General features: G+C 37.6%; 1 protein-coding gene across 1 annotated transcript; it reads right to left on the reverse strand.

Moving 5' to 3' along the window:
• Positions 1 to 50,280: 50,280 nt before the first annotated feature.
• On the reverse strand, positions 50,281 to 95,137 carry TPO (thyroid peroxidase). Its single transcript, XM_071447215.1, has 14 exons — positions 95,054 to 95,137; positions 87,087 to 87,180; positions 84,275 to 84,359; positions 82,475 to 82,644; positions 80,073 to 80,205; positions 75,249 to 75,378; positions 72,407 to 72,613; positions 66,466 to 66,981; positions 60,734 to 60,992; positions 60,037 to 60,207; positions 59,098 to 59,335; positions 55,276 to 55,484; positions 53,803 to 53,973; positions 50,281 to 50,592 (listed from the first exon to the last, which is right to left on the reverse strand). The coding sequence occupies exons 1-14, from the start codon at positions 95,135 to 95,137 to the stop codon at positions 50,432 to 50,434; spliced, it is 2,628 nt and encodes an 875-aa protein (XP_071303316.1). The 3' UTR covers positions 50,281 to 50,431.
• Positions 95,138 to 106,863: the final 11,726 nt, after the last annotated feature.

Here is a 106,863-nt window from a genome sequence, read left to right on the forward strand (position 1 = left end):
TTGTGACTCTCTCCGCATCCTTTTCCTTGGCCAGTGTATAAAGACCCAGGTGATTATTCCTTTCCTTGTCAAAAACCTCATATGGGGAACGATTTTTATAAACAAGAGAAGGCATGATGGAGGCCATGAGCACTTGGAAGAAGTTGCTGTAGTTTGCAGTATGGTATTACTTCAAAGAGAGAGGTGATGAGCAGTAGCTCGGATGGTGATTGCCTCCTGAGGCTCACGCTTTGCAATTTGCTGTCACCCCAGAAATTGTCTCATATGGAAAAAAAGAGGGGCTGAGACCTTCAGGTGAAAGCGATGCCTTAACTTTTAACTTTCGTATTTTTCAATATTTTTCAGATTCTGTACTGCATTAGTATATCTCTGAACTTCATATAAAGTTATTCTCCTCACAGTTTAGTTAGACAAAACAATCATTTTCCAGCCCAAGAACCAAGGACACTGTTGCAGCTGCAGGCCCAAAAAGTGTAAAAACCAGCGAATTGAGGACAGCAAAGTGGGAGGATGGGACTTCATAACCTGAAGTAGTAATTGGACAATTAACCCAATATGCAAATGGACCAAAACTTAATAAAAATGTGAAAACTCGTGACCCATGGCTACACCCTTGGGTGTAGCCCTGACCAGGCTCTTATACTGCCCAAGGTATAGCCTCTGAAGGCCTTTTTAATAAATTTACTACTTTATTCCTTTAACACTGTCTAGTCCCTGTTCTATGTAGCCTCTCAAGGCATCAAAAAAATGTGTGAGTATAAACATTTATTTAAGTATGTTGAGAGATTGTTTTCAGAGGCAACTAAGGTGAGGAACCACTAGGAAGAAACTTTACTCATTAGATTCATAAGAGTGAACTTTGAAGGCTTGGAGGAAGTGGCGCTGCACCAGAATCTGTAACTTTGAAGTATGAAGCAAACGATTTATAAAACATGTATCTTAGCAGGCAATATTTGATTGCATTTGTGCATAGGAGTGTAATTATGCATATCATGCAGGTATGGAAGATGACATATAATGAAGGGAATGGGGGATTGAATAGAAAAATACCCACTGAAACACATGGAAAATGTAATTGAGAAAATGCATAATGCTTTTTTTTTGTGGCTCTTTGGCAGGAAAAATACTATAGAAACCCCAGAGTGCAAGTATGAGGGGTATGTTATAGACCTGCATTGAAATCTCATCCTGTTTTCAGATCAGAGATCACAGAGTTCACAGAATTCACAGAATGACTAGGTTGGAAGAGACCTTAAAGATCATCAAGTCCAACCCATGCCCTAACACCTCAACTAAACCCTGGTACTGAGTGCCACATCCAGTCTTTTTTAAACACATCCAGGGATGGTGACTCCACCACCTGCCCAGGCAGGCCATTCCAGAACTTTATGACTCTTTCCATGAAAAACTTTTTCCTAATATCCAACCTATATTTCCCTTGACACAGCCTGAGACTGCATCCTCTTCTGTCAGTTGCTGCCTGGTGAAAGAGCCCAACCCCCACCTTTCAGGAAGCTGTGATAAGGGCACCCCTGAGTCTCCTCTTCTCCAGGCTAAACACCCCCAACTCCCTCAGTCGTTTCTCACAGGGTTTGTGTTCCCAGCCCCTCACCAGCCTCGTTGCCTCCTCTGGATGCACTCAAGCATCTCAACTTCCCAAACTGAGGGGCCCAGAACCGGACACAGCGCTCAGGGTGTGGCCTCACCAGTGCCAAGTACAGGGGAAGGATGACCTCCCTGCTCCTGCTGGCCACACTGTTCCAGACACAGGCCAGGATGCCCACCAGGGCACACTGCTGGCTCATGCTCAGTCAGCTGTCACCAGTACCCCCAGGTCCCTTTCTGCCTGGGCACTGTCCAGCCACACCATCCCCAGTCTACAATGCTGCAGGGGTTATTGTGGCCAAAATGCAGGACTTGGCACTTGGATTTACTAAACATCATCCTGTTAGACTCTGTGGGCTTCAAATCATCTGGCTTCAAACTATGAACATCAGATTACAGTAGAATATGTCTGTACTTTTGTTCCATTAAAAAGAGCAAAGAAACACCTTTCAGATCTTATGCAAATATGGAGCAATAGGAAATGCACTATGATTTCACTGAGTAATTTTCAGAAGATATTGGTATGATTGGGATGAACTAGAGGCAGCATCTTCTCTTCCTGATAAAACAGTACATTAATTTATTGAGCTAAAAATATCAGATTCTATACTTTATTAGTATAGTTGTTATAGTTAAGTACAACCAAAAAGAGAAAACCTGTAAAAGGCTTAGTGCAATAGAGTTGGCACAGTAAATCACAATAAGCACCTGAATTGAGCAAAACTGTATGGCCTTTTCTAAAGGAAATTGGAAAAGCATAACTAGGGATACCAGAAGATCCAGTGTCTGAACTTCGTATCTCAGGTAATTTAAAAAAATCAGTGGCTAAAGACAAGTTTTATTTTTGCAAGACATAAATCCATGAGATTAAAATTCTCTTTCCTTAAATGTTAACATCTTGAAATACATTTTTATCATGTTTTAGTGGAAAGGACACTGATTTATGCTTATGCTCGCTAAAACTTTTTCTCAGATGTTACTACAATAGCTCTTTTCAATTTTTGTCTGAAAAAAGCTTTCAGAAAATAAATATCCCTAGAGGAAAATGAAAGATAATAAAAGAAAAATTCACTCCTTTCAGATACACCATGTGACAAACATACTTCTTCTCTTTTTTGTCATTATTTGCATACATGCAACCTTACATGTTTAATAAGTCTGTTTATGTGATACACTATGAACGAACAGTTGTTCTTAACCAAAAATAGTGTTTGTGATTGACATTTGTTATTTGGATTAGATAGGCTAAGAGATTATATGCAGTAAAATACCAATAAATACTAAAGAGGTAACTTGAAAGCACAATCAGTAAAGCAAATGTATTGTTTATGATATACATGTCAAAGTTATGTTTTAAAATACAGATCAATGTAATAAGTTGTTTTGTATTAGAGATGTTAATTATAATTTATTCCCGCTTGTCTAAGTTTGACAAGATTGAATTCCCACTTATCATACAACAAAATTCCTGCTCAGCTATTACCATCATGGGAAATGTATTTATAGGCACTTTTTCAGGCTCTGTAGTTAGAAGAGTCAGCAAAGCTTACTCATTCATGTTCCTCATGAGCCTTCCCCTCTCTCCCCTCCCCTCTCCCCCAACTGTCTCTAACAAAGAGCTGGGGCTGTGTTTGCAGTGTACTGTCAACTGTTTCATTGCTGGCAATTAAAAACAAAGGAAATCAAACCTTTGTGGGAATTTTTGAAGTGGTAATGAATTCAGTCCATGCCATCCACTTTCTTTTCAAACATCTTCATATAACCACTGTTTTTTTGTTCTAGGATAAAGAACATGGAGTCTGCTAAATACAATTGCTTAAAAGAGGGAAAATCACTATGTCATGCACTGTTCTCCCTCTTCTCCCAGTCTCCCCCAAATACCAACTTGATAATATGAGACTGGGAGGTGGGATGGTAGTTCACCAGAACAACCTAAATGCTATAAAACTGAAGACTATAGATGACAAAAGGTCTATGTGTTATTGTCAGACATAACAACAAGAGAGGCCAAATAAAAAGTAACCAAGGCAGAGTGCAATTGCACAGAAAGGTACAGAAGAATTGGGAATTTAGGCTGTTATAAATACAGTGTCATAGTGCTTACACTATTCTACCTTGAAGTGAAATAGAATCACTGCAAGTGACTCCAATGTTTGGCCTGAAGTCTGACTTAATCAGAACAGAAGGCAAAGGAGCAAAGTTTGCTGTTGGCTATGCTAGTCAATATCTTGGAGAACACGAAGAACTCCATTCATGCTTCAGGACTCGCCTTTGGCATTGCAGGGAGAGCCACAACTGACTGTCTTAGCAACTGAGGACTTCCCACTCACAGAGATGTACAGTCTGCATGTTTGGAGGACTTGGTCAGGAGGAGAGGGAGGGAATGCACCCACCCTGTGCTGTTCTCTCACAGCTATCAGATGGCACTTCCCAGGGGATGTTGTGCCAGCTCCCACCGGCCAGGCTGGGGGGTCTGAGGGCTCTGGAGACTAAAAAGGGAAGAAGTAAGTGTAGTTTTCTAGCTACTGATTTTGTATAACACTTGGTAAAGCATTTAGTAAACCATCTTGCCCATGATGTGATTAGCATGCACAGCTCTGTTACAGAACTATTGTCATAACTACAGGAACAGAGAGAGGGCTGGCTAAAGGCATCAGCCCCTCCAAGTTGAAAATTTTGACAGAACACTCAAGTACTGAAGATGAACACTTTTCATGGAGAGTACAGTTGAGGTGAGAAGGCATCAGCAAATAGTCTTTGTTTCAGTCCTCTAAACCAAGGACCAGGGAAAGGGAAGTATGGGCTTCACACCCTGACCAACAGGGTCCCTGCATCCCTGTCTTATTCATTTTAGGTCTTCTCTGTCCTGAAAGACATAAGGCAGAAGACCTGATAGCAAAGCTGTGAAATTCGCTTTGTGAACTTCTTTCAAAGCCTTTAAGTGTTTTTTTTTTTTCTGTTTTGTTTCTTAATTTCAGAGTAAAGAAAAAAAAAAAATCTAATCTTTCCAAAACAGCTCTTCTGGCTTGTGCATATTCATTCATTCATTCATCAGTTCCATACCATTCCGTGGCTTTCACGCTGTTCTCATTTCCTCTTCAAGCCCCCCTTCAACTCAGAGATTAACTGATAGCAGTAATAATAATAATAATATTGCTATCGTCTCTGCCATGGCTGTGAGAAAGAATTTAGACTGCTTGCCAACAGGATTCAGTAGTGCTGTCTTGGAGTATGTGAAGTGTCAGAAACTGATACTGGACAGCACAGAGAGCTGATGGGCAGAACCATTCTAATACATGCTATTTTTGATCATTTCAGCATAAAAATTACTCTGGCTTTCAGTGATGAGCTGCCACTGAAAATGCTGATACTCAGAAATGAGGATCTATATTTTAGTTTTAAGGGAGACTGCTTTACTGGAAACCGGCATGTTAGGCCATCTCTTCATGAGGGGAGACCTTTTCTGTTGATGTCTTCACCACCATGTTCATGTCAAGTCTCTCTGCTCTCCCAGCTCCTCAGACTTGTCCTGTTTTATCCAATTTAATTTCTTCCCACTCCAGCTCTCACTTCCCTACCCTCAGTGTCTCTTTGCTCACTGCCACCACATTCTCCCAGTCCATTCAACCTTCCTTGATGATTTGTCTTAAAGGAGGTCTTCAATTCCTTCCCACACTGCCCTGCTCAGTTTCCTTTCCAGATATGGATCTGCCTTGTGGACATCTCCTAACTCACAGACTTTACCCATACACTTCTTTTTGGACTTTCCTTTCCTGCTTTTCCATTCAGACTTTTTCAGAAGTCTTTATGCTTTGAGAGCTGCTTCATCTGCCTTCCTTTGCAACCAGCTCAGACCAGCCCTAATTTTCCCATATGCTTTCCCCCCTTGTTTTTTCAGTCCCAGCCTCTCCTCCCACCTCATTTCCTCTACTTGGATCCTCATCATCAGCCCCTACAACAGTGCTGCTCCAGGAACTAGAGTTACTCATGACTAAGCCCCATTTCTGCAGTTCATGCAAAGTACTATTTAGAAAACTTCTTTGTGTGAATTCCCATTTTTGTTGCTGGTGAGAGCAATGTCTGGAAGTCTCAGCCGGAGTAAAAACAGAGGGGTGGTGCTGGGGAGCTTAGGAGATTTGGAATGGCTTCAAACTTCCTTCAATGAAGCATAGGGAGGCAATTAATGGGGAAACCTGGCCCAATGCCCAGCTGCAGAGTCTGCCTGTGCTATACAGCTGGCCTTACTCATTTGAACATTTTTTTTGGTTCAATTCACCACATGGCTTTACTTCACTGGGATTAGCTCTTCAGTTGTTGTAAACTTACAGAGCCTTATTGAAAGTAATGTAGAGATGCTGGTTTACAGCAGAGAAGGATATGGTCCTCCCTTCCATTTTTTTTTTAAACTTGAATGGAACTAAAAATTGGAACAGAATTTCACTTGGTGTCATGTCAAAACCCCAAGTTAAACATAATTTCAGCATAAAACCTCAAAATGGTCTGGGTAAATACGAAAAGGCTCATGAAGTTCAGGCAATCTTTAAACATGCAGAGCTGTACAGAGTTCTGTACATTATCTGATCTGGTTCCCAGTGTAAGGTTTTATTGCAAAAATTTTGCATTAGTTAAATTAGTCTCCAGCTGGAAGGAAAAAAAAACATTAAAATGTTTTCAGTGTATTCAGGCTTAAGAATTTTTCGCCCTTACTCTGAGTGTTGCGTTTTCAGCAATCTGAAATTCTCAGTTTCATAGACTTCCTAGATATTAAGGGATAGATCTTCAATGAGAAGTTATGTTAGAGCCAAAAGAGGATTTATGGATCTTGAAAACAGGCAGTGTAGCACATATATTTTAAGCACTTTTCCCTGAAATGCAATCCAGAATCAAGAGTTACAGTCCTCAGGGCATGGGAAGGGTTATATAATTCAAAATGGTAGTCCCAAACTCCTGCATACTGAGGAGAAGACTGGCCAACAGAAACTGCCAAAGATGGATTATGGCAGAAAATCTTCTGCTCCCTGGAGCTTAAGTACAGAGTTAAGGCTCCAGGAGGGCATATTGCTGAACAAAAATATGTTTTAGAGTTACATTAATTGCCTAAGAATAATTAAGGCCTCTTTATAGGTCATGTTATGAACCAGATTCCCATGATGCTCAAGCACTGATGTCAAAAATTGCAGCTGGTTCTATGAAAACTCCAGGCTTTAGTATGTTTAGGAATTTGTGCCAGACATAAGTGAATTATATAGGTAAAATAAAATGCCCATCTTTTGTATAACTATAATTATAACTATAATTGAAACTTTCCTTAACTGGGAAAGCATAACATTTGGGGCACTTAGGTTTATTTACTGCTTCAGCTAAAGGAGGACTATAAGCTTCAAGTTTTTTTTTTTTTTTTGTCAAAGAGAAGTTCAGATGTGAGCCTGAGGTAGGATGGGAACTATTGTCATTGCTTCAGCTGAGGTAGCCTGACACAGAAAATTGCAAGAAGGAGCAAGAAATGGGCAGTCAATCTCAAAAACTTAGGTGGCCTAAAATCCTTGTGGAAGAGGAACCTGAGGTCCTGCATGTGAATTCCTGCACCATGATATCCAAAGTTGTGTATATGGAGTTAGAAATAAGTAACACAAGTGTGCAACTCTTCACACTTCTTAAGGCCAAAAAGGTATCAGAGAAAATCCTCAGCTGACAGAAACTGTGAAGCTGAGATTTACATGTTATCATCGTCTTAATGTGAAAGTGCACTTGGCATGAGTATGTGGCAGGTTATGTGAGCAACCACCTTTCACACATTATTAAAAAATAGGAAAAACAGGGTAAAGAGGAATCAAAAGATTCACAGATTCAGAGGTGAAAGTAAGAAATACAGCCAGCAGTCTATAATCTTCCAAACACAAAAGCAAAGACCATAAAAATAGCTGGTTTAGCTACTATTTAACCAAATTACTTTTCCTATTTACTTTTCTCCTACCTGTGAATATGATCACACAGTGATTGCTGCAGAATGAAGCAATATTCAATGGTGTATCATTAATTCACTTCTTTTTTTCCAGTAGGAAATTTCTCATTCCTTCCCTGCCCCTCAATTTACAAAATAAAATGTCTTACCAGGACAGTTTGTTGGGAAAAAAAAAGTCTGGAGAGAAAATGCCTTAAAAAGTAATTCGGTGGTGATCTTAGGGAGCTTCAGTAAAACATACCATGAGCATGTAATAATTTTCTCATCTAATTTCTCCTTAGTATGGTTCAAGGGAAAAGTGAAAATAATTTAACTGCTAAGGATTTTAATATAAAACAGCCAATTTATAAAGAATGTCTCCATTTGTCATGTCTTACACTATGGTAGAGCCCTCAATTTTTACAGGAGTCTCAGCTGCCTGCAGTCAAATTATTGCTGAATTTTTTTGTTGATTTCGTACATTTGTACATTGTTTTCTGAAGCAATGCTATTCAGAGCAGGCCATTTCTCACACCAGATAATCTTGTCCTAAAAATTACTAACATGATCATTCTGTTTCATAGCTTGGAGCAAAAATACCTCCTCTGAGCTGAGTTTAAATGAAATTCTGTCACATAAACGCAGATCCACCAGTAATGCTCCCAGATGACCAAGCTTCCTGAAGAAAGCACTCAGTGCCAAAGTCTGCTTCCATTTATGTGGATGTTAAATTCTGCTATTTTATGTGCCAGTGGCCAAAGAAGCAGGTTGTAAGAGAATAATTAAGAACATCACTTCCCCAATGTGAATTTTGTGTGTGATTTTGAAGGCAGACTTTGGCTGGTTTACAATTAGCTTTTTAAAAATTTGTTTCCCATGAAGTTGCACCTATTTGTTGTTCAGTAGAATGTTTTGGGCTTCTTTAAAGCTTTTGAAAGAAATTTCACTATGGATAATCTGTTTGTTCCCATATTTCCCCTGAAGTGAAAAATCTTAAAATCTGATGTATTGTCTTACTTTAGATATTGCTCTGCTTAAAGAAGGAGTATGATGCTTCAGAATAATCAAATATTTCAATGGATTTTTAGCATGCTTAGTGTTCTTATGTTTCAGGAAATAGAGGAGAGATCTAAAGCTGTCAATCTTTACAACACCTTTCCCTTAGAAATTATTTGTTTATATTAGTGACAGTGTTTAGAGTATTGGAATTCCCTCCCCAGGGGTGTGGTAGAGTCCCCACCACTGGAGGTTTTCAAGCTTGGATTGAACAGGATGCTAGATAATCTCACACTTCCCTTTTCCTTAAGGATCCTTTTCCCTTAAAATTTGAACTAGGTGATTTATAAGTTCCCTTCAGCAAGGAAGAAACTGGAGATATCACTTTGAGACTTATTTAATTGTTAATTTACCTATCTGCTTAGCAATTTTGAATTTTCAGTGATGAATGTGGGGTTTTAATCAATTATATAAAAGAGAGGGATTTGGCATTCCACAGCCCAGTTTAATCAACCCTCTCTGCCACACACCTTGGGATGCTGATCAGCAGCTCCCCAGAGACCCCTGAGTTGTGAGCTGCTGCACCCTCAGAAACAAGTCCGTTGTCTGTCTGACTGAAGTGATCCTACACCTCTCATCACAGAAAAACTGATTCCTCATTTCTTGGGTTTTTACAACAGAATTGCTCTCTAGGCAAATCTAGGTAAAGATATCTGTAAAAAGATAATTTAGTCTTAAAAGTTGAGGTGGGTGGGGTTATTTAACCTTTTAAATAGATATATGTGATCTTTGTTCAATGTGATCATTGTTCTGCTCATGGCTCGAAATGACATGACATTTTATGCCTTTTGGAAATAAAAGTGCTTCAGTTCATTGTGAAGAAAAGATACTATATAGCATAGTAATACCACCACCTTGTGGGGAGGAAGTAAGTCCCAACTTGTCCAAATGTTCCTATGTACTCCACAGGCAGAGCCAAAACCAATGCATAGTTAATATTGCTGAAATTATAAATGAAACAGTTATTCTAATAGAAAGTAATTTGTATTAAAAACAACAAAGTATTTTTACTTTGGATAGGTTTACCTTCTGAGTTGTAAACTTGGCACAACCTGCACAGCTAACTACAAACATATGATTTATGCCCTTGATTTATTAAGATATTTAAAATTTATAAATGTTTAATGTGTTTATAAAGGTATTATAAAATAGTGCATTTTTATAAAAAAATACTTATGGATAAATATGCTTAAGTGCCACTTTACACAGCATTTCCTGCACTTCTGCTTTATCCAACTCTTACTTTCATAGAAAACATTGAAATTACGCTGTTCTGAAAAACTAGACATCTGGCAGAGGCTGAAATATACCCAGCCTGTACTCAATCAACTGATGAACAAGACTATCCTTTCTCTTCCTAAAGTCCCTTTTTTTAGTTTGTTTTGTTTTCTATTTAAGTTCTCAACTGTATCTAACATAAGGCAGGGTTTGTACAGACAATGGTTTCATTCACTGCAGGCCTAACAGTCTGTCCTCTGCACTGAATGACGTAGTATCCTGTGGAAAAAATATTATATGCTTATGTTGTTAAAGGCTGTAGTATAAAAATGATACCTAAGATTTAGCACAAGCACTGAAAACTTAACTCTAGAATTTCCTAATACTTTTGAGTAATTTTCAATGTTAGTAACAGCCAATATAACAGTTTTTATGTTTATTTCTGCAGATACCATTTTAAAGAGAAGAGTGAAAATATATTCTTTAATCCATTACTGTAACACCACTGAAGTGACTCTAGGTCTTAAAAAAGTAAAATCACATTTTCTTTATTGGAAAGTATTAAACACCTTCTAACATATATACTAATGAGGGAGGTTTGTACTGTTGAACAAGGAAATTCTGTTTTACTAGTAGAAGTGACTTTTCCCCCCATCCTCGTATCCACGTAGCAGTAAAGGAGTCTGTGTATAGTAGAATGCTATTGGGATAAAATACATTCAAAACACACTCTAACAGAACTAAATCTGGTCCTTGAAGAGGACTTTATGCAGGTGAAAAAATAATTTTTCTTGTCCTGCATTGGAACAAAACACTGTAGAAATCCAGCACTGCTCTAAGGTAAGAGCGACCTGCCATTCACACTGCCCATTTGACACACTCAACTTGGATCCTTCAGTGCTTAGAAAGCAGACTGCAGGCTGTCATAAACTAATTCAGGCAATCTAACCTGGTCCTAGGCTTTCTACCTGACCATAAAGCTCTCTAGACTGTGATTTCAGAGATTCATAAATAGTCCCAGAAGGGTTAATGCTCTTTTGGGAGCAGGTACTTGATGTAGAAGGAGATACAAAGGAGAAGGCTTACTTCACACAGTAGAGCTTTTGCCAAGAAATCAGGGAAAGGCTTAAGGTTTACATTAGCTTAAGGATGTTTGCTCCAAAATTTCTACTACTCTGCAGCCAGAAAAATGGCAGAAAAGTCAGGGCTAATTTACTTTTGAGCTTTTTCTGTTGAACTTTTTACACCACAAAGTGCAAACAAAGCAAGAAAATCAGCTAAACTCCTGTGAGAATGAGATTTTACTGAGAGAGATTCCTAGTTTTTCTGCTCCTGGTTTTCATTGTTGCTGATGGCTTTTGAATACTCAAGCATTCTCTGTATCCTATAGATACATTTCCTCAAGAAAGTACGCTGTTTAGGCAAGAGATTCCTTCTCTTTTTCTTCCTGAGAGCCTGAACATGATCACTAGATTTTTATTTTCTTCTCCATCTAGTTGGCCTCATGTCTAACTTTTGGGCATAAAGTTCTTTCAAAAAATCCTATCAACTTCAGATCCACAATCAAGAGGAGCAATTTGAAAAAGATAAACTCCAGAACATACTCGTAATTAGTGTCTACATTTGGCATTGCAAAGTTCCCCTGGTATGCAAATGTAGAAAGGAGCCTTTTTAGCTCCTGGCCCACCTGTGTCATGATTCAGAGCTGAGAAAAAGAGCTTGTTAAAACCCTGGGGAAAGCAGGGTCTGTGAGGTGTGATCTTTGCAGCACTTAGCACAGATTAAACACAGAGTTCAGCAGACAGCAAAGCAGCCACAGATGGTATCTATCATCTGAAAAGAGGGAGTAGTGAACCACTTGGCTGAGCAGATTAAAAGCTAGGGCACTCCCTCACGAGAGGTGACTGGAGGTACCTAAGCAGGGTGGTTTTTCTCCAGATTCTTTCTGGTTTTTTTTCATCTCAAAAGGAATGTTTGCTCACTTTGAGACACCACGAAGAATGCATATTGATCTGGTGGGGAAGGCAGGCTCAAGTCTGTTCTCACTCATCAAAATAAGTGTCCAAATCAGAGTGACTGTTACACTTTGTATTTTATCTCAGTCTGCTGTCGTGGCTCTGACATCTGTAGTTTCCTAACAGTTTTCAACAGAGCTATAGTTTACTTATTCTGTCAGTCACTGTCTAAGGCTTTGACAAAGGAAGTGGGGAATGCAGGTTTGAATGTCCATGGAAGAGAGACAAACATGCCTGTGCTAGTTAGCAAGGACATTGAAACTTGATGAGTTCCATGGTTAATTTTTTTCTATGTATGCCTATAACCCAGGCTGTCTCAGAATTTTCCAAGTAATCCTAGGTTCAAAGCAGCTGATCAGCTGATGCATTTCCTGTTATATTCTTTATTGCCCACATTCTACACCATTACACACAAATTTCACAACTGGTTCTCAAGGCTGCACCTTGTGTGAATAAAGTGAGCTGAAGAATCACACCTTCTATACAGAACCAATACTTTATTATTAGTCTAAAGTTGGCAATATCATTATTAAGCCAGTTGCACCAAAATTAACATTTACAATCAGGCTATTAAATTATTACAGCTCTTTCCCAATAGTGTTGCAGTCGGCACTGATATGCAGATACTTTCTAATGTCTTATCCTTTCTTCTATAAGTCTTACCTTCCTATATTTCTCTGGGTCCTGAAAACAATTGCATCTGTTTTGATGTTTAAGAGAATTTAAGAGACTTTATTTGTCCAGACTCTGCCAACATAGTGCTTATGAACTGAGAAGCTTACAACTTCAGATGCAGTGCTCTTCATGAGATCTTTGATTGTCCTACTACACTGCAGACATGTTCTTGGTAATCAAGTATTTGTCCTTAGGAGAGCACTAAGTACATGGAAGTGGAAGTGCTGAAGCACAGCACTATTTAGGTTGGAAGAGATGACCAAAGGTAATCTGACATCCTTCTCCATGCAACATTTCTTTCTAGTTCACTTCTAGTTACTCATGGCCTTGTCCAGTCAATTTCTGAAAGTGTCCAATAATGGAGATATCCCAAATCCTCTTATAGGATAAGCAACTTATGCTTATCTACTTTCATGGGGATTTTCTATAGGTAAATACAACCTTAATATTTCTCTTTATGAAATTTAAAGCTGTTGCTTCTTGTCCCTTTGTTGAACACCTCTGAGAAGAATCTGCCTCTGTATTGCCTTGTATTAGACAGCAATCAGCTATCCCTTTATCTCTCTTCCCTTTTGGGACATCCTTCATAACAGGTTTTAGTAAGATACCTCATTTCAGGAATATAAAAATTAAGCACCTAGTTTCAAATCCCTTTTCAAAATTTTGATTACTACTTGCAATCAATCCATTCCATCTCTTAGAAGATCCAAACAGATGAAGTCATTAATTGTGGTTAGGGAATGATAAAAAATGACCCAAACTCAAACTTCTGAAAGCCAATCAGCCCAATTCTTGAACAGACTGGTACTGCTGGGAGGAAGATGACCACTAGCCAGATTAACCAGCAATCAGGTATTTGTTTGGAGACTTGTCAATTTTAGGAAGGGCCAGCTTGAAAAGAAGTATAAAAGACTCTTTGAATTTTTTTTACCTGTGAGACAGGGGTGTAAGAAAATCTTGTGAAGCACAGCCTGGTGTGGCACTGCCAGGAGCTGCCCTGCAATGACTGTAACCTTCTCATGGGCCACCCCAAGACATCTGTGTCCAGCCTGAGGAGAGGGACTCACACATGGGCACTCACACCTTGGTGTGCCTGTGGCATTCTGAGGGGTGTTTTGCACCAGTCCCAGCCCCAGCAAGCTGTAGGGAGCTTCAGGGGCTCATAGAGTGCTCCTGTAGGAGATGAAAATGTGTATCTTGCAAAGGGGGAACAATCATTCTCAGGATATGAAGTGCACAGGTAATTTCAGAGGGGGACAAAGAGGGCCCACGAAGTGTGCACATCATTCTGCATGAGTGTAGGATTAGTGTTGGGATAAGGTTAGAATATTTTGGAATTTTTTTATAGAATAGCATCTCTTTATATTTTGTATGTGTCTAGTATAGTGAATTATCTGTTGTACTGATGATAATGATCCCAAATTATTGATTAACAGTAATTTCTGTAACATCAGCAAAAACAATAAACTTCCTTTATCCAGATTTGATTCAATCACAGTACTGGAGCAGTTTTCCTTGCTCAACTCTATGAATAAATGTCTTTTACCTTCTGTGGCCATGGACACAGTGAGTGTTCCAGATGCTGTTTCAGGATCAAGCTTTCCAGCACGGAGGTGCTGCTCTGGACATTGGTTTCCCCATGAGGAGAACATCTCTCTAGAGCTGCACATTCCTTTGCAGAGTTGCAACATGACGGAATCATCATTTTCTAATGAAAAAGTTCAGCCAAAGGACTCATAATCTGCTTGACATTTTGCTTAGTTCAGCCATACATCAGTAATATCAGTGCTTTTACGCAGTAACTTGAGATGTTTTCTAGCAAACCAGCATTATTTAAATATTTAAGGATGTGGGCCTTTTGTGTGTAGGTTGAAGAAGCCAGGCAATTACTTAACTGCTTATATTCAAGTATTTTTCCAAGAATATACTTGATTTCTGCTCTGTGTGGCATGACTGAAGGTTCCCTAGGGATTTGTTCTCATTGAAGATCTCATGCCTATATCACAAGCTTGTTTCCCTCCCTATTTCTTACATAAAGAGAATCAGAAGTGCAAAATATGGAACTTAAGTGTATACCAAAAGAAGTAGAGAAGAGTGGCTGTGACTTGAAAGTTTTATCAACTCTTTGTGCTAATCAGAAATAACTGTGAGTTTACACCTGTGATGAGAGGTGAGCACAAAGCCATGTGCTGTAACAATGAGCAATGAGATGTCACCTTCTTGAAACATGATAAGAAGTAATTAAATGCTAAATTCACCTGAGTTTTCATGTACATTCTTTATAGAATTTCTCCAAATAACTCAATTTCTGAATTAATCCCCACAAGATTTTGCTAACAGCAGTATAAATTAATTGAAAAATATTTCACTTTATCAATAAAGCCAAAGAGGTTCCTAATAGGCATTGAATAAAATTAATGGAATAGCTTTGACAGTTTGTCTGACAGGTGCCTTTCAAACACTGCAGCACTGCTTTGCTACATGGGCTTTAATGTTTTTATCTTCAGGGGACACAAATGTCTCATACATCTCAGCCAATGTCAGCCAATGTCAGATACTTATTAATTATCAATAATACAAAATATTATTTTTCTCACCCAAAAATAACATTTTTCTTTTCATTCTGTAATTACAGACCTCTGTTAATGTAACAGCAGGAATAAATGTCCAGTTCTGTCCCCTCCAGGTGAGAGTTGGGCTCTGTCTTACCTTGCTCGATGTCTCACCATTTTACACTCATGTATTTTTGGCTCCATAACTACAAAAAGGGCAAAGAAAACCCAAAAAGCTGGCAGTTAAGGAAATACTTTGGAAGGATGAGTTGAGACCCCGAAAGAAAAGAGATTCACACCCAGACATCCTGTAATGACTTCTTTAATATGTATTTTAGAATACACCATACGAAGGGAAACCGAATCTTGCGAACCTGAAAAGAAAGGCCTACAAACACTCGGGAAAGGAGAAAGGACCAAATGAAATGCAAGTGAAAAAAAGGCCCAAAAACCCAGAAAATTGGGACTTTGAGTTTCTTCAAGAAATGGTCTGTGAGGAAAGGAGCTGCATTGCAAAGGACCAAAAGACGCCAAAACAAAGCTCACAGATGTTGCAAAAGAATGGGAAAAAGTCAAGGAGGAAGACACAACTTGGGGGGGAAGATATAATAGACATGGCATGGATGCTTGAAAAAAAAGAAAAAAAAAGAAAAAAATCTTTCCCAAAGTCAAAGGCATCAAAAGGCATGGCATGTCCTCAAGTGCAGGGACATGCACCAAAGATTCCTCTCTTAGTCCCCATTGAAATCGCAAGATTCCGTTTCCCTTCCCGAAAGGAAATGAAATTTCCTTTCGGGAAGGGAAACGGAATCTTGCGAACCTGAAAAGAAAGGCTTACAAACATTCGAGAAAGGAGATAGGATCAAATGAAATGCAAGTGAAAAAAAGGCCAAAAACCCAGAAAATCGGGACTTTTAGTGTCTAAGAGAAATGGTCTGTGAGGAAAGGAGCTGCATTGCAAAGGACCAAAAGACACCAAAAGTAAGCTCACAGATGTTGCAAAAGCAGGGAAAAAGTCAAGGAGGAAGACACAACTTGGGGGGGAAGATATAATAGACATGGCATGGATGCTTAGAAAAAAAAAAATCAAATTAGAGGAATCTTTCCCATATGCCAGTATGTGCAGGCACATGCAGCAAAGCTTGCCAAAACTGATCCCCGCTGAAGGCCAAAACAGAAAGGAAGGACTTACAAACAGGCTGGAATGGAGATATCATCAAAGGAATTGCAATTGGAGGAGAAAAAAAAGAAAATTGGGAAATTTGTGCAATTTAGTGACTATAAGAAAATGGCCCGGGATTATATCAGAGCAGTGCAAAAAACCAAAAGATGCCAAAACTAAGCTCACAGACCTTGCAAAAGCTGGGGAAAAAGTCAAGGAGGAAGACACAACTTGGGGGGGAAGATATAATAGACATGGCATGGATGCTTGAAAAAAAAGAAAAAAAAGAAAAAATCTTTCCCAAAGTCAAAGGCATCAAAAGGCATGGCATGTCCTCAAGTGCAGGGACATGCACCAAAGATTCCTCTCTTAGTCCCCATTGAAATCGCAAGATTCCGTTTCCCTTCCCGAAAGGAAATGAAATTTCCTTTCAGGAAGGGAAACGGAATCTTGCGAACCTGAAAAGAAAGGCTTACAAACATTCGAGAAAGGAGATAGGATCAAATGAAATGCAAGTGAAAAAAAGGCCAAAAACCCAGAAAATCGGGACTTTTAGTGTCTAAGAGAAATGGTCTGTGAGGAAAGGAGCTGCATTGCAAAGGACCAAAAGACACCAAAAGTAAGCTCACAGATGTTGCAAAAGCAGGGAAAAAGTCAAGGAGGAAGACACAACATGGGGGGGAAGATAGAATAGACATGGCATGGATGCTTAGAAAAAAAAAAAAATCAAATTAGAGGAATCTTTCCCATATGCCAGTATGTGCAGGCACATGCAGCAAAGCTTGCCAAAACTGATCCCCGCTGAAGGCCAAAACAGAAAGGAAGGACTTACAAACAGGCTGGAATGGAGATATCATCAAAGGAATTGCAATTGGAGGAGAAAAAAAAGAAAATTGGGAAATTTGGGCAATTTAGCGACTATAAGAAAATGGCCCGGGATTATATCAGAGCAGTGCAAAAAACCAAAAGATGCCAAAACTAAGCTCACAGACCTTGCAAAAGCTGGGGAAAAAGTCAAGGAGGAAGACACATCTTGGGGGGAAGATATAATAGACATGGCATGGATGCTTGAAAAAAAAGTAAAAAAAAAAGAAAAAAAAAGAAAAAATCTTTCCCAAAGTCAAAGCCATCAAAAGGCATGGCACCTCATCAAGTGCAGGGACATGCCCCATAGATTCCTCTCTTAGCCCCCATTGAAATCGCAAGATTCCGTTTCCCTTCCCGAAAGGATTTCCTTATAGGAATATCAGAATTTCCTTATAGGATATCAGAGGAGTGAAAAAAACCAGAAGATGCCAAAACTAAGCTCACAGACCTTGCAGAAGCTGGGGAAAATGTCAAGGAGGAAGACACAACTTGGGGGGAAGATATAATAGACATGGCATGGATGCTTAGAAAAAAAATATCAAATTAGAGGAATCTTTCCCATATGCCAGTAAGTGCAGGCACATGCAGCAAAGCTTGCCAAAACTGATCCCTGCTGAAGGCCAAAACAGAAAGGAAGGACTTACAAACAGGCTGGAATGGAGATATCAAAGGAATTGCAATTGGAGGAGAAAAAAAATGTAAATCCGTAAATTTGTGCAATTTAGTGACTATAAGAAAATGGCCCGGGATTATATTAGAGCAGTGTATCCACCTCAAATGATGCAAAAACTATGTCCACCTTTTTTTTTTTGTTCTCTTACTTCTTTTCAGTCACATACTGTTCTTATCAGACTTCTAAATTCCATACCTCTTTGGTCGATGCTCATGGCTTCCATCTTCACTGACTCCTTCTGCTTCATGCTGTGTTCTCCCAGGTCAGGGCTCCTCCAAGGCTCTCCCTGACTGGCTAACCCACCCCCTTTTATCCTAGTCATCTTCCTTGGTTACAGCTGCAGCCCAATTAAGGACATCACAGCTGCAGCCCATCAAGTGCAACCACGACCTCTGGGGCAAAGCCTCTATACAGATATTCAAATACATTTCCTCTACTACATTTGCCACTTGCCTTGTACATAAGTTAACTGTTATACACATGTTGAAGGTTAATACATACATTTCCCCATGACTCACAGGCCATGTACATCACCTATATTTTCCCATGACTTACAAGCCATATAAAACACACAAAGCTTCTAGCTCTAAGGCCATACTCTTTCACAGCTCCTCAACCCAAAGGCTATATTCTGTCGCAGCTCTTAGCTGCCACAGCACTCAGCTGTCTTATCTTGTCACAGCTCTTGGCCATCTTATGTTCTATTAACTATCACATCAAGGTCACCAATTGTTTTTCTTCTGTTATTTCTCTAGAGTCCCATAGTGATATTATCAGATTTCTAAAGTCCATACCTCTTGGCTGTTTTCTCATGGCTGCAGATCTTTACTAACTCCTTCTTCTCCATGCTGTTCTCTCACAGATCAGGACTCCTCCAAGACTCTCCCTGTCTGGCTAACCCGCCCCCTTTTATAACAGTCATTTTCATTGGTTACAGCTGCAGCCCAATTAAGGACATCGCAGCTGCATCCCATCAAGGGCAACCGGGACCTCAGGGGCAAAGCCTCTATACAGATATTTAAATACAATACATTTCCTTTACTATAACAGATGTTGCAAAAGCCAGGGAAGATGTCAAGGAAGAAGAGAAATCTTGGAGAGGAAGATATGAGGGACATGGTATGAATACTTTAAAAAATTTAAAATAAAAAAAGGAAATAGTCTTTCCCATATGCCAATAAGTGCAGGCACATGCAGCAAAGCTTGCCAAAACTGATCCCCACTGAAGGCCAAAACAGAAAGGAAGGACTTACAAACAGGCTGGAATGGAGATATCATCAAAGGAATTGCAATTGGAGGAGAAAAAAAAGAAAATCCGTAAATTTGTGCAATTTAGTGACTATAAGAAAATGGCCCGGGATTCTATCAGAGCAGTGCAACGGACTCAAAAGATGCCAAAACTAAGCTCACAGACCTTGCAAATCTGTGGAAAAAAGCCAAGGAGCAAGACACAACTTGGAGGGGAAGATATAAAAGACATGGCATGGATGCTTGAAAAAAAAAGAAAAAATCTTTCCCAAAGTCAAAGGCATCAAAAGGCATGGCATGTCATCAAGTGCAGGGATATGCACCAAAGATTCCTCTCTTAGTCCCCATTGAAATCGCAAGATTCCGTTTCCCTTCCCGAAAGTTCAGGTTTCCAGTGGATGTAGGCATTTTCAGTAAAGAACAGAACATCTAAGTACTTAGTGTAATTTTGCTTTACAGCTCTCCAGAAGCCTCTGGACCTGTAGCTATTTCTGTGCTGACTGCAGAAAGAATTTAAGCATGTTCTTTCAGAAGAGCAAATTACATTTCCTTGCTGGTGCTTTGCATCCAGTATTTAGGTCCTGTTGCACCAAAACTCGGTGTCTTAATCAGTCACATTAACTCCTTGGTCCACTTTCTACCTTTGTGTCAGTATTTCATTACCCTGTCTCTCCTGTGAAAATGACATTGTGACCTTTCTGTTCAATGGGGATGAGATGCCTGGTAATTTGCGGATGGAAATTAAAGGCTTCAGGTCTGCTCTCTTGAATTGATAGGTCACAACATCCAAGATTTTCTATTGTTCAGGATTATTGTATTGCAACTGCCTCCTGGGAATTTGCAAGCAAAATCTTCTGGTATAATGTTTTTATACTTCCTGTCCACAAAGGAGTATTAAGATCATGTGGCTGACAGTAAGAACTCCAAAGTCCTGCTAAATCTTCTTCCCAGAAGTAGTTGTGTGTGTGTTATGTACTGTAAATCAAAGAGTCAAATATGGCCAAAAAGCACTAGACATGATCTACATGTATTTACCTTTTTTTTAGCTTACAGTAATTCCACTATGTCCAGACATTTTGATGTGACACATGTTCAGTAGATCAAGATCAGATCTGTAAGAGAGGACATTTGGATCCAGTGATAATGGTCTGAAGTTTCACAGTGAGCATATCTGATCTATAGACATTATGTTCTGAGCTCCTGCTGTGCTCAGATATGTCTAGCAATCCTGGACAAGTACAGTGCAAATATTCTGCTCTGACAAGATTTCCAGGAATGAAAATGGATTCTGCTTGTCAAACTGAAATTCATGTTGACTTAGTCAGACTGGATAACACCCACTCTAACAGCCAGTCTCTGCAGTTTCTCTAAACCATAACCCTTCAACTCATGCCTGTTTACATTGTCTTTTAATGAAATCAGGCAGGTATAAAAGTATTTATTAAAACAGTTGCCAGATCTTAACACAGCCTCCACTTGTTTTATTCTTTATCTATATTGATGCGGTTCTCATGAAGTTGTTAATGCATGATGTTTCTGAAAGCACTATACAAAAGCATTACAGAATTATAGACATGTAGCCTTATTAATATCACTCAACAGCATTTTATAGCTAATAGATCATCCCAGCTGAAGCAAATCTTCATTGTATGAGTACAGATTTATCTTACAAAGAATTTGATAAAATATGCTTAAATTAGTAAAGTCAGTTGATGTAACATTGCACAATATTTTAATTAAAATTTTGACAATATCATTTCAAGTCTACACTAAAATGATTACCTCATAGTTCCTTAAAGGATAAGTTAATGGTTAATCATTATCCAGTTGGTACATTTCAAGTGGGATTAATGAAGAATATGTAATTGACCTTTTACTATCCTGAAGAAAACTAATGGAAATGCAAATCCATGCTGACATAGCTGTACATAATAGAAACAAATATCAAAGTTAAAAATAATAATAAAATAAATAAGTTTTTCCAGAAAACCCCCAAAATGTCTTTGAGCAGCCACCTGAACTAATATGTATAATAAGTATTTTAATGCAGCAAATTTGAAGCTATATTCTGGAGACTAATGCTAGCTTCTGATGCTATTTCCAAATGGGTGAGTATGTTCTGAATGTCACCAACTCAGACAGGGAATTAGTCTGATTGTGGTAGATAACAAGCTGGACATGGACTCAAAATGTACTGCAATGCTAAAACAGCTGATATTAATCTCTAATCTAAGCCAAGTATGTAACTAAATCAATGTCTGTAAGTACCTACACAGGAAACAACAGTATATAAGAACCATCAATCTTGTGAACAAGGGCATAAAAATGTCCATGGACTGTCAGCTAAGCCTAAACAATTTCAGAATAAAATAAGGTATAGACACTTTACTGGAAATGCAATAGTTTTACACATCTTGCAAGGTAAAGTGAGCCCTCGTCTTCCTGACCTTAAGTCACACCAAGCTTAGCAGTCTATCCAACTCTGTCCCCCAGAAGAAGTTAGGGCCTGTGCTAGAAACACTGAGCACTTTTTATGAGAATCCAGGTTATTCAGATAAAATATTATGGCACAAATGCTGTGATACATCTTAAAATATACCAGAGTAATACTTTGTTATGAAGATGAATTATTAAGAGTTAGGGTGAGACAGTTATTACATGTCTTGATAGACAATGATAATTTACTCTTTCTTCAATTCAATCACATAGGTACATTTTGAATCATACAATGGAATCCTATAATGGCTTGGCTTGGAAATCATAGAATGGCTTGGGTTGTAAAGGACTTTAAAGACCATCAAGTTCCAACTCCCCTGTCATGGGCATGGACGTTTTCCACTAGACCAAGTTCCTCCACAACTCCATCCTACCAGGCCTTGAATACTCCCAGGGATAAAGTATCCATTGATTCTCTGGTCAACCTGTTTCAGTGTGTCACTACTCTCACAATAAAGAACTTCTTCCTAATATCTAATGTCTCCCCTCCATCAGTTTAAGGCTATTCCTGTTTGTCTTATTACTACATGCCCTTGCCAAAAGTCTCTTTACATCTTTCTTGTAAGCCCTCTTTATATACTACAAGGTGTTCTAAGGTGTCCTTGGAGCCTTCTCTTCCTTCAGGCTGAACAAGCCCAACCGTCAGTCATCTCTGGTTTCCTGGCTCATCACAACATTCAGCAAAATTTAGCAGGCAGCCCTACACTGGTTTTTCTACTGTAACAAGACTGAATCCCAAGTGGTAGGACTACTCAGTCTGGTCTCTGCAGCTATGATGTCAGTGCTCATTCCTTGACACTCAGAGACCCCTTCCATCTCTTCTGCTCAAGTTGCTATCAGCAACATCCCCGCTTATTTTCCTTTGAAACTTCTTCTCTCCATCATATCAATCTGTTTATTTTGTCAGTAATGAAGAAACCACCAAGAACAAAGAAAACTTTAGTACACATGCAAATACAATCAACATGACCACATAAAAATACCTGAGAGAAAACAAACTGAATATGCCTTTCTCCCCTGAGACAAGAATCAAAGGATTTATTCATCAGTGATTTCAGGTTCTCACAATTTATTAGTTAGCATCTGAAAAAAGACTGCTGAAAAACTCAAAAGATGTGTTTTGCATTATTTTTGTCTCTAAGTGCATGGTTATGAAATAACTTCAGTAATTCCTTTGTACAACCCCTGAACACAAACACACATGCATTTAACCCCATGCCCCAACCCCAAAACTTACTTGTTTAGGGCAGCCTGAATACTTTTTTAGAAGAACATTTTCATATATTTATTTTGGCATGTTTATTTTCAATGAAATGAATTATTTGGTTATAAAAGTAATTGCTCATCTTTGCACTTAAGTATGATACCATTAGGAAAAAAATATATAAGGCAAAGGAGAATCAATGTTGCCAGGGTTTCTTGTCCCATATGATCATCTCCTTTTGAGATGGGAACTATGCTGCCTATATATTTTTCATCATGAAAGCCACTGGCAACATTTAGAAAAGCTCATGCTCCCTTTCTCAGCAATGGCTATTTGTTTTTCCTGTTGAATTTTGAATTAAATATCAGGAAAAAAATATTTCTGTGTATGTATCTTGATGTTTACCTAATTTCCAAAGGTGTCCTGAATCATGATCTGGACCTGTGTCCAAAACTGTCCTGCTAGCCTAATCTGTGATATGGCTGCTAGTTAACACAGTCTGCTGGCAAAGGCTGGGAGGGGGTGAGGAAATAAAAAACTTCCTCAACTAAATATAATACTTCACAGCTGTGAGCAGCATTATGAATGGTGCTATAATAGATAATGTGGAAAAAGATGGAAACAACAAAATGTGTGCCTGGACTCTCTGTATTTGCTAAACCAAGCAAGAATATAGCTTTACCACATGGGAGTTTGTGTTCAAAGTCTGGAAACAATTCCCTTTTGGAATTTCAAGGACAGGTTAAAGGGGTGCACTTATTTATGGCTGGTAACATTTAGTCATTACAACAATGTACAATGAACAGTGATGAAAATGACTGGCAAGCACTTACACATTGTGGTAAATTCAGTTTATTTTGCTGCAAATTACAGGCCATTATTCCAAATCCTGGAAGTCAATGCATAGGGTCCAGCTCCTGACTCATCAAAAGGGCAATTTTGTGGGAAAGTGGGTCATTATGTGTAGCATGAGGACCACCAGCCTATGGAACTGATACAGAACTTGGCATGAAGGCAGATTTTCAATGCTGTGAAAGAATCTGGGATAGGGCCAGGATCCAGAGGGTACTGAGAAAGAACCAATGGCTTTGACTTTTAGCAGCCTCTGAGTTCCTCTGAGTTCCACATTCAGTATGAGCCACAAGTCTCATGTCTCTCTGGACATGTTATGAGCCCAGATTTCTTATAGCTAGTGGAACAGAAAGAAAGGTGTATTGGAATTAAACTTTTTGCAATTACTTTTTTTTAAAGTCATGAGATGATTTTAAAGCTAAGAAAACCCAATATACAGTCTGTTCCTGATGAAAGAAGTATTCTGCTCTGGAAAACTGTAACTCAGAGAAGTCTTGAAGAGAAGTAAGTCAACAGAAGCTTTCAAGATACTATTGTTTGAAAAACAGCTGCTATGATGGGTAAAAAAATTAATAAAAGAAAAACGAGTAGTATTAGTGAAATTATTTTCTAGCTATACTAAGCATATACAGTATTTAAAAAAACTTTGAGGAAGTTAAAAATCTGAAAAATGAGCCACAAAAAATCAGTTGAAGATTATAGGAAATACTTTGTGAATATTAAAAAATCCCATTAATGGAAAAGAAAAACAAAACTATGATTTTTTTTGACAGAACCTTAATATCCACAGGAGGAGAAAATATGCAGCAGAGAAAATCAACAAGTTGCAAGTGAAACCTGAAGTGAGAGAATTTGTATATAAAACAAGACACAGCATCATTAACAGCTGGGGCTGACCAGCAGTCATAGATACTTCCTCTGTGATATAATCATGACTAGTTCCCAAGCCAGGGGGCACAATCCTGTCTCAAATGAGGTATTAAATGTATTTTGAAGCTCATCACCAATTACAGACAGGGGAAGAACCAGGGGCACCATCTGTAAGAACATGGCAGCAATCCTAGAGCATAGAAAGGGCAGTACCTTCCTGAAATTAGGATGGACAACTGGCCAAATCCAGTCATGTCTAGGGTCCTCACTGTTTTCTTATCTGATGTTCAGCTACAAAAAGATCAGATAATCTTCTCAAACTTTGTCCAAACAAAATTCTGGTGGTTTGTCATAATTCATAAAATAGGTAGATTAACTGCACAAAAATGAAAAATGTGTCAGACATGGGAAATCAGACTAGACTAATGCTTTGTAATTGTCTCAAGCCTTATGTCTTTAAGTAACTAGGCTGTGTATAATAAAATCCTCTCACTCTTAGAAAGCCATCTTTTTTTAGATCTGGAAGAGAGATAAAGATGGAATAGCACTCTTGGGAAGACTTTATGGTCAGGAAAAGTATTTAAACTGACTCAATACCTGTTAAAAAAATAGAAAAAGTGAAATAAATGCCATATCCAATTACCTGTAATTATAAGTTATAGAAAATTTGTGAATTTTTAGCTGCTCTGTTGCCCTGCCCAGTTTACAGGAAGCAATAGTTGGCTTCTCAATTCATGAGCCCTCTGCTAAGGTTATTGTGAAAAAGAAGCAAACTGTGGAGAAGCTGCTTTATCATTTCACATGCATGTTACATTACACATACTTTCAGGACTTATTCCACTTATGAATCTGCATTAGGCCTCTGGTACACCTCTTACAGCTTCTCATTAGCATTGCCAATACTCTTCTGACACTTAGGAAGTAAAGTTATTAACTGTGAAATCCTGCTTGTGAGGAGCTGTTACTCCAACTTACACCAGAGCCTTTCCATACACAGAGTTCTTGTCTTAAATTAAATAAGATTGTTATTCTAATTCCACCTGTTTGTTAGGTCAAACTCCTGTGCATAATAGGAGAAAATATGAGGTGATTCACCTAAGCTTATGATAAATTGTCAGAAGAAAAATAATCTGCTGAAATTGTTCAGAATTTGGTGCATGTGTTTTTGGTGCATGTAAAGGGTTCATAACAGTACAGAAAACAATAAAATAGGAGAACTTTTGTCTCATGTGCTCCAGTGTCTGGTCTGATCTGTGAAAGTGTTAGATTTTCTACTACTTAGATGGTAAGCAATAAATAATTGAAGGTTTAAAGTTAGCTTCTTTTGGTCACCTAGCAAAATTTTGCAATTTGTAGCCTTTTGGAGGGAAAAGCAGATTCCCTGGATCCCTCTGTGCAAATTGTTATAGGTCACTAAGAAAAAAATTCCAGCACTTAGAGAAAGTATTTGCTATGCTTCATGTGAGAGTTGCAGGAAAAGAAAAATAAAAGCAAATATTTTAAGCAAAAGAGATATAAAAAATGTCTATTAAACTACAGACAAGTCCAGAAGATTTTGCACATTTAGCAGAAATTCTAAATTTAAATGTTTACGATGCAGTATGCACTGACACTGTATAATTGCCAGGATTTGAGGAGATGGGAGGACAGATATGGTCAACCAGACTAAAAGATATTTTTGTATGGTAGTGCCCTCTATGGATATTTCCAGAAACCTGAATGTTATGGAAGAAAAATATTACTTTTTCTGTTCTCCTGCTTAGAACAAGGAAAAGTTGCTGGGAATTGTGCTCACACAAAGCTGATCAGTTATTTGGAGTGAGAACTTGGGAGTGAACTGACCTATATGTAGATGCCCTCTGGACCAGGATGCTGGCACAGTGAGACAGATAATTTGTCTAGCAAAAAATACTTACCTGTTGTGAAAAAAGGTGGAAGGAGGGACATGTGTACTTGGAACATAACATGTGACATAACTCAGGATTTAAGTGGTGGATTGTTATTTTATTTGTAACAACTGATGTAAATTAAATACTTTCTATGTTTTATAGAATTAGAAAGAGTTATCACAGACTATAAAATTATTATAAAATTAAAAAGCACACAAGTTAGCCTACAAAATACACACAAATGAGGCAGCCTACGAAAAAGAACAGATGAGGAAGTTAACATTATTATTCATTAATCAGAAAATAAGCCATTTTTGTATTGCAAATTTGGAATAAATTTGCCAAATCCACAGACAAATATAAATTCAAGCACACTGTGATTTAACATCTGATAAAATAGAAACTTTACCATGAGATATTTTGGCTTTACTGTAGGTGGTGCTGTAGCATAAAATATGCATCACACTCTAACTCCTGATTTTAAACTATTTAGCTATGACCAACATGCAAGTCCTTCTATGCACAGGATTGAGTCACAAATTTTTGTGAGGGATTATGTAAACATGTTGCAATTTATGAATGGTCCCATGTGAGCAAGTGTTCGTTAAAAAAAAAAAAAAAAAGAAAAAGAAAAACTAATTCTTTTCTATATTACTAATATGCTGGTGTATTACAGCATATTAATAAAAAAAAATTAATTGAAAGGGATATCACACACTGGAACAGACTGCCCAGGGAAGAAGTTGATTCACTGTCCCTAGAGGTAATTAAAAAGCATGCAGATGTTGCACAGTTTAGTGGTGGGTTTGGCAGTACTGGGTTAATGGCTGGCCTTGATGGTCTTAGAAGACTTTCCCATCCTGAAAGATTCTATGAATCTATGAAATGCTATGCCATATAAAGGTTTAGAAATATCTGTGGGATATATTTGTTAAAAAGGATAAATCTCTGTATTTTTCTTTGGTTTATATTGTTTTCTTCCTTTGTTGAGAACCAATAGAAAGTTGGTCCTGTAGGCAGGACCAACACAGAGTGATGGTGAAAAATCAAGTTCAATGCATATGCCACAAGCAATTCTTATTCCAAAGAAGTCTCAAAAACCCACCCAGTTATGATGCAAACTAGGGCTGGCCTCAGGGGTAGGAGGGACCCCAGGAGAGTGATTGGTGCAGAGGAGGGCAGGTGCTGTCCTGTCCCTGCCTACTCCCTGCAGGCACCAGCCCCCTTATCTAAAAGGTTCTTATGGAGCTCATGTTTTTACTGCATATTGTCTGTGCTATCTGTTCTGGAATTAAAGTGTTTTTCTTGTTTCTTTTCAGGTCTCAAATGCTGCAGCTCCTCTTTCCAGGTATGTGCTTGGCAGATGTCTGCAGGGAAAACAAGAGATTTCAGACAAGATGAAAGACGAGATTTCAGAAGGTGCAGAGTGCGTGGGATAAGGAGCTTGCTAGATTGACCAGCAGCATGTACAGAGGGTGGGTCCTCAGACACACCAAAAAACCCAGTCTGACATTTTATTTCAAAGAATCACAAAATGGATCAGATTGAAAAAGATTAGAAAGTGTCACCTCTGCACTCAGCAGGCCCATCCTAGAGTACATGGTACTGTTAAATGCCAAAGTATTGCATTTAGGGATCTGACCTAATTGATGGCTCCCAATTTAATGGAACTAATAAATCAAGTTTAACATAATTGCCAGCAGACCAAATACAGTCCTGAAAAATACAGCTATGTCATTTCTCCCATATGTTCAGATGAAGTCACTGAATTTTCATTTGTATGCTTTCCTATAACTGCTAGAAAAAGCAAAGAATATCTTCTATTACAGAAGGACACTTGAATACAAATTAGCATCATTACCATAAAAGAACTATGCAATATTTTTAGCATATAATTAATCAAGAAAAAAATTAATATCACAGATAAAGGCTAGTTAATTTAAGTAGTTCCTACCTCTGATAAAATACCTTATCTACTTTATATTATAGCATTGATCTGTTCTCTATATTTTTAGCCATAATAGAAGTATGAGTGTTGTAATTAAACTGGAAGATATGCAGTTAGCCTAAATATATCTGTCCAGAATAGCGCTAATTTAGAATTTTGATGTAGAAGTAAAATTCTGTTGAATTTCCCATTTTGAATTTCACTATTATTTGTATCTTAATGTGGATAGTCACTAATTAATGGGTATTTTTATGATGTATATTTTCACCTGAACTATATATAAAACAGTAGTGTTTGGTTTAATAGAGCTCCTAGACTCATAACTTACAGTATGAAACAAAATACACGTCTTTTGAAAAGTGTAACTAATGAGGTTGGATACAAGTGAACTTCAACAGTAAATATGAAAATCCCATCTTCTCAAGGGCAAAGATTCACCAGCCCATACATCATTTTTATTTTTAATGATTAAAAGGAGCAGGTATAAGTCCTCAACAATTGTTTCTGCAACTTTGAAGAGCTGAAAATCCTGAGTGAATCAGCCAGCACTGCAGAGGTTTTTAAATTAAGAGCAAGTACAGAGAATTCAGAGACTTATATCTGTAGAATAAAAATGATGTGAGGAAATTCATATGTCCCTTAATTCAGTAACAGAATTTAATTTTGATTTTATAACATATTTTTTCCACAGACAGAGTTTAAATTTTCACCAAAATGCACCATTTCACTTCCTGCATGCCAAAGTCCTTTGGACAGGGTCATGCTGAAATAGTTTTTATTCAAATACACATTTATATCAGATACAAAATACCACATAACTAAGCTGTGATCTTATTTTTTTTTTGTTAAAACACTAGATATACTAACTCAAAATGATGTCATAAACTCAACCACTTGACACGGCTCTCATTTAGGTGAATATTAACTTCACATGTAAGAGAAAGGGGAAAACCAAAGAAGTTTTCCTCATTTTGTTTTCAAAGATTGATGTTGAGAGAAAAAACAGTGGGATCATTTTACTATAATTCATGCTTTTCTACTGAAACAAATACACCTAAATGGCAAAATGGAGGAATGAAAAGTATCAGAGATACCCATCTCCCAGCCAGCCTACAGTGCCTGATGTACCTATCAGCAGAGGTAAATCTGATCTATACTTAAACCATTTCTGTCTTTAGAATGTTCACCCTGCAATGAACGCTGCAGATTAGCAGTGTAACATAGGCTTTAATTCAAGTACCTTAAATGTCGCTCTAATAATATCAAATGAAGGCAATTATGAAGTAGGGAGTCTAAGATGGAGTAGAGAAGAACAGAGACTTTCCCCCCTGCCTTTTTTCATTTAGAGTGATGTATTGAAATTTCAGCTGTAATGGCAAAGGTTTGGAGGAAAGAAATGTCTGTGCTGGCTTCAGGGACTTTCTTTCAACTCCACTTGTCAGATGTAGTTGCATTTCTGGGCAGAGCTCAGCAGCAGAGGATCTTGATTGCATGCAGTATCATTTTCTCTAATAGCCTGTTCAGTCAGAGTGGCTCCCATGACATGCAATGCCATCCATGGTATATTCATTTAGTTTTAAAATGTAGCAGAACTTACAATAACATTTGCATTAATTTGCATTTCAGTGTTGATGTGAAAAATACTGGAAGTAATTATAAAATAACATATATTTGGCCACTTGCCATTTTATGACTAACAGACTGTGATGACTGACAGCTTCCAATAGGTGCTTAGAAATATTAAGGTGCTTGATTTAGGCCAACTTATGGCCTTCTGCAGGCAACCAAAACTCCCATGAAACAATCCAGACCTCACATTTGCCTCAACACTTGCAGCACCCAGTTGTGTCACTGCACTTACCACTGACTGTTCTCAGCTAGAGGAGCTCCTTGCTTGTCAGAGACCTGGTTAAACACTGATTCTGATGTTTAGCTGTAGATGTATCACTGTCCAGACTGGGACACTTCCAGCAGGGTGAGAAACTGTCCCAGTTGTTGAGCTCAGGCAGTAGGGGTCAATGCCTTGTGCTCCACCTCAATGCCTGAAGCAGGTGAAGCCTCTCAGGACACTTTCCTCTGAATATCTTTACTGGCAAAGTGGAGGAGGAGGAGGGAGAATAAACCCTCATGAAGTCTGTGGGCAGTGAGCTGAGCCTGAGCCAGCACTGAGCCCTGGCACCAGCAACAATCAACAGTGTCCTGGGCTGTGCTAAGGGTGAAGGGATTGCTCTCCTTCCCTCAGCACTTGTTAAATAATTTCTGGTCTACTCCGTCCAGGAAAGACTCCAACATAAAGTGGAATGAGCTAATTGGAGGGAACCAACCTACTTAGGGGGTGGGAGCACTTGCCCTGAGAGAAGAGGCTGAGGGAGATGGAACTGTGCAGCCTGGAGCAGAGACAGCCTTGGGGGAACCTGACAGGACCCTTGCAACACCTGCATGGAGTTACAGAGCACATGGAGCCAGGCTTTCTGCTGAAGTCCATGGTGAGTAGAACAAGTCAGTATGCAAAACAGGAACAAGCTGCCCAGTGAGATTCCGTAACTCCCTTCCTTGCAGGTTTTACAGACCCACCTGGCCAAAGAAACCTAGTCTGAACTTGGTTTAGACTCTGTTTTGAGCAGAAGGTTGCAGTACAGTCAGTGTGAGTTCCCTTCCAGCCTGAATGATTTTATGAATTCTTGATACTACAGAGCTGGATAAATTATTACAGTGTCAGGTAAGTTTTGCTTTGAAAATTAAAGATTAACATCCCTGACTCAGTTTATTTCCAACAATGCTAGCATTTTTTCTTGTGTGAATTACTTTTCTTTCTTTCCCATCTCATGTGCCTTTCATTTAGCTAAAAAAATCTACTTCTGCTTTTCATTCCAATATTGCTACAACTTGTGGCAATGAAAAATTTTTATACCATCCTCCCTCCTTCCTTCTGTACTCCTCCTTCTTCTCCCCTCTCTTTTTTATCTTCAGTATTTTCTGAATACTGCTGTGTCAATTTTCTGTCAACTGTGACATGATCAAGTTCATTCACAAAAATATCTGGAGTCTAAATCACTATCTCTCATTGTTTAGGGCAGACTTAACTTGGCATGTGTCTGAAATCACTGGAAATAGTTGAAAACCTCCTCATTCTTTCTGTTTTTTAGTTTATCTCTAAAGCTTTCACAGTTCTCACAGACATTCACAACCACATTCCAAACGGTCATTGTTGCTGCTGTCTTAATTCCTTCTTCCCTCAGTATTTCTTCTTGATGAAGGAAAAATTGTCTCTATGCCATGGAGGATGGTAGAAAATTATACTGGTGATTGCTTTTCTTGACTACTTAAACAAATATAATGATTTATGAAAGTATTTACAAATGAAGCTTCCATAGAAGTTTCCCCAGGATGTTTCCCAAATCAATGGCAATTGCATAGAGAAAACTATTAATATGGTAATTATATAAAGACATTTCTTAAAAGTTATAAAACCTCACACGGATACTGAAGATTTGCTACACAATGAAAGCAATTCACATAACTGAGACAAGCAGTTTTAATATTCATCTGTAATGCTGCCTGAAAATTTTGGTAGAGCTGGCTGATCACAGATGTATCATCTCTAGGATCCCTCTTTATTCTTTCTCCCCAATACTATTGCCTGAAACCATGCAGAACAACCATCACTGTAAAAGCTCTGCAATAAATGGCAAGCACATTTACACAGCTAAATAGAGCACAATACAGGGATTTCCAGAGTTTTAGATTTCCAATTTACACTGCATAGTCAGGATCAATATAGACAAATTATTATGGAGTCCCATACATAGGAATTAGTCTGTCAGGAGCTGCAAACTAGTGATTTCTCACTCAAGCTGTCTTTGGTCAGAAAGTTTGATTCCCAACACTGGGCCCTACTCCAATGACATGTGGCTATAAGCCAGGCAAGCCTAAATCTGTATGTCTCTGCTGATTAAATATGTACAGAGGAGGCCAGGGATGGTTCATGACAGAAACCTGTTTTATGTGACTCATGGAAATCTAGACTTAATTTCTACCAAGGTAATGCTTTGCAAATATCAATGATAAACTATGTTGGCTTAATAAGTATTAAAGCACCTTTACACTGTCAGTGTTAAGACTGCCTGTTTGCAGTGCCCATGTGACACAGTGACTGGAAATTGTCCTACCACTTAAAGTATGTTTAAGAAAATGAAGATGAATTAATTGTGAAAAGGATTATTAGAATCAACAGGACAGCATTTATTGCTTATTCAGGCAGACATCTCAGTCTCACAGAGACCAAGAGCAGAATTTCCAGTGGATGCAAAATTTTTAAATTTTAAATTTATTCTTTTGCTTACCAGTATACCAGGGATATATATCTGCCCACAGTGTTGATATTGTCAAAGCTAGAAGAGCGGGTGAGGAAGTAGAGGCAAAAGGAAGTTGTGAACTTGAGGTGGATTTCAGCATCAACATTGTGGGACATCCTGATTCTCATACAAGTGTGGTAGAGAGGGTGTCGTGGTTTGACACTGGCCAAATGCCTGGCACCCACAAAAGCTGCTGGCTCACCCTTCTCTGCCACAGCTGGGCAGAGGAGAGAAAAACATTAATGAAGGGCTCATGAGTTAAGGACTGAAAGAAAACACTCCAAGGGCAAAACAGGTTCAGCTTACTAACAGAATTGGAGGAGAATGATGAGAAGTCAAATAAGCCCAAAAATCCACCTTTTTTCCCCTAACCTCTCCCTCCTTCCCACTGACAGTGCAGGAGACAGGGAATGGGGATTTGGTCAGTTCATCACCCAAGGTTTTCTTCCACTGCTCAGGGAGAGAGCCTTCCCCTGCTTCACTATGGGGTCCCTCCCATGGGAGCCAGTTCTCCATGAATTTCTTCTGCGTGGCTCCAAATCTCATGAGCAGAAATCCAGCCAAAACTGCTGCAATGTGAGTCCCTCCCACGGGCAAACAGTCCTCCCAAAACTGCTTCAGTGTGGGTCACTCTTCCATGGGGTGCAGTCCTCCAAGGACAGGCTGCTCCAGCCTGGAAGCAGGCACCCACTCTCTCCACCAGTCTCCCACTGGGTCTCAGCCTCCTCCAGGCATCCACCTCCTCCAGCATGGGCACCTTCCCCATGGGCTGAGAGTGGATCTCTGCATTCCCTGTGGGTCCCCATGGGCTGAGGGTGGATCTCTGCATTCCCCATGGATCCCTGTGGGCTGCAGGGGCACAGCTGCCTCACCATGGTCTCACCACAGCCTGCAGAGGAATCTCAGCTCTGGAGCCTGGAGTCCCTCCTGCCCCTCCTTCTCCACTGACCTTGGTGTCTCCATGTTGTTTTCCCTTGCCTTTCCTCCTCTCCTCTGACTAGAAGAAAAACTGTGTGTGCCCACTTAGTTTTGATCTTCTTCTTAACTGTGTCATCACTGAGGCATTACCAACCTCTCTAATTGGCCCAGCCTTCCCCAGCAGCATGCCCATCCTCAGAGCCATCAGGGATTGGCTCTGCCAGACATGGAGGAAGCTTCCAGCAGCTTCTCACAGAAGCCACCTCTATGCCTGGCCCCTCCTTCCCCCCCGCTACCAAAAACTGGGCCATGTAAAACCAACACAGAGGGAAATAGCAAAATTGACTGAAACCAACTCAGTCCAGGACAGAAGTGCAATGTGGGAGTAATTTCTAACTCTTCCCCTTATTTCTATCTCTAAGAAAGCTTCATAGTGCTGCATAGTTTTAGTCTTAGAAGCTAATTTCCTGCTTCTAGCAGAATTTTATATTCTCTTATCCTAAAGATCTGCAACAGGAAGGTAGAGGAAATCAGGCTGAAATAATAACAAGAAAATATTTGCTACGTAAAATCAGCAGCAACAGCAACAAAACAGTTTATTAAGAGAGCAAATTCAAATAGGGATGATATTTTGAAGATTGTGACTTTTTTCCCTTGTGTTTATGCTTTGCTTGCTTAGCTATATGCTTGTATCTTTTTTTCCACACAAATCAGTACAGCATTGCTTATGGCCTTCAGTGCTTTCTTGTTGTGCTCAATATGTGGCCCTATGCCATAGTCACTGTACACCTTTTAAATTCAGCTCTAATTCAGAATTATTCCTTTTTTTTTTTCTTTTCATCCTAATATCTTAATCTCAGAAGTCAGTCTTGGAGCAATCTTGGAGCAAATCACACTGGGTGCTGGAAATGATGCTTGAAGCCCCAACAAGATAAATTTTTTAGTGATATGGATCAAAACATGGATGACTGTGAGACAAACATCAACCACAAGCCTTCTTTCCTAATGCAGATGGAGCCTGTGTACAAAGATAAAATCACCCTTTATACTGACCACTCTTGTCTGCAGCAGTCCTGGAGCTGCATCTGCTTGTTTGCTTCCTACAGGTTTGACAGTGTTTATTCTGCTACAGATGATACCATCTGATCTGGTGTCATTCCTAATTTGACAACATCTGCACATTTGCTGAATGTGTAGTGTGTGTGATACATGTTGCTGATAATGAGCAATGTCAGCCCTGCTATTGAATGGTGCCTTCTGGGGTAGTGTGAAGTAGATGTCAATTTGTCAGTCTTGTGGCAAGTTCACAAATCTGTAGAAGCCTATGGGCATATCTTCAACATCCTATGTAGCTTTTGGCAGAGGAGAACCCCATAGTTGGCTCCTCAATGACACATCCAGAAGTGTGACACTGTCTTTATGTTGTGCTGTGCAGAACTAGCAACACTTTTGGAGTTAAACTGAGTATTTATTTGTGGTTCTACATTTAAATTATAGACCCTATAGAACATGTAATTGATTCTTTTTACTGCAAGAAACAAGAGTTCAAGACCAATTGAGTTTTCTTTTTTTTTTTTTCAGTAGCAAGAGTTTAATATTTTCTCTCTCTGTTATAGTGTAGGTGAATTTTTCACTTCCCAGTGATAAATGGAGCTCATTAGAAGTTCCCTGTTATCTTATAATACCTTAAAGTAAATCCATTGTACCACAGTACATTGCTGTTATGTCTTACAATGCAGAAACAGGGCACTATTCAAGAGTCCCTTTGAAAACACAATATGAATTTGACAACAGAAAAAAAACTGTGAAGGCACAGTGAAGTTGGGTAAGTCTCAGTGTGACTAGTTACAACATATTTTTGATGTCCATTGGCAGTGACACAGCTCAAATATTTTGTCAGTCTTTGTAACTAAATCCTTGCTTTATCTCTGGTCTAGATGGTATTAGAGTATGGGGTTTTTTTCCCTGATTTATGCATGCTTCCATGTTTGTAACAATTCATAAGCCTCAGGAAAAGTATTTTGCATTCACTCTGGTTTTGGTTACTTTCTAATTGCTGCATTCAACAAATAAGGCTATAATTTTTTAAAAAATGAATTTACAGATTGTCTGTCTTCTACAGTTATTAAATACAAAAACATTTAAAATATATATTTTTTTCTCATGTCTTTTTTCAAATGAGCATTTGATGTGAAAAATCACATATTCTACTGGTGCCTGAAAATCCAGAGAGAAGCTCAGAAAGGAGAAGCAACTAAAATAGACAAAACAAGGCTTTCGACACATCCTCATAGGTAAACTCAGAAAGTGTGAACCAGGTAAATGGACAGTGAGGTGAATTGACCCATTTTGTAATTCTATGCAAATTTTATTAGAGTGCAATGGGATTGTGTTTAAAATTAATTCAACCAACAGCAATAAAAAGGAGCTCAGTTTTCTGAAAATACAGTCAAATAAAAAAAAGTAAAAAAATTAATGGACTTTTTGCATATAGCTGTGCACATGAGAAAGCTAAAAAGTCACCTTCAAACTTGCATAAAAAGATAGCTGTAATCAAGACAAAGTGTGTTAACCATGAGTCAGGTGTAGAGATTATTGAGGATATAAATACCAGCAAAAAAATATGAAATATTGCCATACATTGGTATAAATGTAATTAATTTAATCTGCATTTCTTAAACTATTAATAAGTATTTCGTATAGGTTAATAATGTTATTTTTTGGACAAAGATTACCAAACTGCAGAATCTCTAAAGATTCCAAATGGCTAGTATGTAAAAGTGGCAATTGGCATGAATAGAGAGCAAGGAAGATATATTTCAAGTGCATATGTTGGTGGCTGAGAATAAATAATTTATTGCTTTATTGAAGTTAAAATATCTGACTTTGAGAGAGTATCTCAGTTTGTGGGGGTGTTTGGTTGGTTGGGTTTTATTTTTATTTCATTTTATTTTTACTAAAGATTTGTCTGGCATCAGAGAAGAATAGAGTTGTTTGGCTTTGTTCACAAAGAACCTAAGGGCACATCTTGGATTTTCCAGAGCAAATCCAATACTGTTCTTTATTTACTTCACTGGAAGCACTGGAAGAGCCCACATATGAAATTTTAACATACTCTGTCTTATGATATTATCATTATGATCATGATAAAGGACACTAAAACTCTAAAATGTTTAAAGTAAGAAGAAACTATGCAAGCTCTTTGCTAAAAGAAGTTCAAAAGCGTCTGGATGCTGAATGCTCCCAAAATAGTGAATTTATTTCTGAATTTTTCCATTGTCTTTTAAGACATTTTAAGATTTTTACATGGTAGGTAGATTATGATGGTCCTAAAGACAAGGGAAAGTGTACTTAAATTTTGTATCTAAAGCTGTATCTAAAGCCTGAATTCCATGCACTTGTATAAATTTTTTTGCTGATTTGGATCCCAAGCATCTAATTTTAGAGAGCTGAGGCTGATTAATGGCTGCAATAACAAAATTGTTTTATGACTCACAGCTCAGAAGAGAATTTTCATTCTCTTCATCCTCATCAGACAATGGCGGTGCTCGGTGCTAACTTGCTGTGTGCGTGCAGAGTGTTGTGCAGTGCTTGGGATGACAAAGCCCCCTTTGTACTGGGAGCCTCCTGTTTGCAGATGTGCAGCCTGCCTTCCCCCTGCAGTGGTGGGGTGCTTATCACCTGAGCCACTTGGAAGGATCTCCCAGGGCCCTGAGCCTGAATTTTCCTCTCCATGATCTGTTCTCATGGCCTTGCTCCTGCTAAGTTGGTAACGTGGCTGTGGTGGGCTCTCAAAGGAAGCAGTTGGGCCATGCAGGAGAAACACTCAATCTGACCTATTTTCACCTCTTTTGGGTCTTCAGGGTAAATTGGAGAACTAATAATATGCTTAATACTGAGTGTAGCAGTGAGGATGCAGCACCAGCCCCAGTCAACACATCAGAGATAAGATCACAAAGTCAGGAGCCATCAACAAGGGTTCAAACATAAAGCTTGTGTCTCTACTGTAAGAGTGCTGTGGGGAAACCCTGCTGCACTGGAGAGGAGCATTGGGGGGGCTGCTTACCTGGGAACCTCCATCACTTCTCTTCCTGCTGGCCACTGAGGAGAGTTTTCTCTTTCTTTTTCTCTCTGTCTTTTACATTTTGATTTTATTTTTTCTCAAAGTAAATTTACTGTTGTACAATATATGCCATGAACTATGAGCTCCACTTGCAATTTTTGTGCACCTGTCTCATCATTCAGTCTGTAACAATGGCTCTTTCTGCAACTTGTTGATAGATTCCTGCACCCAGTCATCTTTTCTTACCTTGGGTTTTAAAAAACATTTTCTGCATACCAAAGTCCACGCCCCTTACCTTTTTCAGAGCACAGTTGTCATCTGTCTTTTCATGGGTGTGCTAAAACCCTCAATGTCCAAAAACAGCTAAATCCAATCTCATACAGATTCACTAGCTCCCTGCTTAATTTAGTATTCAGCTCAGAGAACAGTCTGCAAGCAGGTTTGTACCCCAATTTGCATGCAGTGTTCTGTTGATATCCCTAGTCTCCAAGGCTTATTTGTAGTCCTCCTTTCTGTGGTACCTCATGTGGAAGGAAAGAAGAATTTACTTGGTGTCAAGTTCCTGGGTGAGATTAATTTTTTTTTATTAGCATGTTACAAGTTGCCTCTGGCAGTGATTCAAATATTCTACTTATTTTCAAAGGTATATTAGACCAAACCCCAATAATTTGCTCAAAACTAATGAATAAATCATTGGTAAAACATGTAAGAAAGTCCCAGTGCATCTGCAGGACTTTATATAGACACTTTGCTGTCAACTGTACCTGTTTTCTATACTGTTACCCTGGATTTGGAAACGGGAGAATTCTATGTTTATATGCCCACCCTTCTGTTAAGGAATTTAAGTAAATATCTTCCCTGTAGATAAACTTTGATCAGATGTAGGATTTCACTTCAGAATTATTTTTTATGATGCTTTAATTTTGGGGACATTAGTCCTTACTGGCTGGATTGGCCAATATTGTGGATTGAGATGTCTTCATTGTCACGGCATTGTTTTTCAGCTTCTCTTCACAAACTAGATTAATTCTATCTATTGAATATGTTCAGCAGACCTGATGTGCTAACAAAATATGTTCTGTTTAAAACAAAAAAAGAAAACATGTTGAACTACTCACACAGCCAATAAAGCGAGCAATTCAGCATGAATCGAAACATATCTTCTGGGTCATTTCAGGTAAAGCCTAAAGAAATTATTGAGCAAAATTTGGAAATAAAAAAAAATATATTGTTTAAATCAGCTTTCAAGCATCAAAAGAAAAAGGAAAATTACACAGAGTAACTGGAGTACTTCTGTGAAACTTCTGAGGGCTGAATGTCAATGCTGGTGGCTGTCTGGATAGTTCAGGTTTCAGCCTTAGCTCTTGAAAAGAGTTTCTGACTCTTTTATATCAGTTAAGTGGGGCAGAGGAGATGCTTTCATAATCTTTTTCTAAAATCCTTCAAATTTCTCTGTTTTTCATCTCACTCCAACTAATTGGCAAGTATTTTGCCAAAGAGCATGTGTACACACAGGCAAACACCCACATGTGCACTGGCAAGGAAAGAGATCAGTTTTAACACTTTGCAGTCATTCTTCTTTTCAGAGTAATTTACTGTAAAACAAGTAATAAAACCCCCCTATATGGTTTACCATGTGGCAAACATAGCTTTCCTTGTTATGGATATTTAAGCAGTTCAGATAGGATCCTTAGAACAAAATGAATCCTCAGCAGCAATTTGGGGAAAGAAAGAAAGAAAGGAAAACTGAAAAGAAAAAAAGGTGAATTTAAATCCTGTTCACCTATAGTCACAAAATAGTCATTAAGTACAAAATAAGTTCTTGGCAGTGGTCTTTCTCTCCATGCTTTGTGAATTTAAGGCAGGGATTCAACACAATATAATCAGAGAATGCTGATAAGCAAATGTTAATTCATCATCGATACAATTCTCCTGAAGCAGGTTGGCTATCATGCACAGGGATCATAGAAATGGGTCAAACATGCAAATTAGAAACTATTACATTGATTCTTTTCTCTCACCTAATGGAGATGCAGTCTGCACTTCCTTCAGGACCACCAAAAGATTTATTTTGATAAAGAGTCCACTTATCACAGCTTTTTTCTGCAAAGGGAGGGCAATGCAACAAAGCTTACCAGGCTTAGCAAGCTTATGGGAAAAAAAAAAAAAGATGCTTTAAAAATGTTACATAAGCAATTCATCTCATATAGTAGTAAAACCAGAAATAAAATTATATACAAAATCAAGACCTCCTTATACTGCTAACCCTGGATATCAGTCCACCATGGTGCAACTCTAACAGCATCAGGCCTGGTCTTCTGTGGTGAGTTCCATGTAGCTGTAAAGTCCCTGTGAAATCTTGTTTTCTCCAATCTGTAAGCTGTTATGGGATGAGGGTCTATTTGCAAAAGAAAAGACAGATCTTGGGTGCAGAAATGCATTTTCCTTCAGCCAGGAACTGAGGTTTCAGGACTAGGCTTAGCTTCTTGATTTCTGTACTTGATCTCGCCCTTGGACTCTATGTCCTCCTATAAATATTGTCTGATGAAAATGAACCAAGATTTTCTGTTGAAATTATCAATAGTAAATGTAGCTTCACTTTGGAATAAGCATGGAAAATTCCAGTAGTTTTGTCTTGTATAAAAGACAAATTAGGAGAGCAATCTTTATTAAAAAAATTAGTTACCTGTAAATGCCTAGAGGTTTCCAATACATCAGTGTTAAAGCAAGGGGTTTTTGTCTGTTGAACTGTATTGAAGGAATGATGCAGACAACATACTCAGGAGAAAGAAGGCAGAGAAGTGAAACAAAGACAATGGATTCAGGACAGGAAAGCAGAAGAAAATCCAGGCTTCTAGTAAGCATTACCTTACTGTCACTATACTCTTCCTGTTTTAACAATACTACTAAAGATTTTTGGTGCTATGCAAAAGATGGAGTTTCTTCAGAAACCAGAAAACTCCTTGAAATATAAATATCTATATCTATATCTATATCTATATCTATCTATATATATATATATATATGTCTAATTTTTTATTCTTTTTCTCGTATATATCTGAATAGCATCATCATGAATAATAGGCTAGAATTGGGATGAGTGCAAGAATTTAGGAATATAGTTCAGTCATGGTGGATATGAGGGTAGATCTGATATTATTGGACCCAGAAAAGCAGTTTGGGTCTCAAAAACAGGGAAAAGAGTCAGATGCCCACATGTTCAATAATCTTACATATATAGGCTAACTGGATCGCATAAAAGGATTATACTTCACATATTTAATAAATATCCAGCTTCCTCATCACAAATTCTTAGTGAAAGTGTAAGTATGTCTCAGCCATACTTTTCAAAGTATTAAGTTTGTTGCTGCTCCTAAATTTCCAGTGTACTGAAAATCTAATTCTGCTCTGCCATTAAAATGGAAGAATTTGTGTTGGTGTTGCTTCCTTTCCTAAAAAAAAAAATTAAAAATCTCATTCATGGCTTTTATAGTAAGGAAAGATTGCTGTAACTGTTAAGAAATATAGTGAGTAAGAGTCCTACTCCTAGTTCAGATGGGGCTAGCAGTCTCCTAAGTGTTTCTAGAGCCTGCAGAAAAATAGATCTTGTAGACATATAATTATTAATTATTAATTTTTTAAACAAATTTTAGTCTTTTCTACCAGTTTTTTTTGTAGTGATGAGTTAATTAAATAAAAAATTCTCTTAAACAAAAATTTCTGTATATTTAAGATGCAGCACAAATTAGCATAATCTGGAAACAGCTTTCACAGGAGGTGTCTCAGCTGTTAAATATCAAGCAGTCTTCATTTTAATAGAGACCTCAGATTGACAAGATAAAGAGGATTGCATAAAGATTGCAAACCCCCCCACATTTTTCTCATTAAAAAAAAAATATAGGGCTCTAGCATTTGCATGCGTTTTGAAATTTCTTTAGCTTGGGACCTGCTTTCAAGCTGGGCCCCCTCAAGCTTGTTTCCCTCCTGCTCTCTGCTACAGATGTGCATGGTAATGCCCATGGCAGTCCTCTGCTGATGTGAAACACGAACCTCACTTGCATGCTCGTGTCTCAGTCCAGCCTTGTCCCATCCCCAGTCCCCAGCTATGTGCCCAGTGCCTGGGCTGGGGCTGCCATGGTGCCCCTGACTGCCCTGCTCTTGGCTGGGAGGTGGGATATGCCCTGCCTGAGTGCCCCAGCCCTGCCAGCTCAGGCAGCCTCCAGCATCTCCAGCAACTGCCCTCAAGCAGCCTCCAGCCCCCCTCATGCCCTGGCAAAGTTCCTTAAGCTTAATGTAGATATCTGTGCATTATATGTCTACATTTGTGGTGCTGTAAGCTTATGGAGCATTTACTTCATCCTCGTCCTCAGTAGAAAATTGAAGTCAGAAGAGTATCAGAGGAGCTGTACCCCAAAAGAGTCCATTTCCCCCAGAACCCCACAAAGGGATCTACTTTAGCTACAGTTAGAAATCTAAAATCAAGTGGTATAAATCCCATTCTCCATCTGGCATATGGAATAACAACATATAGTAGAGTGTATCATAACATACAACGTTATGTTACCAGAATTCAATACGTCTTTATTAAGCAAATCAATAGAGCAGAATCACAGAAAGAGCTCTGTCTGACTTTACCCATTGAAATCTCAAAGCTTAGATCCATATGGGTATACACACATATATGGAAATGTTGGTTCTGGTAACTTAATACAAAAATGGAAGAAGAGCAGATGTTGCACCATTCATGGAAAACATCAGAACACTTTTTACAAGCATGAGTGACTTCACATGTAATCATTTTCCTCATTTATTTTAAACCAAATTACTTAGGATTTTGGTTTTATGCAGTGTGCCCTCAACTGTGAGAAATCAACAGCCATGTCTGCTGCAGGAAGATTTCTAAAGTTTCTGTGGAAAAAGAGACATCTGAGTCACTTAAATTCCTTCTTCCTATTGTTGTCAGGTTTCTTCCACTGAAGGTATATATATTTATTTGGGTTTATGTTTAGCATAAGGAGAATTGTCACCAGAGTTTGCAATAATCCAAGAAAAAGTTTAAAAATACCACAAAACACAAGAAGATCACAATAGCTCACTTAAATACTCCCAAGTTACTCTGCCTCAACTAAAAAGACAGGTTCCTTTTATTTTGAAAGTGTCATACACACCAGACAGAAGCCATATCACCAGCTCAGAAAGAGGTCAAAGAAAATAGTACTGCTTTACTTGGGAACAGCCCAAAGGAATAAATTCTGTCCCATGGAAGAAAATGGCAGAATTCTACAGTATGAGGACTTGTTCCACCTGAAATATCATCATTCAATGAGTTTATTTCAATAATATGTCACAGGAATATAATGGGAAAGTTAATTCAGAAACAGTTAAAATGGGTCAGAGCTAATTATGAATAGCATAATTCCAAAACATACAGGAATTATTTAAATTCCTTCTGGTAAATCTGTCATTGTCACATATTTCTTATATTTAAGTTAAAATGAAGAGTCACATTTGAATTTGTTGGGTACAAGTAAACATCAGCAATTTTTCAGAAATGTAGTCAGCATGGTCTTTGTAGCCAGCAACAGCTTGACTATCTTGCCACCAACTCTACTTTCAAAGCTCACAAATTTTTGGGGTGGTCAACAGTCTACCTACTTGGTATTCAGAGACCATTTGCAGCAGATCAGAGTCCCTAGTAAAAGTTTTGACATGGCAGAGTTAAAAATCTAAGGATATTGTGGGGTAGGTAAGGTAGAGGTAGAGGTATTCAGGCTGCAAAATCACCCAAAGAAGTTGAGAGCTTTGTATTTTTCCTAAAATTAATAATACAAGACAGAAAAATGCTGCAAATTTTCTCACAGACTGGAAAAGGGTAAAAGAGAAAAAGTCACAGATGATGATATATTTTTTTTGTCAAAGAAGTCAGTGTATCTTAAATGCTTTCGAGCTGACATCTTGGTTACTTGCCATCATAGTGAAAAATGTCAAAAAATCCCTGAAGCATTCTGGAATAAACTTTGATCCATAGTTCTAAGTCTTTCCATTCACACAAAGGATCATGGGATTTTAATGACCCAAATGGGTCACTACCTTTGATTTATAGCCCATCTAGTGGAGCCCTAACCTCAGCCTGTGCTTGTATACCTTTACTGTTAATTGGCTATAAAGAAAGTGGTACCAATCATTATTCTTTATTTTAGGAGCTCAAAAAGGAAAAGGAATACAAGAGTCTTATTTCAGTAATGTCAAAAATTATCAAAGATCTGGAACTGGGCACTTATAATGTGTAGTGCTCAGACAAACTGAATGACAGATAAGTACTGGGAAAAAATAACTGAAAAAACTGCAGTTCATTTTGAACATTGGCTGAAGTCTGTCTTGGTACCTTCATGGCACTAATCCAGTATTAACATTTCCTATGGGCTTAAAAAGATAATGTTCATCCTTCAAAAGATAATGTTCCCTTGTGGTCAAATCTCATTCTGCAATCAAATCTGCAAAATAATAATTGACTACAATTAATATAGAAACCTCAAGAAACCATGAGTAGAAATAAAGGATAAGCGCTCCACAGTTTTATGATATAAAGCCAGAGAAAGAGCAAGTAAGTCATGTGTATGGTAAGTAAGCAGGTGAGTGAAACACCCAAAGGGACAATGAGAAGAGCATGATAATTCTGATTCAGCATGGGTTGCCTACCCCTTTCCAAGCATTGTGCAGGCACTTGGACGTTGCTCTATAATGACACAGAGTCTAAAATCACAGCTCTGAGGCTTTACCCTGGAATATAGAGAGCAAACACCTCCTGGGGAAATGGTCAGTACACAAACCTCTGCCTTTCCACTGGCTTTTCAGCATGAGTTCAGCCCTGTGGTTTGGACAAGGCTGTCAGCCTTGTGGTTTTGTTTCTCTTGAAGTGTTCGCCTCTGAGTTAAGCCTGGGATAACAGGTTGGCTGGAGGTTGGCTGTCTTTACTGTGTGCGGGAATTGGGGATCCAGCATGTGGCCCATTACAACAAATATATTCTGCTGTGTCAAGCGCCACAGTATCTTTTGCGTTTTTCACTTTGTGTTTCTGAGGAAAACATGATAAAGTACAAAGTGGCACATGGTGATAGAGCAACAAAACTTTCCTGGAGGGTGGAATTTGCCTCTGCAGTGATGAGCATGCCATGCATCTTCAGCTGCCATCTGTATCCTTGCAAAATTGGTTTCCTGTTTTGGGAGTGGGCAGGTGGCCATCAGCTCGGCAGATGTGTGTGCTTCTGATGCCATATAGAACCATCCAAAATAAAAATGACCTTCCAGGCTGGGAGGTCTGATTGCCATTTTTTCTTGAATTCTAGTGTCCAAAGGGTGTAATCATGTGACTGCTAGACTTCTGAAGAGAGGTACACCAACCTCATTTGCAGGCTGTGAGTCAGAATCAAGAATAGTAAAATGAGTGTTAATTCCTTCTTCATTTTTCACCAAAAGCTGTACAGATTTAAAGTAACTTAGCTTTTTAGTTGTCAATGTTTTTAACTAACTATAAATGTAAAAAACTTTCCTTATGTATGCTGAAAGGCACAGTGGAATTGCCAAGAACACTCACAGAAATCATAATAGAGTTTTTATATTTTTCATTGAAACAATCTAATTAAAGGGCATATGTCAGAAAATAATATCATAGCTGCTAAAAATGCTGCTAAAACTTATCTCTTTTTCTGTTTTAATTCAAGTACTTAGTTTTGCTTTTACACATCATTAGTGGAATAAAACTGTGTTTTGAGTTTAGTACATATTTAAATGGAAGTGCTGGACTATTTTGCTTCAGTCTATTCTCTTTACCCACCCCTGAATATGCTTCACTATTTATCTCAGTTTCTCAGTTAAGTCTTTACAGCAATATCCATTCACTGGTAAATACAAAATCGAGCACACAAAAAGATCAATTTTGTAAGCATGTGAGTAGCACAGAATATAAAGTTCCTGTTGTAAATTTTTCCCCAAATGAGCCATATTTTTCCTGTAGTTTTGATAAAAGTGTCAAAAGTCTTGTTTTCTGCCATCTCAAACCAGCTGGCTTTCTCAACCCTGCAGGGTGCAGTGCTGAGTGTACCAACTGACTTTGCAGACTAAAGCACCTGCTGTGATGAGTCACTTCTTTCAATATTCTGCAGCACAGCAAAGAAAGTTGGTCCAATATTATAATTCCATCAAAGTTTAAGGAAGTGTCATTTTCAGGATTTATGTTCATTTGACATGGCAGTAAAAACATGCAAAAAGTTAAGAACATTTATCCAAAGGTTACAATCTGTCACTGTCATATAACTCAAAACAAGAACTAAAGCTAATTTAAATTAGAGGCCAATATTTTGGGTTGCATGACTATGAGGAATCTTGAGAGTAAATTATTTTGTGCAGAGGTTAAATAATTGTGGATCAAGAGCGAAGATATTTAAATTGTGACAGTATTTTTAATGTAATTAGAGTATGCATAGATGAAAATTGAGAATTTTAAGGGTTTTGTTGGGGGTTTTCGTTTGTTTTTATTTGGGGTTTGTTTGGTTTGGTTTTTTTTACTTCTAAAAGTATCACAAACCATGGGCCAGAGTGGTAAGGGATGAACAACTTTGATTTGAGACCATTCAACAAATTCACTTCCTGAATAAAGTTATCCTATACAAGTTTCCATCTGAGTCAAAGACATTATCCAAACTTAGAAAAAAAAGCCTTGAGGCTACTGATCAATTCCATCAATAAAAGCAGGATTGAAGATATAGATTTTTAGTATTGAATAGTTAGCATTACTAGAGCTCTTCAAAATTTATAAGAGCTTTTTAGTTTTGAAGACTGAAATGCTCATAATAATGTGAAGTGCTCTCATAATTTTAAATCACTCTATACTGCAGATTCCCAAATTCTTATTACTACTCAGTTTCAGCTGCTCATCTATTATCACCAATATGTTGGTTTAGAAAAGTGTTGCGCTGCCTTTTTTCACCAAGTCTCAAAACCTCATTCTAATCATAAGATGAAATTAGCTAGGCCTTATGAATGATGTCCTTAAAAATGCAAAAACAATAGACCAATAAAAGAAGCCACTCAATGACCTTGATAAAAACTTACTGTCTGAAATAAAAACACAAATGTCTTATTTTATGTAAAATTTTCATATTTTTAATATGGAAATTAAACAAACTAGAATACACTTAGCTGTAACATTCTCCTTTCCCTTGTTAATACAAATATTTTTGCAAGCAATCTACTATCAAGTTGCTAATTGACTCTTTTCTCAATTCAAAAAATGTGAGAAATGACAGTGAGAGATGTACACTAGTATGTTAAGAACCACAGTTTACAGATAAACCATACAAAACACTGCTAAAACCTGTTTTCTCTTTACCTAAATGTAGAATCAAAGATTCATTGAGGTTGGAAGGGACCTTTTGAGGTCAACTAGTCAAATTTCCCTGTTTAAACAGGATCAGCAGGTTGCCCAGGGGCCTCTACAGGTGGGATAAATGGGCTGACAGGCACCTCAAAGTTCAACAGGGAAAATACAAACTCCTGCTGTTGTAGTGCGTTTTTATATTTTGTAATACTTTGAAGTAGTTTTGTTTTGTATCCCCATATTTTTCCCAAATGGTTTATCCCAAACTGTATCCCTCTCCCTTTACCTGTGTTATCCCTCTCCCGGGATGAGATCATCCCCAAACCCCCACCCTGGCTCTCTGTCAATCACTCAGCCTCCCATCCCTCCATCCAGAAGTTTCAGTCCAAGTCACCAAGTGATTAGCCAGAGGCCAGGGGTCAGCCCCCCAAGCCTTGCCCCATACGCTGTCCTAAATGTCTATCCCCCAGTACCCATCCCTTAGGGTCACTTATTGGTTGGTAAAATGTTATCTACTTTGGGTTTCCACCTCCCTTTAAATGTGACCTTGGCACATCTCCCGGGGTTCTTGGCAGGAGGCCCCCTGAGGTGCAGGAGCTTCCTTGGGATCCTAATAAAACCTTGGATTAACACCTGCTCAGAGTCGGCCCTTTCTCTTCTACTGATCTCTCCGGTGTCTCTTGTGCTGCAAAGGCGCCCAGCCCAGGTGCCCTCAGTACCCTTGGGGCACAGAGAGTGTCTCCCTGCCAGCCCAGGTGCCCTCAGCACCCTCGGGGCACACACAGAGAGTGTCTCCCCCCAGCCCAGGTGCCCTCAGCACCCTCGGGGCACAGAGAGTGTCTCCCTGCTGTCGGCTGTGTCGGGGCTGCCCCCCGGTGTCTGCTGACTTGGGACTGGCCGAGGGCCCCTGAGAGGCTCGCAGAGGGACCGAGACACTTGCATCTGAGGAGGAACAACACCAGGCCCCAGTCCACACCAGCAAATGACTTGCCGGAAAATGGCTTGGCAGAAAAGGACCTGTGGGGCCTGTTGGCACCAAGCTGAAGGTGAGCCAGTGATGCACCCTTCCTGCAAAGGTGGATGATAGTTGTAGCAGGCACAGGGATTGCAAAGGCCCCGTGGAGAGCAGAGGCCTAAAGATAGGAAATGCTAATTTCCATGGCAAGCCCCTGTTTTCTGCCTTTCGGACCCCTGCTTATCTCTCTGTAAGCCTATAGGTCACTTCCCCTTAACCCCTGCTATTGGACAATTTCTGATCCCCCTATACCCTATATAATGGGCTGTTTTAGCCTGGTTCCATAGAAGAGCTGTCGCTGGAACCCTTCGCAGAACACCCAATAAAGACATTGGTGTGGAAGATGATGGTATCCTAGGATGCGTTGAGGAAAGTATTGCCAGCAGATCTAGAGACGTGGTCCTTCCCCTCTGCTCTGGATAAAACATCATCTAGAGGTGGGTGGGTGCAGCAGAGACATCGACATACTGGAAAGAGTCCTGAAAAGGGGCACAAAGACAATTGGAGTCTAAATTATCTCTCCTATGAGAAGAGGCTGAGAGCTCTGGGACAGCTTAGCCTTGCAATGAGAAGATTCACAGGGGAGCTTATCAATTTGTATAAATATCTGAAGGAAAGGTGCAAAGAGGATAGAGCTGTGCTCTTTCCAGTGGTGCCCAGTGACAGGACAAGAGGCAATGGGCACAAACTGGTATGCAGTGGGTGTCATCAGGAAACTGCCACCGGGAGACTAAGTGAGCACTGGTATTGTTTGCTCAGATAGGTTGTGGAGTCTCCACACGGAGAGAGTTGAATGCTGGCTAGACATGGTCCTGGACAATTGGCTTTAGGTGATCTTGCTTGAACAGAAGAATTGGGCAAGATGAACCCCAGGGGTGCCTTCCAACCCTAACCATTCTGTGATGCTATTTTTAAGCACTAGATCCCACAGAGCACCTTTTCTTCTTGTCTCCTTGATCTACTTCTGTCAGAAAGCTGTCCATACCCTCCAAAAATCTTCTAGATTGCATGTGCCCTGCAGTACTGTCCTTACAACTGTGGGTAAAATTCCTCATGAGGGCCAGGGTCTGTGGACACAAAGATTCTTTCAGTTGTTTGAAAAAGACCCATCTATTTCTTCCTGATCAGGAAGTCCATAGCACATACTCACTACAACAGCAGCCATATGCCAATGCAGTGTCCTCATGTTATCATTGTTGCATTCAACACCAATGAATTAACCACTTTAAATTAATCTGAAAGCAGATTTTTGTCTCTGAATTTAGAGGAATAAAAAAATGTAACCATGGTTGATTGGATAAAGGAATAAATAATAAAGTTAAGAAACACCTAAAAAAAATGTGTGTTTTTTCTATTTTCTGATTCAGATGGAACTCTGAATGGCTACCACTATAGCTTTTTAGTCTAGTCTCATAAAAAATAGGCCCTGAAGATTTGCATTTGCTTTTTCTACAGCAAGAGAGAGGTAGGTCCATTCTGGCAACCTCCTATTGAGGAAGATTTTCTTCTGGAGTGTCTTCTGGGCTAGTGCAGTCTCCCATTGTACTTCATTCCTGGGCCTTTGATGAAGTCATGTGGCCTTTCTTAAGGTGTAATTTTAAGAATGCGGTTTCACTGGTTGGATTGCTCATGTGACCCTGAAACACAGCTGGAAAATTGACTGGATATACCTCATATAATTGAAGAGATGTTTGTCTGCAACTAAGTTTTTTTTTTTTCCCTGTGGAATTATCATCTTGTTTTCTTAGAGCAATTAATAATAAGGGATAGTGTAGTCCCACATCATAACCAAGGAATTGCTGAAACAGGAAGAAAGCAATTTGCTACCAGTGAGATTCAGTGTGCTTATGATTGTGTGGCATACAGCACTCTATCTGCAAGAACTGAGTGGTTTAAACATTGTGTGCTTCCCTTGGGCACTCAGATAAAGCAAATACACATCCACTTGAGTTTGAATTGTAGGTTTCATGGAGGTTTCCCCAGAACAGGTATTGCTCAGCTTTAGAGGGTAACTGCACTCATATTCCCCCTAAACTTCTACCATACAGCTTCCATTCATGCTGAAAAGTAGAAAACCCCAAGAAAATGCGTCATTTCTGCTAGCTCTGAAAGAGTTGACAGTTTTGAAATGTGTCAAGTAGAACTTAGTTAATATTTAAATGCTTAATTTAGATACTGACTAGGAGAAACTGAGACAAATTTGATTCCCTCCTCATATGCACTGTCAGGAAATACTTAGTGGTTCATATGCAATAGGAATGGAAATGAAAAGCTTATTTATGTATCAGAATTATTTATTCAACACCTTCATTTACAGAATCTGTATCTTTATGTCCATGGTTGTGTAGAGATTTTTCACATATGTTAACAGCTCTTCAATAAAATGTAATCTGATGAATTTTTACAGCATTGTAAAGTGGAACAAAGAACATTTTATTGGGCAGTAGGTTCACAGCCATTACCAATGCATGTTCTTCCATCTTCTGCCAGCTTGTAGGGATCAGTGTGGAGACATCTGTAGCTGCCTTTAGTATTAATGCATATAGCAGAAGGATGGCATGGTGGATTAATTTCATTTTCACATTCATTGATGTCTGCAAAATAAGTACACACTGATCAATAACAATTACAAATTACAAAGGGATTACTAATTTCTCATAAACACTTTTTACAAGGATTCATAAATGAAAGGCATTGTACATTTTCAATGAGATACATGATAAAAATCTGTATTGTTACTGTTTAAAGGACAAAATACAGGGTTGTTGTTGCTTCGTTTTGATTTTTTGTTTGTTTGTTTTAAAGCTGGAGATTATGAAGAAAAATGTTGCTTTCATAATCCTCCAAAAGCCACAAATGGAAATTGGATGAATTTTCAAAAATGCAAACCCTAAACTTGAGAGCTCTTCTTGCATGTGTTTATGTCCTAAGATTTGACTTTCTCTATAAATGTTTTCATCCTGTGCTCTATAGACATAATGAAAGTAATGCAGACACAGTTCTGTACACTTCTAGGCATGATTTTGAGAAGTCAAATTTTCAGGTTAGCTTTGGTTACAAAATTTATAACCACAGTTTGTGATATCACTGCAAGGATGGTTGTTTCAAGATGCTATATAAATTCTGTAAAATGACAATATCCTGGCAGAATGTTGAGCAGATAAACAATTATCCACTGGAAAATGCGTATACACATATTGTTCTTGAGGCCTTTCAAGATCTTTCACTCTCACTTTCTGGTTATGCAATGAAATGGAAACAACAGTGCAGGAGAGAAAGTACTCAGTGAAAGAAAGAGGTCTTTTCATATTTTTGCAACTTTCTTCTTTCTATGTAATATTTACTTGCATGACTGAATTTAGTTGACTAAAAGTAGGTGTCCAGTGTTATTTTAGGTACTTTCCAATTGGTTCTGTATATCTGACAGCTTGTTTAATGTCTCTGACCAATGGTCCTGTGAAGCATTGCAAACCCATATGTGGACAAGTAGTCAAGTCTTCAGTGTCTTCTCTTTTTGGTTTTATTCCTTTCCTTCTCTATCACAATGTTTGATCTGCTACTTCAATTTAAGTAGTTATTTTCAATCAGTATTAGAAATTGACCTGTCTTTACTGACTTAGTTTACCATTGTCACTGAGACCACTTTCCATCATTGGAAATAGCATCAGCCTGATTCTCTCAAATTTTAGTACAAAAAAGTAGCTGTGCCCACAGATAATTATCAACTAAGATGGTCAAAAGACTAACATGGAGGAAAAATCTAAAACTTCAGAACCCTTAAGAAACAATAACTTTCATAACACTTCTTTGAAGCAGGAAAAGAATCTGTTGGTCAGGATGAAGATTTCTGAGTATTACTCCCTTCAAAACTAAATTTTGAGTCAATGTTCACTGCCTTAATCATCATCCAGGAAAGAAAACCTCCACCTTTGCCTGCGCTGTAATTCAAGTGTGCCTCTTCCACTTCTGCAGATCCGTAGCCATGCTCTCTGCTAAGTAGCTAACACTTCATCACTAAATAGTGCATGTCAGATCTGACCAGTCTACCCTGCTAATCAGAGAGCAGTAGTTTACTAAATCAAAAAATAGTCATCTATCAGGAGTATGACATCACTTAATATAAAGGAAGGTGGCATATTCTAGCACTAAATGACTTCCTGAATCAATAGAAATGATTTCAGTCAAAGCCCAAGTTAGTAAGGGGGAATTAACAGCTCTCAGAATCCTATGCTTTTGCCAGCAAGCCACTCTGTCTTTTCCAGAGCAGCATATAATTTTGAAACCATCTGCAGAAATGCTAAGCTCTATCCTCCTCATTATATTGCTTGATTTATCCCTAATTTGCTGAATATTTAAAAGAATGGGAACATATTGCACAGGCATGCGTGGAACAAAGTGCTTTCTACTGTAAAACTCAAGTAGCATCTGCATAAGTGGATTTTGATGGTTTTTCCTTTAATAAAGGCATTGCTTTTTAATATATGCAGCAGCTTGTTTTCCTATAGCAGATATACAGTCTTTTGTTTACATTACTAAACATATTAAAAGAAACTAGGACAAGGAATGATTCACTCATTTAACTTATTTATTCCATTCACTGCCAGAGCATTAATCTATTGAAAAGGTTTTATTATAATTCATTTAAGAGCTTTATTTCTTTATATAGTATTTATGTGGGAGGAATTCAGTGGATAAATAGGATGTGAATAAAGGAAAAAGCTGCAAATTTCATTTGACTTTTTCCATACCAGGTATACAATTAGAATGAAGAGCTTTCTATTCCGCTATCACAGAAATACCAATAAGCAGACTTTATTGTGGATGAGCAGCAGCACTTGCACTCAAATTATTTTACCAGCATCCATAATATGTTCTGAAATACAGCCTTTTTAGGTTTAGTTTTCTCTCATGTTCTTATAAAGCAGAGGAATATGAATATATATATATACACCCAATACATATATACATATATATGTACACACAGCCCCATTATAAAAGCACACATTTGAAATGGGAACAGAGAGAATTCATTCTTCATAACATGAAGAGTGAAAGTCTTGAAATATTTGCCACAATCTCTTTCTAACCTATTCTATTAAACAGTAAAAGGCAAAAAGAAAAGATTAAAGAATTATTAAAATAACAGAAAAGTTTTCCTGTGAAAATGTGCCAGAAATATGTCCTTTTGCTGATTTTTTCACCTGCTCTACTTTTGTACCTGCAGAAGTAATTAACTTCTGGCAAATCTTTTCACAGCTATTTGGGAGAGGGGTTGGACCTAAAGTGATTGCTTCCTTAATTTCACTTTTTCACTTCACAGAATGTTTTTTTTTCACTATTACTAAAATTATTATCATCCTAAAATTATTAGGATGACACATGACCTAGTGGTGCATAGTTCAGCTTTTATCTAGAGCATCCATTGAAACAATGCCAGAAAAATGGCAACTATCTGTCATGCTGTTATGTTCAATGTAGGAGGAAGCAATGTATAATTCTGATTTGCTGCCTTTTTCCTCACTTTCTCCTCCCCCTCCCTCCCACTGGCTGTTAATAGACTTGATTTTTGCTTAATTGGGCAATTTTTAGTGCCATTTTCCGATCATCAACTTGATTGCTGAATCAGGATGGGTAGAAATTGAGATAGAGATTCTGGAGAGAGTCACATTTTTGTGCTATTACACCTATAACCCCAGGATGCTAACTACAGAAAGCATAGAAGTGAATTCGCATCTGATGAGCTATGGCGGACTTTAGATGTTAGAAAACTCAAATAAATAAATAAATAAATAAATAATAGATACCTATACAAACTGGAGCCTCAAAGTTCCATCCTTTGCTTGTGCAGGTTAATTGTTCTTCTCCTTGTAACTGAAATCCATAGTGACATGTATAAGTCACTGTAGATTTTCCAGATTCTGAACAGTATACAAAATCACCATTTTCCACACTCTTTGGTGTTCCACATAGTTCATCTACAAATAGAAAGTCTGTATTACAGGCTTTTAAAACATTAAGCATTTGATATCCCATGTCAAACTACAACATCCCCTTATACTTACAAATGGATGGTATTCATCATTACTGTTATAAACATTAACTTCAGTGAAAATTTTCACATGTTTTAAGGTGATCAAAGCTTTCATTATTCATTTATGGAAAAGAATTTATATGGGATACCACAGGTTTGACTTGTGATCCTCACAAATCTAGCATTACAACATAAGAAGGACATGGACCTGTTGGATCAAGTCCAGAGTAGGGCAACACAGATAATCAGAGGGCTGGAGCTGGAGGGCTGGAGCACCTTTCCTTTGAAGAGAGAGGTTGAGAGAGCTGGGGTTGTTGTTGTTGCAGCCTGTAGAAGAAAAGGGCTCCAGGGAGACCTTTTTGCAGTCTGCTAATTTAGCTAAGTCTTTTCAGAATGATTAGCACAAACTTTTAACCAGAACCTCTTGCAAGAGGAGAAGTGGTAATGTTTTTAAACTAAAAGAGGGATGATTTAGATTAAATATAAGGGACAAGTTTTTTGCAAGAGCATTGTAGCAACAATCCCCTGAACAGGGAATAATGAGCATTGACTCCATGATTGCAGAAGGCTGATCAATCACTTTATTATTGCTGCTACTACACTACACTATCCTGTACTATATTCTACTATATGAAAAACCCATCGCCCTTGCCAGACAGTCTGATACAGCTTTGACCTAATTGGTCAATCAATCAAAACACCATCACCAGAGTCCAATTAAGAAATCACTCTTTGGTAAACAATCTCCATGACACATTCCACATGTGCACAACAACAGGTGCAGCAAGTAGAGAAATGAATTGTTTTCTTTGAGCTTTCTCACAGCTTCCCAGGAAAATCTTGGGAGATAATTGTGTCTGTCTCTGTTCAGAGAATATGTGATTACCACACAAGAGTACTTAAACACTGGCACAAGTTGTCCTGAGAGGTGAATGCCCCTTCCCTGGAAACATTTGAATTCAGATTGCACAGGGGTCTAAGAAATTTGATATAGTTGAATATGTCCTTGGTCATTGCAGGTGAGTTGAACTAGATGTCTTATAAAGATCCCTTCCAAGCCAAAATGTTCTATGATTCTATAATCCCACTTCTAAGTGATAGAAATACTAAAGGTCTCACCCAGACCAGTAATTTAAGATCTATCAGAACCAAGGTCAGTACTTCAACTGCTCTTTACTGTCCCTCCCCTCCCCTTCTCTCTCCGCCCCTCCCTTCCCCTCCAAAATTATTGGTAACTACAGATTACCTTCCTGATAAAATTCTTGCCAAGCTTCTAAATTCATCCCAGGTATATTGTTACAATGCTTAAAATCCTGTGGAAACTTTCCAAGCTGAAAGGCATCTGCTGGCACTTCAGAAATTCCTGTGTTGTCACAAATCACGCGGGACAGTGAATGTTTTTTGAGTTCCTGCTTTTGAGCTTCTGTGAAAACTTCATCATTTTCCCACCAAAATCTGGAAAGAATAATATAAACTTTTTCTGAAAATATCAAATTGAAAGGGCTGGCTATTCTTACTTACACAGTACATTATATAAAAGACCAAAAATAAGAATTACAGTAAAAATAGGTGAATATAACAATAATAAGAGTAAATGCCATGACCATACAGAACCAGTCATAAAAAGGCCAGTGTGAGTCTGATCTGCTGGTCAACTCGGGTCTTGTGTTAAAGCCAACAGAATCGCTTTTCATTGATTAAACTGGTCCACAAAAAAAGTTACAATCCTGAGACAAAAACTTGACACAGACTTGATTGGACTGTATCCTTACTCCTATGCACACTAATATGTGCTGTTCACTCATAAATTGTTAAAGCATAAATTACAGAAGGCTGGGAGGAATAACCATAATAGATTTCCCCATACCAAAGCTTTTGAATTCTGCTTGCTCTTACTGAATGGTTGCTAGGAAAACAGGCATTGTTGAATGCTTCTCTGGTTAACTAGGACCATTTAATTTGCTAAGAAACCTGTAGATGTGCAGATTAATTATAGTAGAAAAACATAAGATAGTAGTTATGGTTTTGATCATAGAAAAAGTAAGCTAAGACGACTGTCTGGAACAGACAAGACCTGTTTATTTTTGTCAGGAGTGTGGCATCAGAACGGAGGAGCCAGTTGGTGCTACAAAAGTATATCTACTAAATGGTGACATTATATAAAATATATATGTATGCATACACATATACATTCAAAGGTTAAAGGAAAGAAAACAATGAGGAGAAAAGGAAAGACAAACATTTGTATATAAAGAAGAGTCATAAATGGAAAAAATACTTCTGGGGAGCTTGATTTAACATCTCTATTAGTAAATTAAATGGTGATAAGCACTCCTACACTGCTTAGTTCCCTGTGGTACTCAGGCCAAGCCAGTTAGGATTTTCCCAAATGCTAGGCAGGATTGGTGGTAACATGGATGAGCATAGTCAGCAGTAGAGTATGGGAGTGATCACACTGTAGAAACTGAGCTCAGGTATAACAGAGAACTTATGATCCATAATACAGGGAGCTCACGGCTGAGGCTTCTAGAAAGTCTGTGATTTTGTGTTTATATTTTCCTGAATAAAACAGAACAGCAATATTGACTGTGGACTCTAAGCAAACCTGGCACATGTGCAGTATTTGAAGATTTTTATGAACTTTGAAGATTTTTGTGAAGATCTGAAGATTTTTATGCCTGTAAAGGTACCATACAAGTGGAAATTCTGATAGTTGTGTTTATGTTGTGGGGAGGATGAGGACTACCTGTGTGCCCTAGGGTGGCTTTTCAAGGCAAATTGGATCCTGCTGCCAACAGAAGCATACCTGCTGGATAAGGTAAGTGCATGTGAAATTTTGGAAAACAGGCTTTATTTGTAGGCCAATAGTTACATTCAGAAGCCTAATTTGTTAAAAAACCCATCCCACTTTGCCTACATTGAAGGAGGAGGCAACCAGAACCAGGGGTGGAACAAATGTTCCATACCTTAGCAGCACTGTGGCAAGAAATGCAGGAGAGATGAAGGGGCTAAAGGGGAAAAAAGAAAGAAATTCCCCCTATACCTCAGCTGCAAACTGTTCCTAAACTACTCAGAGCATCCTGAAACCTCTCTCATGATTCCAAGGCCCCTTCCTATAACCAAAGCTATCAAAGACATTTCTCCACTCAGCTCTACATCTGTCACATCCCCTTTCATGTACATTGAAACCTATTCTACTTTCATCACAAAATTCAGTTTTATCTACAGGCCTAAATGAAAAATGATTTTTTAATATACCCAACAGATAGGTGTTTACTTTAACAAACATTTTGGTTTATTCCATTCTTTCTGCATCAGGTGACCAAATCCCTACGCAAAGTATGTCAAAACTTCAGAAGTTTTGCCCAAATATTTCAAATACTGAGATTGCAAAAATATTCAGAGGAGGAAAAGGTGGAAGAAGGCTGATGGATCAGAAACAAGTTATTTCAGGTGATGTGGTTAAGACAGTGCCTGAGTTTAGTAGATAGAAAGAAGAAAACCTTTTATTTTTTGTGAGATTACTGAAAAATTATTTAGGGCTATCAGAATTCAGAGTTCAGTCAGATGAAAATTCCAGGTAGTCCTGATTTCTGAACTTAAAGAGTACATTAGAAGAATTATTTTTAAATCCCTGCATACAGACCTGCCAATTGGGGTATCAAGTGTGTGTAGTGTCCCTGGTGCAGTTATAGGTAACATCCAACACTCTACCTAGACCAGACACTTTTATATTCTTATTATGTGACAACTATAACATGTTGTTACATACTTCTAAATTTTCTTAGGTGGTTTCTTTGTTTTTCATGATGGAATACCATTTCATATTTACGTTATCTGCTGCAAACTTTGTGGCAGAAACCTGGGGAATTCTTTCATTATTAGAGCTCTCTTTTTCTCAATTTGGAGTTAAAGTAATAAATTAGGCTTATGTTTATTTAATGCAGGTAGCATTATAAGACACTGAATGTTAAGTAACTGTGTAAAGTACTGAATAATAGAATGGAGGCTGAAAAGACTTCCATAGATACTCCTTCCTCAGATAGGGAAAAGTATGCCTGTACAATTCAGAGGACTTTCAACCATGTTTTTAACACAGATGAGTAGAATGATTGTTGTCTATACAGTTTCTGCAAATAAAATGTTACCTTTATGATTAGCATTGCTTTTTCTTGTGAGCTAATTAATTAACATTTTTTAAAGTTCAGATTTAAATTCTGCCTTGGATGATTATTTCCATAATGGTTATTTTCCGTAACAGTGACTTATAAGAGGAGCTTAAAGGTCATTGTAAGGACCAGAAGTACTTAAACACCCCTGCTAGCATGGTGTGAGCAGTTTTAAATTAGTTGTCTCATGAGATCCAAAATTACTGCCACAAGTACATGACAGAAATAAAAAATGTTTGGTTTTATAATTGCTTCATGAGCAGAAGCAAGATATAAACAGCTTCTTGTGCCCCGTTGTGACCTAAAGCTGCATTCCTCCTGCTTTTCTGGTATGAAGGGTTGTACTGGCACAAGATCCTGGTGGCACTTGTGCAGGATTGGTTGAACTGACATCCTGTGTTGTGTCCAATGAGGTAACTCTGGGAACACTCTGCAGTCCCAATTCACACAAGGCCAAGTATGTGGTGTTTTTATTATCCCCTCTATGAGGACTGAATTACAGCTTTTTCCTATCTCTTCTGACTTTGCTGCAGTTGCCAACAAAAAATATTGAGGTTCTTCCAGCTCCTGAGTCCAGTGCAGCCCTCAGGGGGAATAAAGCCTGCACTGTACTACATCCATCCCTGCAGGAGTTACTGGCCCCTGCCACAATTAACTTCTGGTGGCACCTTGCATTTTCAGCAGGAGTGCACAGCTGGTCACCTCAGTACCATAAAAACAAATTCCATGTCATCTGGAATTGAGACTATGTACCAAAGAAGAATAATCAAAAGCTCACCTGACAAAACTGAGGGAGCTAAGACAAAAATGTGCAAGGGGTAGAGAATGATTTGTTTGAAGTATATTTAAGTGGCTGTAAAATCTCCATTGCTACACAATTTGACTCGTAATAAACTCACCGGTCACCATCCCTTAGTGCTTTCATTTGCTTTCCAATTATACATGCAAACAGGGGACCAGTTCTAGCACCTGGAAGAAAGTCTTCCATGAGGCCGCCAAGCCAAACATCGATATTGTTAGGATTATGGTAGAATTCCATGATTTTTTCAGTGACATTGGGATTGGTTATTACTGTATTCAGGTCAGTGTGAGTTTCCAGTTTTGGCAAGCCACAGAATTCTCGCCATTCATTATAACCTGCAAATATGATGTTTGAAGGAAGATTAGATTTGTCTATTAGACATGATATATGAAATTTAAAAATTTATAATGACTGGATTTTGACAATCTTGATCATAGTAATAGACAGTTAAGTATAAAAAAGGTCTACTATTACTGATTAAATTGATGAGAGAAATTATGGCAGGATCTGAACTAAGCTCCAGCAGTCTTTCTCTAAGCAGGTTTATCCATGGCCTGACGGGCTATTAACTCCTTGACTGTTAGTTCAATCTTACCCTGGGCTGACTGGAGTAAAAAATCTAATGCAAAAAACAGTGAAAAACATGTAATATTTCTCAAAATGCAGAGTGTACCTAACTAAGCCATCTATAGCACTCCTGAAGACATCTGTCAACACCTTCTGTGGTTGGTGGAGCTGGTGAGGTTGTGCCTGAATTGACCTATCCCACAGGCTGGGGACAGCCTGCTGATGGGGAGTGGCTGCTTCAGGCAGAAAGCCCCACTTCTCAGAACTGGTTCCAGCTGGTTTTAATCTGGTTTTAATCTCAAAACTGTCAAATACTTTCCATCAAAGTCAAGAATATTAGCAATGTATATTTTAAAAGAGACTTAAGTGACTTTTCTGATTACTAAAGCTACTATTTAAAAGTTTATGGTTACATCCCAAATATAAGCAGTTACCAGTTGGAAGAAAAACTCAAGAAAAATCAATAGACCTGGGAGTCCATGATCACGGCCACGTTGTAAATTCAATGACGATAAATCAAGTGATCCATTATTGGACAGCACAAACAGTTTTTCTGTTAACTCCTCATTCAGCAGTTGATCTTGTACCTGTAGTTTTGCTGGATGTGCTAGAAGACCCCTTATTAAAGGATCCAAGCCTCCTTTAAAAATAAAAAAATGATGCTATTATAGCATATATGTAGACCGTTATAACTTTCATAACAAATGTGAATACATATGTGTTTCCATGTTTTTAAAACTTTGTCCACATAGGTTTTTACATTCAGATGCATGCAAAAATCTCCTTTAGTTTAAAAAAAAAAGTAATAGTGGTATGAAGGAGGAGCTTCGTCTTCTTCAGGTATAAAAGAACTTGTAACCTGTTAATAAATTCATACACAAAAAATTCCAGAAATGTCTTCATCATCACTCATCTTCCTATTGCTAATATACCAAACTGGCTTGATCTGGACAGTAATGTTCTTCCAATTTTGTCAACTATTTAATTGAGAATAATAATTCAAGTTCTTTTTAGTGCTTTGGAATCCAGTCAACAACTTTAAAAAATAATTTCATTAAATAAATGCTCCAATTCCTAATTCAGGATAAGTAACTTTGAAAAAAGTTACAGTATTCTGGTGAGAAAAAGACCAAAGAACAACAGAAGCAGTTTAAATAAGACCATACCTTCTTTAATGAGTCTCCAGGGACTAAAGAAAACTTGATGCAAATGAAGATTTGGGAGTTCAGGATCATCTAAATACTGTGCATTCAATCGCCTTACTATTGGTTGGATTGTTGCATGACCAAAACGAAAAGCAGCTGTTGAAAATACATTAGAAACTGTAGGATTCATTGTGGGATCATAACCTGTATAAAGGCCAATATACAGATTAAAAGCATCTGGACCAATGATTTTGGGAATGTAATCTCTTAAAGTAATAATCTGAAAGAAAAGAAAAAGAAATATATTTCAGCTTTTCTATAGATGAATAGTAATGAATCCCAGGTGCTAAATGCTTTTTGTCTTTGTTCATCTGTGCCCAAGCATTTGGCATAAGTAAGAGCAGTATTACCTGGAAAACAATATCAGTCTTATTTTTGCAGCAAGGGGACAAATATGACCAGAGAGAATTGGTGGTGCAGCTCAGTGCAGTGCAACAGTCAGGCCCTGTTAGGTCTTACCATACATGCTAGACTAAAGCCTCCTGAGCAAAGATTACCAGGGCTGCTCATTTACAAACCACAGAGGTAATCCAGCTCATAGGAGGTGCATTGAGATTAAAAATGTAAGTTATAATGGCCTTAAAAATGGCAATGAAAGCAAGAAGAACTAGAATATCTTTCAAGAATGCTTTCTAATGTGAACAGATGCTATTTTCAGGCATATGTTTGTGACAAAAATCCTTTTTATGTTTTTTTTATTTGAAATGATGAGGCTTTAAAATACTGGTGCCCAAAATCTCCTTGTAGACATTTTATACTAAACTTAAACCAATTTATAGACTTCTAAAAAATACACTTCAAAAATGAAAAGACTGATAAACACCTTCTGTCAAATGCTTTTATAATGTAATAGTATTATAGTGGCATGGAAAAGCATAGGAGTAATCATGACAAAAGGAAAGAGGGGAAAATATTCTAATGTACCAAATAAAATGAAAATGCATTATAGGTTAAAGATTATGCTGAACTCAATAAAGCAATATGAGATAAATATGAAGCATAATGAACTCAATAAAATACCTCATAGATTCAATATAATATGCAATAAATATACAGACAAATGTACTTTGAACTTGATATAGCGCATATTGAAAAGCTAGCTGGCATAAAAACTACCTTATAAAAAACTTGTGTTTTTATTTTAGGCAAAGAGCACAAACAAGCAAACCTTTCCACAATTTGATCACTTTTCTCAGAGAGTAGAGGTTTAGGTTTTCAGGTTAGGTTGTTCAGTGAACAAAATATATAAAAGACAGTATGTTAGAATCCCTTTTACATCTCCTTTAATGCAGCATATGAAACAAATGAAATTATTGCAAGAAACTAATACTGACACTGTCATTTGAAAAGCTAATATTTTGCTTTATTCATAAAGGTTTTGCAAGACAGCAGTTCTAATTTTAGATATAGTTTTTACAATCAAAGACCTTATGGAGGAGTAGGTTAGTCATGGATACAAAAATCCTGGCATGACTAATTTTTTGGCTCATTTTAAATGAAATCCCTAGCTAAGCTGCTCAGAAAGGCCGGACTCCCTGAAGGAAAGGGCAACTCAGATTTTACATTTGCTCCAGAGGCAATGCCTTCATTTCTAATTTCCTTGATAGAGAAAGAGGGGTTGCCATTTCAAGACACAAAAATTAAAAGGCTAAGGGTAAAAAGAGGTCTTATGCCTGCCTACCCTCCACTAGGAGAGGCATCTGTTTGATAGAAACCTCCAAAGGCTAAATGAGGCTCCATCAAGTAGAGGTGAGTTTTAGACCATACAGGCTAAAGTTGTTACTAATACAGAAGAATACAATACTGCTACTGGAATCTGCCAAAGAACCCCATCTGAAATGGCATCTAGCATTTGTGTAGTCTCTGGATATGGACAAATTTGTCTGTGTGAAGTCAAGGAAAGGCTCACTACAAGTTCCTAGAACTGACACATATATAAATTTGAAAGAAGATGTTAACAGCTGACAAGCATCAAAATTATTTTTGTTAAAATTCTTTTGCATGCAGTTCCTTCTCTCAGATAATGACATAAAATGTTTATTTGCTTTCATAAATAAGCACAGTACTTTCTTTCAGTAGAGTATTCTTTCTTTAAATGAGATTCTCTTGTGGAAACAAAGGAATGTGCTTGTTACAAAATATGTCAATAAAATCAGACAGCAAGTGACTCTACGGGAAAGAAAGCTAGCATAATGAATGGCTCCATCATTTCTGACTTACTTTGAGTCTATTTGTTAAAAAAATGTTAACTTTTGTGTGTTTGCAGGAGCATAAGGAATGTATGTGGATATCCTAAGTCTGAACCTGCAAGTTACTGCATGGTCTCAACTCTGTCACATTTATGAGATTAGTGGTAATCCAAATTCCTCTTAGGCTACATTCATCACCTCATAGCATCACATCCAAACTCTGCAGAAGCCTCATGAAGGAAACAATTTTAATCAGTAACATCAATATTTCTACTATCTCATGACAGTTATTGTTCCAACAGTTTAATTTAGTGGAAAATTATGACAAATGAACACTGTGTTTTAAACAGAGGCCCATATGCTTGGTGTTTTAATATGACCTTTTTATTCTATATAACCATATATTAACTGAGAAATTAAGATCATTTAAATGCTATTCATTTAGTCATACCAGAGAAAATAAAACACTAATTTCTTAGCAATTCTGCCAATAATTTGCTAAGTATCCAGATAGAAACAGCATCTGAGAGTCAGAAAAGGCTTTGTATAGATTTTGCATCTATGATGAATCCCATGTGCACTGTTTACAGAAAAAGTAATTGAATCCTGACCTCTAAACAATAGGATACTGCAAGTCAGACAGGATGTTACTTTAAAGGCAACACTCTTCTCATTCAGAAGGCAGAATTACAGCTAAACATTATTGTCAATTAGATGCAAAAGATCCAGAAATTCTTATCACTTTTCATAGGGTTCAGGAGACTTTCCTTTCAAAAGCCTCTACAAGTATACCCCAAAGTAGGTGTGAGTGAGGCACAATGGTTGGAACAGGAAAACAAAAAAAAAGGTTGGAAGGGTGAATATAAAAATATGTGAACCACCATAAGGATGAGTAAGGCCAAAAGTGTGTCTTGTCATTGCCATTGGCCAGCTATAACTGCAGAGGAATAATATCTCACTGAGATAGTGTAGCGCCAAATAAATGAAGCTTCAGCACTTGGAAAAGATTGCAGAAAAAATAGAGAACTATCAAATATAGCAACCATGTTTAATTCATTAAAGTGCTGTGCATGGTTAGTTTGCAGTTCTCATTGAAAATACTAAAGGATTTACAGATGATGAAGATGATGTTGAAGTCCTAAACTTTTGGGTAAAAGGTGATTTTACAAGAGTTCAATTTTTAATAAAAAAATGAACACATTATTATAGTTTTGTTAATAGTCTAAACTATACACTTTATAAACATGAGGTCTGACATTATTCAGTACATACTATGTTATAAGACATATTGTTTATCTATTTATTCTTTATAATTTCAAGTTCTGAGAGGAGCTATCTAATCATCTAATTTCACATCCAAGCAGTTAATTTATGTAAGTCTCAGAAGAGAGACTTTCAACCACTTTCAATCCATGCCTTGGACCATGCAAGATGCTCAGAGAACACAAGCAGATGCAGAGGGAAGCGAAATAAACACCTACATGTACACTGAAAACTAAAGGCAATTGTCACCTAAAATTGGGATTAAGTGGGAGCAACTGCATTCATTCAGAGATGGTTCTCTGGTACTAAATCTGGTAATAAATCAAAGAGAATTGGATTCAGATTGATCTGCAGAAGTCCTGCTCCATCTGACTAGTGCCAAATAATCCATCTTTCATAATCCAAATGGCACATGAGAGGAAACTGTCTCCAGAAAGAGCAGCATAGGTGTGTGCAAACTTCATATGTATGAGATAGTAATGTTAAGACTAGCAATTGCATAATTGAACATTTTTTCTTCACATATTAAATGACAATGAAAAAATGGTTTTTTGCACAAAATATGAGGTAAATAAGAATACGTGTCTTTAACACTGTGTACTGCAGTATATTAACTTCATAAAGTTAAGCATGTGTCATTCCCATGAAATAGAAAGGACTGTTACTACTCCCTAACAGTGAAACTGTATAATGCAGCCAAAAAAAACTTTTTTTGTCCAGGATATCAACAGACAATTGTTATGTTTGCTAACTTTGTCAAGGTTCTATTATCAAATACTTGTCACTAGACATATTTAAGGTGCCAGAAAAACATCCAGGAAGAAAAGTATGGTCTAAATAGATTTTTTTTAATCTTCTTTATTCTAGAAAGAAGAAAAGGCTTTTTTATTCAATTCTCTATAATTACACACCCACAGGCAGGACTCATGCTTGAAAGTATTCCTTCTGAAAAAAGAGAATTTTAGAAATGTCTAGCAACTGAAGCAAAACTTGATCGTGGAAATCTCAAGGTAAGTTCAACCAGAGCTGTCATTAGTGTGCCAGTTATCATACTACACTAATAGAGATACTCCAATTATCTGTCCTGAATGAATGTTTCTAAACCAGCTAGAGATAACTCAAACCCATTTCTAATGAGCCACAGGCAAATCTCATTAGTCTGTGATACCAGCAGAGATAATGAGCAGTGCTGATCCATGCAGTGCAGTGCCTTGCAAAAAGCTGTTTCTTTCAGGCCATTATGTTTGTGAATGCAAACCAGAAGGGTATAAATGCACAGAGATCTACTTTTGGACTTGCAATTTTCTTCTAACAAGTATTAACAACTATTCTGACTTGTCAATGCCATTCTTTTAATGAAAATGGCATATTTATGGCAGAGGAGCTGACTTGGTTAAAGCAAACAAAAAGCCAAACATTTCAAAAGACCTGACTAAATACAGTAAAGTGTGTTACTTGTCTGAAGCTATATGGCTTTGAGTGCAAGTAACAATGCATTGGAAAATTTAGGTGGTTTTTTAAAGGAAAAATGCTTCGTATTCTATTCCACTGTCTAAAAATTGTGGCAGAAGAAAGGAAAAATTTTTTATCAGAAAAGTGAAGTTTTATTGCATCCTTCCCCAGTTTATCTTCAAAAGAGTCTCCTTTGGTACTGAAAACAAAATACACTGTAAGAGTCAGAAAACATGTCTAATATAAACATTCTTATGGACTCTTCTGTATTTTCCCACTCTTATTTCCCCTGCTATCTCCTGTCAACAGTAGCCCCTGATGTTTGTGCATTACTACTTCATTGAGAACTTCACTGGCATTTTTACATGGAGGATTTATTATTTATGATACACCTGCGAGAAAGTAAATATTTTGTGTATTATATAAATACAGAGACATACATTACTTTTAAATAATTTCCCTTACCAAAAAAAAGGCAAAAAAAAAAAGCGTCTGAAAAAGCCTCTTTTATAGACAAAACAGACATTAGAGTTGCCTGCATAAATATGTATCAACTGCCATGAAAATCAGAGCACTAAGGTGCCTAGACAGACTAAGCACCGGGACATTGCATTTAGAAAGTGGAAAGCAAAACCAACTTTAAACATGCCATATTTGAAACACCGAAATAGGTGGGAAAGAAAAGGTAACGTGATCTCAAAAAGCCCTCACAGAAGCATGTTTGAAGCTTTGTGAGCTCTGTTGTGAGATATTTACTGCAGTGTGTAGATAAGCAAGCAAGCAGCCCACCTGATGCAGAGCACCAACAATTTTGCGTGTCTCTTGGTAGATGGTCTCCGCGCTCCAGTGGCCATTGATGCGTTTGAGGGCTCGGGCCAGGCGGTTGTGCTCCCGCAGCCACAGCGTGTGCATGGCAGCCAGGGATGTCACCTCGCTGGAGCGGCTGTCTCCAGCCAGAAAACATTCCACCCTCTCACCTCCACTTGCACTTGAGTCCTGTGCACAAGGGGATGGGATCTGGTCTGTAAAAGGCAGGTATTCCCGATGGTTATCATAATACTTTAAGTTTACTCTAAGAAGTCCTTCTTTGCTTGTTAAATTCCTCAGTTTGTTTTCAACAGCAGGGGTACTGCCATAGACTGTAGAGGCATCAAGGAAAGAAGTTAAGCCATTGATCTGTTGTCTTGTATTTAGCACAGATATATTTCCAAAGAGAACAGAATGATCACCAGTGCCGCATGCGGGAGATGAGCGGTAGAAGGGCAGGCAATCCATCCCTGCAGATAATGTATCGTTGGTGGTTACCTGCATACAAAACAAGGGTATTTTCTGAGGTGAGGAGAACAGCTGTGGATGCTGAATTGAGTCTTGTCTAAATATTTACCTTCTCTCTCTCAGTTTTTCATTGCTCAGGCCTCATCTACTGGAGTGACATATTCTAAATATGTATAGATTGTTTTTCTTTAGACTGAAGGAAAAAGATGAATCTTTTTTAAGCAGAGACAAATAAACCCCGAAATACTTACTCTATCACAAGCTATTGATGTAATACATCTACATCTAAATCAGTCTGGCTTTACAATGAAAATTCATCATAAAATGTATCAGAGTGAAGACATGAACAGCTGGTCAAATTCTGTTCTACTGAAGAAGAACTGAAACAGCAGGTTTACCTGTATGCATCAAAACATCATGAGGAGTTTCAGTGTCTGCAGCAGCACTCTGTAAAAGCTTTGGTTCAATGCTGAATTCTAATCCAGCTTCCTAACTAAAAAGGACAGACGTAAATATTCATTCTGCTTTCTACCAGTCCCCCACAAGTCTTCTGCTGCATTATTTTGCTGCAACAGTTGTCTTACAATTACTGAATTCTGACCATCTTTATAAAAAGCAAAGGCTGCACATAGACTTGGCTAAATGAAAGATTGCCCAGTCCTTTATTGATTTGAACCCCACGCAGTTGAGACACTGAGGTCACATAATGAGGTTCAAAAATCTGACTAAGAAAAAAAATGTTTTGTACAGACACCTGAGCTAACCCTAATTTGTATTCTATCTGCTTGCTTTTCATTTTTCAGAACTCTTTGGCAGAAGACAGTGAATGCTGCATATATGATGTAATTTCTTCTTCATTTTTCTAATAATGCAGAGATCAGTCTGCAAAGATAGAACAGTCATTAAATTGGGGTTAACAGTAACAAAGCAAATTTGGAGTGAAATTAATTAACTTTATATATTAACATTACCTCACTTGTTACACCAAGTAAAACCTTCTTACTGCTGAGAGCTCATGTCAGTAGAGATTGATAACAACAAATCATTTACATTAGGAAATGGTTTAATTTTGTTTGGTAAAGAAATTCTACCATTATTTCTTCATTGCCTAGGTTTTAGCAAATCAAGGTAGGTTATGTTTGAAGAAAACAAGTAATTTTTTTTACTGATTTTTGAAATCAGTAATTTCTCTGTCTTGTGTTTTCAATTTAGCATTTGTTATTATGTCTTTTGCTATTAGTGTGGCTTCTTTTTCCGTTCAGCTGGTAATGTAAGCAGGCAGCTCATCTCATAATACAAATATCTGAACTTGACAGCCACAGCCCTGTATGTGTTTGAGTGTGTCCTGCTTCTAGTCATCAGGAGATATTCCAGGAAGAATTCAGATATCACTGAGAAAAGAATGTAGGAGATGCCTTTATGCTGTTAAACAGCAAGGCTCACAGCAAAACATATAAACACTGAATAAAGTTCATACTGGATAATCTTTAGTTAACTGCCTCTGCAATTTCAATTCAATCTGTTTTGGTCCCAGTGGAGAAAAACCAGCAGTAATGAACATTAAGGGACTGGCAGAGCTGCATTATGCTGTTCCTTTCCCTTTTCATAGGATTAGTAGTTTGCAGCCAACAGCTGAATGTATAAAATAGAGGTTCCTTCTATTATTATTTAGAGACATTAAAAATAATCTGAGTGAAAAAGGAGACCCTTTTCTGCTGAAATGGGTACTGAGTAACATTTATTTTCAAAACTAATTACTGAAATTAATGTGATTCTTTTTTGTGTATAATTCTAGAGGGAAAAAATTGCAACAGAACCTTGATTGGTCACAATAGTTTTCCTGTATAGCTGCATGTTAATTTAAATGGTTATTATATATGCATGGTCAAACCTAGTTATGGTGAAATTCTTCTATGTGAAGGAAAATGAAAGGTAATAATTGTTTAAGTGTACTGCAATCTCTAAACTGTTATTTCAGTTAAAGAAAAATCTTGCTTATTGTGAATTCATCCTGTGGGAAATGACCTTGTAAATGGTTTTTTTACTGTAGATTTAAAAGAAAACCTAGCTTATGGTCTCTGAAAGTTTTAAAAAAAGGAAAATATTAGTGCTTGAAGAAGAGTCCATGATCTCATCTGACAGCAAGCTGCTGCTTCTGAAACAGAAGAAGAAGGCAGGAACTCTGCTGGTTGTTGAGTGCAGTTGACTGATCTATTTGTACCTGAGACAGTAACCTGTCATGTTACATGTCACCTTTTTCAAATCACCTCAATTTTCTGTGACTCTATTTCTTTTCCACCTTTTTTTACTCAGGTAAAACTGTAAGCTTTTCTGGATTGCATCATGCTAACTGTATGCGTCGTGTCTATCTTAGCAGCAGCAGCTTAATTAATACTGAATAAAGTCAGTAGCTCTCTTATGAAAGTCTTTTTAATGCTTCTTTATGTCTCAGACCTAACCTGAAATAATAATCTGAGGAATGACAAGTTTTCTCTACAACCCTGTTCTGCATCTCAGGCTGTTATAAAAGAAGTGTAAGCTAAAGCTAGTGGGTTTGGGGTTTTTTTTCCCATTAGAGGACCCTGTAAATGTACAGCAAAAAGAATGTTCAGGCTCTATGTGAGAATTTCTGAGAGAAATTCTATAGCATTTATTATAAAAATATCCAGAACAGAAAATCACAATTGTTCCTGAGAACCTATGAATCATTTACCTACACTTCTTATTAATATCAATGCACTATTGCAGCTTTTGATCCTTCATTGAGTTGCACTGACTGAATATTTTCTAGGCAGAATCCCTAACCTGTGCAGTCAGGAGCCTCCTCTCCCTGCTGAAATCCCCAGAGAGGATGTGCAACTGCAGGCACAGTTGTCCTTTTCTGTGGGTGGATTCTCCCTTGGGTGCTGCTTTTGTAGGAACAGCAAGAGTGCAAACTGCAGCTTCTGTGTCTACACTGCTGTATAATATGCTATTGATTTCACTGCCATTGGAAACCAGCCATATTTTCTTCATACGCAAAATTAATGTATAAAACAGAGTGTGGCAGTTTTCCAAATATTTACTATGTGGAGATTTATTTAGTTAATAATTCTGAAAGAAGAGTAGTTCTAGTGGGCAATAGCATTTTGTTTCAGTGTTCAAAAATTAGCCCTTCTGGTCACACTATTTACTGCATGTACTGCAACAGCCCTTTCTTTTTCTGAACATATAAAAGCAAAAGAACAACCATCTTTGTATCTGTCCATCAAAGCTGTGAATAACAGGTTATAACAAAATGAAGTTGAAAAATTAACCATGTAAAGGGGTCACAAGTTTGGAAATGTATCTAATCCTTTCAGGGTTGTGACTGAATTTCTTTGTATGTCCCCTGCCATGGCCAGTTGTGGCGACATCGAAGGTAGCCTTGAGCCATCCTCCTACTGGGCTACACTGCTGAGTAGGAGGAGCATCCAGTGCTAGATTTAGCTACACATTAAATATTCAGTGATAGATTTAGTACATGTGAACATGTTTTGTCTTCAAGAGCATCCTTGAAACATGCTCTCTGAACCTCGTCACAGCTCTAAGACAGAAATCCAAAGTCTGTGCCTTGTTTAGAGCACTGAAGGATCCACTTGCAAGTCTATGCCATAACAATCTGTGCACCTTTTATCCCTCTGCACTGAATGCCTCTACCATATGAATAATGTTAGCCTTGGAGCCTTTTTAAAAAATCCCTTATGTTGTCTCCTTTTTAAAGTAGATGGGATTTCGAGACTTGAATTAGTCAGGGTTCAGTAATTAGACTACTGTGGTCCCTGTGATCCACATTTCATTCAAGTTATGGGAAACAGTATGAGTCTCCTCTCAATCGAAAAATCCATGTAGTAATAAAAAATGTGGGGGTTTTGCACTTAAAAATCAATACTAGTCATGCTATTTCAAAGAATTTATTGTAAACACAAATGGCTTTTGAAGACTTTTGCAGTTTTATAGCTACAGAAAACAGACTTTAAAACAGGGAGTTTTATATTTAATATATGTTTTATAAACATATATTATGGTGTATGTTTCAGATGGATCCATCTTCACATCATACAAAGCACTGCTGGTCGGGGAGTGGATGTCCACCCTAGCCTCTCTTGGTAAGACTTTAGGAATGGGAATATTTCTAAGACTATTACTTAAAAACATAAACAGAAAAAAATAATCATGTCCCAGATGGAAATTTAAAACACAGTAAACTAGAGATTTTTGTCAGAACTATGGCATACTTTTAGTAATTAGAGCTGCTGTGGCTGATTCAGGTTACTCAGTGCTCTCTGTTGCTCACTACCTGAAAGAATGGGGTTCTTTAAGAAACCTCTTTTCTTTTTGAATGCTCTCAAGATATGTTTGCGACTTTCAAAAGTCTTTATCTCCAGGGTGAGAGGGACTAGATTTACTTGCCTGTGGTCAAATTCTAGTTATTTATTAATTTCACTTAACCTTCCCTGTATTTTAAATTCTCCCACCATATGGAAGACAGGCCACCTTTTAACACAACCTGATTTGGTTCTCTTTACAGTTACCCAAATATTTTCCTCTACATTTAATGAAAGAGGAATGAGGCACTTAAAGCAAAAGGAGACTGTGGAATGTTTATCAACTACAGCTTGCTGAGGCAAAAAAGGTTTTCTATTCTGATAGAAGCCCTACATGGCAGTACATAGAGAAGCTGGTCAATAATCAAGCTCCAATAGAAAGTAAAGCAATTTAGGTTGCTCTCACTTGAACATTGCCAAGGGCTGTGATGAGCATGGGGCTTTCCCATAGCCTGAGTTGGACAGGCTGTGCTTTGAGAAACAAAAACATGGTTTTACTTTGCTACTCAATTTTTTGAGTGAAAGAAGGACTATACTTTTAAATTAAGTGATCAAATTTTCAGTATCCTAAATTTATACCTATTTATGTTTCTCCTAGCCCTCTAACAAGCTTTGAACTCATGTTTTCCATCTGCTCAAAGCAAAGATGTGATGTATGTAGGTTTCAGCAGCTCCCTGGAGATCATTTTTATACATACATTGAAAAGGTAGCTGTCTTTGAAAGTTTGCATTAACTGGGAGAAGTATCTTTGCTTTCAATGAGTAACGTTAAGATCCTTTCATTTAATCTGACTGAAAATGTAAATGACTACTTTGCTATATTCCCAAATGGAACTCAAAACCTCAAAGCATGAGAACAATAACATTAGGAGAGACCAGTAAGGTTTCTCTGCAGCATAAACCTTAGGTTAAAAAAATGATGTTTTTATAAAGTACATTAACTATAGCTTATTATCTCTAAAAAAAAAAAAAATTAAATGTCTACCTGTTTCATTTAATAGTTGTATTGTTTTCTATTTTTCTATCATTGTCTATTCTAATGTTTCTTGACTTTACTCACCTGTTTAGAGCCTGGAATTTCTCTTGAAGAATTTAAGTTATAATCTTACCTTTATTGGAAAACATGGATTTTGTTTTTCACAAGTCATCTGGCACTCCATCCCGCTTAGGAAGGTAGTTCTACTTGTGCTCTGAGGTGTGAATGCAATGTCATGGTCTATGTACTGTCCCCATACCATGATGATATCAGAATACAGGCTGTCTTCAGTAACTGCCTCATTAGGTGCATGAATAATTTTTCTTGTCACTTCACGAACCTGAGAAGAGAACCAATTTACCTTGAGTGTTAAACAGTTTTTACTTCTCACAAAGTGATAGAACACTACAAAGTAGGGGGGACAGTGATAAAATCTATCTTCCCCTTCCCCAACTTTATATTGTAGAGTGCTTCTAATAGTTTGACTGAAACCAAATTAAAACAAAAAAAAAAAGAATCCAGCAACAATATAAAATCCAGCTTCTACCAGGTTCTTATTTCTGTTCAGGAGCTGACACCAAGGTGTCACAAGCAGTTTCAAGTTTTTCTATATGTTTGACAGTGAGGAGTGTATCTTTGATCTGTTCCTTTCCAGACAATTTTGAAAACCACACATTTGTTTTCGACAGTCCAAAGGTTTTCTTTCTATTTATTCTGTTTTCTCCTCCTTAAACAAAAGGATTTCCTGGAAAATCTCAAATCACTGTTGATACTCAGAAAGTTTGAGCGGCTCCATGTAAATGAAAGAGCTTATGCAGCCCAGGACGTGAGGTAGGTTGCAAACACATGGTAGCAGAAAGTTCAGCTTCCTTTTCCCAGGTGAGGAGAAGCCAAAAAAATATTTCTGATGCAGTTCTGTGCAAGATGCACAGAGATACAGATGCTCTGAGGAGGAGCACATAGAGACATCTATGCTACGTGTCCAGCCTGTATTAATAACTAAGAAAAACCATAAGGGCAAAGTCAGCACTCAGTTTGTGGAGATGTTAAGGGTATCATTGTCCACAGATTCCTCCCTCATGCTGCAAAATATTCCCTGGCAAATAGCAGCTGCCTTGAAAGTCAAGCAACTGAAAGGCAGCACATAAAATCGACTGACAGAGCCTGTAATAAACAAAAGGGCTATATAATGAATGCATAAGGCAGGTTCAGTTAAATAGAATTGGTAAGGACAACAGGCAACATGGGACTTCTTAGGAACATCAGGATTTTTACTGAAATAGTCGAGAGCAAGCTACCTACAGCTCATCAGGAATCCAAATTTTTAGATCAGTATTTTAATAGTTTTGGTGGCCACAAACATTTTCTTGAAATTAGTAAAATTTTCTTATCACTGTTTTGCTTTATAGTAATCCTCACACTTATCTATCACTTTCACAATATTTTCATGTTACTTTTTAAAGAATATAATCAGATAGCTAAAAGTACAAAAAAAGAAAAAACAGTTATGACAATAGTTTTACCTATTTTGCTCCAAAACAAAGCAGAGAACCTTGCTGATGGTCAGATGTTGATTATCAGATTCGGTACAGTTATATAATCTTTTTTTAAGAGAGTTTTGCTTTGCAAGCATTTACCCTAATGAATCTAGAAAAAGGCAGTTTGTACTATCTACTGGAAATTTGCCTGTGTAAATGTCAGGTTTTCATCTCTGAGTGCTAAATTGTGCAACTTAGAGACAATGTTATTTAATTAATAACATGAGTTGTAGGTGACATTAACACTAAATTCTCCTGATTATCCTTATTAAACATACAATGGTTAAAATAACAAGACTTTGAGTTCATTAAAAGTCAGGTTTCAAAGCAATGATGACAAATCACCAATTGTAAATCCAGCCCAAATCATTGCACGCTGCACTGGGGAATTTTTCTCCCAGTCCTCTGTGCAAATGCTCTTTTTTCAAACTTCTCTCTATGGCAGGTCTGCTATTTTTAAAGTATGTGAGGTGCTATAATCCATAAATATTGCAATACTTTCTAAGATCAGTAAGTTTGACAAGCTAACAAATGAAGTCATGATTTGACAGCAATACTTGTTCAGTTAAGGCTTGCTAGCCTATGAGGAATGGCATACATGCACACACCTACACACATGCTAGCATGTCCCTGTGCTTTATATCTGTTTAGTTAACATCCAACCTTTTTCCCCTTCTTCCCTGAATAAAGGGAATTATTAAAACAAAGAATCATAAAATCACTGGAAAATCTAAGCTGGAAGGAAATTCTGGAGACCACAAGGTGCAATTTTAAATTGAAAGCAGGTATTAGGTTATTAAGAGCCCCATGAAGACAGATCTTGGGTATTTCCCATGGCGGATATGCCAGAAGTTCTCTAGGCTGGAATCCATATTCCAACAAAAACCTTTTCCAACATTTGTTGTGCTCACAACAAATTTAATTTCTTGTTTCAAGACAAAGTTTTCTCTGGAAAAACTTGTGACCATTGCCTCTTGCCATGGCAGCATGCATCGTTGTAGGCTGTATGCATCCCTTGTATCTGCAATTTCATCACGGGAAGGTCAGAATTAGGTCCACTGTGCACCTTTTCTCTACCTGAGCAATCATCCCCCTGTGTCAGCTGGCTGCCTGGTGCCTGCCAGGCCAGGCATTTGGCTGGCTCCTGTCCTGCCTCTCTCCCTTACAGCTCTTTGGAGTACTGGGCTGCCCCTCAGGAAAGTCAGTGCCCCCTGCACTGCGCTATGGGCTCACCCCAGCCAGGGGCAGGGAACCTGTCACCATGGGGCTGAACTTATGCTTTAGCAAAGCCACTGGCTTCTTAACCAAGATCCACAGACACTTTTGAAGAATTTTATACAGATACTTCCTTTACTGATGCAAATGGAGGTGTGTGGCGCAGGTGTGATAATGGCCCAGTGTGTGTGTTTGAGGTGATCTGAAGGTGCCCTTCCTCACCGAGGGGAGCTGGAATCCATTGTATCGGATACTGGGATCCCATCCTCGAGGCTGGCTGAGGCCATCTTCATAGGCTGCTGGAAGCCACCTAGCCAAAGCTGTGTTGGATGCCCCCCATCTAGGATGTTCCCTATGAAAAGAAAAACAAAATTAAAACTCCCCCAAAAGCAATAGCAGCAGCAGAACCTCTGAATAAATAAAATACATATAGACATATATACATACATACATATATATAATATTTATATTATATAATATTATATTTATATTTATATAATATAAATGTTCCGAATATAAGACTGGATCATAAAAATAAAATAATATTAAAAAATCATCAGTCACAGAGCAATATGCCATTATAATAAGATGTTCATGTAGCAATCTTTGAAACTGCGTAAAATACTTGTCTTCATGTGTGCCAATATTATTTTACTCAAAAAGAAAATAATGAAAATCTAAATTGCTAATGAATTATTACTATTTTACTCATGTTTATAACCTAAGTTGTTTACCTTTTGACATTTGTTAAATACTTGCTGTGAAGGTGAGTTCCTGATAGTGTCATCATTCCCCATAAAGTCAGATATACTCTCAAGTGCCTTTCCTAGCATCTCTAAAAAGATGTTTAAGAGCAACAAAAATGCTCTTTAAAAAGATGTGTTAGAGCAACAGAGAGAAAATAAAAACTTGGGGAAATATGAAGAAACCCTTCAGTGTGAAGGTGAAGAAAACTTAAATGAAAATTGGACACTAGTCATAGAGAAGAAATCATTTAGCAAGACCAAAGGAGCCAGGGCTGAAGAGATGGGAGCTGAATCCAGTGGCAATGCTGCCTCTGGTTGAAGCTATACCAATTTCTTGGGTCCATCTTTGGGATCCTGCACAAGCCCAGGCACTGAACTATGCTGCTAAGTTGTCAGCACTAACTGCAGTGTATTTTTTCCTCACAAAAACTTGCTTTTCTCTGAATGTCACCTGCCTGAGCACATCTTGGCATCATTGCATACCAGTTTGTCACCCCAAAGCCAGCCTACGTGGAAGGGGGAAGGGGAGTAAAAAAGTGTAGTCCAACGTGTAAACATGAGAGGGTGGCAAGTATCAGGTCATATTTAATTTGAGGGTCAGCAAATGATTTCTGACCTATACTATTTATTAGCATAGTCAGTGAGTCTTGGGTTTGACCCAATTTATTTTCCCTCTATCATGAGTATTAGAAATTTTAGGATTTTTTTTGGTTATTTTTCAACTTGTCCTGTTCAATGTATTTCATAATTGTTAAATATATGTCAACACTAAAAGGAAGAAATAATTTTTTGCAATGCATTCAAGTTGACTAAAGTTGTAAAGTAAGCCACAAAGAACCAGAAATATTTCTGGAATGTTGGTAGAAATATATAGTGTTAAAACATACATTTACATATCTATCAGGATGCTAAAGAATTATATTAATATTTCATTGATCTCCAGCACACTGAGGAGACTCAGTTTGCCAAGCTATATGGTGCTGTAATACACTTAATTATCCACAATAATTCACACTTGAAGGTTGAAGTATGCTTTAATAAAGCATTCAAATTAGTTACACTTGATTTGCCTTTATTGAAATTGCATAAAATACTGCACATAGTGTAGTGCTATTTTACTCAATTAAAAATAATGAAATGTTAATGTAACTGCTTAACTGGTAATTTTTCTCCTGATTGCTTTTGTATTTTAGCAGATCACTGGAATGTTAGTAAAACCCCTCTCACATGCCTTTTTATTATTGCATTAAACATGTTAATGTCTTGGAATCTTGCTTGAGTTACAAAGGCAGCTGAAATAATGAGATTTTGCTACCATACAGCTTTATAAAGTACCCGAATTTGATTACTATATATTCTGTTTATGGAAGGTGGGAGTTTTCATTTGCTTGTGAAATACTGGAATTGTACCATTTGGATTTTGTTTTGGCTGCGTGAGAAGCAGCCTGGAGTGTTAAGCTGCCATTTGCTATCCAGATTTTTATCTTTTGAATCTTATTTTAATGTTCTGCCTAGTTTCAAGTAGATTGAATCAATGCCATATGGCAACTTAATAATTGGAGTTTGTGATGTTTTAGGTTTTGCTGAGCTATCATGCATGTAACTTCTAGAAACATGGGACACTTCTGGAGAATAAGCCTGCTACTAATTGAACACTGAGTTTCCATTGAGGTGAAGTAGCTAACCTAAAGGAAAGATCTCCATTCCTTCTTCTGGAAGTCAATGGAGTCAGTCAGGATTGCTCATTCTTTCCACTAGGTGAGCCATACTGACACTTCTAACTGCTGGTACTGCACCTCCAGAGTGAGCATCAGGTCCTTTTCTGAGAGAATGGTTAACAATGAAATAGAAATGCTGCAGATAAAATTCCTCCCAGATGCCCCAAATATTAGGTGTACAAAAAGTAAGGTAGTCATGTCCATCAAGCCAGAAGGACAGACAGTTTCTGGGTGCCATCCTGTCATTCCATTCTGTTTCTCACTACCAGGAACAGCCAAAGATGCAGCCTTGCAGTAGACATATAACTCTGAAAGCTCTGATGAGGTGAAGCTAATTACACTGTGAGAGTCCCTTCCTTTAGTACCTGTAGTTCCTTCACCCTTTGAATTCCTTTCATTGTAGTGGACACTAAAAAATACCTAGATCAATGCTAGCTTGTTGGGATTAATAAATGGGAAAAAAACCAACAAAAAACCTCTTTGGATTTTTCTTTTGTTCCTTTTTCTTCATTTTAAAATAATGCAATTTTATTTTGCTTGTTCAGGCAGAAAGGAAACTGAAATCTGTTAATATCTCTTACTAGTAAAAGAGGATAATATCTCTGCTGGGAATGCCTGATTTTATGTTGATATTGTCCATAGGAGGTCATGTTTATACTATTCTACTACACCTTTGTTCTAGGAAGAGCACACTAAAACAAAGCAATCTCAGTGCTAAGGAAAACATCCTTTGCAATTGATCTGATTTTTCCCAAACATACAAACTGATGTAGCAGAACATCTGTAAAGCACTTCCTTGCTCCCTTCTAAACTAAAAATTTCATTTCTAAATTTCACTCATGAAATGCAGAGTTTCCTGATCTATAGTACAGCTATAGATTCAAACAGAGTGAACAAAAGTGCAAATGCAACACAGGTCTTGATGTATTTTCTGCCTGGAAGTGGAAGCTGTAAAGCAAGTAAAAGCACAGACTCGTATTTCATTTAATGTCTGAAGTCCTCAAAGCTGGCTTACATCACAGAATATGTTATTTACATTACAGTGTTATGGGCTTTTTAGGCTGATGTATTTCAGTAGAACTAGAGGTATTTCAAGGGGCTCACAAAATTTTAGACTCAGTTAAGATCTGATTCACTGGTTTCGACTCCTTTGTTTTTGAAGGGTTTTTTGTCACTTTACACCTTTTACATTTAGATCAGAGAGTCTAAAATACTACCAAATATGAGCGGTGGGTTTATGTGGTACAGGCATAAAAATATACACAGTAGAACAGAGTGACTACAGACCAGACTCAATGAATCATATTTACCCTACCCAGCTTTAGATATCAGACTGAAATGCCTGTACACCTCCTAGTATTGTCAGTCACTGGAGAGAAAAAGGATGGAGTGAAGCACTCTGCTATAGGTAAAGGTAAAAAACCTTTACCTATAGCAGAGTGCTTCACTCCATCACTAGGGAGAAAGACTAAACAGCCACCCTGTAAATTAAGAGCTTCATCCATGTGTCTGTGTTCAGCTGCACAAATCTTGGCCAATGTATTCAAGCCCTGATGGAGATGTCAATGAAAATATTGTACTAGCTGCTAGTTCAGACTCCAAGCAACTCTGAACATGCCTGGGGGAAATTATGGATATCCACATAGTTAGATTTATAACACTGATGCATATCACATTGTGTCCTTTCAGCAAAGAGTCTATCAGGCATGTTCCTTGCAAATGACTTGCGATGTAGCAAAACAGATTCATCTCATAAAACCAGACTCACTGAATAATAAAACTGCAGAATTGTACTGCTCTTTATTCAACACATTGCAGAGTGCCTTAACCCGTACAATGATGAAGGCCTTCCATTTTCATCTCTGTAGCACTTCACCTGTAGACTTACAGTCCAACTTTCAGTTTGTGACCTTAGGTCTATGTATCCAGAGGCTGCTGAGTAGAAATATTGTTTACCCTTGTACTTAAAAGGGCCCTCATTCTCAGTTTTACACTCATTGCATTGGAGGGTTCTGAAAAGACGAGCACATCTGTTATGTGGGGTTTTGCAGGAAGCAATTGCCAAATAGATTCGGCAACAAGTAGATACTAGTTATAAAAAATAGCCACTAAACATATAAAAACAGATATGTAAAATTAGGAATGACACCTAGAACTTTTTGATTCGTCCCTTCTAACTGTTAGAATTGTGGGAAAATACAAAAATATTTCTCCTTGGGGAGTAGTACTGTTTTCCTGCTTTATATAATTTTATCCAATTCAATCAAAAATAAATGCTGAGTTAGAATTAAGTTTTATTTTTATGTAGAAGAAGGCATGTACTAAATCAGTCCTCCCTAAATATAAAGTTCCTCATATAATCCTAGAAGCTTTCAGAGGGAAAGCCTGTTTACAAAAAAGTAGTGCACAAAAGTGTAAATGATGAGTTCTTCCTCCAGGAACTTTCACTGGCACCTCATTTACAGCCACTGATTAACACCAGTCCCCCTTCACCCATTTCCTTGGAAAAAGTAAACACAGCTTCTTGGGTTTAAAGAATGAGAAGAAAGGATTTTTCAGGACACAATTTTTATCATACATACCTGTTATTGCAGGCACCAGTGATGAGTCGATATTCATTAGCCAAGCAATTATTTGGACACTTTGGTGGCAACATATAAGGCAGGCATCCAGAAATATTAGCAATCATAGTGAGCAGATCAGCTGATAAATGATCTGAAAGGAAGAGTCCAGACAAACAATTTACTGTATTGGATTTAGCTGCTAGAGTAGAAAAGGCATTATTGTCAGCCGCATTTACAGAATTCTCCCTCTTCCTAGGAAAGAGCACTTAGTGAGAAGTGCTGCAAGAGGCTGTGTCAGGGACATGGAGGAAGAGCTGGTTTTATTGGCTGATGCATAGAGAATGAGAAGAAAGAGGTTCAGCAACAGCTGAGAGCTGAGGTTGACCCGCTTGCTGCTTCCTTCTTTCCCTGTGTCGTAGTCCTTTACTTGCCTGGTCCTTGTGTTTACAACAAAGGTGTAATTCAATGCCATTCAAGGACAAAAGTATATGCCAAAGAAGAAAAATGTGTGACTGGAAAGATGCAGAAATCTAAAGACCCTGCAGCTGACTACAGTATTGAGTGGAAGAGAATCAGAATTATTAGCTGGAATTTGGAAGCTAGGTAAAGTCAAGTCCCTTTATGCCAGGAGACAGCATGTTATAAATATATTTCTGATACAATCCAAGATGGGTCTCCCAGTGAGCATCTGATGATGAGGGACAAAGCCAACTATTGTGTAAGCTGCAGAGAGGTGGTACCTATTCTCACCTCTGCAGGTATTGAAATATGTGTGGCCAGTTGGAGGTGGATGTACCCATGAAATAGGAGCAACTTGGTCTAGAGGAAGGTGACCTTGCCCATGGTAGGGGGCTGGAACTAGGGGGTCTCCAAGGTTCTTTCCGACTCAAACCTTTCTACAATTCTATGAGCATCCTTCCTGAACTCAGAGAACCCTTGACATTCAAAGTGACTACAATCATCACATGATGAAAGATGAGGGTAGAGGTAACATACAACTCCTGCCCTTGTCTCCCCACTGGCTAATGCATGCCACCCAGTCCCAATATCTATTTGTTCTGCCGATTCAACTCTGAAATAAGCTGTATTAGTCCATTGTTCAAACCAAAGTATTAAGCCACAAAAACTAAGAACAAAGGTTCAAGAACCAAATCAGCTCAAAACATGTTCTGCTGAGCAGTTATAACCTGCACAAAGCAATAGTGAGAACAGAGGGAGAATAGGTTGTTAGACTGGCTGCATAATCTTGTCATTATGTACTAATAACTCATGCCAAATTTGTGAATAGAGCTGTACTTCTATGTTAGTTCAGGTTCAAAATTATACTCAGAGCCCAGCTCCCCAGTTATCTGGGCTGCCTAGGTAGAGACTCATATGTTTTCTTTAAAGTCAATTTAGTTCTGTAATTCATGTAAAACTATTCTGTTGTGGCACATAGACTGTACAGTGTCTAGTCACATTCTGTTAACATTGTTTCTGTTCTGAAAATTAGCAAGAGCTTTGTGCACTTCTGAAGTTTAGAAATTCAACTTCTTTTGGATCCCACAGCACAAAAACAATTGCATCTGTGTATGTGTGTGTGTATATAAATATATGCACAGACATATCCATATAGATAAAGATATATTTTTACTTCTACAAATGTCTCATTAGTTTAGTAAACCAGATATTTTTGCAAGGAAATAAAATAATAACTGTGGTGTGTGCTTTATGTTTGTTTACAGCACTCTAATGCTTCTATATCTTGGAAAAAAATGTTCGAATACTAAGATAGAACACTTTGTGTAAGTGACAGAATTAAATTATATGGGGAAAAAGTCAATGGTTCTGATATTTTGATCCTTCCAGACACCAGACAGACATCTTGAAATTCATATCTAATTAACAGCAAGTATTTCACTTTGACAACATTGAACTTTCTCTTTCTTTCCCCATCTGATATGAAAAACCCCAGTTAAAGTGGAAATAAATGTGCAACAGCAGTGCATTATAAAATTAATTTTGGAAATAACAACATATATTATTTAAAGAGGGATATGCATATGTTGAGAGGAAGTGTGTTTGAAAATGCCAGTGCCATAGTGTGATAGAAGATCAAGCACTAAACCCAAACTGCTGGGGAAGATAGACATTTCACTGCAAACATGAAGCTTGCAACACTGAGGGTATGCAGGCTGATTTATAGGCAATACAAATACACAGTCATGAGTTCACAGGGTGCCAATAGTGCAACACTGCTCTCCTCAACTATAACACCACCCACACTCCAGCAAAGAAAAATGTAAACCTATCTGAGGTGTTTTCAAGAACAAAAGAAAGTGAAAAATAAAATAAAAGTGAACTTAACTGAACCTTAATCTAAAAGACAGCATTCAACAAATCAATAGGGTGGTTTGCCAATATCAATACACTGTATTTACCAGTTGGATGCAATGAACGCTTGTGCCTCTGGCAAACTTTTTGTTTCAGCACCTGAATTGACATTTCCATTCGTTCAGCTGCTTGGGAAATCTCTTGACTCTCTTGTTCAGGAAATTTTGAGAAAGCCAGCAGTAAGGTAGGGGTTGCTATTCCACTTCCTTGGATCTTTCTATAATAGAGATAAATACAGAAGGTTTTGCAATGTATACATTTTTAGAACATTTTCATAACAATAAAGCTGTCTGTCCTGGATATGTTGTAAGTTTAAGGTATTTAAGGTATTAAGGTATTTTGATTGAAGAGAACACTGGGAAAGCAAAGAGGAAGGCTGTTTTGTGACCTTGTTCTGCAAGGAAAATTCTAAAAGAGAAACTGTGGTTCTGTTGGACACACAGCCAGAGTTCATCTTGTGGGAAGTCTTTAGGATGAGAAAGAAACTTTTAGGGTGAGCAGAGCCTGCAGCACCAAGTGGAAGACCTTGTGAAGGATAGTCATAAAAGAGGTCTCCAAACTCACTGCTGTGAGTAGGTTTTGCTTTCATGTAACATTTAATACCCAAGACCATCCTCAATCTATTTCTGAGCACCAATTCTCTTTAAAGTCTATATATCCACATACACAGTATTTCAAAGGTAGCTTAATAGCTAAAAAGGTGTCTGGGGTAAGTGGTCTCAGTTTTATTTATTATTTATTTTATTATTTATATAATAAAATTTCAATTCCTAATTCAAATAATCATTGTTAAGCATTTATCTTTAGCATCTCTTAGCACTTATCACGTTTAAGATATTGACCAAATAATTGCTTCAATATCTTGTGAGACATAAATATCAGTATCTCCATCTATTACATGAGGCAATTGAGCCACTGAAAGCTTGAGACTTATGTTTTTAAATTTTAAATGCCTTAGGGTTGCCACCAAAATACTATATTAAAACCTGTGAGTGACCTCAGTCTCTACATGTAGAGGGGCAAGAGTTCTTGACATGTTCTGTCCATATAAACAGTTAACATTCACAGAGCTCTGCAAATCAAGACTCATTTTCAAATCACAGAGATAAGTCTTTAGGGAAAGTCTATGCAAAAGTGTGGGGATTCTACCCTGTAAAACTTAGATGATGTGTTCTGAATTTTGGAGAGAAATTAATTTTGTGTTGCACAGAAATCTAGTCAGAAAATGGTTGAAAGAGCTCATTCTCATACTGTAACTCAAGCACAAAGAGCTTTCCCCTAATTTGTTGCCTATCCACAGTCCAAGACAAATGTTTCATTTCCTTTCCCTTATCTTTTTTTACATCTGTTGTAGATGAAAGGGGAAATATTCAATTCACTTTAAAAGTCCAATTTAAGGCAACAGGGTTTGGGTCCTGATGCCATAGGAGTTGCTCCAGTCTCACTGCACTGGAAAAATATAATCAGTGTTCAAAAATAGGTCCACAAAAGTATGATTTTTGAGGTATTTAGTTCAGAAAAACATCCATATTTATATTTGTGTTATTTATTTTGTCCCACATTTTAGAAGAGCAACTTATATGGTGATAATGCACAAGGTCCTATTGGATCAGATTATAAGTGACATAATCATAGAATGGTTTGGGTTGGAAGGAACCTTAGAGATCTCCTAGTTCCAACTCCCCTGCCACGGGCAGGGTCACCTTCCTCTAGATCAGATCCCTCAAAGGTAATGGGGGCAGTGATTTTTTGATTATATGGGTTCTCAAGGAAGCAGAAAGATTGACATCAAATTGTTTTCTTATGAAAGCTTTTTCCTGAGTACATTATTCACCTCTTTTTTTTACCTTTTAATTTCATAATGTGCAGCATAATCCACAAGACTAGAACCCTTCTGGATAGCCTTAGTGATGCAGTTATCTTCAATTTGTTCTCAACGGGAAAAAACAAAAAGAAAAAAAAGAAAGAAAGATAAATATGTTAATAAATAGCATATTTATTAAAATATTTACAATTAGAAAATATACAAGTTTATAACATTAAGATACAATTCTTGCCCTTTAAAGCCAATTCCATATTTTATTCCTGAAATTCATGTTGTGGCTTCTGAGCTTTCTAAAAGGTAAGGTAGGTGTGGTAAATAAATTCTTCCATAATTTATAAGACATGGGGATTTAGATTTCCTTGCTTGAAGTATAAATCCAGTTATGAACATATCATATAGGACCAAACATAATAGGTCCAGCTGAAACATGCTGTGTTCCCTGTATGCAGCTGTGTTCCTTAGGTTCATATTTATTTTTCATCAGACTGTCCTTGGATTGACAGGACAAACCTGACCCTCCCTCACAGGTAATATTAGCTGGTCTGAGCCATGTAAAGAATTCAAGTCCATATTTAAGCAAAATTAAGACCTGGGATAGGGCCAGTTCATGAAAACCCTATTCTCATTTCTTCACCTGTGTTTAATGGGAAGATATATGTATACATAATAATACTTCAGCTGTGCTATTTTGTATAATGCTATTATGAGGCTTAGTTTATCCCTCTTTTGTGTACATGTTGCTTTATAATAAAAGAATCAGTCATGTTTAAAGTTCAACTGCTTTATTTCTATCTGAATTTTGTGGGATGGCCCATTTTTTTCTTAGAAAAAAAATAATAAAAATAATAACAATCATTTATGTACAATCGTTCATCATTTATGTACAATTTAATCTTAGGGGAGCATGTTTTATTTGTAGTACAGTCTGTGCTGTTCCTATCATCTATTTTTTGAATAGGGCATTCAGCTCAAGGAAGAGAAATGTGTGATGAGGAGTAATCTCTCCTAGGCTAAATTATACTCTACTAAAGTTTTCAGTATCTAAGTGTAGCAGTAGTTATTTCTCTTTTTCACCTATGCATAATAAAATATTCAGATGATTCATTTGGTATTATCATTTGATTTTCGACTACTTCTGAAAACCTTTTTGAGTCTATGTTAAAAAGAAGTTTGATTTTTACAGGCCATACAAAGGTAGTTCTTTCAGAATTTAATATAGCATATTTTTGAATTACTTTTAGGGGGCTTAGCTCTGAGAAATATAACATGCTTGAAGTATTGCTCATCCTGTGATATTGATTCATGCTCTGATGTAAAAGAGAGTATCCACTTCCTGTAATTAAATTCAATTGTATCTCTTCCTTTTCTTCTAAGAAGTATGAATTTTGTGCCAATACCATGTCTTCAAATACATGGTTCTTGAGTAATAAACATTATCTTGTACTGTTTCATCAGACCAAGAACACTTACTATAAAAATAATCACATTTCATCTGTTCTATTTATTTATAGTCCATGTATATTTTATATATTGGTGCTTTCCTGTGTCTTAGGGAAGAATATAAAAAGGAGGGAAAGGGACTTATATGACAGGATGATAGCCAATGGTTTTAAACTGACAGAGAGCAAGTTTAGATTAGATGTTAGGAAGAAATCCTTTACTGTGAGTGTGGTGAGGCACTGGAACTGGTTGCCCAGAGAAGTTGTGGATGCCTCATTCCTGGAAGTGTTGAAGGCCAGACTGGATGAGGCCCTGAGCAATCTGAGCTAGTGAATGGCATCCCTACCCATGGCAGAGGGTGTGGATCTAGATGATTTGTAAGGTCCCTTTCAACCTAAACTATTCTATTATTCTTGGATCCATTTTGTATTAACTAACATATAACATAATGTGGTGATTTTAGAACACATCTTTCCAAAAAATTTGTATGGTAACTCAAAGTAAAGAATCCGGTATGGAAAGAAAACTGGATCTCCTGTTTTGCAGTGATAGTAAAAAAAAAGATTTCTCATAAGAAATAATAGCTTGGGAATTAAATTAAATTAAATTTAATTAATTTAATTAAATTTAATTTTTTGCATATAATTTTATTTTTTTTGTGATTCTACACTAAATTCAGGTGAACAGTTTCCTAGGGAATCCTATCACCAAACTTTATGAATCAAGCATACAGCTATATTATATGAGGTTGTGGTTTGAAATCCTGTTTCTTTACTATCTCTGCCCTAATTTCATGTAAAATCAGTTTCTGCAGATTTCTTTTAAAATTTAGTCTGGTATCTGCTACTCTTCTGGATTATTAGATTTAGCTGATTTAAATTGAGCAGATGCAAATGTTGGTAAAAATTACTAGATTAAATTTTTTGAACATAATGAATAAGGCAATCTGAGATGCTCTAAAATCCTCTGGGTGCCAGCAGCCAACAGATCCACAGGAAAGAAGCACCTTTGTGGGGCAGCAGGAGGATGCCAGGTGGGACATCCTATGTCAGCTGCCTCTAGCCCAGGATGATTGGCAGATGGGGAAAGAAATCCAGCAATCCTGCTTGGCAATGCATCATCTGACACATAAATGCCACTAAGAAAGTAAAATCACTCCTAGTCAAAGCAGTGATTGAGATACCCTACACATACAAAGTTTTACTTACTGAGATTATGAAACTACAATTTGAAAGAACACCTCCATGGAATAATTCTCAGAGAAACCAGATAATGTATTTTGCACACAAAAGAGGTTGAGCTATACTGCTGGTACTAAACTGTCTGCAGTGTCTGTATATTTTAAGCTTAACAGTAAACATAAGAAACTAATGTGTATTTTCACTGTTACTTACCAAAGATGGTGTCTTTCCCTATTTGAAGGAAAGAAAAGAAAACAGCTGTAAAGGCTATAGCTGCAGAAAATCCCAAAATAATGAAAACTTTCATCTACAAGAAAGAAGAGATAACGGTTGAAAATACATATACCTTCATCTTCTAATTACAAGCCAGACTATAAATAATTTTCTGTATACAGCAAATTTTACTTTTAAATTAGATTTCCAACCATGTTCTGACTATTTTTTTGAAGTTCAAAGTAATTCACTTTCTCTTTTTCCCTTCCTTACTTATCACTTTTCTTTTACATTTTATTTTACATTCTTTTACATTTTGAGACGCTTCTAGCACAATGATACACATAACTTTATTTTATAACATAATACATTCTCACAAAATCAGCAGCACTTAGCCTATACATTGGAAATTCATCAGCATTTTACCTCCATTAATTTTGAACTTCTCTGTGCACTAGACTGATTTGATTGTAAGTTAGTGATTGCACATAAGACAATGAAGTGGCCAAACTAACACCAATTAGTCAGACCCTAATCTATGCTCCTATCCATAGATTACTGTGGTATCAAAGCAGCACAGTGAATGTGCTCACTCTGCTGAGGAGAGCTGAATTCTCCATTTCAGTACTGGTACTCTGGCAGTTCTTAGACCAGTGCAAACTCTCCAAGAGATATCATTTTTCACATGCCCTATATTGATAGGAAATTGAAAGATTTGAAATATTTTTAGCTCCATATCCTATCAAAATTAAAAAAAGAAATCAAGTCTGAAAATTCAGAGAAACTATATCGCCCATAGAAATTCAATGTGAAAACACCCCTTCCTTTTATATTTCATGAGTTAATATGATGAATTTCTTCTGGAAAATGTCAAGCAAAAGTTTTATTGTCTGACCTTTTGTCTGCTGAGGAGATTATCTTCCACAGTTCTGTACTTTATCGATGGCAGTAACTGTTCTGAATTATGAAAGCCAAGTACTTTCCAGGGGCCCAGTTTATGCTATCAGCTTTATGCACTGGTACTCACTCAAGCTTTAGCAGTGCAAATTATTTCAAAATCTTTTTGGCCACAGTTATGTTCCCACAAAGCAGAAACTGACGTTAATACTTGAGTTGTTTATTTTTTCCTGCTGGGAACCAAAAATTTGTATTGTCAGAATTATTTTCCTGAAAATGAGAAGGAAAATAAGTTCATATTAAATATATATGTGTGTATATATATATATATATATATATACACACATATATATATAATTGCCATGTCATGCAGTAAAACAAAATATTTTTCATTATTTTTTCTTTTCTTTTCTTAAATTTGTTTGACAAAAAAGAAGCTTTGTGTCCAATTTTATGTGTGCTAAAGTTTGTGCTTTACCAAAACAACCATTTGGAATTCAGGTGCTAACTCCCAGGTTGCCCACCAACTTCCTTCCAGCACTTTTTCTCTAGCTATTTTGATTTAGTTACTTTTAAACTTACTTTTCAGCACCATTGCTTCTTTTAAACTCAGTAGTTTGACCTAAAGAATCTATTTGGCTTTTTTCCATTGTTCTATAGAGGCAGAGAGGTCAAGATCAGATCTGGAATCAGTACTGAGGATTCCCTCATCGACTCTTTGCTGGCCGCGCCAGGAGATCACAAGGTGGAGCCCAAGATCAGAGTTTGATCACTCCAGAGGGGACAAGGTGAGTAGGGGGTGGGTAGCAGGGAGCATCCTGGAGCTGGAGGCTGTGGTACATGGTGGTGAAAGGAAACCTAGGACCATGTAAACTGACTGGAGGACAAACTCCAGGATGTTATTACAGCATTTGGGAATATTATCCATAACCTGTTCACTGCAAAGATGAGTGGACATGTTTGAGAAGAAAGCACAGAGCCAAGGGGAACAGACCTCTGTTGGGAATGTAGGCTTATGCTCCCTGGCTGGAGGATTTAAGATTGCAGGCAAAGAGTCAAACTTGCAATACCTCTTTATCCTGTTCCGAATTGTAAATTTTTTATTATGTTTCCTTACATAAGAAATTATAAAGGAGATTGACTTCTTCTGAGGCAGAGTTAAGTATTGAGAAAAGCAGATCCATCCTAAACACCTAATAGAATAAAAAGCTTGCACTAGATCCTTTCATATACTTCACAAGCACTACAGGTTTAATTTCTGAGAGATGAGAGACCTCCTTAAAGTGAAAAAAAGGTTTGATTTTCTTTGCTGTTTCACAGTCAAAAATCAAAGCTTCCCCATTTAGTTCAAAAAGAGCATACCTACATCAAGATTTGTTTGAATGAGGTTCCCAATATTTGCTCATTGGTTGCAGTTGAAGTATTTGTCAACAGTGGGCCTTAAATGTTTACAGACAGTAAATTGGTCTATGATGAAAAAATGGAATAGCAACATTTATTTTGTGTTTTTCTGAGTATGAATATTTAACTGCCCACTGAGCCACAAACACAGTTTTAGCTAAAACCTGTGCAAAGTCTTAATTACACTGGACTCACACAGACAGGCACAGCTGAATTCCTATTCTTACTGGACCTCATTCAGAATCTTGTTATTTAAATCTGATTAAAGAGAATTAAGAGGGTAAAAATTAGTTGCTCAAGAACAGCCTTAATTTTTTTATTCTGAGATTCACATATTGCCATTGTGAGTGCAGAAAATTTCAAGGAATATCCTGCTGAATGTACCCTCTTTGTTCCAGATTTTCTGTTATCTGTCTTAAGCCATTCTTCCTGCAGAAAGGGTTTCAGCCTTCATGCCCAGCAGTGAAACTGCACAGATCAATGATGGTCTCAACATGGAGTACAAGACCAGTATGAAACAGTTTTTATGCTAAACAAAGTCCTTGAGAATAGCAGAAGTGAACCTTAACCTTATTAATATTATTAAATTTTAAATGGACTTGTTCAATTTGCTATATTCTCAAGATTTAAATCTGCACATGAAGACCAATGCTGTATCTATGTTCTTAAAAGTTAAAGACCTATAAATCTCTGAGTTGATAATAAAAAGATAAATTCTGTTCAATGAAATATCCCAAAGCAATAGAATTTCAGATTACTCACAAATATGAATTTCTGCAAAGCTACTATGGTATTTAGAAAATTAACTCATACTCAAAATATTATGCAATTGCAGATGATATTTGATACAGGCAACAGACACAATTCTATAATCTCAAAACAACTTACATTTGCACTGTAGCAGCCTGCAGCCCTGCCAGGCTCTCTGAGGCATCATCAGCTCTTACAAGCATTGGATTAGAATGAGAGACTTCCAACACAAATCTGTGCTGCAGCAGGAGCCATTTTTGATAGCAGATTACACCATTTTGTAGAACTTAGTGGCAATCCTGGGGTCAAGCAAAGCGTGAAGGACACTGTTAATATGGATGTCTAATCTGTAATAGAAAAATTAGTTTCTAATCTCTTCTGGCTTTTAAAGTTCGAAGAACACTCTTGCAAGAGAACTAATTCTTGCAAGAGAAGAGGCAAAAAGTGTGCATAACTGCACAATACTTCAAGAGAAGGAATTTTGCCAGCTTTAAGTTCCAGCTTAACAACATAGAAGCAACAGCAATAAGCCTCATTTTCATATGCTGAGCAAAATATCACAAGTCAAAAAAGGCAAGAAAAGGGTGAAAGAAAAGTAGTTCAGTAGGAAGATCAATTTAGCTGGGTTTCAATGATGCCATTACTTCTACTTACTTTAGTACTTAAGTTTTTTCCTGGAATCAATTTGATTTTATTAGAAAGGTTTGTTTTTGCTATTACTCTCTTTAGATAGAGAAGACCTTGTAGAGGTGTCTGAAGCCAGAAATGGGATGAAGAAGGATGAAGAAGAACAATCATTCACTGCCTATCCCAGCAGAGAACCAAGGCTCACACAGGTTGAAAGCAAACAAAAAAGTACTGTTATTTACACAAAACAAAGCTTGACATACATGAAACAGCTTGTGCCTGGGAAAAAAATTCATATAAGTTTCATTTAAATGTTTTCAAACTTTTATGGAATAAAAATACATAAAGGCCTATGAGGTACAAGATTTACAATAGGGACTCATGAGTCACAAATTAAGTATGGCTGGAATTTTTCTTATCCTTTTTTTTAAAGGCTTCTCCTAGCATTAACTATTGTTTGTGAGGGTTTTTTGTGCTTTGTGCTTTTCTTTCTTTTTTTTTTTTTTTTGTTTGTTTGTTTTCTTTTGTTTGGGTTTTTTATTTGTTTGGTTTTTGGTTTTTTGTTCTTGTTGTTCTTGTCAAATAAAAAATATAATGCTAAATGGCTCTTAGGACTGGCTGTCTGGCCAGGCTCAGAGGGTGGTGGGGGATGCTGCCACATCCAGTCACATCCAGTTGATGGCCAGTCACTAGTGGGGTTCCCCAGGGCTCAATACTGAGGCCAGTCCTTTATCAATTATTAGGACAAGGACATTGAAGGCACCCTCAGCCAGTTTGCTGATCAAACCAATTTGGGTGGGAGTGTTGATATGCTGGAGAGTAGAAAGGCTCTACAGAGGGATCTGGACATGCTGGATCAGAGTTAGATTTGGTCATTACATACTTATTTTAGTGTATGATGCTGAACTCATGTTCTCAGGTAAATAATTTTTCTCAGAAGCAGGTGGCATGCAACATCTACAGAACATGAGATTGTCTTGTTAAAATGTTGATTCAAACCCTAAGTGATGTTTTATCTCATGCAAGCAAGCATTAAAAACTCTTAATTACAGGAAGAATCTCTGAGATGCTCTGTTTTAGAGTAACCCAACTTGCAGAACAAAACTATGTAAGTTAAATTTAACTGCAGAGAAGAGCCCACTCAATTTCTTGTATCTGAATTCATGCGAATCCTGTATATCACTGTTTGAAAACTCTGCCTTAACTAATGAGCAAATTATGATTTATGTGAAAGGATGTGGAACAGATGAACAATTTTTAAGGTCTATAGAAGGTCTGAAATTCAGTGGCTTGAATCACAAAAACATTTCCTTCTAAAATGAGACAGAAAATTAATCTTTCATCTTCACAGAGCACTAGTTTCAGACCAAACTCAGACTCTTTCAGACAGATCATTTTAATTGCAAGCTTAATGGTGAACTTTCTGCCTTCTTCCAATGCATGGCCTTCTTGCAGAGACTGCTGCAATTTTGTATTATGAAGTCTATGTCTTGGATGGATGTTTAAGGATGGTCAGTAGATGCACCATATGTCATGTAGTCATAAAGCTGATCAAATACTAACAAGACATGATCTTTTGTAATTTAGGAGAAAACAGAAATGGATTTAGCAAAACAAAAACAATGACCACCTAATAAAATTATGACAGATGAATTTTAATATTCAGCCTGCTGTGAATGAGGCTCTCAGCATGGTTAGCGACAAATCCACAAAAGAGTTTAAAATTCCAGAGAGAAAACTGGGAAGTGCAAATAGTGACAGTGATTCATTACCATACTCAAAGGATGGCAGATGTTTCTGTCCTGCTTTTGTAGTGAAATATTTCCATGGTAGGAATCATGACAAATGGATATCTCACTTCAGAAGTTCTTTTGATAGAACTAGGATCTGGAAAATGTCTTTGACCTCCTGCCTCCCAGGAGCAACTTATTGGGAAAATCCTGACAGTGACAATGTTTGCATTTTGTACCCATTATTTGAAAGAAAAAAAAAGGTGGTGTAGTCAAAATGCTCAAGAAAAGGTGGTGACATCTATGAAGGAAGAGGAACAGGGAATCATAATGGAGAGAGAATCTGCCCTGCAGATCAGTGTGAATGCCATATCATGAAGAGCATTTAATGGTAGTTGTGTGTTCTCAACTGTTCTAACGAGCTGGGTCAGATATCTCAGTAGAACAATATCAGTACAGTCCATTCTGAGGAGTTACTCTCTGAGAGTTACTCTCTCCACTGTCTGAAACCAAAAAGCCTGGGCTTTTTTGGGATGTATACCATGCCCAAAATGAGGCATTGCAGATGGTTGTGATGTGGAAGCCCCTCTGTAGACAGAAATATTGCAATAACTTGGAGACCAGTGCTTGAATTCCTCCTCACACTTAAATGCTTTCTGCTGTTCTGCTTTAGTGACCTGCCTGGTAGGTGCATTTTCCCAGGTATGGTATTGACTTTCCAACTTTATTATTTAATTTTTAATTATTTGTTTTTATCAATTCAAAGATAAAGGCGATGATAGATATTAACATAGTAAAAAAATGATTTTAGATTTGGAGTTATTAGTTTGGAAAAAAGGGTAGTAAAGGGAAACAAACAGCCAGTGATGTTTGATGATCTCAAGATGACCACCAGCTCATTAAATGGACTGTTCACTAGACACATCCTACATTATAAACACATTTTGTTAATTGAAAACAGCATTTTAAATCTGATGAGTTACTCTTGAACTGTTTCATCCAAATTCATATTCACTCAGGCAAATGAGTATGCTTCCAAATTAATCTCCAAATTTCCATTAATCTGTCACAAATCAGAAAAGTAAATGATCTGAAGAAGTTAAATGAAACATTCTTCATGAGTGCTGATATTAAGAGGTCACAAAGCACTACTCTCTGGAATATTTAGTGTTCAAGTGAGCCTTATGGCTGAGTAATAAAAACATCTTGGCTATTTGACGTCATGTCAAGCTTCCAAAAATCTTGAGCTGTTGTTTTTAATGCCCTGATGGGCACAAAGCATTCTGTAGCTAAAGTATGTTTTAGAAAACTCTCAGACTGAGCAAACAGGAGATGCTACAGGCTTCTTATTTCTCCAGATGCAAAAGGCACATAAGAATTAATAATCATGCAGCATTAAATAGTTGCTAATAGCATGCATGAAACCTATCACATTTAAATTAGCATTAATAAGAATCAATACTGTGTGAAAAATACTCTGAGGTTACTAAATAAGTGAAGGAACAGGGAAGAGTATGTGTATGTATTTGTATGTAAACATACATAAAAAAATATATACACATACACACACACACACGCAGAGATAGGCACACACAGAGATAGACATAACCAAAGAATACATTTTTTACTGAAGTCTTCATACCTAAACTGAGGCAAAATTAATAATAGATAACATTGTAGACTGACAAATTAAAAAAACCCTTTTTTAATACAGTCAAATATAAAGTGGTGTCTTTGGAAATAAATTTTATAGACAATAAACATGTGAGAAGAGAATCTGGAGAAGGTGAGACTCAGAGGAAAGAAAAAGATATAAAAGAATCATTTATCACTGATTCTCAACAGACTTTTCAGGTGAGTACTCCGGCAAGACAAAATAATGTGCGTCCCTGAGATACAAAAGGAAAATAATAACAACAGAAAAAACCCCAACCAAACAAATGAAAAAAAGAAAACAACAACAAAAAAACCCTTGTTGTCAATATTTGGAATTGGTAACTCTGCTACAAGTTCATTATACCCACTTTTGAGATCTGCAGACTGTGGGTAAGCTTTTACAATGTGAGGCTTAAAGAAGTGAAGGTTCTTGGTTGGGTGTGAAAATGCTGAAGTTTGGTATTATAAGTGGTTGATCATTTACACTTTAAAAAAAAACAACTGTAGGGAGCAAGTTTTCATTTCTGCAGAAAAAGGTGTAAGAAGATGAGCTGTACTGGAATTAACTCTGGCAATGAAATAAAAAATAGCTCCCAAATTGCAAAAAAACCCCTAACCAATTAAAAATTGGAAGTGGTTATAAGACAAGGGTGCACTGTGAAGAAGAAAGAGAAGAAAGAAAGCCTTCTCCACAGGGCCCTGACCCCCTAGGCCTGCCTTAGTTCAGGGCTCCTGCATACAGTACCCTTGGGTCCCAGTCTCCTGTCACACCAGCTCTTTGTGAGAAGGAAAACAAACCCAAGAATTTACAGAAAGAACAGCATTTTTTTTCCCCTTCCCCCCCTACCCCTGCAACCACCCCCATCTTCTCATTACTCCTCCTGCAGACTGGTATGCAGCACTTACCTGCTGCCCTTCCTGTGCTCCTGCCCAGCTTCCCAGCCCTGCTCTTCTGCAGGCAGCAGCCAGGTCTGCCTGGGCATCCCCCATCCATGACCACCAGTCTGGCTTCTTTTCTGCACAGCAGCTTATTGCAGGGTATGTAATGGTAGGTGGCATTTAATTATGGGTAATCTGGGGTGGGTAATCTTGTCTGGCAGATCAGCTCATTGCTCTAAACCAGCAGGATGCTTTTGCATATAATTGTAGGCACCACAGTTAGAGAACCATCTATGTCATTTTTCTCTAACAATGTACCCCTCGTTTCTTCAGGCATACAGTTGACCCCTGATGCACAAGGTAGCCCTTTCTTCAACAACAGAAAAGAACAAATCTATTCACAATTCAGATCAATGGTATTTGGCAGCAGAATTTTTTGCCTCCTGAGAGGATCACAGTTCACTTGAGAAATGATAAAATTTGTGTTAATGAGGAATAAACACTTGAGTGAAATATCATTTCATCGGAAGTGGCTTTTGTAGCTGTAGCACCCTGGCAACATGTGCTCCCAAAAAGAGTTCTAACCTTATTTCATTGGACTGCTTAATGGCCACAAAACACACATCTATGTTACTGTAATATTAAGGGCTATAAGTCCATACCATGATTATACTGTGAAAACTTGCAGGATTTTGATTCCAAGCTCCTTTTTCTAGATTTCAACAAGGCCATCACAAATTAAAGAACTTATTCACAAGGCATAGATGGAAGACATGGATGCCTTTCTCTGGTGCAAGGTACCAATGCCAAATGGTGGAGCTTGTATATGAACACTGGAGTCCCTGAAATGGAAAGCTGCTTCTGCTGAATGAATTAAAGGTGCATGAAACACTACAGATTCCATCCATACTATGGGAGATCTCCACATCCAGATGAACGTAGTTACACAGCCTGTAGCAAACAGCATCTGGCTTGTGCTAATTCTTCAGCCATGCCTAGGGGCATTTCAGCACACTGATGACTGGCCTGGGGCAAAAATACATCAGAGAGAATTTTACAAATTTACCTTAGGGCCAGCAATAACCCAAGTCCCAACCATTTCCTAATATAGTTTAGTTTAATTTACTTGTATGGGAGTGATGAAAAGGTCTTCACTAGAGAAACAGCTTGGTTTATAAAGGGTGCTCTCTAATCAATTTTTCAAGGTGATTGAATGTGGCCACTATGGAAGACAGACTCTTCACTGTGTGATAGAAAAGTACCAGGCTCTCCTGACGAGCACTCTGAAGGGCAAAATGAACTTCCCAGAACTCTAACAGGAGGACATGATCAATCAGTTTGTTTTGAGTATCCATTCATAAATAAGAACACACTGACAACAGGACCAATAGAAGCTTTGGGAAATGACAAATATAATGTAATATCCTTGAAGGACCATGAATAAGAAATTACTTCTCTCCCCACAGAAATTATTAAGTAAGGTGTGAAGTTGAGTGTGTAACTCATACAGACATGTTTATAATCTTCATATATCATTTAAAACCAAATAATATTATGACAACAGGTAGCTTTTTTCAATATACATAAATCTAAGAATGATATCCATATTCTCTTCTCCCTGAGGCACAGACAGTTTTAGATCCTCACTTTCTTTTTTCAGTTGCTGCATGTGATAGCACCCAAGTACCTGAATTTTCATTAATAAAAAGTCATCACATTTGTGTGGCTGTGCAAGGGAATGATTAGTGCAACACCAGACCTAGCAGTCTGTGACATTGCCTCAGTGCTCATTCCCACAGGTTGTTCTGACTCCAGCCTGTCTGTAACAGATGAAAGCAGTAGACTGTCCCCTGTTAACAACTACTTGGGCAGAAGGGAGAGCTATTCCCAGACAGGGAAAAGCAGTGGGGAGAAAAGTGCTGATGAGTGCAAATCTGGTATTTCATGGAGATTTGACCACAAAGAAGTTGGCTGCTCTGAATTAACTATCACCTCTTGAGATCTAATCTGACACAAAGAACAGCTTCATTTCCCCAGGCAGTGAACATATCTGCCTTATTACATAGATGACTTTTATGAAAGGTTGCAGAAAAGTTGCTAAATACACCACTGACATATCAACATTAGCTCAATATGCACAAAGATGCTAAATACACCACTGCTGTATCAACACTAGCTTAATATGAACAAAGTTGCTGCCCCATAGCAAGCATGTTTTAGGTAATGTGATGTGCTCTGACTCTTGAAGAGAGAGATTAGCACAGGCTGGGAAAGGCAGATGCAAGCAGGTTAGAACAAGGCACAAGGTGGCAGAAAGAACAGGTGGATCTTTTAAAGGGGGAACACACAAAAATGGTAACAGCAATGGGCAGAAAAAGACATAACTTTCCTGGAATTCTGCCTGTGCCAGTTGCAGTAATTATATGGCAGAACAAACCTGCCAGCAGCAATGTTTGTTTTCTGTGCAACAGCCAGGCTGTGGTATACATAATTAGCAAGCAGATGGCTAAAGCCCCGCAGGGACCATAGTTTGTGATGACTTTTGCACTCCACTGCTTGTGCCATAACATTCTTTTAAAAATAGTACATGTGCCAGGTCTGGGTAATGGTTTAACAGATGCCTCATTTTGGCTGCAGGACAGCAGATGCAGGAATGTTTCTCTGAGAGACACGGAGGAGATGCGCATGAAGCTGTAGATATTCCAGTATGTACAACCTTGCACAGGTATACATGTGCTCCTTTAGCCCTGAGAATGCCAGGGATATATAGATTAAATGTGGGTATTCAAGAAGGAGAAGTTGCAGAAAATAGAGAACTCATCTCTTCCCAAAAGACGCCAACACTTTGTGGCTAATCCTATGCAGTGAACTGACTGGTTGGCTCAGTTTTGGGTACTGAAGACTTTGAATCTGAGATCTGGAGGCCAGATGCTGTTTAAGAAAATGCTGGAAGGCTGAAGGGGCATGGGAACAAGGTCTCGTAGTTGCATGGGCCCTCTTACAGAAATGTGAAAGGTCCTCAATGAAAAATGTTATTAGTAACATTCTATGTCTAATACTAATTTTTTATATTTCAGAATACTTTGTATTGATCAACTACAGTAATTCTCAAGAATAAAATGCTCAGAGAATTGAATAGGTAAGAATGAAATGACAAAGAACTGTTATTCAAGAGGCTTTACATATGTTTAGATACAATACTTTTGCAAAAACAAAGTTGTGGTCTTCGATTTAAACCTGCTTTATGAGTCAGTGTTAACCTGATCCATGTGTGTAAGCCAATAGGTTCAGGCAGCTTAGCTGTCTGCATCCATACCAGACTGCTCTACTTTGCTTTTCCTCACTAGTTTTTGTTGAAACCTTCAGTAACTTTCTCCTCTTTTCTTTCCAGCTCTACTTGATCTCATTTATCTCCTGAAGTCTCATCTTTCTGTGTTTCCCACATCGGTCAAAACTTTCAGATATAACTGCCTCATCCTTTCCTTAAAGTGAATACACCTAATGTCTAAGTGAGTTGGATAAGAGGACAAATTACAACAAAACAACTCTGAAAATTGATAAGATTTAAATATTCTGGGCAAGAAATTAAAATATGATACCATATCCTTTTAAGATTCTTCTTTCCAGCTTTGATCTTTTTCTATTACTTTTGAATAATTTTATGCTTGTAAAAAACTTGTATCAACTTACCTGCATCACCAGGAAATGTCTTACCTGACAACACCTTTTGACCCAGCTCTATTCAGAGTTTCCATCCTACTTCCTGCTCCCTCACCCCAGTAACACACCTCCAAATGCTCAGTATTAATGTCTGAGAGAGAGCACCCCTCTAATTCTCATCCAAAGGTACAGGTATTGGCCAATTTTCCAGGCAAGAACACCCTCCCAACACTTACCTCTCCAACCTTTACATCCCTCAATATCATCATGTATCCCCCTCTTTCAGATCTCACATTCTATTTTCACTTTCCAGCCCTTTCCCATACTCCCACCCTCCATTCGCACAGCCTTTCTACCTCCATCGCTCCCTCCCTCCCTCCCTCTCCTTCTCCCTCTCTATTTTTCTTAATATTTTTTGTCCCTACCCTAGTTCTTCTGTTGTGGGTCTCTTTTAATTGTCATTTAACTATTCTCTTGAATTCCATCACAATTTTGTATAGAACAAGGAGGGATTTACATGCTTTAAAATCCTCTGTGCTGGGTAGGCAATAAGTATTTCATGCAATGGGAGTTTCCCAGATGGCAGAGATACAGAACAAGTACTCCTAAGCTCTTCTTGCTCTACTTTTGACACCATCAAGTAAAGTTCCCCCTTTGGATGCACAAAAGCTGCACCTGAATCATTAAACAAGGCTGCATATGAACAACAAAGTCCAGCTCTCAGAAGAGAGAAAAGGAAAACAACCTCTTCTCTTTGGGTACTTAAAAATTAACCCACCCATTTCTCTGTCAGGTGCAATGCTGCTAGCCCAGTTCATAGGCTGGAGTTCAGACTGAGTACAATCTAGTTTAATGAAAAATGAACTGTGAAGAACAGCTTCTTTCTTTTGCAAAAATCACTAAGTTTGCAACTAACCCCAGCTAATATTAAAAATCATAAGAATAAATGCTAATACTTTAAAATTTGCCACTGTCTTAACATTTTTTTCTGCAGTTGAAAAAACCCCACTTTATTTTCCCAATAACCACGAATTTTCTTGTCTTTTGAGGCGCATACTGCAGAAAGCAATTCAGCTCTGTCATTCCAAGCATGAAGTAGAACAAACCACCTGAAATAGTTAGTATAATTTAGTGCAATGCAATTACATCTATTGCCTGTGAAGCACAATTTACTACCACAGGGAAGTGAAAAAGTCCAATATGTCATAGTAAAATGCACTTTAAGCTGCACATAAATGAGACCTTCCTCACATCTCTGCATATTTCTCTTTGGAACCAGAGCTCAGGGCTACACCTCCCCAGATGACTGCCCTGCCTGCTGGGTTACCAAAGCTTGCACCTTCAGCTGTGCTTACTTTCCCTCTCCAGCAAATCTGCCCCCTTTCCTCCATAGTGGCACAACCTCAAGCAGGAACCCAGAAAGGGCTGCCATTCCCAGCAGCCTCCAGAGATAATAAAGCCAGCTATGATATTGCACTCAAGGGCTTGGGCACATGCAAAGGGAAGTCAATGCTTAAGGAGTACAGAGTCCCCCAGCTGCTTGCCCTGACCTTCCTGCCTCATTGGTCCCTCCAGGCTGGACACTGAACTAGACCTCTGCAGGGACTGCTGGACCTGAAATGCCAGACTGCCACCCACAATGCAGGTACACACTCTCCTCTGCTGCCTCTTCTCAGGGGTAGCTCTGCACAGACAAGAGGTTCAGGCATGCATCTATAAATTTGTCTGCTCTAGGAGCTCACTTTCTAAAAGAACATTTTCCCCTTGGGCCCAGTGCTGTAACCAATGGGCAGTTAAATGTTGGTGTTACTCGGCCTTTCCCCACCTGCCAGTACATATTTTAATGGAAATTACAGCTGCAATGTCATCTTCTGGGGAGTCTGACTGCACTCTAAAATTGCACTGTAGCATCGAGCCTTCCTGCAGGCCAAGCAGCCTTCCTCCCAGCTGGCCTCTGCCTACATGGAGTGCACATGAGAGTATGTGGGAAATATGGGGTATTAAGGATGTCCAAAGGTTTATACTCTCTATGGACAAAAGACTTTTTCTGTGACTGCTTTTTCATTTTGTGCTTCATATTAGTTGTCTAAGTCCTACTTCTGATTCAATCTTGTGAGACTAGGATACCTCTGGTTACAAAGACTAAAAGGAGGGGTGACTGAAAAGTGTTACCTTAAAGACAACTTATAGATTGTTTTTGATGACACTGCTATGGTCATTATCTAAGACAGCAAGCCCAGCTCCATTAAAGCACACACTGTTTTTTTATTAGGTTTAAATTCAAGATTTATCCTTTTCCTTCTGAATATTACTGTGTTTTCTTCTTACAAGCTAGATATACTAGAAGACATTAAAAATTAAAAAAAAACCCTGTTTATAAAACTTTTCTGAAGTCTCTTTTTCCAAACATCTGCCTGGTGAGGTGACTTGGTCCTAATGTGCCGTATTTTTTCTCTGTTAGCAAAGCAAGGAACAAATCTAGAAGAAATCTTAGATTACCAATCTGAATTATGCCCAGCTTTGAAGGCTGCAGACATTTTGCTGTTTAGTACTTTTCAGTTCAGATTTTCAGCACTAATCTCTCACTGAAGCAAATGTATACTGTGGTCATTATGCCTTTCAGTAAATATCAACTGGCTGCATTTAAGCCATGGAAAATGGAAGTGCTTCCTATTCCTTGCTATGTTCCCCTCTCTCCATACCTTGATTTCCATGGCCAAATTGATCTTGATGACTGAAGGAAGATGCTGTGGCAATGTCCTTTTGCTGGCTGATTGCTAAAAGGACTGGGGGCTGATGATGGCTCACACCTTGGCTTCCTCACAGCAACTAGATCAAGCCAACAATGATTTAGTGAATGAAAAGGAAAATGTGACTAAGTCATTCACTTTTCTCATTCCAAAAGCTTAATTTTAAAAAGTAAGAAACCCAATAAAATCATTGATGATAAAATATAAATCTCAAATAGCTGCTTTCAAATACATTATATTTATTTCATAAATGAAAAAAACCCCCACTAATGAGCAATAAATTATTTATTCAAAAACATCTATACAAAATAACACTCTTGGAGATATACACTTTTACATTTTTAAAGTGCATCTCTCATTGCTACAATATTTGATTTGCTAATTTACACTGTACATTCATAATTTATAAAAAAAATAATTGGTGAATATTTCTCCAGTTGGATGCTAATAACAGTGACAGGGAGCACATATTCCATTGTAGAAATCACTTTTGAAGTGTGTACATATACAAACCATTCATATCCAGATTTAAAGACAATACTGTGACAATAGCAAGAGTATCACTACAAAGTGAATTACAGTATACTGTACGATAATAGATTCTTGTTATAAAAGGTTATTTAAAAGTGCAAAATATATACACTCTGCCTTTATATTACTTCCTAGTTTAGTTTTTACTACTTATTAAATCCCTTTCTGACTTCCTGAACAGATAAAATTACAGTAATTTTACACTATGCAAATCTATAATCATGCACATGTTGAGAGGCTGCATTTCCCATAAAAAAGGAACAAAAGCAAAGCTGCACATACAAAAAAATGCTGCATTTCAGATGTCTTTTTTTAATTTGCCAACTGAAACACATAAAATGTGTAGTAAAATATATAATGAATACCATTTAGATGTGAAACACTATGAGTATGAAAAATTTTTGTTAGTTTTATTTTGATCATTACAGGATTACTTGCAAGTAATTCCCTATACTAAGACAATCAAATATATGGGCTCATTTTTTTGCATTGTAGCCCTCAGTACCACCTTCCTCAAAAAAGTAAAGAAACCTGCACTATTCAAAACCCCAAAGAGCTTCAACAAAAATTTAACTACCACATGGCAAAGATGAACAACATTCAATCTTTATGTATCTATATAGAATTTTGACACCTGTTTAGGTTTGGCTCTATTATGAACTGATGAACTAATGCATTTTTAGGACAGAGGTAGAGAACTGTCAGGAAACATTTAATAAGGTATAGTTACTGGCTGCAATAGAGTATACTAATTCAAATGTTCTTTTTCAAAAAGAACTTCTGAGATCACATTGAATAAAGTTTTAAAACTGAAAATCTTGTGCCAATTACCTACTGTAGATCACTTTTTTCCCTGTTCCATAGACTGCAATATACTTGATTGTTCAAAACTTATGTCAGTTACTGAAGAAAAGATGATTTTTCCCTTTCAATAAAGATTTATAGGGTATGAATAAGAACAAATGGCAATTAGAGGGGAATACCTGAGTTTTAATGTCACCACTGACTTTTTAATCCTAAAGCCCTGAGTTCTTAAGGAATTCTGCCAATGCCCATTGACTTTCAAAGGCATATCTGGAAGTGGTTTGAAACATTTCCGATAAAGTGTCTACATATCTTTTTCTTCTTTGGGTTAAAAAAAAAAAAATTAAAAGGAATATCTGAAATATTCACCTCTTTTCCCATGAACAACAGTAGCCAGGAGTCAGACTTATGCCACACTAAGGATTACTGATCAGAATATGAACCAGCTCTGGACATCACTGCCAATGATGCTCATACATGGGATTTCATTAAAAATCTCCACACTTCTCCTCCATCACATGTTCCTGCAAGTTTTCACCAAGAAGTGGCAATTGCCTTTCACTTTGCAAACAAGATGGCATGATGGAGGGGCGGAGAAGCAACAGCTGCATATTTCAAACTGATTATTTTGGGATGGAAATTCCCACAGATGTACTGTGTGGCTCAGCTACTGATAGTGCCTGCCACCCAAACTGAACACACTTTAGTATTTAAGATAGCAATTCCTGGGAATATTGATACAAAAGCACATGTAGGAATGCTCCTAATACAAGTTTCAAGGACACATAAAAACTAGTTTTTTCAAATAAAAGTTCATGTAGCTTTCCCTTCTTTTCACTTAACACTTTCAGTAAGAATAAAGTAATCTCCATTTTTTACAGCTAACTATAACCTGAGAACATCCCGATAACCTTAAATTCCTTACTTTAAATCATAAGTGATTTATAGATTGTTATCTCTATCAACATAAGTTGTTGGGCATGTTTCTGTTGAAACAGGACTAATACTCAACTAATATACTACAAAATATGCAAAAATAGTTAAATTAAAATTAAATTCCCCAATGTCATTGCAAAATGTTTCTTTTTTTTTTTTAACTTTCCAGTCAACAGAAAGATAAATACAGCTCTGATCATCTAACATCATAAATTGTTATTCCCTTTAAAAAAAACAAAACATGGCTTATATAACAAATATCCAATTTGTTCATGTAATGGAATAAAGAGAATGCAATAAGCATGAATAATTAATCATTTAAGTACACCTGATAATGTCATGTCACTGTAAAAATTTGAAATAACTGACAGTTTGTATTGTCAATATAGTAAGCTACCAGATTATTCCAAATAGGGCTAAAACTCCTATCTCCATCTGTCTTTGAGAGATTTAAGTATTCCAAAATATTGGTTGCAAATAAGACGTTTTGATTAAATTGATTAAGAGAACACAAAATTTGATTTCCGGAGGCACTAGACCAGATATGAAAAAAACCTCAAGCATTCAAGGATGCTCAGTGAAAAATACAGAAAACAGCAGGTATACAATTAATGAACAGACACCTGTCATGGGAAGAGTGAATGCAGAGGAATGAAATGAGAAAATATTCAGTGGCCTCTTGGAGAATGGAATTGCATCCTCTGAGAGAACATTTATAATTTTCTCCAAAAGGCATAATTGATATTATAATCTCAGGAATAGGGCAGTGAATTATACATTTACACACTTCAAGAAGAGATATAGAAAGTACTTGCACTTACAAAATCACTCACAAGCACTAAAAGGAAACCAAAACCCAAAGATTTCACTTTCTCTGATAGGACCACTTTTCCAGAACAATTGAGCAGTTTTCTGCTCACACTGTGCGAGTAATTATTGAATAACTCTCCTTCCCTGCTCTCCATGTTTGTAACCATGTATGCTGCCTACTCTGGTCTGCATAACAACTTCTCAGGACTCAGCATATTCCCAAGCACCTGGTTCCATGCTGCTCCTGTTGAGCTCATTAGTTTGCTTTTTTTGGTTTGTTGTTTTCTGTTCACATCCCAAGTTTTTCATTTGAGAGAGTGTTTTTACAGTTTAAATATATTTTTCCCCACCATTGAATTAATATTTAAAATTACTTTTAAGTGTCAGTGGTGTACCTGTTTATAGAGCAGAGCTCTTTATTTCAAACACTGCCACAGCTATTATTCAACAGCAGTAAGTTGGTCGTACATAAAAGGTGGTTAGAAGCACTTATATGTGCTTTTTCAGAGCTTTGTGTTCTACAGACAAGAGCCTTGTGAATGCAGCAATCTCATTTACAAGACGGCTTTTACATAAGTTTTGCCTTTAAGACTGTAATCACATATTATAACACAACTACCCGTTTCTAACAAAAAAAAATTCATTGTGTAAATATTAAATGTTTGAAATTAAATGGCAAGTCGCTCCCATAGACTGGCCTTTATTTATATACTTAAAATTAGCCCATTGTTGCCTTTACAAGGTGAACAAGAGACAACTGCACAAATTCTAGGCAGTGAATTATCCCAGCTCAACGTCTTTGGCATGAACAGGCACCATTTTCAAAAGTGGTGGGTGCTGTGATCATCATGGCGACGAAAAGGCTGAGGATGCTCAGCTAAAATAATGGAATCATATGGAACCAAGACAATCAGGGACAAAAAGAGAAAGAGGAGATTCAGGCACCACTCATTTTCAGTACTTCATAACAGTGAATTTGCTTCTGCCCTAATCTGCAGTATGGGAAGTTTTAATGAAAAACGGGTATTCTCTGTTTCTGACTGGTTACCCCTAAAGCTCTGCTGTTATTAAATGATAAGAACTTGCAAACATCTCTATAATCCAGGGCCTGTTTTCTGAAATAAAGCATGGTCACAGGAAAACTGACAGGCTGAGAATTCCCCAAGTGCTGGATCCTGGAGCTTCAAGTCTTTGTGGTCTGGACTTGGGCAGATTGATTGCTGGTTGAGAGGTACTGCCAGATGTACAACAGTTTTGCTGGGATGCACAGAAATCTGCTTGGTTAACTCATCCCAGTAAGTACTCCTCCAAATTCATCCTATAATTAGAGTATCAGAAAAACCTTTTTTTTTTTTTTTTTTTGTGGAGGCTGAACAGTTCAACTAGGAAAAGAAGCCAACAACAAAAGTATAGATGACCAAAAAATGCAAGAAAAGAAATCAAATTAGTATATGTTTTAGTATATGTTTCTCTAAAAAGATTAATCTTCCTTCTCCTAGTAACAGTTGAGAATTATACCTTTGTTTCACCCTGTGAGTGTAGAGACAGGCTGAGGCCACATTTGCTTGCTAGCACCTTTAAACTGCTCGTAATCCCATTTGACTAATTCATGGAGGCTTGGGGGAACGTAGAAAATATTTAGGAACACTGTGCTAAATTAAAGGGTTTTTTTCCTCCTTTAAGATAGCTTTTAGAAACATAGGAAACATTTGGGTTGGAAAAGAATATTTGCCTCTTTTTCTTTTTTTTGTTTGTTTTAGTTTTGATTCAAGGAAGGAAAGCATTTTTCTTCTAGGTCTAAACATAAAACCTCCTCACTTTCAAAAATCGGAGACAAAATGCAAATGAGAAATGGTGGCTCTTTGTTTTCTGACATAGGAATGAGGGAATGACCAGGATGAAGCGCCTCCAGGAGTACGTGGTGGAGGTTCTGGATAAGGACATAAATGAGTCAGGCATACATTTGAAGAGAGGAACATAAGCAATAATGCAGCTGAACAAACAGGTGTTCTGAATGACCTCTCACATTTGAAAATGTGACAATACTACAACTTGAAGTATGACTTTCCTACACTGCATAATTATGTTGCCATCAGTACAAAACAGCTCATTTTTATATGATTAGAAATCCTTAGATTTTCAAAACCTAAAGATGGACTTTAATAGACTTTTCAAGTACATCAAATGTGCTTAATTTCTTCTACTCTTAATGCAACTACTTGCTTGCACTCACCACCCTAAGAATATTTTGCAGAAAATGTCTTATATTTTTAATTTAATTTCAAACCCACCACTGAAGCACGCTTCTAGTGGGGCTAATCTATTTGACCTGAGAAGTCCAAGGAT

The sequence above is a fragment of the Agelaius tricolor genome, unplaced genomic scaffold (assembly GCF_023055355.1).
Source record: "Agelaius tricolor isolate 1412-34295 unplaced genomic scaffold, bAgeTri1.0.p SCAF_1, whole genome shotgun sequence".
NCBI classification, from domain to species: Eukaryota; Metazoa; Chordata; class Aves; order Passeriformes; family Icteridae; genus Agelaius; species Agelaius tricolor.

Excerpts from the sequence above, each read along its gene's own strand:
- TPO (XM_071447215.1), bottom strand. The coding sequence starts at position 95,137 with ATGGGGGATGCCCAGGCAGACCTGGCTGCTGCCTGCAGAAGAGCAGGG. Across the intron at positions 80,206-82,474 it reads GCGTTCATTGCATCCAACTG|ATCATTTATCAGCTGATCTG; the intron begins GTAAATACAGTG and ends TCTTCCTTTCAG. Across the intron at positions 60,993-66,465 it reads TTGTTGGTGCTCTGCATCAG|ATTATTACTTTAAGAGATTA; the intron begins GTGGGCTGCTTG and ends CTTTTCTTTCAG.